This window comes from Ylistrum balloti, unplaced genomic scaffold (genome assembly GCF_031769215.1).
Source record: "Ylistrum balloti isolate Yb309-2 unplaced genomic scaffold, AGI_CSIRO_Ybal_v1 Utg370556, whole genome shotgun sequence".
Taxonomy (NCBI): Eukaryota; Metazoa; Mollusca; class Bivalvia; order Pectinida; family Pectinidae; genus Ylistrum; species Ylistrum balloti.
The window spans coordinates 866,493-1,000,224 of record NW_026782350.1 but is presented as its reverse complement, the minus strand read 5'-3'; the positions used below and the strand labels follow the sequence as shown (position 1 = coordinate 1,000,224).

At 35.2% G+C, this 133,732-nt stretch overlaps 3 protein-coding genes and 1 pseudogene across 3 annotated transcripts; 2 read left to right on the top strand and 2 right to left on the bottom strand.

Moving 5' to 3' along the window:
- The first annotated feature begins 14,466 nt into the window (after positions 1-14,466).
- LOC132556260 (uncharacterized) lies at positions 14,467-19,801 on the top strand. Its single transcript, XM_060220643.1, has 6 exons — positions 14,467-14,494; positions 15,310-15,485; positions 15,648-15,714; positions 16,176-16,240; positions 16,825-17,046; positions 19,541-19,801. Exons 1-6 carry the CDS (start codon positions 14,467-14,469, stop codon positions 19,799-19,801), a joined length of 819 nt encoding a protein of 272 aa, XP_060076626.1.
- Positions 19,802-26,761: 6,960 nt separating this feature from the next.
- On the bottom strand, positions 26,762-61,571 carry LOC132556259 (disintegrin and metalloproteinase domain-containing protein 10-like). The gene is made up of 18 exons (XM_060220642.1): positions 61,514-61,571; positions 58,477-58,621; positions 54,942-55,063; positions 53,868-54,048; positions 51,833-51,932; positions 50,138-50,392; positions 44,193-44,348; positions 41,895-42,087; positions 41,205-41,380; positions 40,544-40,736; positions 37,702-37,876; positions 37,126-37,230; positions 35,986-36,073; positions 31,316-31,421; positions 30,791-30,907; positions 30,281-30,420; positions 29,716-29,904; positions 26,762-26,839 (listed from the first exon to the last, which is right to left on the bottom strand). Exons 1-18 carry the CDS (start codon positions 61,569-61,571, stop codon positions 26,762-26,764), a joined length of 2,577 nt encoding a protein of 858 aa, XP_060076625.1.
- Positions 61,572-76,054: 14,483 nt separating this feature from the next.
- On the top strand, positions 76,055-80,639 carry LOC132556258 (G-protein coupled receptor GRL101-like; annotated as a pseudogene).
- A 29,844-nt stretch (positions 80,640-110,483) lies between these two features.
- Positions 110,484-117,286, bottom strand: LOC132556257 (uncharacterized). The gene is given in 5 exon segments (XM_060220640.1): positions 110,484-112,733; positions 112,735-113,378; positions 113,831-113,869; positions 114,529-114,579; positions 116,986-117,286. Coding segments are annotated over 5 exon segments (3,285 nt in total).
- Positions 117,287-133,732: the final 16,446 nt, after the last annotated feature.

The following is a 133,732-nucleotide window of genomic DNA, read 5'->3' as shown; positions in this document are numbered from 1 at the left end:
TATCGTAGCGTAAAACAGTCCACGTGTGCGGTAACCAACCAACACAGAAAGGCCGAAAACGGCAAAAACAGGGACTGACAACACAAACCACGAAGAAAGACCTGTCAACAATAAATGTAAGAACCAAATACAGATACTGTACAACACAAATAACACGTGAAACACTAAGAAATGCCTGAAAACCGTAGAAGAAATGTCGCTCCTCAGTCGGTGATGGCTGCCATAAGCGGAAGTGAGGTTTTGGGTCATGCGCGGTGCGTTCGTACCAAGCATTAAGGGTCCTCTCACGGGATATTTATTTTCTTTGTTATGTAAATTATGGGCTGCCGGTGGAAATACGCTATTGTCTATATGGTGGTGAGGTATTATTGAAATAAACTATACATTATACTGGTGTAAAATTTAAAAGTGGGAAATGTATTTGATCACAAGTTCTTTCATTTATAACGACGATAAATGCCACAATAACTTTTTTCAATGTTTCAACGACCGACTCCTTCAATTAGACCAAAGCAAACAAAAAAAAAATTTGACGAATACGGATTAAATATGCATACACTTATTTATCGTCGCTTTGAGACGTTCTATTGAAATGTATCTGTATATCAGCACAAGTTCATTACCAGTATATAAACTGATCCACACAATATCATCATCTGTTATTTATCAATTTGGAAAGAATACGCGATTATCTTTTTTCAGATCTTATCCTAATTATAACTTCATAATTTCAAGGGAGATAATCAGGAAAATAATTATTACGGAAATCACATGCACCTTTCTTACCTATAGAATGCCATATGAATATTGTAATGTCCTGTGCTGGAAATATGTGGGTTATTTCTGTGAGTGCGCGCTTGGTTATGCGTTTGTATGAAGTGCTGCGATACCGTTTCATGCGTCGACATGTCACATTCAACATCAATCTTGAAGCGATACTCTCTAATGATGAATTTATAATTAGCATCTCTGTAAGCATACACCAGGGTATTGGTATACTCAACTCTGTTGGATGTGGTCTGCAAAGAAAAGTTCGGTGACACGTATTTTTTTTTTTTTTTTTTACATTTATTTTTTCTATTATCATAACGACTTTTTTAAAACACCTATACCTATGTACATGTACGTTGAACAACCCTATCACTATCTTCGTTGTCTGCCTATATTTACTGAATACGTGACTTTTAACTAGTACAAATGTTTTGTTTAGATGTTTGTTACATGACCTAGTCATTAAAACTGTGGTCTTCAATTCCAAAATGTTACATTACTTACGAAATGATGGGTTTGGCAGTTGCTGTACTGTTGGTCGATTCGTAGATAATTACCGACTCGGTAACCCTGGCAACCAGGACGACCAAGGTAAATATCCGACGGATCAAAATCACTATGACGTTTGTAAAGTTCGGGTAAATATATCATTATATTCCAAGCGTCTGGATAACAGCCAACTGATATAGCGCTGACATACATATCTAAAACACAAATTGATTTTCCCCATTCGACCAAATTGGTTATTTAATGAATTTATTAGTGTCATTAACAAATATTTTTTTGTTTTTGCAAACAACTTGAAATTTCTAGAAATTCTCAAATACATTTTAAGCTTTCCAAGTCAGATGGAAACTAGATTGTATTGATTTGAAATTTTAATCCAATACTTCATTTTCGACAGGATGTAGATATAATTTCAAGTCCATCAGGGACTTGACAAGTTACCTTGCTGATCTAAATATACACGGAAACGTTCTTCATTAATAAGAAAGTGACATATTTCTATCTGTTAAACGGCTTGGTTTTATATTCAAAAATATGAATATATATCAGTATAAGAAAAGTACCGATGGCATTTAATATTAATGATAAAGAATAGCTACTGCCGAGGTAAAACTATCAAATCGTGGCACTAAGAAGGAGATTAAGATAATTTCTGCATCAATATCAAACCTATCAGAACTCCACTTCATTACTGAACAAATACAAGAAGGAATATTTTTTTCTTTTCTTTTTCATAAACTAAAATGTTTGTAATCTTGTTTCATATTATCTTTTAATCTTACCAGAAGAATAGTGTGGAGCGGCAGAACTCATAACGGTGCTCGGGATCTCTGAAAAGTGATTTGCAAAACAATGCCAAATACATGCTAAACAATAAAGATTCATTTTTTAAAAGTTAAAAAGTTAATTCCTAATTCAAGACAAACTACAAGTGTTATAGTAGAGAAATAATTAAACCGCCATTATCAGTATATATTGAAGAAGAATTGGCGATCATTTGATAAAAGAAAGATTCCTGAACAATGCTTGAGAGCAAAAATCGAAATAGAAAAAGAAGAGAACAGTGTTTACTGCAATAAAATATATAATAAATGAATAAATTAAAAGGTACGGATAATAAAAAAAAACTATTTTTTTCCAGTTGATCTATTGAATAAAATGTGGTACTGTTTCTTTAATAGCTTATCACATCATATCCACTCCATAGCAAATATCATATCATCGAAGTTAGTGAATAATTTATTATTACGGTTTCGTTGCGTTTGACATTGTTCCAGTTGAGAGCGTAATATCACTTACTTGCATTAACAATAATTTGCATGTGTCAAAGATTGTACAAAAGACTGAATAACACATTTTCATAATTTAGAGTGAGATAGAGTAGAGACAAACAATAAACTAAATGTCAATTCGTTGGTCAATTTAAGAAAGTAAGGTCACGTTTCCAAATGAGAACACGATAAACGACAACAGAAACGCAAGGAATGCTAACGAGAATAAACAACCGAATATTAAGGTTATATCGCTCGAAAAAAACGAAGATTTATCGATGAGATCAATATGTTAAAAGCTTAGAAGGGAACGCCGGTAAAAAAGTGTTAGATATAACATTGATGACGTTTACATCTTTACTAATAATGTTTTGTGGAAAGTTGATTTTAAAATATATCAATATAGATGTTAATGTTTATTTATTTTTAATGCGAGTCAACGTATTGATAGAAACCAGGAAAACAACGACAACAAACATCCCGCGAACTGGTGTTAAGGTGTCATGAACATAAGAGGATAGTTCAAATAACTTACCCGTGGTGATATCGGTACCTTTTAAGAAAAAAGTAACTACATTTAAAATTAGCTTAAACGACAATATATGATTATATTGCTATGTTGTCATTTGTCTCACAGCATAGGACGCACAAGAACCGGTAAGCTCATTGTAGTATAGTATGACCGAGTGTGATATCATTTTACATCATCTCACCAAATGTAACTACAATGCAGTTAAATATTACATTTTAACAGGTAATGTACAACAACTCCATACGAATTTTGTAAAATTTGACTTTTTCTTAGTAAATTATCTGTACTGAATACCAACAAATACAACGAACGTTTAAAACATCTTAATAGAGACAAATTGTAAGTTCAAACTAAAGTAGAAAAGGTGAAATGCTGATTGAAAACAAAATAACCGTACTGCAAAACAACTAGCAAGAATATTGAAGGTAGACTGAAGTTAAATAATAAACCTAAAAACGTTTAATGTGTGCGAGGAGAAAAGTTGGTGAAAGGAAATTGTATGTATGGGCAAAAAACGTTTCCCTGTATGCTGTCCATATTTAATTAGTTAACAGATGGAGAGAACGAAAACAAGAGAAAAACAATTTACTACATTTTGTATGATAACACCTACCGTAAAAATTACATTCTATAGACACATCCTCCGAATGGGAACAGTCATTGACTCCCCAGTAGTTTGCTCTACACTGAGGTCCGTAGTAATAGGAATCTGTACATTCTAGCTGGTCCAGCCATATGGTGCTAGCATATGAGTCAGTTGTGCCACCAATTCCAGAATAATACCTGGTTGTACTGCGATAAAATATCTCACTGATTAAAAATTCGTTGTGATTTGTTTTCATCCTCGATACTCCAGAGATTGCGATCGCCATCATTGGAACATGTCATGGCAAAAGGTTCCATATACGATACCTTGTTGAAAAGACTGGTTTTATTTTTGACGTGCATCCAATGAATCTCTCGTCGTAGCATAACGTATATCATGATACATTTTAAGTCGGTTGTCGCTTCTATTCAGTTTCAGAAGGAGCTTGTCAGCCTGTGATTGTCTGTTATATTCTCTTGGAACACATCAACACAATTTTGCCCTGACATGCTCCAGCGTTTCAGTAATTGTAAGCCTTGAAGTATCGAGGATGGTTTGTTGCTGGGTTTATAGCGATATGAAAGAGGTATTTTGAGGTCAGATTTACTTATAGTAAAGTAAGTCGACACTACACAATCATTACCTGGTTTATGGTTACCAGGAGTGTCTATCACTGTCAGTCTCAAAAATTGTACAAAAGACACACTTGAATAGTCACTATGACGGAAAATATCCAAACTGGTTTCGGTTACTAAATTGGAAAATCTTTAGTTTAACCGACAATGAAGGGAAGTCGTAACTATAAACCATAATTGAAGTCTTTACTATAACCGACAATGAAAGTAGTCTTTATTATAACCGACAATAAAAGTAGTCTTTATTATAACCGACAATGAAAGTAGTCTTTATTATAACCGACAATGAAAGTAGTCTTTATTATAACCGACAATGAAAGTAGTCTTTATTATAACCGACAATAAAAGAACATCTTTACTTTAATCGACAAAGAAAGAAATTCTCTGATATAAATTATAATTGAAGTCTTTACTACATCCAACAATGAAATAAAATCTTTAGATTAACCGACAATGAAAATATTACTGATTGCAACCTTGATATACAACCGAAAACACCAACATCAGAACATCGTCATAACTCGAACTCAAATTTGTTTGGAAACAATGCGCCCTGCTTGCGACAAAATAGGAAAATCAAAACTTTACCGTACTGAGTACATGCAAACTTCGTGAAACAGCTATGCCTTCAAAATTATAGTGATCTTTTTATTACAAATAAACTTCACCTAAAACATTAGTCTGCATGTTGCCCAAAAACGCATATACCAAATATGAAAGCCCCCACCTCTTAATGAAAGGTTAAAGTTGACAAGAGGCAAACAGACAGCATGAAAAGAACATGTCCCTGATCTTTTGATCGAGGGTAAAAATTAAACAAAGGAACGATTCACACGGAGACTCATGAAAAAGGTACAGGTGTTCTCGTAGAGAGATGAACATGCATCTCTCAAAATCCTGTGTGTTTATCTGTAAGTTGGTGACATTTTGCCTGAATAACGAGATATTGGGAATATTGACTGCTGATACTCACCTAGGCCACACTCCGTAAATAAGGTAACAAATCCCACGAGTTGTTCTGGTATTGAAATCGTCATCACAAACAGTCCCCCATCTCCCGTTGTGGTATACTTCGAGCAAGTGTCCATTTAATCGGAAATTTGTGCCTTGAGCTGGTATGGTAAACGAAAACAAATGATGCATAACAACACAACCGACTTTGAAATTGGATATGCCTTGTCTAATTTTCTTTTATCATAAAAATAAAAACAAGACTGGCATTTATATGATTAAATTCCCTTTACCTGAGCGAACGGAAGTAAAATGTCCATCATGTGATGTGTCTTACCGATTGCCATTGCTCCTCGTGCAGTCGTCAGCTGGTTGTAGAATAATGTAGTTTCTGAAAAATTAATCATGTACATAAATAATGTCACAGGAAGATAACTTCAACATTTCTTTATTTTGAGCGTTTTCAACGTCTTCTCAATACGCAGTCTCATAGCAATATATCGTGCCACATTTTTCATTGTGTATATCAAATATAACCTGTTCAGAAAATAAATGTGTTTGTCTGAAAAACAATACACGCCACTTTACGTCATGACAGGAAGCGTCACCGCAGGAAATAGCACATGGCAAGTAAGATAATTTCAAAACGATGTTAATAATAATGCTAAACATGTACGAATATAATACCTTACTGGTATGAAAAATACATTCCATGGACATATCCACATTGTGTGATCAGTTATTGACTCATTTAGTTGTTTACAACAAAACAAAGAAACGATTTCAAAGAATGAAAGTGGCATAATTTTAACAATATCAAATAATATCAAAAAGCACTTACCGTACTGGTAAGGAAAAGTACATTCTATAGACACATCCTCCGAATGGGAACAGTCATTGACTCCCCAGTAGTTTGCTCTACACTGAGGTCCGTAGTAATAGGAATCTGTACATTCTAGCTGGTCCAGCCATATGGTGCTAGCATATGAGACAGTTGTGCCTCTAGATCCGGAGTAATAACTCACGGAACTGTGGATAAAATATCGGAAATAATTAACAGTTTTATTTTCAGTGTGGTGGGCATTTTTATGAAAACAGCCAGTGACATCTTCAGGTACGCACGTGATCTAAGGTTGCAATGTTTAAATAATCCAACGTCTTCTAATGACATGTGGATTATATGTGGATTTTAAAGAACTCAAAAGATTTTTTTACGAATCTTCAACACCCTATTTTAAAGACTATTTTCCTATAAGAACATTTGAATTTCCACTCTATACACCACCATACCCCAATTCATAACTAAGAGAACGCCTTCCTTGCACTGTTATGAGAGCTTGCTGTTGAAAGACAGGTGAATTACAGTACAAATATATGGTTGTGAGCAGTGCTATAGCATATTTCGTGGGGGGAAAATGTCCAAATCAAAGAAGCCGGAAAAGAAATCATAATTTTTTTTAGAGTTTCTGATTGAGAACATCTTCGTCGAGTTTGGTGGTAAGATCTTCTAAAAGACTAATATATACTGGTAACAAACTGACCTTCAGTTGGCAGACTGATTTTGTTTTGGTTTTCATACGAGGCTGAATTTATCAAAGACCTTTTCTTAAAACAGCTGAAATATGCATTGCAAAGTCGTTTACATTCACTTTCAGATATATTGATAACACCTAATCTTTAAATAACAAGATAGCTTGATTACGCCCATCGTATATACCAACAATAACACAGTGTGTCTTTAACTTTTAACAACATTAAAGCCGTAGGTGATGTGATTTTCTTTCCGAAAGCGCATCGACCTGTCTCCTTGATGTTAATATTTGCTCATAGAAGTGGATATCTTGAGAACAATGTGATAAATCTGTACCACAGCTTGATTCCGTTCACTTGAATTTACAGCACATTTCTAGTATCCATAAAACATTCTCGTGCCTTTTTGGAACGAATTTTGGATCATTTCTATAACTGAAAACATTTTGTAGTTGCTTTGACCTTTGTTATAGACACGTGTACATGTATGAATAACAAAAAAGATTCCCCTTCCCTCTGAATAACAATAACATTAACGTCTACTTAATTAATAGTGCAACTTTTGATTTATCGTATATGGAAATTAAAGCAAATGTCAAGACAAAGAATATATCAACAATCAGAAATACAGTGTCCACGTGTATAATTGCAATGACATATTCACGAAATCCCTCTTTTTCAATCAGATATTGCGGTAACATTTCATAATTTTCTTTTCTTGTTTTCCTTTTAAATCGAGTCATGAAAATAAGTCAGAAGGTAAGAACTTTTTGAATGGTTTAATCAATGCTCCTTCCCGAGATACAAATGATTGTATCACATGTTTGCCGTTTAGAGATTACACAATGGGATTAACGGTGTTGGTGTTAATGTTGTTCCATATCCCAGACACGTGACTAAGCAAAAAGTGCATAAAAACTCAAAATTTCACTGTGGTGTCGAAGGCGATAGCGTATGCAGGGTAGGGAATAATGAAATTAAGACCTTGGAATGAAAGTGGTGTATATTTAAAGGCAATGCGTGTGAGATCGTGTTTAATGATTGTACAAACAACACACAAGTGAACAGCACCGTGTAAAAATATAGAGATAGATACAGTAGAGCCAAACAATAAAATAAGCAGCTTTGTCCATCTACGACTTTTCAGTAATGTCAGGGCCTAAATTTTGAAACCTAGAAAGCGACTGAGGATAATCCAAACTGATCGAAAGACATGTCTAGACGGGTAGGTGCAGCAGCCCCATAACTAAATAAATTTTGTAATTTCAATATATCAAACAATTTCATAATAGCGTGAAGTATATGTAAAATGTGACCTTTGACCTACTTTGATAAAACACCAGATTTAATTAGTGTGGTCATGCATTGCATATTAATATCAAAATATCTTCCGCTCATGAATGTACACCCATGTAAGTGTATGGACCTGCTGATACTCACCTAGGCCATTCTCCATAGATTAGATAACAAATTCCGCGAGTTGTTTTTTCATTGAAACCGTCATCACATACGGTTCCCCATCTCCCATCGTGGTACACCTCGAGCAGGTTTCCATACAGTCGAAAATTTATACCTTGACCTAATTTGACAAAATACGAGAAAAGAAAATAGACGCGAAACAATAGACTTAAATCGGATACCTATTTTCTTATCTTGTCTTATTGTAGAGTAAATTGATAAAAATAAATAATTTCTTGGGTGTTTGCCATCACGACTCCATTTAAAGTGAACCCTCGTGATGCGCTGAAACCCTAATTGATAGTATCAAATTATCTTTACTTTGATATATGCAACAGAAATAACCATCACGTAATATATCTTACCAACTATCATCGATCCTCCAAGGGACGAAGACCAGTAATCGAATGTGGTCATTTCTGAAGAAAGAAGTATGCACAACAATGATATCAAAGGGAGGTAATTTTTTAACATTAAACAGTGAAATAAACACATAACAATAATTTCTGGAATTTAACAAAATAATGAACATTCGGCAACGGTCAGTAAGAAAGAACACTTTCCGAAATTTTTATTATGTCGGTTTTTCAAAAGTTATGTCTTTGTTTGTGTAGTTTCTGATGCTATTTTTGCTGTATCATAATTTGCTGCGAGATCAACAAGTTTACGTTATTTGTTTCGTCATAATAATAATAATCAGTTTTTTTTTTTTTTTTTTTCATTAAACTTAAAAAATTAATAACTTAGTGTGTAGTTTTAGTGTAAACGTATATCGGCCAATGATATCTAAAAATACTTTTAAGAAATGGATGACCTACATAGGAATGTTCAATATTATTGCCATTAACAAGAAACAAGAAACACAGTTTTAATGATATCGAGGTTTCAGCGTTGTATAAATGATTACTTGCTTCAGGCCACATCGTTTCGAGACTATTTTTAATTTGTAAATAAAGGTATTACCATCCAGATCACATGTAATCAGGATGACAGAAATGCTAATATTTAATGCAAGTAGTTATAATGAACTTACCATTATTACGTTTACCCGTATATATGTAACAGAGGTCATTATATATTTCGATGCCTCTGCTTGGAATCGAACCAGGAACGCTCAACAGATCGAGCTACAGAGAAATTATCTCTAGACGAGATGGATATTGCGGCTAGTATTTATCAATGTTACAAACTCATTATTCATTTAAATGCCTCCGCAAGGAATCGAACATGGTTTGCTAGTCTGGCGCTCAACCGATCGAGCTAAACAGAAGTCTAGCGATATATTGTGGCTAATATTTACCATGGTTACATATATGTATGTAGATACAAAGGTTTTACCTGTATTAGGCGAACGTGTTCCTACTTAGTTACACTTTACTAAATTACAATTTCAGTGGCGCAGGTAGCCCAGCAGTAATGTGTAAGCCCACTCGAGGGGTCTGGGGGCCGCTTAGGCCCAGCGGGTCCAGGGCTGGGCTCTGGTGAGGGGGTTCTGAGGGGTGGACGAAGCCCCACGACGGGAAATGAATTTCATGATTTCATAGATGTTTTGAATCTGAGGCAGTTTTTTTTAAATTATTTAACAACAAACTTCAACCCCTGACTAAATAAAAGAAGATACGCCCCTGAATTTACCTGTTCTTTTACTTAGAGGATTAGAACAAGAAGTATGTAATTACAATATATAACCCCTTATTGAATTTTATCCTATGTAAGTAGGACTGGTTTATAACTAATATAAACTTTATTTATTTTACAACAAACAAGTTATGTCAACTTATACTAATCACTCTTGTTTTATTGTGGGAGGAAACCGGAGTACCCGGGGAAAAACCACGTGGTCGGGCAGGTGACCCCTTACCTTTTCACGTCCGTTCCGGGAATCGAACCCCGGTCGGCTAGGTGAAAGGCGAGTGCGTTACCACTGCGCCACCCGATCACCGTTATATGGTTATAGTTGTGCGTTGATAGTTTACAAACACAGAATCAGTACTCGGACAGTAATATTATTGTTGAAACCAGCATTTCTTATTTATTCAAGATTACTTCAATTATATATCTATGTCAATGACTAGTTAGGAGATGGATTTACATAATTTATAAGCCTGTTACCAAATCCTCTTGATACTATTTGAATTGTTTTGATGCTATTGAATGTTGAATTATGAAAATTGTTTAAACGAAATCCATGTTCTTTATAAAAAATCGTATGTCAATAATTCATTCTAATTGCTCTGTGTGATTGAAACTATGCCATGTCTGGACTGATTCTGTTATCGGTATGTTTGTAAGCTTTTCTTTTATTTTCTGTTTTTGAGTCTGCGTCAATTTTTCCTTTTTTATTATAATTTTTTTTTTTTTTTTAATTTTTTCAAGTTTTGATTTCAATGTTTATTTCATTGGAATGTTAGTATAATTTTTGTCGTATATATATATACATATATGCAATGAACACATTGCGATACTTTGCTTTTTCATACCAGAATGTTTTTTTATCCTTGGACTTCGTAAGACGCACAATCCTGTGTTATAGTGTTATATCACTTTAAATACAAAACTGATACTTTTAATCGAGAACTACGAAATTATTATGAAAAAACGATTGGGAATACCACCATGTCGACCATATCTCCTCTCCCTTCCAGTTTTGAGCGAGGCATCCTCTGCTGGGTCGGAACTCGTTTCAGCTGTTGTAACGTCTTCGCTTACTGGCGGGGTGACCGTTCCCACAGTGACAAATGTTAATGAGATCTGTAACATTATAACTAATGATATTTTTTCTTTTGTTTTTCTTCGCACCAGTAAACAATGTTATTTGTTTTTCAAGTGGAGTCCAACTTGTATAAAACAGTTTCCCCATAAAGTTTGACAAAATGCTTATTGACAAGACAAGACGACATTTTTCAAGTTAAAAAAAAAAGACATACGGGTAGACAGAAAACAGCCTGAGACAGACAGAAGACAGACAGACAGAGACAGACGTATCTATTTCTGAGTTATTTCATATATTTTCACATTATCATCATTTGAGTATTTATCACTACCAAGTAGAATTAACTGCAGATCTAATGGAACAACATCGTTTTATTTTTGGTATAAAGTTACTCTCTAACTCACATAATGATTACTGGCAAAGGAGTAATGCTAAGTGTCTTCAACAGAATGTCCAGATATGCAAACAACAAAATAAAGTGCCTAGCACAACACGAAAGCAGACATTCCGCTTTTATGCAAACGCAAACCGGATCAAACACACGCTTTGGGTGACTTTAGTAGGATTGGTACAATGATAGCGGGAAGGGGAGGGGGTTGGGGTGGTTACTAGGTAAACGAAACTTACGGTCAAAATGATGATCAAAGTCGGTGTACCCATGGCTACTCCTGTATTACATCTGTGATAAAATTGTTCACAGAATGTCAGATATCATTTTAATGCCTTTATCTACTTCTGTTGTGATAACATGTCCTATATCCGTGTTTAACATACCTCGATTTAACGATATGTTAGTGACTGTCCACTAGTACGGTTCAATGACGTGTTTTGCAATATCTACAGTTTTTATTTATAAACTTTTAAAAAAAATATTCAATTCCAAAACAAGATAACCTTGACTATTCTTTTTTTTAATACACGCGTATTTATGTAACGTGAATGCATGTTTAAATTGATAATATATATGTGTTACAGGGTCAGATCTTCATGTATATATATCACACGAACGCCTGTGTAAGTTCATGTGGACCATTCGGTCCGTTTATTCCATTAGACAGTTGCACTTACAAGATGAACTCTGCAATGACAATACACAAATAACATTAATCATATAATAAATATCACACACACAAAACATACATATATCACTTTCACAAATAGATCATTTAACTGTATACTAGCAACACTAGTACAGCATTGAGTAATATTATAAACGGAAACTAATAAATACGAATGAGTAATTAGGAAGACAAAACAATTTACAATATATACGAAAAGTCGATCCTTCTACATATGTCTAACAAGAATAATAAATGACCATGAAATATCACAGAATAGGAGCTCCTCCTGGAAATTTCGTTGATTTTTTTTCTTGAGTGTAAGAAGAACACGGGTTAGCTGGGTAGGATTTTTAAATGTTGCCAGAAAACAGTTAATAAACATAGCGTGAAGGTGTTTTAAAAGCTACACAAAGTGAAAAAAGGGGGCGTGACATTACGAAAAATTGGTCTTTAAAGCTGTCTACACTATTTTTAAAATCATTCAGCTTAATATATTTTGACTTGCTTTCATACAAACAACATTGGGAACTCTTTTTTTCAGAAATGAGGCCTTCGACCTATCGCCCCTTTTATATCTATATGACTTATTTTGCAACAAAATACTTTATCTATATAAATAGTCAATGTGCGTTCTTATTGTGAAATTTATAAGCAAACATCTCATCGAACGTATTAGATTTCGGAACCGCAAGATCACCTCACGATCCGTAGTACCCGGATGTAGGTGTTTATATCTGTAAAGTTTGTGTTCTCCTATCTCCCACATTTTTGAGGGGAAAAAAAACATGAGTGCAGTAATGTTGTGACAGTAGATGTAACACAATGACTAAACACAGTGTTTACTTGGGTTGACCGAAACGTTTATTTCATCGTATAGTGGTTTTTCACAGTTAGTACTTCGTAACACTCCAGGTGCTTAACAATACAACCAGGTAGTACGAGTTCTCCAGTCTTCCCATGCAGTTAAAACGAAAGAGTTCGAAAAGTTGAAATAAAGTCTACAGTTAACAAGTTTTAGGTTCCGTTGGCCGAATATGAGAAATGAGGAGAGAGAGTAGCACTGGTGATGTTCTCTGGCCAGTCGTTCTCCCCAAGTCTGTTAGCAACAGTGCAAGCCCCTATTTTATAGACAACGATCACGTTGCCAAGCATGTGAAATGGTCAAGTGTTCCTTATACTCCGTGCTGATCTCACAATTTGAAGTTTCATACGTATTCAATGACGTAGGTCCAGTTCTATAAACTGACCATAAATGCTTGAGTTATGTATTTAACGTGAGACCTTAAGTACTTATCTAATTCCTTGACCGATAAACGGTTTGATAGTATCATCAATTATATAAGATATTATCTCTAAGACTATGTACTTATCTAATTCCTTGACCGATAAACGGTTTGATAGCTCTGCACTAAATATCATCAATTATATAAAATATTATTAATTAACTCTGATTGGTTATTAACTGCATAATTATTAATCGGATCTTATTTTGTTACATAGATGCTGTTTGTACCTGTTTGACATGTGTTATTCTCACACCTGTTTACCTGCATTCTCCCCAGTAACCCGCATCATACTCTCAAATAACGTATATTCATATGCACTTTTACAAAATTTATATTAAAAAAAAAATAAGAACCAGCCTTATGTCATATCAAACGTTACAAAACATCTCCAAGAACAGTCAGGCCGATTTTATTGCAAGAACTTGTAGTGATCATAGGTTTTAAAATAACGTGTTTTCCTCATTCGTGAAATGACATAAATGACTTGCATAAAATCAAAACCTCAATCAATCATATCAGAGACGTGTATAACACCTCGTGTTATATACGTCTCTGATCATATATCAGATGCGATCTTCCCTCAATAACTACAACACTGATATGGTTGATGATGTCAGTGTGTTAGATATGAATCTGTCCCAACTAGGGATTGAACCATACACCTGAACTTGGATGATAACCTATGTTCGAATTACTTTGATGAAACATTTCGACCTCTGAGCTTGTACAAGCAGGTAGCAAATCTACAGTATCTAAAGCGCCAGATACAAATGTCACTGTATTTACGAGATATAATTCTAGCACCAGGATGACTTAAATACACTATAAATTTTTGTTTTGTATTATTATTATTATTATTATTATTATTATTATTATTATTGTGCTTGTGTGGGTCTTTTTGTGTGTGTGTTTTTTTTTTTTTTTTTTTTTGCGAATTATTAAAACGCCTTTTTTATTAAAGTTTTGTTAACATCAACATTTTTGAAGATATATTGTAAGTTCGTGCTTTTGTATGTTTCTGGAATCTTAAATCGGGTCTGTATTTCGGTAATTTTTACAATAAAAAAACTGAATGTTGTATATGATATTTGTCACTCTAAGTAGGACATTTGACCGGGGTATTTTTAACCGGGGCAGTTTTTCCTGTGTGACCGTGTACATAATAATGGCTAGTGACGCAACGCTAAGAGAAGGTGAGTCTTCAAAATGTGTGCCGATGTTTGTTTAAAACTTAGGTTCATTGTGACTGTCATCAATCTTATTTTCTATACATGTAACAACGAATTACATCGAAGCTGAAGCCTTTTAAATTATGTGGAAATTCTATTTGTCTGGGCGTTTTATCATGTTGGACTTTGGCATGCTGACATTTATTTTCACGCAAATTGTTTCATGCACTAGATATCATGGTGAACGGCATTTTATCTCAGTCGGGACGTGCACAATCATTTTTAGTCATTCCTGAATCATCATGATAGTATGCATGTATACGCAATTTTTTATGCTAATGCATTATTTCATTTAGTGCCAAATTATGTGATAGTGCGTGAGTTCGCTTTCATTATCGGTATGGATGAAGGGAGGTAATCCGTACAAATTCTAGATCAGAAAGTCATTGTTGTGTAATTAGTGAGGACGTTCACAATTTAAATCTCCTTTTCGCTAACTAGTTAACGAAGAAAAAATAATGCAATAAATACATTTATAAATGAATACAAAAAAAAAAAAAATAAATGAAAAAATTGATTGATAGATAGATAAACAGAGGAAGGGAGAGATATTTTTTTTAAATGATTCATAACTGGAATAATTTGACTAGGTGTCCAGAACCCTCGATATAAATCAGATTGTGAAAGAATGTGTGTTATCTGATATTAGTGGTTGAATTCAGCAGCATTTGTGAGCTGACAATGATTAAGTTTGGTACATTTTGTCCCACCATTTTGTTGTGGCAAATTTTGACAGATATTCAATGTTCTTTTGTTAAGCTCTTTCGTTTTGATTTTAGGAGTGCGACAGCACCTTGCAACCTGGATTAAGAAACTGGACTGTGGCGGGGACATAGAAAAACAACATTTCTTTAAAACCAAATTTCTTCAGTCATTAAAAACATCACCAGTTGCTATAGAAACGGACAAAGCTAACGAACAACATTATGAAGTACCAACAGAGTTTTTCAAAACGGTATATTATAAAAACAAAATAGCACAATTTTTTCATTCGTGCGATGTTCTGTTTAGCACATCGAAATAGTGATGGATTTGGATATGACCAAATTAGAACAATATCCATTATTTTCATTTAATTCAAAATACAAATTTAATATAAAGTTGTATTTTTTCACAGGTTCTAGGCTCCCGGCTTAAGTATAGTGCATGTGCTTGGGACGCTGGAACGAACAATCTGGACGATGGTATGTAGGCCTATGGTTTTAGGTTTGTGGGTGGAGGGGATATGGTGGTAATTTGACTATACATGTATATCAATTTTGTACAAACACTAAGATTATAAAGAGGTATGGCAGGTAACGATGCAGTAACACCTGTTTAAGTTAATCTCATTCACATGTTATTTTTGATGACAGGAAGATGTGATATCAGGGTCTTGAAACTAGTATGTACCTTAATGACAGAGTGGTGACTTTAATGTGCTTGCCAGATTGTACACAAGCCTAAGGTCCTTCTTAGGTCAACAGTAGTATACTTCTTTGTTCTCAGTCAGGTTGACCATTATTCTGAATTTCAACTCTAAGGCAGCCATTAGAAATCTATGAGAAAATACTTATGAAAAGTGCCAACAGTTCCCCAACCGCTAAACACCATGATACAATGATACATGCATATATCTATTGAAGACTATACTTTTTCTTTCCAGCTGAGAATAATTCACTTAAGATCTACTGCGAGAGAGCACATCTGGAGAATGGGCATAGCGTTATGGTATGGATATAGATACTATAATGTATCTTCTCTCAGCTTGTCTATATACATCTTAATTATGACTCTTTACTGAATGGTCATTTCCAATTTCCTGCTTAGTTTAATCTTGCCTGATTTCAAGATTTTACTTTCTATTTATACTCACCTTTCCCTCCCTTAATGATCAACATGTGAGTTTATCGTTTATTCAGGCCTGCTTCCTGAACATGATTGTTTATTGATTATTAAGTCCTGCTGCCTGAACACCTTTATTCATAAAACATGCAGATTAATTTTTATTTTTCACCCATTAATTTAATCTCAATGTGAAACTTAAGATAGTCATTTTTGTAGAACGTCCCTGTTTTTAATTTTTTTCTTTGTCCATTTTCATCTCTTTGTCATATATTTTACAGGGTTAGAAATATCAATACAGAAATATTTGGTATAAAATTTACCTGTTTTAGGGAAATAAAGTATTTGTATTCTGCTTGTATTCCTCAATTCTTGCCCTGCCATCAACATTTTAACACGGAAATATAGGCAAAAATTGAACATATTTCAATACATTGGTAAGGGTATTTCAAATGATTACCTGTTTTCAGGATCTTGGCTGCGGATGGGGTTCCCTTGGGCTTTACATTCTGGAAACCTATCCAAAGTGTCACGTGACTTGTGTCTCGAACTCCAACACACAACGTCTCCATATTGAAACTGAAGCTGAGAAAAGAGGTGTGTCTGATCGACTTGAGTGCATCACAGCGGATGCTCGATCATTCACAACAGGAAACCGATATGATCGTATAATGTCCATCGAAATGTTTGAAGTAAGTCTGAGTTTTTGTGTCACAGTGTTTCTCCTTTTCTGTTGATTAATACAACACTTTACTACATATTAGTGTTGGGAATCGGTTGAAATTTCCTGATCGATCATCAGCTTTGTGTAACCAATCGATGATTGATTAAAATTGATTAATTCTTAATTGTCTGTTTTGGATATTATTCAAGTCTAAATATGTATTTTGTGTAATGTTTTAACAGCAATTCAGGTAATTACTAAAACTGTTGTAAATATACCATCTTTCTGTGTGCTTGTTATTTGCTTATTGCTCAGAATACTTTTTAATAAAAACAAATGCTGTTTTATTTTTTTAATAATTTTACTAATGTTGAAAATAATTTCAATATTTGAATACTTTATTTTCATACATCATGATGATCGATTGCAGATTTTTTACTTGATTAATTGATCAAACATCTCAAACAAGTGATACTCGATGAACTCGATTAGTCAGAACAACGCTACTTCATATACATTCGAATCTAATTTCAGAAACAAACACATCAGTTTGTAAGTTTAAGAACTTGATTATAAAAACGATACAAACAGAAGATAATTTTTTTTTAGGTCACCTGGTCTCCTGGTGAGCTATTCTAATACCCTTCATCTGGTGTCCTGTGTCCATAAACAATTTAACACTTTCAACTTCTTCTCAAAAACCCCTCGTCCAATTTCAATAAAATTTTGCAGAAAGCTTCCCTGGTCTTAGATAAACCACAATTGTGAATATTACAGTCCCCTCCCTCCCAGGGGCCCGAGAGGTGGGACCTAAAGTGGTCAAATTAAATCAGATTTCAAAAGTCTATTCAACACCCAGATAGAATCAAATGTTCTTCATGAATTAAAGCATCTTAAGGTGTTTTACCAAAATTGTGAATTTCATGGCCTCAGCGTATCACATTTCCCCAAAAGGAGTGGGTAAATTTTACTATAGTTTATATAGGAAAACTAGATTCATGAGCATAATTTGTTTAATTTCAATTGGAAACATTTCAGACTTGGTTAGAGTTATGAATGAAGGGTGATAGCTTGATGGTATGCCCATTTTGATCCTGACTGACCCCCAGGGGCTGATCGGCGGGGCCCAAAATGGGTCAGATTGACTTAAATGTCACAAAATCTTCTCAAGACCAAGATATGAGTCAAATGCTGTTCATGACTGGAAGCATATCATGGTGCAATAATTACCAAAATGAGTCTCATTTCTCCAGGGGAGGAAGATTTGTTAGACTTCACTGTAATTTTCATAGAAAAATTTTTTTTTTTGAGCATGACATTGGTTATTTCCCACTGGAAATTACTTTACAAGAATTATCTTAATAGGATGACAGTTTTGATGGAATGCATGTATTGATACTGTCTATATTCAGTGTCACAATTTCTGTTTCATGGCACTTTAACCTTTATATTCAATATTGCTTATCTCAGGTGACCGTCAAGGCCACTAGGCATCTTGCTTTTGTTTTTTGGTAATTTCCTTGTCATTTAAATTTATTAATTTGTTACCATATTTAAGTAATCAGAAGACAAATATTTATAGATCCATGGCATTATTATTATCATTATGACATTCTTAAAGGCCCATCAACACATAAAAGGTCATTAGGGCCATCAACTGGTAAAAATACACAGCGATTCAAAAAAGGAAACAACATTAAAGAAACCAAGAGACTAATGTACAAATGGGTACACCACCACCACATAAGACCAAAATGGCATGTCATAGTCCACCACACAGACCAACATCCCTCAGGCAACCCAGAACCCCACAAATCCCAACAGCTCCAAAAAGGGGCACCAGACCTGCAACACCATGACAAAAACACTCCCGGGCAGAAAGAAGGCCAATACAGTCCAACAAAAAATGCTCAACAGTGAATGGCCCGTAACATCCCATGCACTGAGGACCATCCTTGCCCCTCAACATACGTGAATGTGCAAGGAGGTCCAATGGTACCAGTCAAGATATAGATATATATATATATAGAAACAAGGAAATAGTTATGAGGGTTTAAATCTATAATATTTTTGTGTTGGGTCACAAACAAGATGTTAACTTTTATAACAGTGAACAAAGGAAAGATAAGTACAGTGAAGGCAAACACCAATTTTTCCTTCTTTTTTCTTTTGTCTGTGTTTCTTGCTTTTTATCTAAATGTAGTTATTTAAATTGAAAGATATCTCAAACTGCCTTATTTGAATAATCCAAATAAATGCCAATTCAAATGATAAAGTATTCTGACTCCATGTGCAAGAAATGAGAAGAAGGGAAAGTTACTATATACAGTTACATTTGTATGTTACCAGGGGCCAAACATTCTAACAGCGTCCAAAATTACATGTGTTTAAAGTTATATCTGTATTCCAATTCAAGATAATTAACATGTTCACTTTTTAGCATATGAAGATCTATAGTAAAGGGAAGCAACTCCTACACAACTATATTTACCCCCCTCATATTTGAATAATCTTGTTTCCAGCATATGAAGAACTACGAAATCCTTATGCAACGAGTGTCGTCCTGGCTCAAACCATCTGGAATGCTGTTCCTTCAGATTCTCTGTCACATTAGACACCCTTACTCTTTTGACACTAAACCAGGGTCTGACACGGAATGGATGGCTAAAAATTTCTTCACTGGTGGAACAATGCCTTCTTCAGACCTCTTTCTCTATTTTCAGGTAAATAAGCCAATGCAGGATTTTGTTCAGGTGGTAGGGGGTACATTTTTCATTTCATAATGTTTGTAACAGAGGTCTTTTTATTTATTTCAATGCCTCCACTAGGATTGGAACTTGAGATCCCTGACTCGCTAGCCTGACACTCTACTAGAGAAATTCTCTCGGTATATTGCGGCTAGCATTTTGCTAGGGTTACATACTCCCCCTCGAGGAAATAACTTGTCCTCGAGTTTCCAGGGGTTACAGCGATGCATGTGGGGCATGGCTAAGGATTATTTCAAGTCCCTACATGGGCACCAATGTAACAGAGGTCATGCTTATTTCAATGCCTCCTCTAGGATTCGTACCCGGGACCTCTGGCTCACTAGCCTGACTTTCAACTGATCAAGCTAAATAGAAGCTCTCTCCTGCCGAGCAATATATTGTAGCTAGTAGTTACCAATTTAAAATTTTAATCATATGTTTGAATTCATGAAGATTGCATATTTTTTTTTATTTATGCAATATCTTTGTGCTCTACCGTTCCATTAGACTTAGATTGGAAGTAAAAACAGTATGTACTAGATAGACCACTCATTCCATTATTCATAAACAAGAAATGTTTTATTCAAATTTTAGGATATTTTGGATGTTGATGAAAAAACTAATACTGGAACATCCCAAAGTCTTAATTTGTTTCCATGGTGATGTGTGCTGACAAAGAGCACGATTTAGGTAATTGAAAAGCTTGTGTGGCTGCTTATATATATGATAAACCTCCCCCTAGATACTTTTCTGATGGCCATCATATGTGTATCCCCCTATATATATGATAAACCTCCCCCTAGATACTTTTCTGATGGCCATCATATGTGTATCCCCCTATATATATGATAAACCTCCCCCTAGATACTTTTCTGATGGCTATCATATATGTATCCCCCTATATATATGATAAACCTCCCCCTAGATACTTTTCTGATGGCTATCATATGTGTATCCCCCTATATATAATGATAGATCCCCGTAGATATTTTTCTGATGACCATCATATATGTATCCCCCTATATATATGATAAACCTCCCCCTAGATACTTTTCTGATGGCCATCATATATGTATCCCCCTATATATATGATAAACCTCCCCCTAGATATATATCCCCCTTATATATGTATCCCCCTATATATATATATGATAATATGTACCTCCCCCTAGATACTTTTCTGATGACCATCATATATGTATCCCCCTATATATATGTATCCCCCTATATATATATGTATCCCCCTATATATATGATAATATATGATAAACCTCCCCCTAGATACTTTTCTGATGGCCATCATATGTGTATCCCCCTATATATATGATAAACCTCCCCTAGTTACTTTTCTGATGAACATCATATATGTATCCCCCTATATATATGTATGATAACCCCCCCCCAGATACTGTTGTGATGACCTCATATATGTATCCCCCTATATATATGATAAATATATATGATAAACCTCCCCCTAGATACTTTTCTGATGGCCATATATATGTATATATATGATAAACCTCCCCCTAGATACTTTTCTTATGACCATCATATATGTATCCCCCTATATATATGATAAACCTCCCCCTAGATACTTTTCTGATGAACATCATATATGTATCCCCCTATATATATGATAAACCTCCCCCTAGATACTTTTCTGATGAACATCATATATGTATCCCCCTATATATATGATAAACCTCCCCCTAGATACTTTTCTGATGAACATCATATATGTATCCCCCTATATATATGATAAACCTCCCCCTATTTACTTTTCTGATGAACCATATATATGTATCCCCCTATATATATATATGATAAATCTCCCCATAGATACTTTTGTGATGACCATCATATATGTATCCCCCTATATATATGATAAATATGATAAACCTCCCCCTAGATACTTTTCTGATGGCCATCATAGATGTATCCCCCTATATACATGATAAACCTCCCCCTAGATACTTTTCTGATGGCTATCATATATGTATCCCCCTATATATATGATAAACCTCCCCCTCATTTCTATTCTAATGAACATCATATATGTATCCCCCTATATATATATGATAGATCCCCGTAGATATTTTTCTGATGACCATCATATGTGTATCCCCCTATATATATGATAAACCTCCCCCTCATTTCTATTCTAATGAACATCATATATGTATCCCCCTATATATATGATAAACCTCCCCCTCATTTCTGTTCTAATGACCATCATATATGTATCCCCCTATATATATGATAAACCTCCCCTAGTTACTTTTCTGATGACCATCATATATGTATCCCCCTATATATATGATAAACCTCCCCCTCTATATATATGATATATGAACATCATATATGTATCCCCCTATATATATGATAAACCTCCCCCTCAATATTTTTCAAATGGCCATCATATATGTATCCCCCTATATATATGATAAACCTCCCCCTAGATACTTTTCTGATGGCCATCATATATGTATCCCCCTATATATATGATAAACCTCCCCCTAGATACTTTTCTGATGACCATCATATATGTATCCCCCTATATATATGATAAACCTCCCCCTAGATACTTTTCTGATGGCCATCATATATGTATCCCCCTATATATATGATAAACCTCCCCTAGTTACTTTTCTGATGACCATCATAGATGTATCCCCCTATATATATGATAAACCTCCCCCTAGATACTTTTCTGATGGCCATCATATATGTATCCCCCTATATATATGATAAATCTCCCTCTAGATACTTTGATGATGGCCATCATATGTGTATCCCCCTATATATATATATATATATGATAAACCTCCCCCTAGATACTTTTCTGATGACCATCATATATGTATCCCCCTATATATATGATAAACCTCCCCCTCATTTCTATTCTAATGAACATCATATATGTATCCCCCTATATATATGATAAACCTCCCCCTAGATACTTTTCTGATGACCATCATATGTGTATCCCCCTATATATATGATAAACCTCCCCCGAGATACTTTTCTGATGACCATCATATATGTATCCCCCTATATATATGATAAACCTCCCCCTATGATATATATGTATCCCCCTATATATATATATATGATTTTCTGATGACCATCATATATGTATCCCCCTATATATATGATAAACCTCCCCCTAGATACTTTTCTGATGACCATCATATATGTATATATATATGATAAACCTCCCCCTAGATATATTTTCTGATGATATATATGATAAACCTCCCCCTATGACATCATATATGTATCCCCCTATATATATGATAAACCTCCCCCTATATCATCATATATGTATCCCCCTATATATATGATAAACCTCCCCCTAGATACTTTTCTGATGGCTATCATATATGTATCCCCCTATATATATGATAAACCTCCCCCTCAATATTTTTCAAATGGCCATCATATATGTATCCCCCTATATATATGATAAACCTCCCCGTAGATACTTTTCTGATGACCATCATATATGTATCCCCCTATATATATGATAAACCTCCCCCTAGATACTTTTCTGATGGCCATCATATATGTATCCCCCTATATATATATATATGATAAACCTCCCCCTAGATACTTTTCTGATGAACATCATATATGTATCCCCCTATATATATGATAAACCTCCCCTAGTTACTTTTCTGATGAACATCATATATGTATCCCCCTATATATATGATAAACCTCCCCCTAGATACTTTTCTGATGACCATCATATGTGTATCCCCCTATATATATGATAAACCTCCCCCTAGATACTTTTCTGATGGCTATCATATGTGTATCCCCCTATATATATGATAAACCTCCCCCTAGATACTTGATGACCATCATATATGTATATATATAATGATAAATCTCCCCCTAGATACTTTTGTGATGAACTCATATATGTATCCCTCTATATATATATCTAATAAACCTCCCCCTAGATACTTTTGTGATGACCTCATATATGTATCCCCCTATATATATGATAAACCTCCCCCTAGATACTTTTGGGATGACCTCATATATGTATCCCCCTATATATATGATAAACCTCCCCCTAGATACTTTTCTGATGACCATCATATATGTATCCCCCTATATATATGATAAACCTCCCCCTAGATACTTTTCTGATGACCATCATATGTGTATCCCCCTATATATATGATAAACCTCCCCCTCATTTCTATTCTAATGAACATCATATATGTATCCCCCTATATATATATGATAGATCCCCGTAGATATTTTTCTGATGGCCATCATATATGTATCCCCCTATATATATGATAAACCTCCCCGTAGATACTTTTCTGATGACCATCATATATGTATCCCCCTATATATATGATAAACCTCCCCCTCCCCCATATATGTATCCCCCTATATATATTTTCTGATGAACATCATATATGTATCCCCCTATATATATGATAAACCTCCCCCTAGATACTTTTCTGATGAACGTCATATATGTATCCCCCTATATCTATGATAAACCTCCCCTAGTTACTTTTCTGATGGCTATCATATATGTATCCCCCTATATATATATATCCCCCTATATTTTTCTGATGGCCATCATATATGTATCCTCCCCCTAGATACTTTTCTGATGACCATCATATATATATGTATCCCCCTATATATATATATATGTATACCTCCCCCTAGATATTTTTCTGATGAACCATCATATATGTATCCCCCTATATATATGATAAACCTCCCCCTATATATTTTTGTGTTGACACTAATACCTTTATCCCCCTATATATATATATATGATAAACCTCCCCCAGATTTTTTATGAGCTTTTTGCGGATATATAGAGGGCAGGACCCCGCATATATATGAAAACCTCCCCCTGAGTCTTTTCAAAATTATATAAAACTATATGATAAATTGGTAGCCATTTACACAGGGTAAATTTTCCTATCCGAGAAAAATAGAAAATCATGAATTTTCTTTTTATATAAAATAATATCGGTCGAGGAGTGGGTCTGTCTCTTTAAGATTGTTTTTAAAGAATTTTGGCTTGATCTAATAGATAATAATCCTGTGTCTTTAGAGCATTGGGATAATTGTAAATCTAATTCTTCCTCTGTTACTAATTTCAGTGACATTTTAGCAGCCTTTCGAGACTTTTATACCAAACTTTTTTCCGAGGAAGATATCGATTTTGAGTTGGCCGACTCATTTTGTGATAACCTTCCCAAACTTAACGAACTTGAAGTGTCGTTTACATATCATATCCATCTTATGATGTAGGGATAATGACATTTTACCGGGGCTACCGGTTGTACATCAGTCTCTGGCGTCATTGGGGTCTGTCTCATGACGTTTTCCCCTATATATATGTTAATTAACTTTTTATGTAAAGTTATAAGGTTCCTTCCGGTCGAGGCCCTTCCATTGCACTCCGGTCGGGATAAACCCTGCGATAATCCCAAATGCGGATTACTCGGGTACGCTATTGTTTACTGTGGGGGTCTGCGTTTGCGCTAACCCTCACCTATAAACAAGAAATAATAAAAATACACTACACGTGGCGTTCGTGACAAGCCTGTACTAATATCACGACTTAAGTGCACAAACACTGCATTCTGCAGCAAATTATACCACTTGCAATCAACATGACGAAGGGCAAATAACGATGTTTTTTAACTTCAAAGCACATTGCATTGCAAATTATATTTGTATATTAATTACATTGCATTTCACTTATCATTAGGATCACTTGCTAGAATTAAGAAATGTTCATACAGGTTTTGAGATGTTGGTCCATATAATAGATTGGCGTTCCATTATAATCTTTTATTTTAATATACATGTGTCGGTGTCTTTCACCGATTGATGGCCCAATGGCCTTCATGTATTAACTGGCCGTTAAAATCGCAATGCAAAATGATAATTGTCGATTATTTCGATCGTCAACTGAACACAATAACGGATCACTTCAAAATTGTTTATTCATTGACAATGGTTTTTAGAGTGAGCATGATAATTTGTTCATACATGTATTTCACTTTTTATTATCAATTACGTTAATGTCACGGATATTAACTTTGAACAGTTTGTAAAAATAAAGTACCTCCATCTTCATAACTGTAATAATATTTTGAATATTTATCTAGCTACTTTGCTCCTAATCCAATGTATTGACGGACTGTTAAGATAGTAATAATACTAACATTAAGAGGTACAAAATAGCTCTATATAGCTGGTCAAAACATCAAAAACAACGATTTTTTCCGTGGAATATGTTTCTATATTAGCCACACAAACACATATTACAGATTTCGCCTGTATAGTTATATGAACGGTCAAACAATCAAGGAATGATATATATAACTTGATATCAAATCAGTCTATACATTTGATAATATATCTAATTTACAGTAAACACCTACTTACTGATATTATATATTTGGCACATATTGAAAAATAAAGTAGGAAAAGAGATCGATTTGAAAATTATGCCAGGAAATGTCCAATCAGTTGTGTTTCTCTATTCTAAGGTTAAAGCAGAAATCTGAATTCATATGCCTAGCATATACCACCTAATAAATCACACACTTCTCAATCTATTAGACAATCTCATTCTTACACGGGAATAGATCAGGCACCGCCCTACTTTATATAGACCATTTTAATGCTGTCAACACAAAGGAAAACCAAAGCAAATAATCACAAAAGTATTTTTGAGAGACTAGCAAGACATCTAAAATGGCTATGTTTCGCTATGTCCATTCTAAAATAAAACTATTAAACTGTTAATACAAAGACAAAGTCTTTTTAAGGATAAAAAGAATATTTTCATCATATGACGGTCTACAATCGCCATTAGTTCGTGATTCAATTCAATTCAATTGACTGTATAGTATATATCAAATACATTAATGTTATATTACATATTTGTTCTTATAGAAGTCACTGAAAATTCATTGCAATGGTCACTTCTACTAATCAATATCGCTGTCTCTTCTCCAAACGGTAAAGTTCTCTTTCACGTGGACGTCTTTGTTGCTTTGGCTCATAGTCATCCTAAAACAGAACAATCATATTCATACTCAAACAGGACATCATAGTCATCTTAAAACAGAACAATCATATTCATACTCAAACAGGACATCATAGTCATCTTAAAACAGAACACTCATATTTATACTCAAACAGGACATCATAGTCATTATCAAACAGAACACTCATATTTATACTCAAACAGGACATATTCATACATCTTAAAACAGAACAATCAAACAGGACATCATATTCATAAAACAGTCATAGTATAAAACAGGGATACTAGTCATCCTAAAACAGAATTTATACAATCATAGTCATCCTAAAACATATTTATACTCAAACAGGACATCATAGTCATTATAAAACGGGATAACCAGAGTCATCCTAAAACAGAACAATCATATTCATACTCAAACAGGACATCATAGTCATTATAAAACGGGATAATCAGTCATCCTAAAACAGAACAATCATATTCATACTCAAACAGGACATCATAGTCATTATAAAACGGGATAATCAGTCATCCTAAAACAGAACAATCATATTCATACTCAAACAGGACATCATAGTCATCTTAAAACAGAACACTCATATTTATACTCAAACAGGACATCGTAGTCATCCAAAACAGTACACTCATATTTATACTCAAACAGGACATCATAGTCATTATAAAACGGGATAACCAGAGTCATCCTAAAACAGAACACTCATATTTATACTCAAACAGGACTTCATGATCCTCCTAAAACAGAACACTCATATTCATACTCAAACAGGACATCATAGTCATTATAAAACAGAACAATCATATTTATACTCAAACAGGACATCATAGTCATCTTAAAACAGAACAATCATATTTATACTCAAACAGGACATCATAGTCATTATAAAACGGGATAATCAGTCATCCTAAAACAGAACACTCATATTTATACTCAAACAGGACTTCATGATCCTCCTAAAACAGAACACTCATATTCATACTCAAACAGGACATCATAGTCATTATAAAACAGAACAATCATATTTATACTCAAACAGGACATCATAGTCATCCTAAAACAGAACACTCATATTTATACTCAAACTCAAACAGGACATCATAGTCATATTTATACTAAACAGGACATCATAGTCATCCTAAAACAGAACACTCATATTTATACTCAAACAGGACATCATAGTCATCCTAAATCCTAAAACAGAACAATCATATTTATACTCAAACAGGACATCATAGTCATCCTAAAACAGAACACTCATATTCATACTCAAACAGGACATCATAGTCATCTTAAAACAGAACAATCATATTTATACTCAAACAGGACATCATAGTCATTATAAAACAGAACAATCATATTTATACTCAAACAGGACATCATAGTCATCCTAAAACAGAACACTCATATTCATACTCAAACAGGACATCATAGTCATCTTAAAACAGAACACTCATATTTATACTCAAACAGTACTTCATGATCCTCCTAAAATAAAACACTCATATTTATACTCAAACAGGACATCATAGTCATCCTAAAACAGAACACTCATATTCATACTCAAACAGGACATCATAGTCATTATAAAACAGAACAATCATATTCATACTCAAACAGGACATCATAGTCATCCTAAAACAGAACAATCATATTTATACTCAAACAGGACATCATAGTCATCCTAAAACAGAACAATCATATTTATACTCAAACAGGACATCATAGTCATCTTAAAACAGAACACTCATATTTATACTCAAACAGGACATCATAGTCATCCTAAAACAGAACACTCACTGTCAGTTTTAGACAAAACACTGTCATTTTTAAACGGGACGTTCATAGTCATCCTAAAACAGAATACTTATTATCATCACAGAACATTCATTATCATCCTCAAAACAGAACACTCATTACCATCCTAAAATAGAACACGTTAACGGAATAGGGGCTAAAATGTTACATATTTAAAATGTTTACAAAGTAGAAAGAATTCAATAACCTCTTTCTATACAAATAAAGTATTTAATACAGTGTAATATTAGGTCATCTAATATACTACTGCTTATCGCCTTGGCGGATTTCAATTCATTTTGTTCAGAAACATCGTTGAGGTGGCAAATAATTCTTAAACTTAAAAATTTGGTTTCACCGTTAGTGATATAATGCCTTAGTAGATTTAAACCAAATTTGGCCTGAAACATTATCAGGGAGTGGCAATGATATCAAACACGCATGAAGTGATCCTCAGATTGTCCTGACAAAATCTTATTTTTACGCTATGGTCCAAAATCCAACATAACTCATCGCGAACATACAGTTTGAAATTATGCTCATGTTTCTTTCACACCAAGGAAAAAATAATTAGATATTGTATTCCTAAAGAAAAAAATTGTTATAGTCTGTTAAAAGCGTCAACATGGTAACGTAACCACAGAAGTTTTTCATACACAAAACCTACCATTTATGGGTTTCTGATATTTTAAGGGAATGTTCAAAATTTGAATTTTGTGTTTTGACCATCCATTCGTCGGTCGATTGTCAGAAAACAATTAAGGCCATGGTCCTCTTTTTTCTGTTTTTTCTTTCTTCTTTTTTAGTTATCTTTTGGATTTCTATTTTCTGTTTCCTTCTTTTATAATCAATATTCTGGGATTCATCGATGGTACTTGGTACCTAACTTGTGAACGTTAAAATCACAATCAAATTCGCTTTAGTAGTTAAAACAGATTGTGATGCGTTTGATTCAAAAGAACTTCAATTACAGAGAAACTACTGCGAAAACATGGTTTAGATAATGCACATTTACAAACTACAAAAAGGTAATAAAGATAGAAAAAGGACAAGCCATTCTCTTTATTAGGTCAAAGGCACACTTACCAGATACTGAGCACGGGGTACCCGGACCTGTTTGTGATTAAGATCCTTTGGTGGTGCTGACGGCGTTACCTTGGTAGCAGGTTTATGTTTAGGGTCGAAGCTGGGAGTGTTAACGCCACAGAGTTTGATAAACATTATCATGAAAAGAACAAGACCCATTGCTATCAGCATCACAATCCACCAGTGCTCCTAGGAGAATGTACAAAAGACACGCAAATGAATATAGCACTTTTGTTACTAATTTCAATAAGATACAGTAGAATAAAACTTGCACCTGTGACATCCTTCTAGGACTGATGATGATGCTAAGTGCATATTCAGTTAAAGCCTGATGTGCAGGTTAAGGTAAATTGCGGGGACTAATACGCCACCACAGTGTCTAATACCTCGTAAACGAAGATATTTATGGTGCCATTCACTTCAAAGGACGTAAAAGACAAAGGATTATCTGTCTCTGATCTAATTGAATGAACGAGATTTACAAATATTTACAATTCATTTAAACTAAAATCAATGAAATGGTAAGACAATTTTATCAATAAATGTAAATAGGACGAGATCTTACAACAATCCATTCGCGGATCATCGTCCATGTCTCGTTACCAAAAATGAGATTCTGCAACCTTGCCAACGGTCCATTATTGTTCACGCTTCGACATCGACTAAACACGTCACAATAGCCCTTGAAATCGTCACAAGGAGACCCTTAGAGTAAAGATATCATAAGAACATAATTCATTTGTATTAGCGATTAAAAAAGACTTAATTGCACGTTACAATCTATTTACTTCCGGTCTCTAAAATTGTCATGAAACAAAGAGCAATTCTCAAGTTATCACTAGGAAGAGTTTACCTACTTCAACTAGAACAAGTTTTGGGTGTTGAATGGCCGTCAAGAATGTAATGATAATAATATAGTCAGTGATGTATGCTATGGGGCATTGATTGGACGTCGATTTAGCCCGATATTAGTCCGTCGCCCAAAAGAAGGGCTTCCTGCTCTACTTAGGATGACGTGTTCACACTCTTATACAAGATGCATCACTTACAAATTGAGGTATAAAGCTCAACTTACCCGCCGGAAGAGGAACTTCGGAATCAGCGGTGTCTGTGACTTCACGCACTAGGGCTTTATAGTTGTCGTATTGTGCGCCATCAGGTATTGCGCGCGAGCTGATACAGCTTCCGTTAACTAATAAACACATAACAGGCTAATATATTCAAAGAAAATAACACAGCTAACATTGTAAACATGTTACAACATTATTAGACTTGACGTTTATCAACTTTGTGGCTTTGACGTAAAACCTCCGCTGAATATATCGTTACAGAACCAAAATTAAATCGCAAAAATCATCAATATATATTTTCATTTAATTATTTACTATGTGACATTTTTATATCATCCTATCTAGCCGGAATATATCATTCGACTTTTAACTACCACCCTAACAACATATCCCTCACCACACAGCCTTACCGGCGATTCCATCGTTGCTGGACGGTTTTCATGAAATCATGGGTGTGATGTAGACAAAAAATTATCACCATACCGCAATCCCCATGCACCGAAAATTAAATCGACAAAAAGTGTACTCACATTGACAAGATAGGTAACAGGAAGTACTGCTCATACACTCCTTCCATAACGATATATTGTTATTAGTTGTGTACCCAATACGTTTACATAGTGATCCAGTACATTCCTGTGTTAAAAGAAAACAAAATACGGCATCTTTTCATATTTTTAAAGAACAAATAAAGTATTAAACTTATTTCTGATGACGAAGATGAAAATAATTGCATTAGGACGTTGATGAAGAGCAAAACAAATCAATACATTTCCGAACGCCTTTTTTGGTACAAGCTTTAGAATATGTGTATGAGGAATAAATATATTTTTCATATATAATTCCTATTTCTGTCCAGACTAAAACATTCACGTTCATTTTCATGGCATCCTTAAAAAAAAACCCAATTTTCGTCCTTTATTACATGAAAAGGGTAGGATACATGATATTCAAAAAACATGTGAAAATACTAAGTTTTCCTTTACTTTACGGCGTTTTAAACTGCATAGCAACCATAAAAATATTCAGTCGTGTCTTCGTTTTTTTACCTTCTTCTAGTATTAAACCTTTGAAAAGATTTTATGTTTGGAGATGGAACTTTTCGAGGATACTTTTCATTATTAAGAATTATTATTATTTTAAATTTGCAGCAAAAGATCACGAAATAAACAAAATATTTGTCACGAATTTGAAAATTAGTGATTTATGATGATAATTCATGCAAAATTTAGCTGACATTCATCAATAACTCAGGAGAAGAACCTTAGTGTTTAGAAAACATTGAAAGTGTTAAAACGTTTAACCAAATAACTTCGTCAACTATACCATCAGCAATGACGTCCACAAGCGAAATGTCATCAACACGTCATGATAACAGCTTTATCCTGTTCTGAGAAGCACAATTTTACAACAGACTTGCTATGTTCTGATAAACGATGTTACAACAGAGTCTTACATTGCTCTGATGGACACTTTTTTTGTAATACATAATTTTATTTCCTTTTGGTCCACATATTGACATGATAATTTCAAATTAATGACATACACTTTTCAAAGTATTTTAATAATTACGATTCATTACAATGCATTTTTTATCTAGAGAATAAAGCATACTGATTAACTGAAAAGATTTTCCAAAGTACGCCATTTTTGTGTTATTTCTTGTATTTTATTAAAAAAAACTGTCTATAAGTAATTATCTCGATTTCTTTATATCGTTTTAACTGAAAGATGCCTCTTATTGAAGCACAGATGAATTACACACACACATATATATATATAGTCTTATCATTAAAAGGCAATAGTTTATTATTAAATTATTTTGATTATTATTTGAGCAACCAAAAATGGCGTCCATTGGGAAAATCGTGCATTCAATATTGCATTTTGTATTGAGTTGAGAACTCTCTCCAAATGGTGTATACACGAATACAACCCCAAAGTATATGATAAATATCTTCGTCCTCAAAATCACCAAAAACTGCATCTTTTACTCTCTTTGATACCGATTTTATCAATTATTGTGGTACAAAATTTTGAATAAAAGATTTTTGTTGGTTTGCTCGTGCTTGTAGTAAGCCTGATATTTTCTGTTTCTCTAACAGCATTACTGCCATAATTACGAATTAGTCTTTTCCATGTACCTAGGATGGCTGAAATCAAACCATAAAATTAAATTCTTTGCACATATGGAATATCAAAATGTTCCCTATACTGCTGAAAAGTTAGTATTTTACCCTCATTATCTGAAAAATTATTGATACCCTTATCTTGCCATAGCTGGTTATATACAAATTAATTTCCTATTTTAATGTCACTATTGAACCAAACTGCTACGAAAGGTAATATTCTGCAGTGTTTTCCTCTCTGTTGACATAACTCCATGCCAAAAATACATCTCTCCAGATCGAGTTGAGATTTCTTACTATTTTTATCACGTCATATCTATTATATTCAAGAATATTAAACTCGCCATATCTTTCTAGATCATCTAGCAATAGTAATTTCCAGGGAGATGTATTTCGGGGATCGAGTAATTTCTTTACCCATGTTAGTGTCAAAGAATTTATAAAACATTCACTATCTGTCATTTTGAATCCACCATTTTCATAATTATTTTTTAAAGTAGAACGCTTAATCTCATTTATCGTTCCAAATAAAGCTGAAACATATACTTTCTATTTTATGAACTATATGGTGTGGTGGATTTGGTTACACGGTAAACACTTGTACTAGAATAGGTAATGCAAGTGATTTAATCACTGTGATTTTACCAGCTATGGTGAGATTTCTTGGGGACCAATTTTTAATATACTTTCAATTTCTTTGATTTTTTTCTTCGTAATTAACAAACGTTGTGTCTGTTTTACTAAGATCATATTTAATACCAAGAAGTTTAAATTTGCCTCCGTTTTCTCATAATTAACTTTTAACCCAGTACAGTTTCCAAAGGAGCCTAAGATATCTAATGCCTCTTTCAATGATCTTTCTTCATCATCAAGATGTAATGTAGAATCTTCCGCATACTGACTCGCCAAAATCTACGTTCCGTCTATTTTAATATCATTTATATCAGGAGAATACTTCAAAGCGGCACTTAACGTTTCTGTTACAAGAATAAACAGATACGGCGAGAGAGGATCTCCCTGACGAACACCCCTCTTCATATCAAAGTTTGAACAAAACCCATTATTTATTACACAACTAGTTACGACATTGTGAAGTAGCTTAACCAATGATTTTATCAGGGAATTTCTATTCTACTGTATAAAAAGCTTTTTCAAAGTCAATTAAAAGTAAAATTCCTGAAATATTCTGTTTTTCACTTTTTTCGATCAAATCATTCACAATCCGGGTGCATTCGCCTATATATCTACATTTAAGAAAACCCTTCTGTGTATCACTGATAACTATATTCAAGACCCTTTTTAATCTATTAGCTAAAATTGAAGTTATGATTTTATAATCATCATTCAGTAATGAAAATGGTCGCCAATTTTTTCAAAAGTCTTTAGATTTGTTTGGCTTTGGTAAACTTGTTATTACGCCTTGCTTTTGAGTGATAGATAATTATTTGGTTTCAAAACTGTATTGAATTGAATTAATAAGAAAACGTTTTAAAGCTTTCCAAAAGAACTTATAAAATTCCACTTTAAAGCCGTCTAAACCTGGTGATTTACAGCTTTTCATTTTAAAAAGAGTATTCGCGCATTCTGCTTCAGTGACGTCACTATCACGAAATTGTTTTTCTTCTTCACTAAGTTTATTAATAAACGGATTATCATTACAAAAAAACCTCACTTTGGTCTTCGGTTATGTCAGGGTATCTAGCATTATATAAATTTTCGTAAAATAGTCTTTGTTCTTCCAAAAGGTTTTCAATAATTACAAGTTCAGAACCATCATCAAGAATTAATTTAGGAATAAGTTTCTCTTTTCTAAATGACAAAAATATTTAATACATTTTTCGCCCTCCATATTCCACCTAGCTTTTGCTCTGATCATCAGTCTCCGTACTTTCTCTTCTCGTAGATTAGAACGTTCGTTTTCTTTTTCCTCAAAAATTACAGCTGTTTCTTGATTTTCAAACGCCAAAGGGTCACTTTGTAACTGTAATATTTCTGATTCTAATTTGCCCATTCTTTTCTTTTTTCTCCTATTTCCAACTAGCATATGAAACAGTTTTGCCCCATATAGCTAATTTTATCATTTCCCACAAAAAAAGATCATTCACTGAAAAGCGAGTGTTGTCGAAATTATTATCAACTATTTCATCCACTGCATAATTTGTAAGAACTTGGTTAATAACCGTTTTAATAATATCGGTATACGTTTTATCAAATAGTAATGAATTGTTTAACTTCAAAGTTCCCCAACCCCGTTCATGATTATGTAGCTTTAACTTAATAATAATTGGTGCATGATCGGATTGGTATTTCAATCCTATGTTGGAGAAAGTTACCAGGGGCTGAAGGTCAGAGGAAACCAAAACATAATCAAGCCGACGACGTTTTCCACTAGGCCTAAACCAGCTAAACCGTTTAGTATCTGGTTGCTGAATTCGCCAAATATCTATTAAGTCGAGTTCGTCCATAGTATCAATTATAGCAAGCCGAACATTTTTATTGTTTTCTCTCATATATTTGCGAGTATATTTTTCGAAAGACATGAAAGCGTTAAAAACTCCGGTAATAATTACCGAGTCATTATCAAAAAGACAAACATTCCTTTTTAAACGATGAAAAAAAAAAATCCGGCGAATCACTATTTGGACCATACACACATCCTAGAGTCATTCTTTGGTTTTGAATACTTATGTCAAGAATTATGAAATTTCCAAATTCATCGGACAAAACTCTATGTATTTTTTTCCAAACTATTTTTGAACAATATAGCAACATCACAACTGTTTCCTGTATGAGAACAAAAATAGCAATCCAGACCACATTCATGTTTCCACTGCCGTTCTGAAGATGCTTTAGAATGAGTATCTATCAATACTGAAATGTCATGATTTCTTTCCCTGCAGAAATGAAATATATCCCTTCTTTTCATGTTATCTGATAAACCTCGGCAGTTCATACTAGCTATAGTAAGTTAACCCATAATCAACTTCTGTCATCTTCTCTGGGAATAAGTAATACATTGTTACAGCTAATGCTTACCCAGTTCTGGTAGACATTACAACACAAAGGCTTACCCCATTCTGACAAATAGCCAGTTTGTCATTACACAGTGTTACTATATCCGGTCTTTTCCTTGCAGGTGGACACTTCGCCGAGTCACCGCTAGTCTTAGTTAAGATGATTTATACATCAGAGTTCTAATGCAGAAAAATAAAATAATGTTAAGTTACCATGTCTGGTGTTTTGACAATTCAATAAGTTTTTATATGAGAAAAGCTCATTGATATCTATCTAGATTGTTGTGGCCGATATTATCGATGAAAAATTAAATGATCATGTGGTGTTTTTACCACATATCCTTTAAATGTTTATCTGTTTCCTCTTTTATCGACTTGGGATCAATAATACGATTCCTTTAACATGCAGATATTCTCATTTATCTTTACAATTGCAATTCATTAACATTCTTTGGTACACCTTTGTTATTTGTACATACACATTGTGCTCCATTAAGTTTTAGGTGTCTAACTTGCAGAGATCAATTTTCCGATCGTTTAAACAGTAAATCGAAGTTAATGGAACAAATTACGACATCATAAAACTGATGTGTGTCTAATTCAATATAATTCATATAAATTACGATTTTGTTGTGCATTGTTTTGGTAAACTTTCATTGAAACCGGCTCAGGAGTTTTACAGAAAAAGTCGGAAATGTTAAAAGTTTACGTCGTACGACACCGGACAAAAGACGATCACAATAGGTCACCCTGAGTTTTGGTGTTGGGTGACCTAAATACTAAGATTTACCATCATATAACATCAGACTTGAGTGTGAACAAGTTACTTTGATGGTATCAATTAAAAAACGAACAACAAATGAAATAAAATGCACCAGATAGGATCTTACTTTAAACTATCATTAACTTGCGTTGGGAAGAACAAAGTTGCTCAATAGATATAATAAATAATTTACTGTCTTACTGTCAATAAGGACAAAGGTTAACGAAGTCTCTTTTTTTAAAAAACGTTATGATAATATAACCATTTAATTTTCTTAGCATTTGTCTTTTATCTTTAAGTTTGATGTTATTTCCCTTCTGGATCGCTGTGTGTTTTTACAGGTTGATGGTCCGAATGACCTTTTATGTGTTGACAGGCCGTTAATAATGTCATGATAATAAGAATAATTATCTAAAAATGTCAATTAAGGATACGGACATTGTGATGCGTCAACACAGTCAGATGACGCCCGGCAAGTCTTGTTCTTGCCCAAGGAGATGAATTGGCAAGCAGGAGTACAACACGGGCCCTGTGATGGACTGAAAAGCAAGAATCGAAGCAACGGATATAAACGGATAATATCATCATCAACACAACAGGCCTTATCAAACAGCAAGAATTATTAGGAAGAAACATGTATTATCGACGATCGAAGAAGTCATTTACAACAAGAAACTGGCAAGGGAAATTTCACATATAAAACAGAAAAACACAAATACGCAGGTCGTCCAACACATGTTCAATGACATATACTCTATAAGCGATGTAAATATATTACTTTTTAGGCCATATTTTGGTTAAAACAAATCCAATCTGCTTACCACAACAAAACTGACATCATAGAACACATGATAATAACGAAGTTGAAATATCACGAACTCATTTAAATGCCATTATTTGTTTTTTTTTTAATCAGGCAGGCAAAACTGTCAAAAATGATCAGTTTCCATGCGAGTCTAGCCTCTAATACAATATTACCTACTTGGATTACAATTAATTTCGTTACTTACCTGCAAACCAAAATGTGATTGATGCCATTTACGGTTTTTCGGAGTGTGCAATCTGTACTTTTGCTTGGTTCGTGACGTGGATTGCAACATATCTCGTCACAATCGTCTTCATAACCACAGTCACATTCTTCTCCCTCCTCAACGATACCATTACCACAGAAGGATCCTTCCTGGTCTGGAAATCAACATGTAACGGCTGTGAAAATCCAGTCGCAATTGACTTCTCGGCTAGAGATTATTTTTCGTTTAAGCTCGAATTGAACACGAGACTAATAAGCTCGAGGTCCCGCAATCGATCCTTAAGGAAGGCATTGAAACTAAGACATTTGTTACGAAAACGGCGTCAAAAGAAAACAAAAGCAGGAAAGTAACTTCTACTTTTCTTTAAAAAGAGGCAAGACATCATTGAATAAAGACGAGGTAGAGTGGTATTGACACAATCCATACAGCAACAACAAACGTAGCCTTGAAAACGTGGATGAAATTATAATAAACCTCGAAGAATACAGGTATTTCGAAAAAAACTGTCGAATCAAGTAGCCAAAGGGATGGAGAAAATCAAAATAGATGGAGCAAACGGAAGGGAAACAAACTAAAGCAGGAAGCAGAGAACCAAAGCAGCCAAGCAAATGAGGTAATAAAATAACCCGACATTTCAATGCAGTCGACAACACGAATCGAGGTGACATAAAAGCTAAAAGGAAGCCTTATTTTTTTTAAATCGAGCAATGTGACCTTGAATACGGGTCCAGGTTATTTCATTCACGAGCTATGTGCGGTTTTATACCAACAACCGACCAACTAAACAATAAGATTGTATGTCCCTTAGTTAATCAAAAGCAGCCGTTTGAAGATGTAACCTTAAGTATGGGTCGACGTTTTTACAGCTTTGTCGGGCTTCATCGAAGGCACATTCCATCAAAATATCACGAGTGTAGGCCAGTTAAGAAAAGGTTCCGTTTGTAATGTTTTGTGCTTTATATAAATTTGCACTATGTCATGGTCCTCGTAATTTTGATGTTAATTGTAAAAACATTTGTTATTTCAGTGCACGCTAATATTTATTTGTTTTTGTATATCGATTTACCTGTGAATCATTTGAGCGTAACGTATTGTAGCCTTGCTCTGTATATAAGCGTAATACCTTTTGTCCATGCACGAGCTTTTGTAATTGAATTGAATTCATATAGCATACGCCTTTATTAACGATAAGGGAGTACGTCCTCATTGTTGAGGTTAACCTACGGGTATATAAGGCCGGAATTTCAGTGTCACAGTCTCTCTCATTCGCTGGAGCTGATAAAGGACACAAGGATAGTTGGTGAGCAACAGGGCATGAATACGGTGCACATGGTAACGCAGTGAGGAAAAACTGACATCGCCAGTAAATCCGGGTATATCGCTGAGGTATAGAGTTTGGCGAAGACGTCAGGGTTTGGCGTAAGGGGCAACGCGGGCGCCGGGAGATTGGCGACAGGTTGCCAAGGACGCCGGTTAAGAATATCACGGGACGGGCGAAAGAGGGATAGTCAACGGCGATGTGGGTGCCTCACACTGCGTTGCCAATGTACTTTTAAAGACACGCTGTTACTGACGCCGGCGTAATGCGGGCGTAACGCCGTCATTGCACCTGCCAAGTCTGTTTAGGCCAGTAACACCAAATTTGCCGGCGCATTACTTAACTTACGCATAATTTCACACCTAGAGGCGTACTCCCAATAGCAACGCAAATACTGTCTACTTAATGTCTACTGTGAGAGTATTATTTGTAGAAATGTCCTTTGTGAACTGTGTCAAATAAAACCTGTATTTGTCGACAACTGTTGTTTGTGAATAATTTGCGGCTACGCCAACTCGGCAGGGGGCGCTCTCGAAAGCAACTGATAGCCAAAAGGACCCGGACTGAAAAGGAAATCCCTTACACGTTTTTGACAAATGTTTACCCGTCACGATGAAATGGTGAAACTATTTGACGCCTAAAAAGCGACGGAGGTAAAGAAGACTTCAGAAAATGGGAATCGTGAGGATGATGACAATTGAAAAAACAATAGCTTAGAAAGTAAGATAAAAAAAAAAGAAAGAAAATTTAAAACATACACACAAAGACAGAATTAAAAGACTGGTGATTGGGCAAATCAACTGGACAAAACAGCCATTGAAACAAAGCACACAATTTCATTTTATATAATTTATTGTCCTTGAACACCACGGCTGAAAGGGGAAAACAGATTGTCCCTGAAAACCGTGTCTTACAGGAAAAAGCAAGATTTTCTTCGAACACCCCCGCTAAAAGAGTCACAATTTTTCCTCGAGTACCTCGGCTAAAAGGGGAAATTCAATTGTGATAAATAAAAGAGACATTGCGTTCTGTCCTGTCTATTGGTTTAGGAAGGACGAAACATCACTGTACTTTTTCTATAGAAGTTAAAAGTAGGAAGAACATCAGAATAATTTTATTAATCTGGATAAGATAATACGGCACGAATCGCTGGGCGCGACACTAAAATTATGTCTATGGGAAAATGCGATTATTTCCATATGCATGCCACGCAGAGATCGAAGGTATTTTCATCTATCTACTACATATTTGAACAGGACAGACTTGACGATACTAATATACTCAGTGGAAATACATTTTTCCTACCCATCAAACTTCTAATATTCACCAGCGATAGACATAGCAAATTGTTCCTGAGAGGCAAGATAGCAAGACACTGAAAAGTGTAAGCAGAAATTTTAGACGACATATGCTTCTCTTTTTGAATGTATGTATGATGAGTTCTTAACAACATCATCTAACATTGATACAATAACTTCAGAGACTTTGGTACGTAATACTCACTGTGTAGACAGTTCTTTTTAAATGTCCCCTCTAGTAGTGAATGTAGCACCCGTGTCATGTTGTCTTTGCTACACTGAGAGAATTTGTCATTATTGGGTAGATTTCCATGTGTAGCACTTGCGTACATTATAAAGTTTCCGTTAGAGGCCCCTGGATACTGCGTATTGTAGGGCGCGCATATACCAGTGTCATGCTAATAATAAAATATTTACATCAACATTTAAAGGACATATCCTTTACAATCTGAATTTATGATATGTTAATTCAAGATTCAGAACTTAATTAGGAAACTTCATATGTGATCCTGTTCATGCGAGATGAGAAGACACAAATGTTATTGAAGATATGCCAACTAAACAATGAAAGTGCATTACTATATGTAACATTTCTAAAACGCTTCTATATGGAAAATAAAACCACGAAAAGATTACTAAGATAATTGCAAAATTTTCATTCATTTTTTGAACTTGTGAAAGAAAAAATACAGGGTAGATAAATGCTTACTTTGAACGCGATATCATCAAGATCATGCCAACAAATGTATGTAAAACTAAAAACATTGATTGAAAAATTGTAGAATTATAATGAAAGGGAGATTATTCTTTGTTTATTAGTACATATAGATAGTTTAAGTGCGAAATGATTCCTCATTATAACTTACAGGAGATCCAAAATTGTGCCCCACCTCGTGGGCGAAGGTCAAATGAGACACGGTTGGGACAACACGCTTGCCGTAATTGATGATAGTGACTATCCCCGTGTTAAGGCTCTTGCTGACTGTCCGCCCGTCCTCTCCCGGAAATGGTTTATTCTTCTCGCAAATACCGCCGGCTGAATCTATCCGAAAAAAGAGGTCCTATATAAAAGGTTATCTATACCTTCAGCATGCTCCATAGACTTTATGATTGAAAAATAAACGGCTGATAACACAACATCCTTTAAGTGAGGGAAGCCAATTTTTTAAAATCGTTTTGGAAACTTTATGTTGGATTGTTTAAACCGATCAATGACTTGCGTTTTGTAAATAGAGATGTTATTGTTGAACAATAATAAAGACAAATAAAGGTAGAATTCAGTTTCATTACGGAAACAAAGAAGTTAAACAGTATTTCGAGACTTTATATTTAAAGTTTTCGTGTTTTGTTTCAAGTCGCTTACTCCATGTTCTCTTTTATTTATTGGCATATTCACAAATTCAAAATAAATTCATCAGATATCTGATTGTCATTTAAAACGTTCTGTTCATCAGTCGTTGCTTGCCATTGATTCAATACCACTGCTTTTCATTTCATAATTTCACAATTTATTGGCACATTCGTTATACTCCCCAGAAGAAGAGTACTTGTCGTACTTTCAGTAGAAGCAACCCAGGCCAGTCCCAGGGTTCCACCGGAAAAATCGCGGGCTGTGAATGTGAAGACAAGGCAGAATTGATCATGATTTTCCCTTGACGTCATATCGAGGAAATTACTGACGTCAATATCCGGGTTACAGAACCCATTAGTCATGGAATTGTTGCAGTGCTCAGACTGGTCAGTCATCACCTATTTTAAAATAAATAACAATGTAGTCTAGATCACCATGTCATGTAACTTCTTAGCCCCTGGATAGCATAATAAGTGATTCAATCTGCTTACTTATGTCAACTCTTTGAAAAAAATAAGCAGTCTTTAAACGCTTTTTGCCACGTTTTACAGTGTGTCAGACTACAAAGATATTTGTTTTTCTATGAACAAACATGACCGAAGGATCACGTTTTTCTGTTCACACAAGTGACCGCGGAATCACGTTTGTCGAGGTACACAAGTGACCGCGGAATCACCTTTGTCGTGGTACACAAGTGACCGCGGAATCATGTTTATCTAGTTACACAAGTGACCGCGTACTCACGTTTGTCGAGGTACACAAGTGACCGCGTACTCACCTTTTCTCGAGGTACACAAGTGACCGCGGAATCACGTTTGTCGAGGTACACAAGTGACCGCGGAATCACCTTTGTCGTGGTACACAAGTGACCGCGGAATCATGTTTATCTAGTTACACAAGTGACCGCGTACTCACGTTTGTCGAGGTACACAAGTGACCGCGTACTCACCTTTTCTCGAGGTACACAAGTGACCGCGGAATCACGTTTGTCGAGGTACACAAGTGACCCCGGAATCATGTTTATCTAGTTACACAAGTGACCGCGTACTCACGTTTGTCGAGGTACACAAGTGAACGCGTACTCACCTTTTCTCGAGGTACACAAGTGACCGCGGAATCACGTTTGTCGAGGTACACAAGTGACCGCGGAATCACGTTTGTCGAGGAACACAAGTGACCGAGGAACACAAGTGACCGTGGAATCACGTTTGTCGAGGTACACAAGCGACCGCGGAATCACGTTTGTCTAGGTACACAAGTGACTGCGGAATCACGTTTGTCTAGGTACACAAGTGAATGCGGAATCACGTTTGTCGAGGTACACAAGTGACCTTGGAATCACATTTGTTAGGTACACAGATTATCATTATTATAACATTCTAAACGGCCCGACAACAAAAAAGTCATAATAGTCATCAACTGATGAACGACACAACGACCCCGAAAGAAAATAACTAAAAGGTACAAGACTCATACTAAAAATCTCATAGCTATACTTTACATAAGATCAGCATGCTGAATCATATCCTATAATACAGACCACCATCTTTCAAAATTTTATTAATCTGAAGTTTCCAAAGGGGTCTTTAGACTTGAAACATTACAATAAAAAAAACTCTCGGATATAGAGAAGGTCATTGCAGTCCATTTTTTAAACTGTCAATAGTTCATCATATGCTATGCACCGAAGATTATATTTGCCTTTCAGCATATATGAATGTTTAAGGTACGTAAGGCCAATCCAAAGACGGACAAAGACATCTTCGTCTCGATGGTTGTCTCTATAGCATGGAAACAATTGGCCGATGATAGGTTTTTTCGGCATTTGCTATCTGTATATTGATTCCATTCCTTCTGCTACTGAGCTGTCTGACAAACGGGTTTAAATCAATAAAATGAACGCTGTTCTTGCAGCACGCTCTACTTTTACACAGCTGACCACTGGATCAAGTTTGTCTAAGTACGCAGATGGCCGACGGATCATGTTTTGTAGGAACACAGATGACCGCGGGAATACATGTCCTGGTACACATTGACCGACGGATCACGTTTGTCAATGTCAACAAATGATCGGCGGATCATGTTTGTCTAGGTTCATGGATCAACACTGAATAGCGTTTGTTGAGGCACACGGATGACCAGGATATCAAGTTTGTCCAGATAAATTATAGGAATATAATATCAGATTTCTAAACAGGAAAACTGTCAAAAGTACGAACTATCTCATTTTAATGATTTTAGTCAGTGAAATCAAGGAAGGTAATGCTATGACGACAACGAATAACCCTGCTGAAACAAAACACGACACGTCGAAGTTTATCAATGTATGTCTCTCCCAGTATATATTGTAATGTATTGAAATAATTGAAATTTTGTTAAGTTTTGTGATTTCCTTGTTTTCAACAATCGTGGTCTTTGGCATCAACGACAATGCTTAATTTTAAAAACGTATACAAGAAAAAATGCTATTCATTTGTGAGTCTGTACAACGCTGGATACTTACCGTTGTCCTCTGAACTCGAAACTGGACTCCGGTGTAGTAGTAGTTGGTTGGATTCCCTGGGTATAATGTAAAATTGGTATCCGTGTAGATGGAATTAATAGCAGACACGTGACTAGCGAACATCGCCAGTATTTCATTCTTGGCTGCATTATCATCCTTCAAAAACATATAAAAGAAATTTGCCAAAAGTCAATACAAAATAATCAAGCCATTTGGGTCGCACAGGCAATATGACAATCTTTGTGTACATATATATCATTTGTCGCGATTTTTTAAAAACATTTCTAATCACCAGAAAGGTGCAGTTTCGAAATTGCCTAAGTAGTAAATACAACAGCATGTATGTGTTATTGGTAGCCCCTGTAGTGATTTTAGAAAGTTAGGTCCAAACAGGTACATACGCAAGAATATGTCACGTTTTTGTGCCAAAAATGAAAAAAAAAATGTCCAAACATAGTAATTAAGAGTCTTGTGCAAAGTAATTAAAATTGATTGACAATATTGCTTTGTGCTTGTTAAGGAAAAAAGGGAAAATCTGTTTTAGATTGGATTGGATTTACACATAGTTTTATTAGTACAAAGGGACTACTGTCACCTACACTAATAACCCAATAAAGTGATATTTCAACTTTCAAAATGACCATCACGTTCATGTCAAAACTGGCTGAATCAATATTCTAACAAGAGAACTAAGTCATTTAGTTTCGTTGGTTTACATATTAAACCACCTAATCTGGATTCCGGAATTCGTCCTAAAATCTGATTTACCATGTCAGTGTTTGGCATCGTCGTACAGAAATGTAGTTCTAATTATCCAAGTCGACAATACTTAATGCTTTGAAGATGACTGTTGGTAGTGAAATCTACTTCACTTGATGTTCGTCTTAATACTTTTGACTTTTGGATGCAAAGACGTTCTATTTTCCAAATGCATGCAGTACCCTGCATAGTAATAATGCTTCTTTATGGGATAAATGACATCGGCGTTGTCATGCTGAATCCATTGTACTGTTATGCCTGGAGTGGATCTGACATAGTACAATGTCTCGTGAGTGTCGATAGAGCCAGGTATCGAAGTCGTCATCATCGCTGAGGTGCTGACTTGTGTAGAGGGCTGCCAATATCATTTGGTATGTTCCACCGGATGTTGTCGAGATGTATTCAATCACTAACTTAGGGCAGTCACAATTATCCGTAGTAGCATCCTGTTTGACAAATAGTGACTTGGCGCTTCCTGTACGATCTGGCTCATTTTTCATACGCTGAGCTAAGCTGTTGTAAACACTAGGGAGCGCATTCATTTTATGTTGGTAGTCATCGCTCCATCATTTGCGTCTCGTTCTAACATAAATGTGATTCTATTGTAACAGGTTGTTAATATTCTAACAAGTGCCTCAATGACAACAATGAAATAATAATAATAATCACCCTGTGCACCGACGATTAGCCTCGCCATGAAACATGTATGATTTCGTAAGGTATGTATGGTCCATCCAAAGACGGACAAGGACAACATCGTCGCTGTGGTTGGAGACCATTCAGTGATGATAGGTTTTACGGAGTGCAATTTCTTATTGGTATATTGATATCATTCCTCAATTGTTTGATAAATGATTTTAAATCAGTAAAATAAAGTTTAAAAACAACAGGTGGTAGCGATAAAGCTTCCTTTGCGGCACGATCTGCTTTTTCTTCGTCTGCTATTCCTATGTCCCCAGGAATCAACCAAAAAGCAATACGAAAGTTAAAGGCAAGTTCATTATAAAGTATTATGTACTACGAATGAAAATATTTCTTTTGCTAAGACAATGTAGTACAGAAAGAGAGTCTGAATATATAATAGCTCTCATTATTTTGTTTCTTTGCATATATTCAAGAGCGAGGTAGATAGTTCGCGCTTCCGCCGAGAATATTAAGGTGTTGTTCGGTAGCCAGCATCCATACACTTCATCTTGTGTAACCACGCAACTGCAATTTCGAGAAGGATGAACGAAAGGTGCAACTGCCAGTGTCTGATATAACCATTTCATGAAGTGAAAAGTTAACTTAAAAGTGAATTCAAGAGCCAGGGTGGAATTTTTTCGTTCCAAATGACTGAATTTGGTCAATATCAATAAGAGCGGAAATCCGAATACCGAATGGTGGAACGGTTTTTGGTTTGTTTTGAAACAAGGTTTAATATTTTGGATCAAATATAAGTGAAAAAGTAGGATTTGAGGGATTTGATTTTAGCTGAATGGTGTATTGCAAAGCATAATTATTTCGACGGCTATATAGTAATGTTCGTAAGCCTCTACATAGAGACCTACTGTAGGCGTATTCTTAAAAGCTCCGAGAGCGAGCCGCAGACCCTGATGATGAACAGTGTCTTATTATTTAAGAAACAACTTTTCTATTAGCTCCCCAACCACCTTTAGAATTATCAGTACCTTGAGGCATTTGGCTTTATGGTATTTTTTACTTGGCAGAAACGACAAGTTCCTGCCGAATATTACACCGAAGAATTTGTTTGGTAAACGAAAGGGGTTGGTACGACACAAAGAGATAGATTTGGATTGTCTTGTTGTTTCCGTAATTGGCACAATCAGCCCCCAAAAAACTGGTTTTGCTTGTGAAAATTTACATTTTTTCAATTTTCATATGCCTAAATTAGGAGTCGATTTAAACATTGTTGTAGTTGTCTTTAATAATATTCAAATGCTTAGATTAATAGTATGTAATGAAGTCATTGACATCGAGCACCCTCCATTGAAGAGGATAATGTTTTGACAAAAACATCGGAAATCGAACAAAATCAATAGAAGATTTGAAACAAAAATTGGTAGATTACCTCTAATACATACATCGTGCAGATCTATCATTATGCCGTATTTCCACGTGGTGCCTTTAGCCTTTTCAAATCGAAGAAAACCGCAACCAAGTGCTCCTTCTTTAGAAAAGCCTCGCGCACAAAGGTTTTAAGTCTAACCAAATGATCATTGGTACCTCGCGTGGAAGTAAAACCGCATTGTAGGGATGATGATATTATGCGGTCGGATTCCAATGTAAATATCAGCGTAAAATAGAAGATGAACAATCAGAAAGAATGTTTAGGAACTGTTTTCCGGTCAAACCAGTCCAGACTGTACAATCTGTATCATCAGAGAGGAGAAACGCAGAGTAAAAGAAGACTCCTACTTTTATAGCCTATGTGATGTCTCCAAAAGATTATTTTCTTTGACCTGGAAGGTAGATGCGAAGTCAACATTTTTCTTTCGTCAGTGCGGATTTTACCATTTGGGTTAAGATCATTTCCTACGAGATGACGCGGACCAATATAGGATTCCAAGGACACCACAGCTTCTGATGAAAGTGATCTGCAGTATGGTTGAATTTCGATTTAAACACTTTTTACATTTTGCGTGGGAAGACTGGATATAAAATCGATCTTCTATGGATGATAGTCAAATATTTCGCCATGTTGGATCATCAACATCAACGTTTTGACATTCAGGTTTGATGTTCTTTTCCGATAATTCTTAAAACACTTGGCACACATACCGATCTCTTGATCATCAATAAAGAAATTGCCGTCTGCTTTAAAAACATGGTACAATTGATTGCGCTCGGGAAGTATTATATTTCAAGCAGATCTCTTGGTTTTAATGTCTCCCCTAAAGGCAAATTTACAACCGGTACATACACAACGACCTCTCGTTGTGACAACGGTTCTGCATTAGATATTGGAAGTTTCCGTCTTAGTAGAAAATGTAGAAAGTAATGTCAAAAGAACAATTGATGATATTGGGATATACCCAAGAGACAAAGAAACGCAGGGTAAATTTTGAAGCAAGACGTCGAGTATAAGTAACAATGAAGATTTAATCATACAGAACAAACTGCAAAATCAACTATTTGTATCTGGTTAGTGATTTAGGAGTAATTGAAGGGAATTTAAACAAACACTGTAATCTCAAATCAAAATCGACTGACTCAGGGAGCTGGCTAGTCAATACCGGATATGTGCCTCATTCGCACTCTCCACAGCCCTAGGCACGGAGTTTATGAGAGAATTTATACTCCTCATTTGAATGTTGGCCTATTCGTCCAAGAGTAACAGGGGGAGGTTGGCATCGTCGAACCTGTCTATCCAGCTGATCCTACAACTGCTCAATAGGGAATAGGTCGGGGCTGTATGGCGGCCAGTCCAGTGGGTAGATATTATTGTAAATGAGAAAGTCGCGACGGATTTTCGCTGCATTGCGCCTGCTGGAATGTGAGGATGTTTCGCTACAATGTCGGGACAATTTGGGGTCGGAGGATCTCATCGATATACCTAGCGGCAGTTAAAGTACCCATTACCACAACCAGTGGTTTTTTCACTCCATGTGAGCCTCCCAACACCATAACCGGTCCATTCCCTAACCTATCCGTCTCTAATATGCAGCAGTCGGCAAAACCACGTCGAACGTCTACTCGAAACAGGATGAACCGGGACTCGCCTCCACTGCCTCAGTAGGAATATTCTGAGGGAATGTGCTGCCAAGCAAGTCATACGGCGCTCTGGCGACGAGTGACGATAAGGGGAAGACATACAAACGGATGACGTGCCCGCAGACCAACTTCCCGCAATTGTTTCCTTACAGTTTTTGCATTGATAGGAGGGTAATGAGTACCTATGGTATGAAGGGCTGATTCAGCGGAAGTGAGGTGTCGATTGTGCAAATGCGCAAGACGAATAAACCTGCCCTACCATTGTGACGTCACATTCTGACGCCTAGACCTAGTTCTGTCAGCAACCGACCCAGTTTTCCTTAGACGTCTAACAAGACGATCTACAGTGCAAATATGGACACCAAAATGTTTAACAAACTGTATTTACCTTTGACATTGCATAATAATCGCTATGGCCTGCACCCTCTTAAATTCCTTTAGCCGTGCCGTTGTTTATTGCTATCGGAAATCAATCAAAATATCGGAAAATGATGCGTCTCTATCAAGATTAACTTATGATTTAACGAGCAGTGTAACTCAATGTCAAAACACTGCTGTGCACGAGGTTTTCCCGTTTCTTCCTTTACCCGGAATATATCGTCAGACAATACAATAGTACAACATTCGATACAGAACCACGTGCACTGTAACCTAGAGAGTTGTTTTTGAATGTCACTGTGTTTCTTTATCCCTTGAGAATATAATATATTGTTGGAAGATTTGTATAGTAACTATTGGTCATATACTATTATGTATTTAAGGTCTTAAATCATTCAAGAAGATGTCGGCATTACTTGTATTCGTGTTAGAGATTGTTATTAGGAAAGGCACATGTGTTCATGAAGATATGGAGTGGAACAGGGTGGTCTACTATGTCCACTATCGTTCAAGAAGTCATTGAGGTAATACACAACAGAGCCAAATACTTTGCATAAATAGCGTTCGATCTTTAGGCAGAATGAGGGTAAGAGAGGTGTAGCTATCATATGTTAAATAATTTCAAGTTGTCTGAATATGGAAGACATTTTAGATGGCATTTGCTCACAAAAAATACTTTTTTTCTCACAAAATCAGTGATACTGGCGGTAAACTTACGGTTTAGAATTTAGTTACTGGTTCAAACTTTCCTATTTCGGTAAAATAATTATTTTTGATCTGTTTTGTGACAATCGGCGTTCTTAGTTTAGTGAATTAGTTACGTTATTAGTTAAGAAGACAAGTACGTCATCGTTTTTTTTTTTTTTTTTTATTAAATGTCAGGGAACCAACTTTGATGGCACAAAGAAAATCCATCAGTTAAAGGTCTCGAAGGGTAAAAAATCTTTAGGCCAACATCTATGGGAAATTAACATTGCTGAAAACGCCAACTTTAGAATCCTGAACATCAATTATTGCATGTATGCCTGTTATAAATTTATATACATTTCATGTATTTATTCCATTTTGATTAATGTTTAGGCCATTTAACTTACCACGCCCTGCCTTTTGATATATCTCCACAACACTGGATCGGATCTCAGGTACATGTAACAGGTGTTCCGTGCCCCGAGACGATCTACGGACTTTGCAGCATTTCGTCTAACACGGCCACCTGTCCGTCGCCCATTACTTGGTAATGTTTTGTGTGGCATTTCCTCTAAGTTACCGCTCGTGTCGGCTCTAGCACGGTCTGTGGTCGTCAGGTGATCACCATTGTCGTTATTAACAGATTTACTGTATTTACCCGCCTAAAACAGTACCATGCAGTAATATATTTACATCACTGACGATGTCAAGAAGGACGAAACTGCTGTAAAATATAGTTTAATTCATTATTTGTCTCTATTATATCTGATTCTGACTTTGTATTGAAAAGTGCTGTTTACTTGTGTGGTATTTGAACAATCTGCATAGTTCCAAAAATGTTCCTGTTGTTAGAGAGATAGTGAGAAATGTACACAAAGGTGGACAATATGTTCATTAACATACAGACAAAACAAGTAAAATGTTTAAAGGTGAGACTACTAATCGTCAATTATTTCTATAATTTAAAAAGAAATACAAATGAAGCATTTATCTCAGGTCAACAGTTTCAACCTTAAAACAATTCAATGTTTTTACTTTTCGAGGCCAGTAGTATCCATATCAAAACCTACTGACGGGAAAAAAATTCAAACATTTGCTTCATATGTTTGTCTTGTTTTCCAATCCAGTTTTAAGCTGATCTGTATGCTTGAACATTTCCATCTATTTCTTTTGATTATTTATACTAATCAATTTCTCAAAAGGATCTAATTTCCTATGATGCAGTGTATTTGTGAATCATTTCTATTCCCCGTAAAGATTAACTCTTATTTTAGTATTTTTACAGCATCGATAAAGTCAATGGTCACACTTTGTCACTTTTGAACAAAAAAAAAATGCTTTTGTACAAAATATAATGTTTTCAGTTTTAGTTCTACGGTTTGATTTCGTATCTACTACATACTTCTATACCTCAGTACATTGAAGTGGTCATCAGTCAAACCAGTGGATCAAAGATCACACTTAAGAATAAAAAGCTTATGTGTAAAATATCCTATGACTCGACAGATTTCTTTGAAAGTCAAAGATCATTGAGTGGAAAGTATCTATGTCTTTTTATACTTTATATGCTGAAATATTTACGACACGCAGTTTGCAAATGGCAAATTAAACTGAAAGTATGATAAAATACCCGAGGAATAATTTGAAACAAATTGAAAAAGAAATCTTTAAAAGAATGAAAAAAAAGAAGACCGAAGACATAGTTATAGAAGAATATCATCTACATAATCTTCTTTTAAACATACATAGTCTACATCAGCCCTACAACTTTCGTAACCAATACAGCTGTTCAATGAATCGACCGAAAAAATCAGCAATAATAATGTAGCATAAGATATCTTTAAAATCGCACATCTAAGGTCTGTTTGTAAGGGCCGTTGCTAGGCATCAACAAATGCAGTCGCTTTATATGGTAATTTCCCAAACTCGGAAATACTGGAATATTATATTTTGAAAATGGAACCTGAATAATAATATGGTACATATAATAAATGTTGACGTTACAAGCAGCCAAACCCTGTATGCGATTACGATAAGGATTTTATATATTTGATATAGGTATCTGTCAATTTTCCATAAATTGTAACAAGATACAAATCTACCTTTTGATAGTTACTTCCAGTTCGAGGAGATGATTTCTTCTCCATCCATTGTCGGAGTCTGTCAACGCCACATGTTCCTTCCCCAGCGGCTCTACGATGCCTGTCGAAGTGAAAAGAACCGAAAAACTGCCAGTACAAAAAAGCCTTGCTTGCGTAATGTATTTATGAATATGTATTATGTATCGTTGTATACATTTTATGTTTTTAGAGATAAATAGTAAGTTATTATGCACAGGATATTTATGAATATATGTTATGTATTTATGAATACGTATGATGTATCGATGGGCACAAATTAAGTGTTTGTGAATAAATGTGTATCTGTGAATATGTATTGAGTGATTTTACATATGAATTCAAAATTTATCTTCAGATATATGTGGTCATATAATGATGACATAATATGAAACTCACCACAAAACAAAAAAAACAATGTAGTGTACCCATTCCGGTTGTTGAGTAAAAGAAATTATTAGGTGTAATATTCGTCAGGAAATTGTCGTTCCTTCCACATATAAAATACCTTAAAGCCAAATGCCTTAAGGCACTGAATATTCTAAAGGAGAGGTCCCACATTGATTGGGGAGCTGATTGAAAAACATTTTGGACAGAGCTCTTGTTAGATCCAAAATAGACTACGATTCAATTGTCTTTAACTTTTGTATTGCTTTTTGCTGGGTACCTGGGCACATGTTCCACAAAGGAAGCTTTATCGCTACCAACTGTTGTTTTTCAGCTTCACTTTACTGATTTTAAACCATAAATCAAACAATTATAATAGCTCAGTGGTAGAAGGAATGGAATCAATATACCAATAATGAATTGCACTCCGTAAAACCAATCATCAAACAAATGGTCTCCATGCTATAGAGACAATCACCGAGACGAAGTTGTCCTTGCCCATCTTCGGATTGGCCTTATATGCCTTACGCATTCATATATGTTGATAGGCGAGGATAATCCTCGATAAAAATTTTTGTTGGATTGCATTGACCTTTTGTCTTCTCAAGACATCTTTATCGTAACGTAAGAAGTCTAAAGAAAGACCCGTTTGAGATTAATAACATTTTAGGTTATCTGAAAGATGTTGGTCTTTATTATAAACTATATGACTAACCATTTTAAACTTTTGCGATAATATAACCATTAGCATTTGTCTTTTACCTTTTAGTTTGTTTGATGTTTGATTTCCTTTTTTGGATCGCTGTCTTATTCACCAGCTGATGTCCCTAATGAACTTACATGTGATGACGGGCCGTTAAGATAGTAATAATAATAATTTCCATTGCAGTAAACAATGAGATATACAAACTATGGACTTTTGTAACCCTTAAGACTATATTAACAGTGTTCAACAATTCAATTTCATGAAAACAATTCTGAACTATTTTTGGGATTGCTTTAATAAAACGGTAACCATTTGAATAAAAAAAAACTTAAATGTGATTTTTTGAACAATTACTTTTTCAATATTAAAACAAACTGACTAAATATTGTCTCCTTAAGATATCGTTATATAAGTCATCATTCCAGTGGGAACTTAAACGATGATTTAATGCTATTGACTTATTTCTCTTTAGCAAATATATCAACGTTCATTATTTCGTTCAAAGCCTCCTCTAGGATTCTAACCTGTGACCCGCTTAACCGATCGAGCTAAAGATATGTTGTCTCTACCCAAGCGGTATATTGTTGCAAGTCTTTACCAGGGTTAGACAAATGCATTTATATTCTCAAAGTTATTAACGAATGAAATCTAGTGTTAATGTCAGCCGGAAAACTAAGCAGGTACAATGCATTAATATTGATGAAATAATAATACTGCAGATCAAAACAAAAATAAAACCTGGACAAAAGCTAGAACATCTCTACAAGATATGCATTCCTTCAGTTCTTTTGCGAACCAAATTCTGCCGAGGTGTGATAATAATATCGGATGTATCAGAAGGAAGTCTTTCTTAAAAATATAACATAGGATTCGGAACATGCTCGCCTCCAACTAGTACATGGTGACAGAATGATAATTGGTACTGACCGGTATGGGTCGAGATTAACATGGTCACTCCTATAGATGACAGAGTGGTATGGTGTTTGATGTCCAACCGGAAAAAATCTCCGAACATGTTCAATGTGGTAAATAGTGTTGTCATCGGTTATCACAAATCCGCGGAACACTCCCTCTAGTACACTGCCATGTACATGGGACGTTGGTTCTCCTGATAACAAAATATATAACGTTACTTATAAACATACACGAACAATATGTATTGATTTTTCAAGGACACAGACACATTTGAGATTGTACTCATGACACAACTGAATAACACCTTTCAACACAAATTTAATAGCATTAAAGTAGAGCCAAAATGAGTGAAACTGTACGATACAACTGTTTCGACCCTTGCAGTAACGTCGATGCTGATAAAGTCCTAAATTGTCAAGTTCTGGGAGACGACAGAGGAATACCCAAAATATATTTGAAACAAAGTTAAATTGTATACTTAGACCCCCACCCATCCCCTCCCCTCTAAAAAAATCCGCGTTTTGTTTCATTGCTAATGTAATCAGTATGTAGTTTTATACCTTTTACCACATCCATCTTCAGGTGACCTAGCTATAACAAATTTTGAGATATGACTGGAAAGATCAAATCTCTTAAGTCATTTCCCTTTGGATCTTCTTTTTACCATGTCCTATTTAGGGAACGATTAAAAAAACACCATTCGAAAGGCGGATATCTAGGATTTTGTCAGTAAAAAGGTTGTTATCTTTATTTCTGGAAAAGCACTAGATGGATCTTTCTTTAATCTTTGGATTTTTCTTTGTCTTTAGTTGTGCTGGTTTGATTTTAGGATCATCAAAACGAACAGTGGTCAAGCAGCCATCTTGAATTTTGGCTATGAAAGTTTATTATCATTTTCCACCGGGTGATCTTTCCGAAATACCATACGTAAGTTCCCATTTGTCGCTAATCGTGGCCTACTGATTTTTGGACTGGTCTGAAAAACCAAATGGCCCACTGACGTCAACCTTGGACAATACAGTTAATGGTGATTTCTTGTTTACATGTATCAGTGTAATATTAAGTGTAATTATCGATATAACTGACCTTTGACCTTTCCTTTATATATAAACGATATATCCGCCGGGTACGTCGATCCATTGTGATGCCGTAGTTTAAAGTCTGACGTAAATATGGAGTCATCTGGAACCAGCTCCAACTCAAAGTCTCTGGAATTGATGAGTCGGAGAGCAAGTTATTTTCATTTTATGCATATTCATCAGCTGTGTACCAGTAAAATGTAGATAAAGATACAACATAGGTTCTTTATTATCCGTATCTCAATACCGATTTTGAATTATATATAAGATATCTAAATTATTGCCTTATACAGGTGTTTGCTCCATCTTTGACTCGTCAGTGATGTTTGTATCGAAATATGAAAGCGAATAACATCTTATGATACAAATTTAGAACTAGACATATTGGAACCAGATAATGAAGTAATATGCACTTTATAGCTGTTTCGTCCTTCAAAGACTCGTCAGTGATGTTAAGGTTCGAAAGTGTTGATTACTGATACCTAGAACCTTATTTTTTTGTGTATGACGACGTGACAGGGCTGTATTTGTTGCAATATGTAATGGTAGTACTTGCCTCTTAAATCTATTGTTTTAGTTTTCCTGCTGATGAAATAACTGATTGTGAAGTGTTTTCCATCACTTATGTTTCATGTAGGCTTTATTGCCCTTATATCCAATATATCCTGCTTCAACACTGCAAAATCTTTCTCTGATATCAGAATTTTTTGACGCTAGTTACGATATGGAACGGTCATATGTACTAGCTGCCTAAGAGCGTTAAAACACCTTATTATTCCTCCTGTTACAATTTGGAGCAATGAAATGTGCAATTCGCTTTAAAATGATAGAATCTCTCTTGATCAAGTCACTATAAAGGACGCATATCTAGTATAGACTTCATGTAAAAGCAGTTTACATATATTAAGTATTACAGGTATATATCGATGATTTGATGGGTACTTGAATTAACCTAACGAAAACATTTGTTTCTGTGAAGATGTCACATAAACTTAAATATGCTGTACTATAAACTATGACTTACAATTTTAATCTTTTGAGATAATATAACCATTTAAAACTTTAAGCAATTGTCTTTTACCTTTTCGTTTGTTTGATGATTTTTAGGTCACCATGAGCCTTCCCTCATGATTTGTCTGTCGTTGTGCGTCGTTAACTTTTCACATATTCGACTTTTTATTTAAAGACCAACTGAATTGATTTTGACCAAACTTGGCACAAAGCAACTCCATGGGAAGCCGCTTCAGGTTTGCGAAGAAAACGGGCGTGGCCCCAATAGGGGCTGCAGGAAGGGGGAAAGGGGGTAAAATTAGGTAAATCTTTAAAATCTTCTTCTCATGAACCAACAGTCAGATTAATTCATATTTCATATTTAGGGTCCTTATGGCAAGGTCTACAAAGTTTGCAAATAAAAAAAAATCGGGTCAAAAACTGCCCTACTAGGGGGCGCTAAAAAGGGTCGAAAATTCAACTTTGACCGATTTTAAGCAAATTTGGTAGAAAACATCTCTTAGTGAAGGGCATATGAAATTAAGTTGAAAAAAGTGATAATGTCCCCTTTGGGCCCCATAAAGGGTGTAAAAGGAGCAATATGTAAAATCCTTCTTTAAATGACTTTTCAAGAACTAGGGGATTGATTTTGACCAAACTTGGCACAAATCATCCCCATGGGAAGCCGCTTCAAGTTTGCGAAGAAAAAGGGTGTAGCCCTAGGAGGGGGGAAAGGGGATAGAATTAGGTAAATCTTTAAAAATCTTCTTCGCATGAACCAACAGCCAAGATGGCCACATTGGCCTCTGTTTGGCTAAGACATTTTGAACTTCCTCTGAAGAACCACTGGCTGGATCATGTTCAAACTTGGTACAGATGTTTTACACACGGTCCTGCACAAGTGTTGTTACATTTTTACAACATTATAAAATTTCCAGATTATTGACATATATTCCTCTGGTGACATTGGGCCTCTTGTTTCCTTTTTAGATCGCTGTGTATTTTACCGTTTGATGGCCCTAATGACCTTTTATGTGTTGACGTGGCATTGAGAATGTCATTATCATAATCATTTTACCTTATTTTTCCCGTGTGTCCAGAATATAACATGTTCCGGAATATTATTTGTTTCTAATATTGCAATATATACTTCCGGTATCAATGGCCACTTTCAAGACATTTATGTTTTTTATGCTTCTTTCTTCTCTCAGTTTCTGTTCTGTTCCGTCCACTACTGATGATAACGGGCAAACTTTAGACTATTTGTGGTTACACTTCCCGATTACTAAACTAAGTTGGCTTTGGACATTTTTAATGTTAAATTTCATAGCTGAAGGTAGAAAACCCTCTCCTCTGAAAACCCCTCTAAAGTAAATATAACCCACAAGACCATCGGTAGAAAATCTGTTTTCTACAAAGACTGTATCGCTAAAAGGGTTAGAATGGTAAATTATATATTTAAAGATGCCAGTTAATTTCCTTTTTATTCCTACCAAAGATGAAATGAGAAATATGGTTTAGACACTAATTTTCTTTGATTTCAAGGGTTTTTTTTAAATACAATTCAGAAAAGTATTGACTTAAAGAAAAATTATGGATTTTACTTTCACCTTTCTTTACCTCTAGCATATAGCATAGAACCTTTCTTCTGAAGATCAAAAGAAAGAACTGGTAGGAAAAAGTAGGCAGAACAGTTTGATTTTGAAGATGCTACATGGACTAACATTTTCTCTTTACCTTTTAAAAACAAATAATTCTAAACTTCATTGATTTTAGTGCTGAATTCTACATAATATTTTGACTACAAATTGAATTCTAAATAAAACGGGCATGGCTTGCAGTCCACGTTGTACTTTCTGTACATCTGAGACAGAAACCATCACTCACATCTTCTTGGAATGTGAAAAGATTAAGAATATACAAAGTTTAGAATTATTTTAGACGCACTGATCATCCCATTTTCAGTCAACATGGAGTGCTTTTCATTGGTTTCTTGTCTGTTAAAAATGTGTATAGTAATATCAATAATGAAATTTACATAATTTATTAAACAGTATGTTTATGATTCTAGAAAGCTAGATGTTTGGACGATACTCTAAACATAACTGCACTTGAAAACTTTTTTTAAAAAACCATACAGCTAAGGGAAACCCTTCTCCTGAGCGCTTCATTGAAGAATGGAGGAAATGGGGAAAATACTAATAATTTTAACACAATTATCTACACTAATTTAGTTTGTTTTGATTGATTATATCTGTCTATTGTTTGGAGTGAGGTTGGAGATGGTAAACAGTTCATGGATTGTTGTTCATGATTGTGCTGATAATGTATGATGATAACTAAATAATTGATGTCGATTATGTTTGTATAACATTGGTGATGATGATGGATGACAGGTAATGAAGGATAACAAATGGATGATGATGATGATTGGGTCTGTTAGTGAATCTTAATGATGTTCTGTTATGTTTTATTCCATGTATTTATGAAAAGTACAATAAATACTAAAAAATTCTTGAGTCACTTGTAACCCAAGGATGAAAATATCTTACCTGTTGTAAGCCTTAAATTTAAACTTTAAGTGTTGTTGGGTATTTGATCTTCTGAAACGTAGATGTCGATGGTGCAGCGTATCTGTGTCGTAATGAAGTTCGTCGTACTGTGTTATATAATCGTCTAGACTCTTGCATTTCGATGCTTAAATAAAACATGTTACATGTGATAACAAATGACAAACAATGCAGTGTAATGGATAAAGATAAGATTACTAAGTGAGTACGGGTATTTACTCGCTACATAAACTACGTTAATTTAATTACATAACTAAACATTATTCAGTTTTTAGAAGTTTTAAAAGTATTTTACTGTAGATATTTGTCACCTTTTGGGTGATTTGGGGGTTGAATTTTTATTCTTTTCGTTATAGCATTTCCAATGGTGACCATCATTGGCTGTCATGTTTGTGAGGGAGGACACTTATCAATGTAACAATACTATGAATAATACTCGAAGTGGATATTCAGTGGCTGGCAATGAATTTGATAATTGGACCTATACATTAAATTGAATATGCGGGGTAAAACATTGGGCTGTAAGATCTGTCCAGTACCTCAACACTTTAGCAACCCGAAGACAATGTTTGTGAGTAAACAGCTATACTTTATGTCATTCCTATAAGAAGGAGGGGGTGGTAAGAAAATCAACGCCTCCTGTTTACATTTCTCTAAACTGCATACTCGAGATTTTGTATCGTAACGTCACAAGTCTAAATACCCCTTTTGAACTGTTGAGATTTATGAAATTTTAGGTTATCTGAAAGATGTCTATATGCCAAACTATAATTTAGCATTTTAATTTTTTGTGATGTAGCAATTTAAGATTTTAAGCATTTGTCTTTTACCTTTAAGTTCGTTTGAGGTTATTTCCCTTTGGATCGCCGTGTCTTCGGGCGGATGATGGCCCTAATTACCTTTTACGTGTTCATGGGCCGTTACGATTGTTATAATAATAATCTACAAATACATAACGCAGCGCAAAAAGGCTTACGGTTTCTTGCCCCTGGTTAAGTCATACTAGAGTGTAATAATGGTAGTTACTACTCTCTGCGTAGTACTAAGCACCATTGTGTTGTAACGGCTGTTTTGCCCGTTTTCAGAAAATGTGACCGGAAGTGTTGATTGTTTCACGTAGTATATTTCAGTGTGGTAGCACTATAAAATCGGAATCGCTTCCGCACTCTCTCGCAGTACCTGAAACGTTTACGCGAACATATCGGAGGTTCTCACAAACACACGCACTTGTCATATACACTGTGAAACCGTCTTTTAATGATCATAACACTTTCAATTTATCATCACATTTGCTATTGTGACCAAACATGGGGATTATTATGCAAAAGTTTTAGTACACATATTGTTTATATCTTAAAATTCCCTGCCGAATTGATGTAAGCCCTACACTGCAGGTCAAAGGCGATGGATATTCATATACTTTTCAAACAATAGCAAAGCTAACGATCTGCCTCGAGGGTAATAAAAGGATACATGTGAATCGAAAGATGGAATTGTATTGGACCATTTCAGAATATTCAATTATATAGTTTCAAAGATTTGTACATATATCAGTTACATAGACTTTGCGACAATGTACTGAACTATGTTTTATGTATTTTACCTGGTTCGTCGCATATTGAAGGCCGACAGTATAACGGAATATGATTTACCATTGTTGCCATATACTGAGTCTGTGTATTAAAGTTTTTCCCTTTTGTCTAATTTTTTTTTACATTTTTGTCCACCATTTCTTTGCTCTAATCACCTTCTCTGTGTTCAGTGACAGTTCGTAGTAGATATATTAATCAATATATATATATAATGTATAATTCGTTAATGTCCCTGTTTGAGCTAATTCGTGGGTACTGACTTTCGGACATATCTATGAACTCGTATCCATATTAACAGGCATAACTGAGATTTTCATTCACTGCTAATTGTTAGATAGATATTTAATCTTTATTGGCCGCGAATGTAGCAAAATTAAATGCTCTGCTAATATTACCAATTATACAGTATATGCATTATACATAGAAACCTATGTACACACATATATAATCCCTGTCTTCGGTACACCCGTTCAAATTCTCAACATTCGGGATTTATGATTTAAACAGGAAGTTCAAATACATTATTTACTTTTCACTATTGATTTACAGAAGTCTGACGTGGGATTGGCTCACTGCTTTTACGCGACAAGTATCTGTTGTCTGAAATCAATTCTACCACCATAGGAACATGAATTATCATTTGTTATAAGTGATAATCGTTCAATTCATAGCAGTAATGAATGAAGTAAAAAATGTCACAATTCTTTGTTTCATATTTGGCGAATGAAATGACATAATCATTTTATAAAATAACTTACACTTTTAACTTTAATTCAGGACTATATATTCCATATGTTAAACGTGATATTACAAAATAAATTATTCATATTCGGGACTGTATCAACATTGAAAAAATTCCCCGTCCTAAGTCAACAATATAACAAATATCTGTAATTAGATAGGAATTGATGTGCTGATGTCATAGTAAATCCACTTCTGGTCTTTATACATAGTAGTAAGTTGACAGATGATACAGATACTACAGTAAATATAACGAAAAACTATCGTGATTATCTTGGAGTAAATGTTGACAAAAATCATGTAATAGTATAGACAAAACACAACAGCGGAACATCAATTTATCACGAGAAAGCTAAGAATATAACGTGATACTTCCTTCGTTCATTTCGTGTATTTACACTGAATACAAGGTTACCAATGCACTGCACACTGGTCATTGAAAGTGACGGGGAAGTAATGGAAACGTTACATATGGTTTTTGGCATATTCTTTGTGCTATAAACACTTAAAGATCAAAGAAATAACACTTATATAGCAAAATCGTATCAAACATTTGATATAACTTTAGCACTTACGTTCAGTTTAAATGAGTATCGTATATTGATGAACACTACCCAAATGATAGCCAGCTGGTTTACAGACCCGTATGTAAACAGTAAGAAAACACAAGAGTATATGTAACTTACCTGTTAATAGCTGACTAAACCCAATTAACATAAGAACGAAGTAATCCGGAATGTCCATCATTTAACAGATATCGTATGATCACAAATCGTACTGTTATACTCCGGGATTTAATGTCATTGTTTATTTCTGGTTCCGGGTTAGACTTTTACCTGATAACGGCCGACCCTTCTGTCCCTTATCTCGTTTTCGTGTGACTGTAAGCCAGGTACGGAAGGGTAAAGATATCATAACGTTATATCAGTGACGTCACTACAGGTATGGAAACCTGTACGCTTTAATTTACAATTTTTCTGTTTCACCATTTCATGTCATTTCATCTGATTATTTATAAATAATGGCTAGTTTGTTTTCTATAATGTGGTTTGATCAAACATGCTGACTGACAATAAACGCTTCTACAGGAATATGTTGTATTTTCATAATGGAAATTTAACGTTTTACAGTGAAAGATATGTAAAATTTTCCGTCATATTTTATCCAACAAACCAAATATTTGCAGTAGATATCATTTTCTATTTATGGTATCCTTATAATATACTTCAACGCAGATAGAACTTGTGCAGATATTAATTGGCGGGAAATTTCGCGGTTTTCTGACGGAGTATGAACAAAAGAACATGAAAATATACAGAGCAAGGAAACGTTATTAATTAAACATCCCTTGTTCCTTGATTAAAAACAATAATTTTTCTCTCAAAGGACATAAGCATTCATGTATTTTATAATATAAATATATATAATTAGAATATCTAAGGTATATCGCATTGTCCCCGAAACAGAGGACGCTATGCCTTGCGACATACCTGATGTTATTGTCCTTGTGCGCCCACTGCGCTTCAATGACGAATTTAGTGGTACTAAAAAGCAGAGTGATTTTTTGGTCATTAAGGCAAACAACCAGTGAAACACACAATGATCCAAAAAGGAAAATACATCAAACAAACTAAAAGGTAAAAGACAAATGCTAAAAATATTAAATGGTTATATTATCACAAAAAGATTAAAATAGTAAGTCATAGTTTTTAATACAGACAAGCATCTTTTAGACAACCTAGATTTTTTTCAAATCTCAACAGTTTGAGAAAAGGGTCTTTAGACTTGAAATATTATGATAGAATGTTTCTCGAGTAGATAGAAGTCAATGCAGTCTAATACAAAATGAATGACTTGTTACATCCTATGTACAGAGGATTATTTTCGCCTTTCAACATATATGAATGATTTAGGTATGTATGGCCCATCCGAAGAAGGATTAATAGAATAGTTCACCCCCTTTGGGGTGAGACAGGGGGATCTCTACCCGAGGAGGGATCTTTAAGTTGTCAAACACGAGGCTTGCCGAGGGTTGAGATCCCCTGTCTCATCCCAAAGGAGGTGAATTATTATTTTTCTCTTACCCTGTTCCCTCGATGATTGTAAAATACAAAATAGAATGTTTGTAAACAAAACCTCGTAGACAACGTATGAATATAGTGACGAGGCCGTCTCAACCGCGTCACGCTTAATTGTGATATCCCGCACAAAATATAATTCCCATTAACGGTACAGTAAAACATAAGAAGGCATAATATTAATGATAAAAACAATTTTAATGTAAAGGTATGGATGAGATGACTTCAATATATACACAAAATCAACACATATTATTAAATCGTTATTTTACAATGACGTCATTTACATGTCAAGTTCCACGTCCGGGTCAAGATAGTGACGTAACATTATTGTTGAGAACGCGCAAGGAGTGCGTGTAGCTTGTCTCAACCCTAGGTTGAGATAGAAAAATCTCACATCGGTAAAAACTGAGGATATTCCTGTCCGGGGTAAGAGAAAACTTCGCCTGGGTAGTTGTCTCTTTAGGATGGAGAACAAATACCGATGATAGGTTTTACGGATGCAATTTATTGTTGGTATACATTGAAACCTCACCTATCGACCACCTTAACATTATCACCGACCCGTTGTTAAAGGCACTTTTTTCCGGCCCGATTTTTCATTTTGTATTGGTCGCTTCAGTATGACATCCACCCCGCTATTCCGTGTTACGACCACTTCTAACAGTTCCAACGACCACTATTTAACGTTAACTGACCTCACAATAACAACTAAGTTCTGACCAGTGATTAAATTTTACCAGGTGGGCAGTGAACCTCGAACATGTGAGTCTATCACGACCATTGTTTTCATCAGAGGTTACCGACCCTGTGACAATATGCCGTTACACGAAGCAAACATTACCGCATTAACTTGGCCTGTTAGTGTGAAACTGCATGCCAGACACGCTTATACAGATTAAACGAGAAACTGCTGAGACAGAGGCTCAATTACGCGCTGATTTCCGTGGACCAAAGCTAGCACCGTTTGATGAAACTACTGATATAACTGGCTGGTAATCTCATTGTATGACTGAAAAGACGCGCTTTTGATGTATTATCTCGCCTACCTATTGAGGAATCCATGAAATAAAACGTTTTGAAAACTGCTCTTCTCAAACGATTTGAGATGAAAGACGGCTTCAGAAAACGTTTTAGAACTGGAAGGCATGAGTCTGGGGAAACATGTTCGCAATTTGGTATTAGAGAGTTACTTCTTCAAGTGGCTGTAGATGCAATTTATTGTTGGTTAAACCTGTTATGGGTGACTGGTCTCCAGGCTATAGAGACGACCACCGAGACGAAGTTGTCCTTGCCTGTCTTCGGATTGGTCATACATACCTTACACATTCATATATACTCAACAAAAAAAGAAATGTTAACATGCTTCCTTGGCGAATACCTGTAAATGAGTGAAAGCAAATTGACGTTTGTGCAATATTAGAAAATGGTAATGTTTTACGTTACAAAATCCAAGGGGGTTACCAAAATCATTCAATCGTGAAAGTCTGTATTAGCGAAAGAGCTGCACGAGGTTTTCTGCGACTAACTTGTATCTTCGCTTGAATTTCATAAACATTCAAACTGACAACTTTCCTTAGATCCTTAGGACTTAGATATCACCGAATCTTGCTATCTATCAACTTTATCATTTTGCCTCGGCTGTCACAAGTACAGAGAGAAAGGGCTGTAGGCATGATCCAGGCTGGGGAGTCTCGCCGTCGAGTGGCACGGCATTTTAGTTGCAGTGTTAAGACAATTTGCCAGTTGGTAAGTCGTTTAAACCAAACTGGGTCAACATCCGATCGTCCGCGAAGCGGCCGACCCCGTAAAACGACCGCCAGGGATGACCGTCGTATACGATTGATACACTTGCGAAATCGATTCATAACCGTAGTAGAGACTACAAGGACATTGTTTGGGCGTCGTGTGTCTTCCCAAACAGTCTGCAACAGGTTGAGGGCCTACCAATTGAAAGCGCGGTGTCCCTACACTGGACCCAATTTGTTTCGACGTAACTGGACCCGTGTTCACCGTCGTTGGGCAGAGTGTGGAGGCGACAAGGGGAGCGTTTTGCGAACTGCTGCGTCGCAGAACGGGACCGCTTTGGTGGCGGAAGTGTAATGGTTTGGGGTTGTATTTGTGGGGGGACTCGTACCAGGCTTGTTGTGTTAAATGGCAATTTCACCGGCATTCGATATCAGGATGAAATTTTAAGACCAGTGGTTCTGCCATTCTTAAGACTCCATGGCGTTGGCGCCATTTTTCAACAGGATAACGCACCAGCGCACACCAGTCGCTTCAGCAGAACTTTCTTGCAGCCGAATAACGTACAGGTGTTAGATTGGCCATCTAAATCACCTGATTTGTCACCGATTGAGCAGGTCTGGGACGTTCTTGGGCGACGCGTGAGAGAACGTCAAAATTGGCCGTCAAACTTGAAGGAGCTGGCCCAAGCCTTGATCGCTGAATGGAACAACATCTCTCCTCGAATTATCTGCCTGTTTACGAGTTCCATGCGACGACGCTGCAATGCTGTTTACTTCGCAAACGGTGGTCATACCCGTTACTAATGGTGTTACCTTTGAAATTGAACCCAACGTCCTTTACAGTCGAATAAAATCAACTGAACGCAAATTTTTATAATGAACCATGACTGCAGTTTTATCAGAATTGATCAATTACTTTATTGGTAAGGATTTATGAAGGGGTTAATTAATCACAGAATAAAGTAGTGTTACCTTTCCTTTTTTGTTTAGTATATGTTGAAAGGCGAGGATAATCCTTGGTGCATAGGATGTGATGAGCCATTCACCGTTAAACAATTTTTATTGGACTGTATTGACCTTCTGTCTACTCGAGAATGTTTTTATCGTAACATTACATGCCTAAAATCCCTTTTTGAAACTGTTTAGATTTGTAAAATTCTATTTTACCTGAAAGATGTTGGTCTATATAATAGACTATGACGTACCATTTTAATCTTTTGTGTTAACATACCCATTTCAGATCTTTAATATTTGTCTTTTACCTTTTGGTTTGTTTAATGTTATTTCTTTTTGGATCGCTGTGTGTTTTACCGTTTGGTGGCCCTAATGACCTTTTATGTGTTGACGGGCCGTTAAGAATGTCATAATAATAATTACTATTATTATTATTGTTGAACTGGAAGTTAACTATTTGTAGATCAGAGTATTGTTAGAATACCTTAATAGTTGTTTGATATGTCATTTGTATTTTTATGTTGTATTTTCTTACGATTCCTGGATTAAGATAAAAACATCCATCTATGGATCGTTATCTATCCGCCTGGGCAAAGGGCAGAACACCTATCACTTTCTTTACTTATCATTCTTAACAGACACACTCTTATCAAGTACTATGTAAGTTGTTACTGTAAATACAGCACATAATTATTACTTTCAATTAACCTTGGGTGTTTTATATTCGTTATGAAGTAATAGGAGTCCTTACTGATACGTTCGATTCTCCCAGAGCGGACGTGAAAAATGTATAGGATGACCTGCTCGTCCACGTGGGTCTCCCGCAGTAGGCAGCTTATTTATTTACATGATAATAAGCTCATGGCTTTCTGGCGAATGTGCATGAATATTAATCATTGTAATATTTTAAAGCAAACGCGTGGGACGTTGATGACAGTACGCGACCATTGCATTGGGACCCTATACAGGACATTGATATATCCATCTGTTATTTTGCATACGTTTTACATAAACTGTTTTAACTCATGCAACGCCATCAGGGCTACATTGAAGACTAAGTGTACATCACTATGAACTTTTTCAAGCTTTTGGCGCCATATTTTATTGCAATCATTTGTACATTAAACGATGGCGCACACTCAATGAAACACTTAGGCGAGTGGCTGAAATTTGTTCGCGAGGTCAGTGATGGTAAAAATGAACTGTTTGATGAAAGACGTTCGACACAAGATGACGCCATCGAAAATATAAGAAGAAAACGTTCTGTCGATGCGACTGAGTCACTGTCAGATCAGCAATGTCCGAAAGGTAATATTTGCAAAGGTTCGGCGATGATGTCCTGAAGAAAGGTAAACAATTATCTCATGGCTATTTAACAATCTTCGGCATAAGTTTATAAAAGAAACCAGTGAAAAAAAACAGGTAATGGTATGAGCTATATATTGTTAATTCCAACAATCAGTTAATTTATCATACAAGATAGTATACAGTGAAATTTCGTTACGTTGGTATTAGTATGTATTATTATTATTATGTTGGTACATTATTTTGTATAGTTTCTAAAGTGTACCTATACAGTTATATAGTTGTGGGATCGCACATCGTTACAAGATGCGTGATGTGCGCACGATGCGGTAAAACTGGACGAAATAAATTATTGCATATTTATGAGCATGTTGTGCTGTCCTATCGCACAAATGTGCGATTATATCGTGGTTAATATAAATTTAGAAATGACTTGTGGGATAGAGTTTATATTTTATCTAAATACATACAAGTCAACTAAGTATATTTCCAAATTAAGGCATCAAAATATAGGTTGGTCACTTATTGATCTATCAGATAAAGACTAAATAGCGTTAAGTTCATAAATGCAACATGTGACCAGCCTTAGTATAAGCACATTCATTATATATACATTGTATACATCTTTTTGTCTCGGCATTGAATCTCATACCGTTAGAACGGAAATTGTATTTTCATTACTTCTATATCATTGTAAACAAAACAATATAGTAAATACAAAGTAAATCCTAAGTGTTGTGTTTGTTACCAATCAGTTGTAATATTCGTGTGATCGTTATTCTCCATTTAATTTTTAATCTGTAATATTGGCCAACTATATTTACAAAACCACACAATATGTACTATCTTATCTCACAGTTGTACTCCGCTTTACTTTCTATAATTAAAGACTCGAACAGTTATACTCCTAACAGGAACATAAGGAACAGAAAACGTTGACTTTATTCATGGATTGATGACGTCAACTGTATTGTAACAAGTGATGTATTAAATCATACTACGTGTATGCAGCAAAGTAGCTTTTTTAAAATGATGGAGCGTTGATATTTTTCATCAACTTAGCGTCTTTTTTTAACAGAATTTTATTGGATAATATAGCTAATACCTTGATTTTGTCACCGGACTGTGGATTATGCAAAGTCATGCGTATTCTTGCTTTACTTATCTTTATATTTAGATATGCTTGCTTTTATGCACATACAAAAATTTTTTTCGCAGTATCAAACGAAATTCAACAATTATTATTATTGTTATTATTACATTTTTAACACATAAAAGGTCATTTTAGACATGTAATGTTACCATAAAAACATTCTCGAGTAGACAGGAGATCAATGCAGTCCAATAAAAAATGTGTAGTCGATTCAAACATTTGTTTACAAAAGTAGGTCGATAAAACGACAACGTGCAGAGGCATGGACAAGTGACAATATATTCCTCAGAAGTTGTTAGTACGTATCTCCCAAGTGGAGATTGTGATTTATGTCATTGATATTTTCCTAGATAGAAACCAACATGATTTGATTCTAAGTAGCTGTATAATGTCTTAATCTCTTTTTACTTTTTCATAAGTTTCCGTGTAAATTTTTTTTCATATTCTGCCTTAATGTTCTGGAAGTTGGGTTTCGATTTCGATTGTTGACGTGTTGATATTTTCTTGATGATTTTAACCAATTCCTAAAAACAAATGTATTCAATAATCAGTGAACAGGTACCATACCTATGTGTCTGACTTTTGGTCTCATAGCAATTTACATTAGAATTGTCACATTAAGAATATGTCAACATACTCCGAGTTTGAAACAAGGAAAAATATCTTCATGCTTGTTTCGTGTTCTTGAAGGACCATTTTCTATAGTTCTGTATATCATTTTCTATCACCTCTTTTCGGTGCGTCTGAGCTTAACTGGACATAGGTGGATATCTTGCACTTACCTCCCGCTAACAGTGATGGTAAGTCTTGAGAATGGAACGAATATGAACTTTGTTATGCTTACTACGAAATCAATACAAAAAAATATGAACTTTTGATGTCCTTTGCATTGTGTTAAAAATATAAATGTATACATTTAACTGTACTTTCTCGTTAGTACAGGCAGTGCTTAGTAAAAGGGATCGAGAAGAGGGACTACTCTTCACTTTTATAATGGCGATTCAAATAAATATTGTTTCATGTTGGGACAAGGTTTTGTAACTTCAAACATGAAGACACAGAAATGGGGAAACTGAAAATAATCTCCCTTTTTCATAATGATAATACGATAAAATATTACATATGACCATTTGTGGTTACTATTGTTTATCACAAATTGTTGCCTTAAACTATTATCCTACTTGTGATTTAATGGTTCGATGTAATAAAATATTCCGCGAACATAGGAAAGGGCAATAACTCTTTTTTTATCTATTTTATTTTTATTTTTTTTTTCAATTGATGAAATATTTAAAATAATATTGCCAAAAGTATAAACAAACTACTCCTTTTAGATTATGTTCTTGTAACTCATTACACCAAGGATCACACGTTATAAATCATCTTAATTTAGCAATATACAACGCTTTATCTGAGGGGGGAGATTTGCAGTGTTGGAATATCAACTTTTTTTTTTTCCTATTGTGAGTAAAATCGTCTATGGCTTTCATTATCTTATGGTTAACACATACTATTGTCACACGTTAGCCAAAAGCCTCATTCATTGTAATGGGCATATGCAAAAATAGCCATTTGTTATTATTAAATGATATAGGACACTATTGTGAACTTTTTTGCCAGGTCGCAATCGCAATGCGCGTTCCACAATTTTTGCACTCATCATGTTTACAGTGCATCTGCTAAATCAAATACACCAACTGCTAACTACACACTGAGACATAGAAAAGACAAAAATAACTCTACACTATTCCGTTCGTTTTTTTTCTGGCATAAGATTATTTTCAATTTTTCCCCCCGTCAATATTGATGGGCGTAAACTGACACTTTACACCTATATTCTTATCCTCAAGTATTTTTACCCCTTCTCATCAAAGAAATATCACAAGAATCAATCTTAATGTTTTTGTGATTGTGAAAAATCTATTGAATATTTAAAGAATATTAAATAAAACAGACGAATATTGGAGAGCACTAGTGACGTCAAAAGTTCATCAGCCTCGTTATCGCCCATACAAAATGCATAGTAAGAAGAATAAATAATTGGTTGGCGTATCTCGTAGGTCTGTCACGTAGGTGTGATGGGGTGGAGTATCGTGAAACACAGCTATCGTCATATTAGTGGGAAAATCGTGTTCTATGTCCTTTAATCGTGTTGATATCAGAGCAATGAATGATTTTACGTAAAATGTCAACTGTAAACGTTCATATAATTTGTTAAATTAATATCACGATGATTGTGAAAAAAAGTATATAAAAATAAACTTGCTCTCTCCTTTCGAGACAAGAACATTACAAAACAACATCTTTATAATTCAATATGAAAATGACATCCGCAAGCTTTACTTCCTATTCATTCGATATCAAATAAAACGCTTGATTGGTCAATTGAATGCGATAGTAAAACTATATCACTCCATTCACGAACTTATCATGCCTATATCTAGCGTCAAAACTCATAAAATTTACGTAGAGTAAGATGAATCACGATATTTATTCGGCTTTCAGATACTACTCGCATCCCGAATCCTGAGTATGGAAATAGATCTCAGAAATTATAAACAAACATGGCTCTAAATCAGATCTTAAATCAATTGTAGATTTTTATTAGATAGATCATTCTTCGTTCGACACGTTAATCAACTCTTATCTTTTTATTCCTGTTAAATCATCGAGAACAATAATTTCATTTCAAAATTTACATTAGGAAGAAAAGGACATGACTTTACTGAGATGGTCAAGTGTCCTGGTACTTTCTGTCAGCACGTCAGCTACAGATGTGACACACGATGCCAGAGACAGGAAACAGAAGACAACAACTGTGGTAGGTGTGAGAGATGATTATTTCACTATGATGAAAACATGATTGAACACTTCAAAACATTTCGATTTATTTCAATTACATCGAAATAGAAATAATTAGACATTTAAAAATATACATCCTATCTTTTCACTATATTTTGATTTCAGAATATTTTATTGTCTTGGTGGTATTGACAATAGGAATTGTGCAACAGGCAGAGCCTATGAAAGCCCTCTCCTTACAGTGCATAAACAAGTATACAGACACATCAATCAAAATTAAAGATAACAGATAATAATAATATTAGGAATAAGAATGTAGAAGATAGATTCAAATGGATGATTATATAACAGAAATGCAAAATAGGCATCAACATCATTTGTATTATTGGGTTATTAGGTATCACAAGATATTACAAGACTGGGTCAAAATATGTCCATTTGTGGTGGGACAGGCTGCAGGTTCAAACAGTCCATTTGCACACAATCCTCAGCTGAGTCCCTAATATGGACAGGCGGACCCACACTTGAGACATCAAATACAAATGAAAGATAGAAGTATAGAATGGGATGTACATTTGCTAAAACAGGCGACCAGTGTCAGTTATGAATCTCTGAACTATATCAAGAATAAATTTATTCATGTTTGCATCAAGTATAGGAGAACCTTTAAGAAATGTATCAATTGTAGGAGGTATAGAATCACTAAGGTCAGAAAGGGAATTAAAGAGGAGTTGTCTCTGGTTAGTAAAGAAGGGACAGTGGAAAAAGAAGTGAGTACAATCTTCAACTGGGTGGCCACAGTTACAGGCAGGGTTATCTTTAAGGTGGGAATTGAATAAATCAAAATTCAGATTACTTGCAGAGTTTCTTAGTTGACATAAAATTATGGTAGCTTTTCTTTGTCCTTTTTATTTGAAAGTATCATTACAGTGGAAGGGAGGAATGGTAGCTTGCTGTGATAAAAAAAATTTTATCGCATAAATAGAAGTTAATGAGGGATACAGACAAGTTGGGCCATTCCATTCATTCATGAGTTTTGGAAAGAAGCTAGTGCTATATTGACAAGTTCTTGTATGGGGCACATCAAACAATCTATTGTGTCGAAGTGGATAAGGAGCAGTATTATTGTTTATAAAAGGTTGGATAGAATCAAATACATGAGGAGGGCATCTGTTATTTAAAATCTTTAAAAAATGGATATTTTGATGTAAGTGTCTTCTTTTAGCTAAGGGTATTAATCCAGACTCATATAGATTTGCATGACTGGTGCCCCGTCTTAGGCCAGTAGTAATGTGAATTGCCTCTAGTTGAATTGATTCTAAGATGTTGCATTCCCCTTCTGTGCAATTAGCCCAAACAATATCAGCATATTCTAAAATAGGACGAATAAATGTAATATATATCGACGTCATAGTGTCAGACGGTTGTATGTGTTATGTTAAATCTCTTCCAGAATTGTGAGTAAATCGATAAAAACTTAATTGCACGGATATTGGAAATTTGCTACCATTGTAACTTTGTAATTTTGCAGACAAAATGTTATTGAAATTGAATAATATATCTATATTTTTCAAACTACTGTATTTATTGTGAAAATTAGGTTTTTATGCTTAACAACCTTCTCTCTTTGGGAGAAGTTATATCAAAATCAGTAAGAAAAGGTTGTATGTGTTACTTAAGTCCTTTCAACTTACATTGTAATGTGTTATCCATCTTAGTGTAAGGTTGTTTGTATTAATATTGTTACATGATTTTCATATAGTTATATTATAGAAATGTATCTACATAATAATTGTTGAACCCATCACGAGCATAATTATGATACATTACATGAATTGTTATAAACTGGAATAAATGTAAAACAAAGACAAATAATAATATACTTCTAAAGATTTTATTTGCAACACTTTCCACAAAATGGTTTATCAAATATCCAAAATCCTGCTTGAGTTGTAATTGTTCTCAAAACCAATGCATTTATTTAGTAGTCTTATAGTTAACCAACATTATCATGAAATATTTGACTACTTTGCAATAAATGTACATGCCTTTCAAACGCAACAAATTTATCATTCTTGTTCTTCACAACAATTTTACCGTTGGTTTAGACAATACTCGGTAATTAAAGATATGTATACTCATTTTTGTGGAATAATTGGCAAAAAAGAAAGAACAAAATTTTAAAGAAACCAGCATTATGCCAGGTAATGTAAAAACATAATCAACACCAACCAAGAATAAGCATTAAAATTTTCTAAGGAATTTAAAATTTTCATTAAAACATTTTACTCCATTTCGTAAATATATTTGTAATGCAGAAAAACTTTCAAAAAATCCGTTCATCCTGTACGGTTCAATAAACTGATCAAATAACTACGTTACCCGAAAACTTCAACAACAAACAAAAACAAACAAATTAAGATGCCTTTTGTACTTTGCATAAGGCATTTCCAATATCATATCCATCTTAATACTAATTTCACATTTCACCTGTGTTTCTGCACTGATAGAGTCATTCGGAATCCGAATTATCACTTTCTGTCGGTTCTGGAAGTTTGTCTGATGAGGAACTGGTATGAGGAAGATCAGAATAAAAGCCTTGATGCACAGATGGGATGATACCTTTTTTGCAAAGATTCATGAGATCATTGTATTTTGCATCGGATATAGGAATGTGTGAGATGTATGATCGATTCAGTGGATAACCTTTGATTTTTTTGGAGGAATTGGATCGCCCACGGCCACGGTGTATAGTCATAGATTGGTACTCATTTTCAGCTATCTCATACTTGAAGAATATTTTGTCGGGATGCGACTTCCTGTACTGGAAGGAATGAATTCTGTTCCACTTCACTATGGAATCATCATCAGCTCTTTTCCTGTTAGTGATGGTTTTGGAAGAGAATTCCTTAAAGTCGAGTACTTCCTGATTAAGAAGTTCCAACACACGGTACTTTGGCTCCGTCTGCTTGGCGTTTCGGACACCGGTCATCCAATCGGAAGGCGCATACATCTCTGCTTGCTTGGTGGCCTTTTCAATAGTTGCGTGGACGGAATCGCGTTCCATTTGTGAATGGCCCCTTTCAAAATAGTTATGAGTGATCTGCTTGATTGGTAAATTTATCACTGAATAAAGGCACATGCTGCTAAAAGGAAGATTCCTTTGTTGGCCAGTACAACTATCTGAGTAGTATACAATCTCATCCAGGTCACCAACGGTCTTATGGTACTTCAACAAACAAGAAGAAATTTCACCACTCTCCCGTTTTGCGACAGTTTCCCACCACATGTTGCAAATTGACTCTCGCGATGCGAGGTCATATATTGAGAAGTTATATGTTGCTAATTTTCTGCTGTAGTATACATCATATACATGCGACTTTGGTGTGATCAATACTTTTTGCAAATCAAAGTTAATTGTTTTTATTTTGTTGTTTTCAAGGGCTCGTTGTTTATCAAAGCCTTTCATTTCTCTTGCCTGAATCTTTCTTCTTTCATGCTGTTCAAATTCTGATCGTCTATTTGCTTTTTCAGAAGTCTCAAGTTTTGAATAGGAATCACAAAATGCACAAACATCCTTTTTCGGTCTGTGAAAACCAAGGTTAAATTCAGTGGCAAAGATATTGTCATACAGCCAACATTTTTGAGGTTTCATTTTCTTCTGTTTACATTTGTCTGCATAAAGCTGGTACATTTTATTTATGGAGAGATTCTTGTCAAGGTAGTTCCTTTGAGTTGTTTTCCTACACTAATGTGATTCTGTAACCGGAAACCATCTAATATGATCCCGTATGAAATTTTTGACATCGTCAGGAATTTTGACTTTAGGTGGATGTTTACCCTTTCTGTCTTTGTATTCAAACTCTTCTGGTCTTTCAATTGTATATCTTACCGTTCTTTCCCCAATCCCAAGCGTCGCAAGAAATGTTTTCTTACACACTTGTTTCTTTTGTCCATCTACAGGTAAGTAATATTCTAAAGTGTTTTTTCTTCTTGATATTTTCTGTGATGTTGTTGTTCGTCTTTTTTTGGTTATAATTGTTACATTATGTTTGATGAAATCCCTTTGTCTTTCATATGTCATGGTCCAATACCCTTTGAATACAGCGTGTCGCCTGTCTTCTGAAACATTAGTTGTGCAATTAAATTTACACTTACATGCTATAATTTTGCATTGTTTTTCAGGTATACGTTTACCCTTGGTGTTTATGTATTCTTTTCCATTATTTCTTTGTCTTTTTCTAATGTTTGCTTTCCATTGTTGTGGATTTCTTTGTCTCCTTCGTGATTGGCGAGTTTCGTTTTGTTGCGCTATTGATTTGCTCGGTGTTTGAGTGTTCTCATAGCTCTCTTCGTCACTGGTAAGTGTTTCAGGATCTGTTCCCCTCTGTCGTTTATTTTGCAGTTTGGTAATGTTTTTCTCACATTCTGATTCATCCATCGAACAACATGAACCACTTGAGCTATCATGTCTCTTCCTCTTGCATGATTCAAAAGTTTCACATTCGGACTTGGTGTCATTCAATTGGTCATGATTGTCGCTCTGCTCCAGTGACGAATTATCAAGTTCCTTCGATTCCTCTAATTTACTAACACTAAGATCATCTGTATCGAAAGACTCATCAAGGTTATAATAATCGTTCAATGTCAAATTCGCTACCTTGATCCACGCGATTCTGCTCATCGTCTGATTCAAAACTTACATCAAATGCTAAGTTTGGAAGTTCAAAGATTACAGATTCAGCTAGGAATGTTTCGGCTGGAACTTCGCATTCTACTTCTACACTCTCTGTACCACATGTAGGATTACCTAACACAGTTCCAGTACAGGGGTTGATTCTTCACATGGCGAGGCAGTCACCAAGTTATATGCCTTTGTATACCCATGCTCTACTGTTGTTTGAACATTATCTTTACCTTTCTTTATTTTTTCTGCCAGAGACATCAACGGAATCATCTCATCTTCTGAGCTTGAATCACACTCTGAAGATAAAAGTTTTTCTTTCAAAAATTTTAAAGGTATATCGTCATCCATTTAGAGTTTATTGCAACTGTTTGTCGTGTAGTTATGGTGTGCTTGTATTAAGTGACGTTTTGCCCATTTGTTGATCAAATTTCGTCTATCTACTAGTGCGTCTTTTCTGATATAATCGTTGATGACATGATCTGCCCACATTAGTTTCAGATATGACGGAACAGATGGCTGCAGTATTCTTTCTCTCAACGTTGTGCACGACTCTAGCAAATTGTGGGAAACAGTCTTTAGATCCTTTTCAATAGTAGCCAACTTCAGCTTGAATCTTTTACAAGTATTACATTCCATTCCTGTAATAAGACCGATTTTTTTTTAAAACCATTCAATATAAAAGTAAAATTGATGTAACTTTTTGTACAGAATGCTTAAAGTCCCTCTATGTCTTTTTAAACTAAAAATAAAACTGTCAAAGTAAACTTCATCATCTCATTTGAGATATTCATCATTAAAATGTTAGTTTTCTTGAAATTGGCATACATATGCAAAGATTTTGTATTTGAAAAAAAAATCTCTAAAAATAGTTCTGGTCAATTTCCATTGAAACGTGCACATGTTATTTATCTAACCTAGTCGAGAAGACGGGGTATATATCTGGAGATTCCCCGGTTTCCCAATCTTAATTGCAATTAAAAAAAAATAACAGACTTTATTTTCCCATTTTCTAATGAACAGGATATTTCTTCTATCATTTAAGTTTTGTCCTTTAATCAAAGGTTTTGTTACAAAAGCATAGAGGGATTTTGACAATGGAATTTACCATTTTGTTAATTGGAAGTTTACATGATTAATACCTCTAAAACACTTTTGACAGGAACAAATCATATAAAGTTTATCTACATTATTACTTTGATCAAATAAATGTTATGTTTTAACCAATGCATACACATACGACCTTTTCTTGCATATGGAAATTGTGATTGTTCTTAACATCAGCTTTATCATAACAAATGTAATTAATTTACACTTAAGTTATGTTTAATTAGTACCTGCTCATGATATTTAATCAGTATACAAGAGATATCATGCTTTAATACAAAGTTGTTTAACATAACAACTCACCAAACTAACTGCTTTGTCTCCCCAACATTCATCTCTGAAGAACACGTGGATTGTGATGAATTCAGATAATACACTTTTTTTCATTTCAAACTTCTTTTGAAGAGAAGTTCAGTTGTCATAAAATAGAATAAAAAAACACATTAACACGTTCATAAAATTGAAATTAGTGCTTAATTTATATTTAATTATATTATTGACATCCATAAAAGGCAGTATGTGATCTACATACTACCTTTTAAACGAAAACAAGAAGGTCGTAACTGCTACATACAACCATATGTTAGATATTGAGTATTATCACAGTCAGATTTGTAAGGACGTATGAAGTACTTCTAACCCTCTGACTCTGGACATCATGCATATACTTCCTTCTGATTCTTATCCGCTCGATCACCCTCACACCAAGGTCACTTATGAATATCTTTATGAATATTCATGACAAAGATAAGACCTTTTGACACGAAATAGAGACGCAACGCATCTTTCAGGATGTAAAAAAGACAAAATGGGTCTTAACTACCAGTAACGACCTTCTGACTCTATGGCGTCGATATTAATTCAAGTGACTTTCTGTCAATTTTATACTTTAACATTCTAAGTACATTTATTCATTTATAAGCTTTCTCATAGATAGACTTTATGTGGTTTGACCAATTAGCATGACTATTAAAAGTTAGACAAAGGTGCTTATGGAAGGTAACATTTTTTATAACTGAATCATTAAAGTACAGATTCGGATGCAACATCTCAGAATCAACTCTCCTTCAAAAAAGGTAGTTGACGCATATTATTGTAAATGGGGACGTACTGCTTACTGGGTTGAATATCAGACTTATAGCATTGAATGTATGTATATAGTGTATAGGGTTGATACTTTGTTGTACATTTCAAATAAATAATCGATATCATCGTCGTTCATTGATTTTGAGTGCAAATACAGTAAATCGTCATTGTTTCAGGACTATACAATTGTGCAGGAACATATCACTGCCCTAACGGACACACCATTTTCTCTACAAGAAGTATGTGACAATAAAAGGCAATGTCCAGATTCCGATGACGAGTCTGCATGTGTTCATCCGTGTCAACCAATTTGTATGTGTATTGGTCTCATAATCAATTTCAGCGACCCTTCTTTGACGACTGTACACTTCCCTTTTAATAACACGTGGAACGTGTCAGTATCTCCGGGGTTTCTGCAACTATTGAAAATTAGTTATTTAGTCATTAAAGATCTATGTAATGTGTACAAAACATTCAGTAAATGTTTACAAAGTCCTGAAGGCGTGTTTGGCGACATGTCAAAACTTGTATATCTAGATTTATCTTATAATAAGATAAATCAGTTGTCAATAAATATGTTTTACGGTCTAACTGTTCTTACATATTTGGACGTATCTAACAATCATATATGAATTCTACCAGATTCCGTATTTAGCAGTCTCCCTGTTCTTACATATTTGAACTTATTTAACAATCATATATCAGATCTACCAGACTATGTGTTTAGCAATCTTACTGTTCTTAGAACATTGTACTTATCTAACAATCAGATATCAACTCTACCACACTCTGTGTTTATCGGTCTCCCAGTTCTTAAATATTTGGACTTATCTAACAATCAGATATCAGTTCTACCAGATTCTGTGTTTAGCGGTCTCACTGGTCTTAGAGTATTGCACTTATCTAACAATCAAATATCAGTTCTACTAAGCTGTGTTTATCGGTCTCCCTGTTCTTAAATATTTGGACTTATCTAACAATCAGATATCAGTTCTACCAGATTCGTGTTCAGCGGTCTCCATGTTCTTCGAGTATTGTACTTACCTAACAATCAAATATCAGTTCTACCAGACTCTGTGTTAAGCAGTCTCACTGTCTTAAATATTTGAACTTATCTGATAATCAAATATCAGTTTTACCTGATAACATGTTTAATGAGCTTTAATACCTTGAACATCTGGCCCTGGAAAACAATCAGATACAGTCCCTTTCTGACTACTCATTAACTGGTGTGAGAACTATCTCACTTAACAGAAATTTCTTATCTGTTCTACCTGCTTTCCTGCTTCTGTTGAACTGTTAGATATATCATACAATAATTTCACAACTTTGCCTGCGGGTACATTCACTAATTCTAGTAATTTATCTATTCTGAGTATCATTGGTAACAAACTGGAAGTTGAGCAACACATTTTTGAAGGTTTAGACAATCTGATTGTTTTGCTGACCGATACTCCTTCTATGTGTTGTGTTAAACCTAAGTCGGTTCCTGACGATAAATGCCTAAAGAGTCGGACTAAATTAAAACAATGCTGGTTTGGAAACGCAGCCTGCAAATCAGAAGGAGATGTGATATCCTCATGTAAACATTTGATAGGTTCAGATTTACTCTGGGTTATTGGCTTTTGCTCTGTAATCGGGAATTTAGTTGTCATGTTTTACCGACTTCTTATCGATAGAGATAACATTACAGCAAGTTATTTGATTTCTGTATTGAATTTGAGTATGTCTGATTTTCTTACGAGTGTCTATCTCATGATTATTGGCGCTTTTGATATCTATTATCGAGATGTATATGCGTGGAATGATCAGGATTGGAGAAGCAGTATTGTATGTACAGTAGCTGGAATTTTGTCGAATATTTCTAGTGAAATGTCGACATGTCTTATTCTAATGGTGACAATAGACAGAGTGATCGTCATAGTATTCCCAATGTCCAGTCTTTCACGGCGAAATATCTCCGGGAGTCAACCATGCATCATCTCATTTTTCCTGTGGTTGGTTGCTATTACTGTCGCTATAATCCCTGTTGTTTCTATGCAATTCTACTTCAAATCAGGAGTGTGTCTTGCCTTACCACTAACACGTGACGAATAACCTGGTTCGGGTTATTCTTTTACAGTGTTTGTTTGCCTGAACAGTTTCGTTTTTGTTATCATAGCCATAGGCCAAATCTGCATGTTTAATAGCCTTGCAACAAGTGGTGGGTGTAGGGTAGCTTCATCACAGACTCGACAACGAGACCTGACGGTAACTAGAACCCTCTTCCTGGTGGTGGCGACAGACTTCAGCTGCTGGTTTCCTATTGGTGTCATGGGTAAATAACTTATCTTATCAAATTACGAATGTATAACAAAGCTTTGAATTAAAACGTTCTGAATCGAGCTTCTTTTTAGAAGTAAACGAAAGTACTTCACGACGACCATAAGGTAGTTGTCAAAAGAATTGATATATGAATAAATACGAACATTCACATAAAAATACATCTGTATAAAGTAACCAGAAATAACACACGTAAACAAATGATCATATAAGAGTTTGCATGAAAGTCATGGAAGTCGTGAAATACGATGGTTCGTAAGTACGAGAACAAAAGATTTCATGCTTAGATAAGGAATTACCACAGAAAATTAATATTATTGAGATATTATAAAACATTTATTCGATGTATACTATCAGTTGTCCTAATGTCAGATGAATTTCTTACCTCTGTGCTCAGAATAAGTGTCAAACAATACGGTAAAATTTTCAGGTGTGATGTCAAAAAGTGGATACGAGATTAACAATGATGTCTATGCCTGGGTAATGCTATTTGTGCTGCCAGTCAATGCCGCCATCAATCCGTTCTTGTACACGGCATCAGCAATTTGGAGGAAGCGTCATAGAGTGCGTTGATAACCACTAGTGTGTGTGATAGCCGTAAAGACTTTCGTCTGGATCTAAGCGTATTATTTCGTATATCGCCTTAGCTGTCAGTTTCCAAATTTATATAAGAAGATCAAATGGAGACTTTTGTTTGTCAAACAAGATTTGCGCAGTTGCCTTTAACTGTTTTAACCAGATAATGTTTCTCTTTTTAAACATCAATTTTAATCCATTAAAAAAATATTAAAGGACCAAACTGTTGTCATGTTATCCTTAAAACATTTGGCAAAATAACTTTTTTCCGTTCAATTTTGGAAGCAGTTAAAGAGGGTAAACATTAATGCACACGTTTGATTACGTTTAGATTGTCTGTTGTTCGGACGTAAATGCAAAACAATTCAAACCTTCATTCAATGATGTTCCACCGATTCTTACTAAAAACAACATAACACTGTTTACAACCCTTCCTGTGTTGTGTAATACTATATTCGACATCACACAGATGCTGTTTTAATTCTCAAGATGATTCCTTACGGCAATTTTACCAGTTTCAAGGATCGACGGTCTAAGCGCAACACTGACACAAATTAACATTGAATAGGAGTGTCTTTGATCACATGTCTGCAAGAATCATTCTCTTTTTTATGCTTAACACTTTCTGTTAAACTTACTACGGCAAGAATTTAATCCGCAATGAGTATTTATATATAACAGTATATTCGGTCACGGTGACGCACGATAAAGTAATTGAGGGATTAATTAAAACAACATTAAAAATGAATAATTGATGTATTGAACAGTTTTCTATAAAAGTAATAAAGCGGTTTACAAAACAAAAAAATAATGTGCAATTTCAGATGATGGATTTGCGCTAAAAGATTCTTAATGTAACCCTTTCTGAAAATCGGGAGTTGACCTTTGACATAATATTTTCTTACCGCTACTTTTATCAAATGACTCCCAAATATCATCATCGTGTACCTCTTTGTTATTGAAAATAAACCATTGAGATTTCACAAAACTTGACCCATGTGACCTTGAAAGTAGATCAATGTCATTGTCATATTAGCCAATCTGATAGCGAATGACCTGGAAATCTTACATGTGAAATATCAACATTTTAAACAATGTGGATCTTGAGAAGTTCTTCAAAGTTTGATACCCTAAAAAAACACTCTCTTTTTTGTTTGTTTTTATGATTTGACGGTTTGTAAGATGAAAAATAACACTTTTATCAATGAGATGTTAACTGAGATATTTTCTATGAGAGATCTCCACACTGAGATATCTTCACTTTGATTCTCACTCAGATATGTCTACTTTGAGAGATCTTCAGAATGAGATATCTTTACGTTGAGAGATTATCATTCGGAGTGGTCTTTACTGTGAGAAATCTTCACTGTGAAAGATCTTTATTTTGAAAGATCTTCAATCGTAGAGATAATTACTTTGAGACATCTTCATACTGAGAAATGTTTACTTTGGTATATCTGAACTTCAGATATCTATAGTTTGAGAGATCTTTATTTGAAGAGATCTTTTCTTTGAGAGATCTTTAGTTTGAGAGATCTACACCCGGATATGTATTTACTTTTAGAGATCTTCAATCAGAGAGATGTTTTCTTTGGGAGATTTTCATACTGAGAAATGTTTACTTTGAGAAATCATTCTAAGAAATCTTTACCTTGATATATCTCAGCTCAAGATATCTTTACATTGAGAAATCTTCACAATGAAATATCTTTACTTTGAGAGATGCTTACTTTCAAAAATCTTCACTGTGGGAGATCTTCGCTCGGAGAGATCTTTTCTTTGTGAGATCTGCACACTGAGAAATATACACTTTGAGAGATTCTCCATCGGATATCGCTCGTGCGGATATGGGTTAGAATATGTCCGCTGTGTCCTATTGCATATGGTAAAAGTCCACTAAAAGGGGCAACCTGCCTGTGGTGGGTAGTGTCCGGTTAGTACTGGGAGAAAGTATTCTGGTGGTAGAGGGGCGGTTATTCTCAAGCAATCTCGCATGGCCTTCCCCCAATACATCACTTTGGCCTCTATCTCAGTAAGACGGGTGATCACTGTAGTGCTCAATGAAAATCACGGTGCAACATGACCCTCGTTAAGACATCGCATCTGTTCATTGTAGATTTTGCGAAATGATATGTACAAATATACGATAGAAAAACCCACACACTATATTCGTTTTTTATTATCAATTAACATTACACCAAACAGCATTTATTGTTATTCTAACCATCCAAAGGATTTATCTCCAACAACAGACACAAGAAAAGCACGTTTTCCATATGAAAAATTCCAAATGTTAAGTGTGAAACTAATTTTAGTTGACTCAAGTAAGAAATCAGGTTTGTTAATGAGACTAAAACTTATGATATTGCCAATGTCAATTTTTCTTATTTAGGACATTCAATGCATATACATTTGTAGATAAAAGTTAAGTAGATTCGTGCCAAAATTGCATTGTTTCCTTACCGCTGATCATATTCGATATTTTTGCTCATGGTAAGGTTCCAATCAGAGAAAAAAAATCGAACAGATTAATTTTCGATTAGTTAGCGTTTCTAGTCTAAACCATCTGGTTGTGGATTAGATAAGTAAATGTTACAATGTATATTTTATGAAGTAATAGGAGACATAGGAATAAGGTTACTGTTTCAAATAGACACTTTGTTATAATATATCACGTTGTTAGACAAATTTGTGTTACGTTTAGTAATTGTCATAATATCTGGTTTGTTAAAACGAATAGAAAGGGGATTCCCCACTGATTAATCATATCCATGAGTCCGAAACGTTTTATGTGTTGTGATTCGATATCGAACGATATATGAGAGTTTGTAAAATGCTGTTTGAAATCTAAGTTGAATGGTATAACAACACAGATGTATTTTATATAGAGGTAGATAAGTTCTGGTGCTGACGATGATGGCAGATACCTGCTCTGACATTAATAAGTATTATATTATTTAGACAGGTACAAGTCTGAATAGACAGGTATTATCAGGTATAGACAGGTACAAGTCTGTATAAACAGGAATTATTATATAAAGACAGGTACAAGTCTGTATATACAGATATTATCAGGTATGGACAGGTACAAGTCTGTATAGACAAGTATTATCAGGTATGGACAGGTACAAATCTGTATAGACAAGTATAATCAGGTAGGGAAAGATAAAAGTCTGTTTAGACAGGTATTATCAGGTATGGACAGGTACAAGTCTGTATAGACAGGTATTATCAGGTATGGACAGGTACAAGTCTGCATAGACAGGTATTATCAGGAATAGACAGGTACAAGTCTGTATAGACAGGTATTATCAGGTATGGACAGGTACAAGTCTGTAGAAACAGGTATTATCTTATATAGACAGGTACAAGTCTGTATAGACAGGTATTATCAGATATCGACAGGTACAAGTCTGTATATACAGGTATTATCAGGTATAGACAGGTACAAGTCTGTATAGACAGGTATTATCAGGTATAGACAGGTACCAGCCTGTATAAACAGATATTATCTGGTATAGACAGGTACAAGTCTGTATACAGAGGTATTATCAGATAAAGACAGGTACAAGTCTGTATAGACAGGAATTATCAAATGTAAAGAGAGGTACAAGTCTGTATAGACAGGTATTATCAGGTATAGACAGGTATTATCAGGTATAGACAGGTACAAGTCTGTATAGACAGGTATTATTAGGTATAGACAGGTATTATCAGGTATAGACAGGTACAAGTCTGCATAGACAGGTATTATCAGATATAGACTGGTACAAGTCTGTAATGACAGGTATTATCATATTTAGACAGATACAAGTATGTATAGGCAGGTATTGTCATATTTACAATATGTGTTTGTATGGGTGTGGTTTGTGTAGTTTGAATTGGTGTGTTTGTATGAGTGTGTTTGTGTGGGTGTGGTTTGTATGGGTGTGTTTGTTTTAGGTGTGTTTGTGTTGGTGTGGTTTGTATGGGTGTGGTTCGTATGGGTGTGTTTGGGTGAGTGTTTGTGTGGGTGTGGTTTGTGTGGGTGTGTTTGTGTGGGTTTGGCCTGACTCCTCAAATTTCATTCTAAATACTCTGCTGTCCAGCACTGGCACTGTTTCTCTTAAAGGTTCAGATTGTCCATCTGTTTCAACTTTTAAATGAAAGCAACCTTATGTCTGTGTTGTGCTTACAGCATGACTGCACAGTTTGTTTTGTTGTGTCTGTACAAACCGAGAGCACCCTAGGTTAGAGTTGGCCTTGGAAGTATCTATGTATTATATAATACACAACACAGATGAAATACCATACGTTGGTTACTCCATTGAAAAACAATATTTCTGGGTAGGATTATTACCAGACATGAGTTTATTACCAATTTATCGATTTTTGACATTTCTATGGTATAACCTTACCAAAGTTTGTTGTGTAATACATAACACTTGGCCTGCCAGAGGTATAGGTTAGGTATATTGTGATGTTTCGATGACTACACTGTCACCTTCCTCAGATGACCAGAATGAATGGTATTTGAGTGTTAACACTGTAGGAAATATTAATGAACTGACACATTTTTTCTCTCCATAAAGCTCTGGTTTTGATACAAGATCATCTTTTCTAACTATAATGAATATTACGTAACCTAAATATTTATATCCAAACTGAAATATAAAATAATCCAACTTGACAAGCGCAGAAAACTCTCCAACATACCGTGGGCGATGGTTTGTCATCTATCTCTTCATCATAGTCACTAAAAACAGAAACAAGGAATTAATAACAAATATCAAAATAGATACTTCTCAGGCACAAGCAAAGCAATCTGATTTCAGCAGAAAAAACTGACAAATCACAGACTGATGTGATGCTTGCAAAGGAGCGACTCCCAACTTCAAAGCCATTTCAATATAACGTTATGCAACCTCTAGATTCGTTTGATGTACAACAGATGATCAAACTAGTGTTTTTATCTTGTCCACCAGGTGTTGTACATGGAACCTTCGATTTTGCCATGACATGTTCCAGTGATGCAGAGTTACCCCTGGAGTATATATGAGGATATACTAAGACTCTTCTAAGGATATGGAGTAAAAACAATAATTTTTTTTGTATTTTTTACAACAAATATTAATTCTTTCGTTTAAGCTTTCCTGGGAAAATTTTTCAGAAAAACCTTTTGCAATCTGAATGAATGTGTGTAAACAGATATTCCATTCACACAAAGTTTCTACAGACACGCCACAAAGTGGGGTATTGCCATTTTTCTTCATTATCAAGTGGGTGGACTAAATGGGGTTTTTTTATCATCATTGAGAAATGAAAAGAAACATTTTATGAGTTGGAAAGGTGTATTTTATATATAAACAATGAAATATTAATTATTTTATTTTAAAGTGACGAAACATAAAGTATCAATTGTGTAATAAATCAAATATTCAAAATCAATGTGTTGAAAAAATATACATAAGGATTTCAATTCCACTGATGTGATGGGCAGTTAACTGTATTTAAATTAACGTACATGAACTTTCTTGTGACTGTAAGTCATCCCAAGGCTAATGTATGACCAGTCCAGTGAGCCTCATAATAATTTAAAAACTGTCCAAGCCAAGTAACCGAATAACATATATAAGATATTTATTTCCATCTGAATCTTAAATATCAATAAATTTTGTAATTTAATTCTAACTCTAGGAATTCTTCTGTGTTGATGTTATCAAGTAGGCTGGGATGAGAAAACACTACATCTTGCTCTCTCTGGAGAAAAATCAAATAAATCAATAAGTATATCATTTTTACAATATAGAGTTTAATTTATTTAATATTCAGCAGAATCATTTTGAAGACAAGGGATGGGAAATTATCAATTTATTAACCAATGTTTTTATATTTACTGATAGAGGAAAATGACTAGGAGTTCAGAACCTCCTAGCACAAGGAAAGTTGACTTATAGACCTTTCCACAAACATAGATAGTGTTATTCATTCTTATAACCAATTGTATATCTTAAATCATTGGTCAATATAGATGAACCACAGGTGATTTAATACGTTTAATTGAGGCAAAATATCAAGGGTCTTTATCTGAAACGGGGAGAATTTGAAAATACCAGAGGAAAAAAAAATGTCTAAATGTAGTTTAACGATTAAAATTAGTATTGATTCCATTTTTCAATTTTTCTCACCAGTACTTCCTCTGCTTCTTTAACTAGGTTGGCTGTTTTGGCCTCCAGTTCAGCATTCAGTCTCCTTAAATACAAAAACGTGGATGCAGAATAGGGATAGGATTTGACATCTTGTTACTTTGCAGTGTTGTGTTAGATCTATTGTCTAGTCTTCAGTATCTTTAAGTATATAGGTGTATAGAATATGACGTTGGTAATTGTGCTTTACATTAACTATATCTATTCATTGTGATTGCATCTCTACGTTAAAAACACCTACAATCTTTTATCAAAGTGAAATGATCCAAATTTCTGACTACAATATGAAATATTCAACAGGTTTTCAGCAAACGCTGAAAAATTAAGAAAATTGTATATTTCATTAAGGTCTTTAATTAGAACTACAGCAATAACTTTTAAAAAGTTATACTATTCTGTCTTTTTTTAATACAGAGTTATCTGTTCTTTTGAGCTGGTATCGATTGTTTACGTCATCATTTTGTACTTAATGTTACTTTCACAAACAACTGACATAACAATCAATACTGGCTCAAAAGAGTAAATAACAAACAGATGAAATTACTTTTTTAAAATTCATAACTAAAAGGTGAAACACACAATAACAATAATGTCTTCAAACTTGTATTTTTAACTGGTGCAAACATTTTAATGATAAAGACAGTTAGCCTTATTTGTTCATATTTCCAACCAAATAGAGAATTACAAGCATGTTCTTGACTAAATAACTACAATATCAGACATTACTTGTATTCCTCCTCTTTACTAAGTATGCTATGAGTTCTATGAGAATAGATATTTTTATTTAGTGCATAACGTGCACGTGTACCATTTCTATCTTGTTGATGTTATCTTGGGTGTATGGGTCTCAAACAGGACATGCATACTCTAGAGATGGACGAGCTAACGATTTGTAAGCCTGTGCCCTAACTGATGTTGAACTTATTAGATTACGACAAAGGAAGCTTAGAGTAGAGTTTGCTTTGTTGGTAATGCTGTTGATATGGGACTGAATTGTAACACCCAAGTAGTTAGCTTGGTCTATATGTTCCAGTGTGTAATTATGGAGAACTGGGCTTTTCGCCCCTCTGTTTACAGACAACACTTTGCATTTACTCGGGTGGAAAGCCATTTTCGATGTATTTTCCCAGAGTGCCAGTTTGTCCAAATCTTGCTGTAAACTTACAGCATCACTGCTTGACATGACAATTAGATATGCAATAGTGTCGTCTGTGGACAGAAGGAGGTAGCATTTAGGCCCACAGGGATATCATTGATGAAATAAAGAAATAAGCTTGATCCGAGGACCGATCCCTGGGGCACACCAGAATGGACATCAACGAAGCCAGACATCCCCCCTCAACCACTGCAGACTGTTTTCTACCAAGAAGGAAATTCTCGATTCTCGTTACCAACATTTCCCCTTATACCATAATGTTTCAATTTGTAGATGAGGGAATGACTGACCTTGTCAAAAGCCTTGGCGAAGTCCATAATAAGGATACTAGTCTGGTTGCCTTTGTCAAGGATCTTAGATATTTCATCTATGAATTCAATCAACTGACTCTTGCGTGATCGATATTTACGACAGCCATGTTGGAACGGATACAGGATGTTGTTTGTATCAGAATGATTCATGATATTAGAAATGATATGTTCCATGACATTACTATAAATTCATGTCAGAGAAATTGGTCTGTAATTTTCAGGATTAGATTTCTGTCCCTTTTTGTATATTGGAGAAATATTTGCCAGTTTCCAATCAGTAAGGACTACACCTGTAGACAAAGACTTGCTAAATATTAGAGATAGGATTGGGGCTACTTCATTGGCGAGTTCTTCTGGACTTTTGGTTTGATGTCATCTGCAGCCTTATACGGAATTAATCCTTTAGGGAGTTTTACTATACCATGTACATTAGTCTAAATATCAGAATGCATGTTACATCTGGAGATATACTGTCGATAACTGAAAGTTTCAGGTAGGGAAAAAACATATTGAAACTGTGCGTTAAGCACTTGTACTTTGCCAACAGGATGATGTATGAATTTGGCCTCTTGTTTTAATGGAGAGGTGCTACAGTGATCCGATAGTTTGACTTTTGACCAGAAGCGTTTCATACCAGAGTATTGGTTATCAGAATTTAAGATATCAGGGTTTACTATATCATCAATATGCTGCCAATAAGATGTACATAGTTTCTTTAGGACAAGGTGTTTTATGTCTTTAATTTTTATTTTAACGAGAAATCCGCAGATTTTTAGCTTTAACATAAAGCCAATCTCGTTTTCTTATGAGTTTTTTTTTATCTCAGTGGTAAACCCATGGTAGTGTGATGATTCAGTTAGAGTGATCTCCCTTCATGTAACTTTTTGTATGCGTCTACTTTTGTAACATCACCTACCTAATTAATGTAATTAACGATGTTTGACTGATATGTAAATGAAACTAGTGTTTTCTAATTATGTAATCATACCTTTATAAGTGAAAAAATATATATGTCTTGTGTATTTTGGGTTATGAGTTAGCTTTCGGTGCTTAATAAAATAATGAAGACACTCAGAATGTTACACCAAATTTTATATAAAGGCTAATTGAAACCAGTCCTGGGGACTGAAAGGTCTGACACACAGAAGACCATAAAATTAACGGCATATACGTGAATACAATAAGGTAAGCATTCGCTACATACTGCTACCAGAAGCTCCTGCATAAGGGTCGCCTAAATAAGGCTACTCGGGTAACGGTAATAGTTATCGTCCGTGTGGTTGGTGCCGGTCAGGTTCTAAAGAAGCTCCTGGATAAGGGGTCGCCTGTAAAGGCTGCTCTGGTACGCCTGACTGCTGATACAAGTACTGACGCCCTACTTAGAACTTGGTACCATCAGGATACTGGCAGGCGACGTCGAAGCTGTACGGTTGCCAGCTCAGCGATCGAGGACGTGCCTGTAGTGACAGTGTCATGGTGCTGGCATACCGTAGAGTGTTGCGGTGTGTTGTAGCCTTGTGGTGTGATCTACGTCCAGGTGACAGTGTAGGTAGGACAGGGGTACTGTCCGTCCTATTGTAGTGTAGATTTATATATTGTTCGTTTGTTTGTGTTACTTTGTTTAACTGTTCGGCCAGGTTGCCGAGGGATCCCGATCGCCTCTGGAGCAGGTAGCTCCGTATAAATTGAGAGCCCGGCGTGCACGCACGCTACCTTAAGGGAGCACGTTACAATTACATCACAGGTAGAGTGACATAAAACAGAGGTGGAGTGACATAAACACATATGTAGAGGGACAGAAAACAGAGATAAGACATAAACAGAGGCAGAGAGATATAAAAACCGAGGTAGAGGGCCATTGAATCATAGATTGAGTAACATAAAACACAGGTAGAGGGAAAAAACACATGCTGAGAGGCATAGAGACAGAGGTAGAGGGACATTACATCACAGGTAGAGTGACATAAAATAGGGGTAGAGTGACATAAAACCGAGATAGACAGACATTAAAACATAGGTAGAGGGACATTAAAACGATGGTAGAGTGACATAAAACAGGGGTATAGTGACATAAAACAGAGATAGGCAGACATTAAAACATAGGTAGAGGGACATTAAAACAAGAGAGAGGGACATAAAGCAGAGGTAGAGTGACATAAAGCAGAGTTAGATTGATATAAAGCAGAGGTAGAGTGACATTAAACAGAGGTAGAGTGACATAAAGCAGAGGTAGAGTGACATAAAGCAGAGGTAGAGTGACATAAAGCAGAGGTAGAGTGACATAAAGCAGAGGTAGAGTGACATTAAACAGAGGTAATTTGACAATAAACAAATGTAGAGGGACATTACATCACAGGTAGAGTGACATAAACACAGGTAAAGTAACATAAAGCACAGGTAGAGTAACATAAAACACAGGTAGAGTGACATTAAACAAATGTAGAGGGACAAAAACACATATGCTGAGGGGCATAAAGACAGAGGTAGAGGGACATAAAACACAGGTAGAGTGACATTAAACAAATGTAGAGGGACAAAAACACATATGCTGAGGGGCATAAAGACAGAGGTAGAGGGACATAAAACACAGGTAGAGTGACATTAAACAAATGTAGAGGGACAAAAACAAATATGCTGAGGGGCATAAAGACAGAGGTAGAGGGACATAAAACACAGGTAGAGTGACATTAAACAAATGTAGAGGGACAAAAACAAATATGCTGAGGGGCATAAAGACAGAGGTAGAGGGACATTTAAACACTGGTAGAGTGACATAAAACAGGGGTAAAGTGACATGTAAAACAGACATAGACGGACATTACAGAGGTAGGGTGTCGAATACAGGTAGTCTTACAAAAAACAGAGGATGGACATTAAAAGAGGCAGAGAGATATAAAAACAGAGGTAGAGTCCCATTAAACAGAGGTAGAGTGACATTAAACAGAGGTAGAGTGACATTAAACAGAGGTAGAGTGACATTAAACAGAGGTAGAGTCCCATTAAACAGAGGTAGAGTGACATTAAACAGAGGTAGAGTCCCATTAAACAGAGGTAGAGTGACATTAAACAGAGGTAGAGTGACATTAAGCAGAGGTAGAGTGACATTAAACAGAGGTAGAGTCCCATTAAACAGAGGTAGAGTGACATTAAACAGAGGTAGAGTGACATTAAACAGAGGTAGAGTCCCATTAAACAGAGGTAGAGTGACATTAAACAGAGGTAGAGTGACATTAAGCAGAGGTAGAGTGACATTAAACAGAGGTAGAGTGACATTAAGCAGAGGTAGAGTGACATTAAGCAGAGGTAGAGTCCCATTAAGCAGAGGTAGAGTGACATTAAGCAGAGGTAGAGTGACATTAAACAGAGGTAGAGTGACATTAAACAGAGGTAGAGGGACAAACAACTTTTTATTATAATAGATATTCAAGTATTTTGTTCATTTAAGGTGTATATGCCAAAACGGTGACGAGAGGATCTGGCACAAGATCGAATGAAAAGAAAAGATGAAAATCGTGAATAACATTACAATAAGATTTATAATGAAAAGAACACAACATAATAATGCTCAGTATAAACACATTGATGAGATATTTGCCAGAATTAAGTTGTTATTCGATAATTCAAAATGACTTTTATAATCATCGATCAATTTTAATGTTCATATGATCGCTGTTTAGTTGAAACTTCATGAATTTTCCGTTTAATTTTCAATCCGTAATATTAGGCAACCATGTTGACCAAACAGCACAAATTGTGCTATCCAATCGCACAGTCGTGCGCATGATATTATATCGTGCGTGTGTGGGCACGAAGTTTTAAGTGCGTTGTGCGATACCACAACTGTAATGATTAGATAAGCATTTACATAATAGTGTTATATTAAAGGCTGTGATGACGACACGATATTTACATCTGATATGAATACATCTTGGCTACATTTGATGTTCTGACCACACTGGGACATTGTAAATGGTTTACTTCCAAAACTGCACGCTATTAAATCTGAATCCTAGTTGTCTAGCTATCTATAAGTCGCCATTTTGTTTGACTTTCAGGATTATATTATATATACTAAACAAGATTTAATAAAACAAACATAATTTAAATGTTAAATTGATGGACGTATTTCTACATTTGCATTACATATGAGGGAATCTGTAGGACTACATCCCATTTCCGGTACGAGATGTGGCGGATCTATCTGTATTACGGTAGGAGTGTTTATATTATAGGTCCCAGAAAAGATGAGAATTGGTCAGCTAAGTATATTGGTATTAATCTTCATACTCGTGGTATTACTTACATACGATTTAGTGTAATTGACTTAAAATTTCGAGATAACAAGTCGAAATACATAGTATCGAAATAACAAGTAAAATCATTTTACGTTCCGGTTTTAACACGAAATAATATTTAAATGATCAAGTGAAACAAACGGGGTCATTTATGATAATACGTAGCAAGGAATGTGCATCACTATTCTGGGGTCTTTTTTCAAAGTTGGTTATACAACTAGGGTAATTCATTATGAGAACCGCAATATCGTTTACTTTAAGCGATTTTCACCAGTGGCCGAGTTGGATAGCAGGGTATCTGAGTTATTGCTCTGGGGTATATTTCCAACGTTGAATTTGGAATCTAGGCCATCTTTCATAGCAAAGGAATGTGTGTTTTAATATTCCGGGGTCCTTAATCCACATCGTCTATGGTAGTGAGATATTTGTCAGAACAACTGAGATAAGAATCTAGGTAAATATAGGACGTTATCGTCTCAAAGAGATATGGAGGATATAACACATGTTTATGACACTCTCCAATACATGTCACGTGTTTGTATTGAGTAAGTCTCATAATGAAAGGAATATTTATTATATGTGCTGTTAGTTATAGATTCGGCTTGTTTGTATACAAAGTTGATATTTTGTGTTTACTAAGTCTAGTGATAAGTTGTGAAACTTGTGATAATAAAGAAACTGCAAGTGAACAGGTCAGTTACACCTACAGGTCAAACCTGGCTGAATATGTGTACTCGTCTCTCCATTTCAAACAAAATGTAACCGCAGTTACAGCCTGAAATCTGCTTCCTGGCGTTGACCTCGGGCTATGACCCCAGGATCTAACACTTCAGGGAATCGGGATGACCCCGGAGTCAATTTTTATGTCGCGAGTTTGAACGTCTCTCCACCCAACCCACCACTACCCTGTCCCCATCCCATCTCGCATCCTTTATAAATAATACTTCTACACAAACCTCCGGTTGTATGAATTAGTACATAGTTTAGAATAGACAATATAATTCCTCTCTATCTATACTCAAATGTAACTAGAATTAACACACTACTCCTACTAAAGAGATAATCTAACCATCATTCCCATGCATGCGCTAATAATCTCTATCTTTCCAAAACCTTAAATCGATGTTTGATAATCTCAGACTAACATAACGCTTTTTACTTCAACGTAACTTATCCTGCCGAAACCTTTCGTAACCTTTCTGAATCCGAACTTTCACACAAATCACACATATAATTATAAAAATGTCGGTATAGTGAAATGATGTATGCAGAAGGAACGGAGTGAAATCACAGAAAGCGATAGACATTGGTAAAGTGATGAAGCAGCTTAGATAATTTGATTGGAAAGATTTTCAAGACGGGAAAACAAGAAAATCAAGGGTTTGTTTTACTTTCACTTGCACCGCACTAAAAACTATCTATAGTCCGTCGGACGGGACTTTAAACGTTGGCCCGTATGAAGATTGTCCACTCTCGGACACTAATGATCTCCCTGAGACATTTCGTAAAAAGAGCATTGGTGATAACGCCGGTCCAGGGATCTAGGGATAGTGTCCGGTTATACATTTATTTCTAATATATCAGCAGACGAAATTCAAAATTACCACTAACACAAACCAGAACTAGAAAGGACCCAAAGGATAAGCCACTATTAGGCCCTGGAACGACAAAGGGTGATTCATGGAGACAAAATAACTTGTCAACCTACTAATGTCCCTTAATTTCTATTTTACAACATTGTGGATATATTCCATATTTCCATATACAGATACATTGAACTGTTAGTGAAACAAAAATGACCTTTGATATCTAATTTGTGTACATGACATTCAGAAACGCTATATATTATTACTATCCAACGTTTTCCTTCTATGTCTTTTATTTCAGTGCAGGGCTTGGTGGTTAGATATATATTTATATCATTAATCATAAATATATATTATGTATGTGAATTATCGTAGACTGTCTTATGGTCTGGCAATGGCCTTTGAAAGGTTATCATGCTTTCATATCACTAGTCTAAATACAATGTACACGTAACTTTCTCGTTTCCTTTAGATTGTTAGGTACATGAATTTCTTAGGGACTTGATACAAAATTAAACATTATTATGACATTTCATGTTTTTTCTTTTTTTCTTTTTTTATAGGTCAGAGAGCGAATGAATTTATGTCTGACAAAGTTAAAGGGGTATACATAAAAACTTTTGGTTCTAATTTACGTATTTTATTTTTCCTGTATCCCGGGATTCATGAACTTTCCGCAATTACCAAGATTAACTAGTTACGCTATCAATTTGTTTAGTTTGATTTAAGAATAAACGCCGGGACGCGATATATTCTGTAAAGTTGGCGGCGGCAAAGAAGCAATCAAATCCTGGGCATGCGCATACTGCGCACGTGATAAAAAAGAAGAAAACATTGATGATCCCGCGGCAAAACGAAAGAGGGGAAAGCCATCTATAACCGTATCAGCGGAGAAATGTATAATACAGACCGCTATATATTTGCCTCCAATTATGTAAAGTACTTCGCAGTAGAACAAATCAATTTATATATAAACATTCTGAAAGAAACGTATGCTGATAAATTCAACGCACGATGCTTTTTCCTTGTTTACCCCTGGTGGGCCCCTCAATGATATCAACGTCTTTCGCAGGCGTTTCAAACAACGATTGAACAAAACCATAAATATATATATATATATATATACAATACAAGAGGCGCAATGCCAACCACTTGCACTTAAACCCTCTTTTGTATACACATTGAGATAATGAAAGCACATGTTTCAATGTTTACTATCCTTACTTTCACTATCGCGTTCAACCATTTTCTGCAGCAGGTGGCGCTGCAACCGTTGTGATTGCGCATGTCCCTCGTACAAAATCTCGCGATCGGTTTTGGCTGACAATTCATCAGTAGATTTGTAAATCGCGTAAATAAATGTGTTATATTTTCTTTGATTGTTTATAATATTAATGAATATTCTCTTTTCATAATTTTCTAATCGTAGTTTAATTCATTATCCGTTTGAGAGATCTTTCAATTGGAATGTATACTCCTTTAGGTTTCAAAGTTTAATTATTTGTAGCGGCAATGTTTGTTGTTCGATGGAAAAAACTGATTGCACCATTTTCCCATTAAACACCTATGTTGTAATTAAATAGAAATCGAACATTCAAATTTCTCTGGTTGCGGCGGCCATCTTGGATATGGGAAATATCGTTAGCATATCGTGACATAGTTATCAATATTTACACCAAATTTCTATCTCACCAGTCTTGTTTATGAAATACAGCCTGCTATATTTTATACAATCAGAGACTTTGGCAGCCATATTGTATGTCCGATCGAAAGAATAGTCTACAGAACAACTCCGCCATCTATGTTCATGTCAAATTTCGCTTGAATCTAACCTTCGGTCTTCGAGAAAAGTATTGGACAAAGGGAGATGGAAGAATAAAAATAATAAAGTAGCAAGTAGATAATTTCAAGGTAATGTAGCTGTATAATATCATACAAGGAACCTCCCCAAAGCTCTCGATCTTGTCAGCAATGTATACTGTTGATAGTATGCAGTATATATAACCTAAAAGTAAAATCAAGTAATGCCCAATAAAACACAATAAATATAAAGTTATTTTTTAGTTCCATTTTAAAACCATTAATTTGTAAATAACGTAAACGGTTCGCTGGTTATTAGGCATATAATAATACCTATTTTTATGTTGATGACCGTAGTCACTATAAAACATATTGACTAACTTACATGATCTGACGCCAAGAGGAGTTGTACAATGTTTTCTTGAAAAAACGTACACTGTTTAAACTCCAGTCCAAGCTGTCTGGACTTTTCTCCCTTTAATGAACATAAAGTTGGCGCTAAATCTCTATTTAATAGTATAAGATTACTGATGATGGATCCAAGGTTGACTTCTCTGACTGTACGGGGCCGTTATAAAATGTTGACTTGTCTGACTGTACCGAGGCGTTATAAAAGGTGGACTTGTCTGACTGTACGGGGCCGTTATAAAAGGTTGACTTGTCTGACTGTATCGGGGCGTTATAAAATGTTGACTTGTCTGACTGTACCGAGGCGTTATAAAAGGTTCACTTGTCTGACTGTACCGAGGCGTTATAAAAGGTTGACTTGTCTGACTGTACGGGGCCGTTATAAAAGGTTGACTTGTCTGACTGTATCGGGGCGTTATAAAAGGTTGACTTCTCTGACTGTACCGAGGCGTTATAAAAGGTTCACTTGTCTGACTGTACGGTGGCGTTATAACAGGTTGACATGTCTGACTGTACCGAGGCGTTATAAAATGTTGACTTGTCTGACTGTACCGAGGCGTTATAAAAGGTTCACTTGTCTGACTGTACGGGGGCGTTATAACAGGTTGACATGTCTGACTGTACCGGGGCGTTATAAAAGGTTCACTTGTCTGACTGTACGGGGCCGTTATAAAAGGTTCACTTGTCTGACTGTACGGGGGCGTTATAAAAGGTTGACTTGTCTGCCTGTTCGGGGGCGTTATAAAAGGTTGACCTTTCTGACTTTACGAGGGCGTTATAAAAGGATAACTTGTCTGACTGTACGGGGGTGTTATAACAGGTTTCCCTGACGAAAAGTAAGCTGTTAAACTTCCATTTATGTCGTTTATTCGGATTACCGAGATGGTATTGAAAAAAAATCAAAAGATTAACTACTGAAAATATCAGAAACTTATCGGCTAAGTAGTTAGCTGCGCACAAAATTATTTTTAGCTAAGTTGCTTATGCATTGTGAGGCAAACAGCCGATAAATGTACAGTGCCGTAGCGGTATTGTAATACACAAAAGGAATCGTGTTTCAGTCAGTGAAAACACCACTATACTATCTGTTACTTTTTCCATATGTAGCAAGATACAGGGATGTTAATAGGCTTATCCTTTCGGAAACAAACCGTCATACGAAATCTCGGCTTGCAGTTCAACGTCAATAAAAATATCGCAGATCCCATGCATTATATATTTAGTGCAACAAGATATAAATATTGACGTACTAACACTATTTTATGTTAATGACCATAGTGGCAACAATGTCCAGACCACACGGGTACAGTTTACTCTCCAAAATACACATTATCTTTTGTCCGATTCATGTGTTGTTGTCTGCTCTCTTCCATTGTCGTATTGGTCATCTGTGACGTTTTAACGTTTGAAAGAGTCAGTATTGCAAAGCTTCTTTGCGAGCCAGTTACGACTCGAAACTTCGAAGCTCAGCTGGGACAATTTTTAGATAATTGTATCGTAATATCGTATATATATATTTGTATTAAACTGACGAATACATCAATCGTGTACCAGAAGTCGTTTCCTAGAACAGTGTTATATATCTTTATCTTTCATAAATAAATATTGTATAACACTATTTTATGTTATATATACATGCTTATTACCGGTTAGGTTGTATTTAGATACAATGTAATATATTAACTAAACATTTACATGATAATTCAATATTTTATGTTAATGAACGTAACTAGTAAAAAGACCTCATCTCATTACATCTTGATAAATTAAAATGATCTGACTACATAGGGGGCATTGTAAAGGGTGTACTTGCCGAATTACAAAAAAAAAAAAAAAATCGTGTACCAGAAAGTTTACGCTATTTCAATCCAAAACCAAGCTTTCTAGAGTTATCGCCCTTTAACAAACGTCATGTCAATATTTCCTTTATATTCAATGCTATCATATTATTGATGCTGAGTTGAGTTTGACCAAATTAATTTTGACCAGAATGTACTCACTAGTAAATGATATTTACATCAGTTTTGTTACGTATGTCGCAAGACGCGACTCGATTACTGAACTAAAGTAAATATATACACATTCTAATCATATATATCTATGTCGTCAGGCACGCACGAGGAAGTTTTCCATGAAGGCTATGTTACTTCGTCATGCTGAAAACTTGAAAAGTTTGTGATTTAATTAATAATATATATTTCGTCACTTGGTATCGAGGCACGAAAAAAATGTTTGCCAAATAAAATAATCTGCATAGTGAATTCCTATTAAAGTTTATAAACAATAATAATAATTAATTTGAAAAAAATTGTGAAAATTTGAATAGGCCCCAAAAAATTCTTTAAGAATGTCGAAGATCTTAACTTTACCTAGAAATTCATCGGGCTCAACTTCTCCCAAAGTAAATTCTTTAAAACGCATTCCTACGTAATAAAATGCAGCTCGGAAGAATAGAACAGTTATTATCTACTTCAGATAAACGACTAACGTTTACTGCCATAACACATTTGCTATATATGTTATTCTAAGAATTGAAATATTAGTATTATGATGGTCCTGTTTGTATGTTGATTAATAGCACATTTAAGTCTGCATCGTTCATGAACGAAAAGAATAAGGCCCACAAGGTCGAACGTCACAGCAACGGCTGGATATTCGACTGTAAAACTCAATTATTAACGCTTCCTAGACGGTATGCTATTGTTGGTTTTGGTGACTTAAATAGTACACCCAATTTTATCAAATCAGAACTCAGCAGATTTTCTTGCAAAAAGCGAAGTGGAGTGCTGAGCTACCAGGAGCCATGGGTTAAATATCCCACGTTAACCAGTCGGAAATATTGGAGGTTAGAGACGACCAATCGGAGGCGTTAAAATGGTTACACACTGCGGATGTACAAAACGTTACAAAGTTTATCACAAGACATATCGGAGGCAAAACACACGTAGTTATTGAATATTTAGATTTCGTCAATTTTTAGTTATCAGTAACGATACTTTTTTTTCAAAATCGACTTTGACTTCAGCTTTGACGATGAAATCTCTGAACAGTGGGGTTATGTGACCATTTGTTTGATCATCGGTGGGAATCTTGTGATCACCTCAATATATAGCTGTATATCGTTTTATAAAAGAACTATCTGTGAGACATATGATAGAATTCAGTGGTCACCTCAATATATAGCTGTATATCGTTTCATAAAAGAACTATCTGTGAGACATATGATATAATTCAGTGGTCACCTCAATATATAGCTGTATATCGTTTCATAAAAGAGCTATCTGTGAGACATATGATAGAATTCAGTGGTCACCTCAATATATAGCTGTATATCGTTTCATAAAAGAACTATCTGTGAGACATATGATAGAATTCAGTGGTCACCTCAATATATAGCTGTATATCGTTTCATAAAAGAACTATCTGTGAGACATATGATAGAATTCAGTGGTCACCTCAATATATAGCTGTATATCGTTTTATAAAAGAGCTATCTGTGAGACATATGATAGAATTCAGTGGTCACCTCAATATATAGCTGTATATCGTTTTATAAAAGAACTATCTGTGAGACATATGATAGACATATCAATATATAGCTGTATATAAAAAGAACTATCTGTGAGTGGTCACCTCAATATATAGCTGTATATCGTTTTATAAAAGAACTATCTGTGAGACATATGATAGAATTCAGTGGTCACCTCAATATATAGCTGTATATCGTTTTATAAAAGAACTATCTGTGAGACATATGATATAATTCAGTGGTCACCTCAATATATAGCTGTATATCGTTTTATAAAAGAGCTATCTGTGAGACATATGATAGAATTCAGTGGTCACCTCAATATATAGCTGTATATCGTTTTATAAAAGAACTATCTGTGAGACATATGATAGAATTCAGTGGTCACCTCAATATATAGCTGTATATCGTTTTATAAAAGAACTATCTGTGAGACATATGATAGAATTCAGTGGTCACCTCAATATATAGCTGTATATCGTTTTATAAAAGAACTATCTGTGAGACATATGATAGAATTCAGTGGTCACCTCAATATATAGCTGTATATCCCTGGAACTGTTACCAGATAGTAGTATATAATCAATCTAAATAAAATGTATGTGACATATGAATAAAAACATGCTACATTCTATTTATCTGTCAACAAAATTTTAATCATAAATCAACAATTGGTAACGCTTCATCGTTGAATTAAGAGTATAGTGCATCTTTCCATCTAGATTTTTTTTTACCTTTCTTGCAATCCCTTTGGATTCACCTCAATGGAATCTTAGACTTATTAATTGAGGCCATATTATCGCTGACGAAACGTCCGTACAATAATGTTGTTTAATTTATTGTTTGGCTCTACAAGTTTATATTTAAATGTGCTATTTACATGTGTGCTTTTTGTACAATTATTGAAAAAATCCCATGAAACAAACGTAACGAAATTTAAAAAGATCACAATAAAAATAGTAAAATCTGAAAAACACGTTTTCTAAACTTAGTGAAACGTCAGTTCAGATGACTAAAACAAGCAATACTCACCATTAATGAAAGATTGTGACCTTTCTTGGATGAAAAGTTACACTGGCTTCCTCAGTTATTAATAGCTTTGATGACATCAAAATATCTCCTTTGGAGTACACTTCTTATTAGAATCATTAATGGCTGTCGACCTTGTCAGAATCGTGACAAATATACAATATACAAATATATATACGCACGATCGGTGACATTATTTGCAATATCTTGCGAACGCGTTGTTCAAAACCAATGAAAATCGTTCCAGCAACTCTCTATGGTTACAGTGCTCGTGTCCTGTATCGAATGTTGCATTATTGTATTGAGGACGATGTCTTCCGAGGAAAGCACGAAACGGGAAAATTTCGTGTACAGCAGGTAGTCTTCATAGAGACATATCATTTTCCGATATTTTGACTAATTCCTGAGGGGTCAGAGGGGTCAGGCCATTGCGGTGATAATGTAGGGTCAAAAGAAAATACAGGTTGCCAGACATTTCGGTTTCCATATTTGCACTATAGAACGTCTTGTTAGACGTCTAAAGGAAATTGGGGAGGTTGTTGACCGACCTAGTTCTAGGCGTCTGCGCCTGACGTCGCAACGTCAGGACAGGTTTATTCGTCTCGCGCATTTGGGCAATAAGCACCTTACTGTCACTGATTCTGCCCTTCATACCATATTTACTCATAACCGTCTTATCCAGTCAAAACCTGTAGGAAACAGTTGCGGGAAGTTGATCCGGGGGCACGTCACCCGTTTGAAGGTCTGCCCCTTTCCGCTCTCCGTCGCCAGCGTCTTATGGCTTGGATGCCGCACATATATCGAGGATCTGTCGCGACTTTCTCCCTAACAAAAATATCCACCCACTGAACCGGCGGCCATACAGCCCCATGGGACCAGCTGGATAGCCAGGTTCGACAACGCTAGGCTCTCTCTGTTACTCTTGTCCAACTGAGAGCAGTACTCTTAGATGAATGGGCCAACATCACAAAAGGGAGGATAAATTAACCCATGAACGCCATGCCTAGAAAAATAAGGGACATGGAGAGAGTAAATGGGGTACATATCCGGTATTAACTAGCCAGCTTCCACACCACGCCATTTCTCTTTCAATTTCCTTCAATTACTCCTAAATCACTTACAAATAGGTGATTTTGCAATTTGTTCTGTATGTATTTATCTTTATTCTTTCTAAAAGATATTGAACATCGAACTCGACGTCTTTCCTGAAATCATCTTCAAAGTTTACCCTGTGTCTCTTTATCGAGTATTCATGCTTTCTCAGAGAATGATGGATGCAATGTGTCTCCGGAATGTATAAAATTGACGTGAATGTCCGTTTCCGTGTCATACTGTTTGTTTGTAAAAAGAAAACACAGGTAAGACAACGTAGGTTTTAGATAATAAGAAAATAACTATAAATGGGACAACAAAAACCTTCCAAAGATCCCTACACACAATAATATTACGGCGCAATCAGGCAACAATGATTTCACTTCACAGAATTTACTCAAAATGAGTTATGATAATGTTGTTTAACTTAACGGACGTAATGATATATGTTAAATAAATACACGCTTGAGACAGATTTTGACAATTTATTTCACAAGATATCTTAATTGTATACGGGCAACATTCGCAAAAAATGTTTTTTGTGTTCAATTGCGCTATGGAGAGATTTGTATTTAAATTTGTTAAATTGGTTGAAAGTTTCTGCCTTGTGTTTTTTTTTTCCTAGTCCCTAGCTGTACGCAACAAGTCCACATGTTGCCACACTTTGATCAGCCAGGGAAGGACCAATTTTACCCCTGGATCTGCAAAACACATTTACCCTCTCCTACCACTCAGTGGTCACACGTGTCATCTAGAATCAGGTTAGATAAATGACTACATGTTCATTACATTTGTGATGCAATAAATAACACTGTGAAGATATAGCTACCACAAAAATTCTGATTATTATTCCTCTAAGTAGGTATTTCAAGGTGACTGATAATAAATAGACCAGTTGTTGTATAGTCGCTATGGTCATTACATATAAATTGAATATTCAATGACATTTCAGATATGTGAAGATGCCAATGCACAGATAATGGTTCTGGAGCGGTGTGTGGTCGACAGCAAATTGGTGTATTCATCGACAATCTGGTTATACAAACAACGATCTGAAGGGTAAGTTATAATAGTGACTTGTTTAGGTGAAGAGAAATTAGTATTCTTTAAATAGTGGGATTTGGCCCCCTGGGGCTAAAGGAGCAGGGCCCAATATGGAAAATCTATCTTTTTTTAATCTATCTTGTTCTTCTTGAATTGCAGGATGGTGTCTGAATTTTGTCTAAAGTATCAGGGGGTGAAAAGTTTTTTGAAAACACACTCGTCCCACAGGACAAGCCAAGTATGAGAAGCAAATCTATCCTTCCCATGTATTATGTATGATCAGTCTTGTAAAAATAACAAAACATGATATTAATTAACATTTGAATTATTGGTTTCTTTTGTTGGCTAATTAGCTAAGGTATAAACAACTTAGCTGAGCTACATATGTATAGTGTCATTTTAATTTGTAATCATTCAGTTTATTTATCATCAGATACAATCTGTCACAAACAAGTCATCCCTTTGGTAGCTTTCACTGAGATTTTTCAAAACTGAGGTAACATCAAGCATGACATATAAAAATTTCACAAACTTGTCTGTTTTCAATTCCGTCAACAGACCTCTAGATTTTGCTGCATCTTCTCTAGATCCTTGCCCAACATGTTCTAAGTGGTAGACAGCAGCAGCATAGTGTTTCTCAAGAGCAATCAAAGACCTGTGTCTACTGGTTAACCAACGGATTTGCTGTATTCCACTCAAATATGCCTGATTCTCATCAATGATTTCACAGATAGCTTTGAGTTCTCTCAGTTTTTTGGGGGGAATAATAGTAATATTTAAAGATACTTTTTAACAATATTGTCAAATAGCTGTAAATATGGAACTGTCTTTAAAGCGTCCATAACACCAAGTTCCAAGTTGTGTGCAACGCAATGGATTGCTGATGGGGGAACGTTCTCTGTTAACTTTGTAGCAACACTTGATTTTTTGCCCATCATAACGGCAGCACCATCAAAATTGCAGCCAACTAGTTTGTTTTCAATATCAGTCTGAGATAACCCGACAGCCTGCAAACCCTTCTCAATGCCTAATAATACCCCCTCAGTAGTAGCATTTTCAATTGCAACTACGTCACATAAATGTGTTTTAGGATAGCCTGACTGAGAATCCACAAACCTAACACACACTGCATCTTGCTCTACCATTCCAGCATCTGTACTACCGTCAGACAAAATACAAATAAATCTAGTTTCCTTCAACTCATCCACAACAGATTCGACTTCAGTTTCAGCAAATGATTTTATGAAGGTCGCACATGCCTTATCATTTTTATGTTTTGGACCAAGATCTATCCCATTTTTGCCAGCAAATCACAAAGAACTTGAAATGATTTAAAGGACTGACCCTGCTTTGCAACATAAAATGCAGTGTTGAACAGACAGCAAATATGTTTTTGTATGTTATCACATAGAGTAAGGGATATTTTTTTCGAAGGCCAAACATAATCTGGTCGACTACCAAGTTTCTTTTCATGACACTTTACAAGTTGTTTGAACTTGTTGTGATGAGCAAGAGTTTCTTTCCCTAAAATTTCCTGCACCCCCTGTTCCCTTGAGAGGCCATTATCCATGTCTGCTATGGTAGGAAATTCACGACAAGTGGTACAATACATTTGATCTCTTTCCTCGTCAAATTTAACCCATGAAAATTCCTTCGTCCACTCAGATTTGAAATTTCGTTTTTCTTCTTTATGGTTTCTGATTGTGTCTCGATAGAGTCCACTTCATTCTCACTGCTAGTATCAACTTTGGTAAAGAAGGCATCGATAGTTCGTTTTGCTATTTTCTCAGTAGGCCTGTCGAAGAACATAACTTACATTGCTGACATTAACTACGAGAAAAAAGATGGAGAATAAAATAAGAAAACGGTATGCATTTGCGATCCGGAATTCAATCTGCCAACTGAAAACGTGTTGTCGATCTGATATATGATGACAGTTATCATTTCAATTGGTTTTCTTTATTTAAATTGTTTCACTCACATCTGTCATAGAAATAATTCTAAATATTCATGCGAAATTCTGTTAATTCCGGAACATAGTGTTATGTCCGGAGATGTGTTACCCTATTATATAAATCTACCTCAATGAAATGCTTGTATGACCTGAATCAGGTGCGCACTCGCCATGCTATGCTCCGTTGTTTGCGTGGTACCAGATGTGTGGCGAGTTCCAATACGGAGAATAAACAATGAAATTCAGACTGGTTGTTCTTTTTACGTGACTTTAATTAATGTAGTGCCTATATTTATGGATTTTTAAAAACAAACTAATTGCACTCGTTCCAAGTGACGAGCCCAGTTGAAGAAGCGCTCGGCCTGGGCCGTTTTTCACCCATCCAGGACGGGTGAAAGAGTGCATTTTTCGCACTCTGTTATAGAGTTTTATTTATATTGTAAAGACAACCTGACAAGGCCAAAAGAACAAGAGTCAGATCATGTTCATACAAGAAGAAGATTTTTCTATATGAAAAAGGCTGATGTAAATAGAAATTCACAAGAGAGAACAGACGTAAAGCAATTGATACCAGAAAGTATCATTTTGTCCAATCAGTTCAGCCCTTTGTAGTTTCATAGCGGTTGAGGAGTTGCTTCTGTGGTGGTTGCCTAGGTGAAGGGGCTTGTGAAAATCATGAAATCACAGGACCATGGATTGTTGCAAATCTATAAAGAGGATGTGGAAGTGGAGGTCAGATTGGCAGACGTGGAGGAGAGTGGATATCAGATCAATGGACAAGGAAGTGAAGGGGAGGATCAGAATCGTGGACGTGGAGGTCAGAATAGTGGATGTAGAGGCCAGGTTCGTGTACGTGGAGGTCAGATTCGTGGATGTGGACGTCGGAGTCGTAAACAAGAAGAATGTGGAGGTAAGATTTGTGGACAAGGAGGTGAACATGGCAGTCGGAGACAAGGAGGTCAGAGATGTGGACGTGGATGTCAGAGGCGAGGTGGAAGCACAAGGCGAGAGAGTTTTTCCAGTTTGTCATAATTTGTTAATGTCTTTATATTTGTCTTAAAGTTGGATTTTGCAAAAATTGTGTACTCATCGTGATGGAAGCCTCTTTTTGTGTTTACATTAGCTCTATGCAAACTTTTTGTATTCTGAATATGTCCAAATTTAACATTATTTATTGATTTACAAGCACTTCTGAGGAGTCCATTATTAATGAGTCAGATTCCAGTGTCTGGAATTCTGGCTCTGACTTAGACCAGCCTACATCAAATGAAATGTCGCCCGTTGTACCTGTTTCATCATCACGAAATTCAGGAATGGATAGGTAAGGTTTAGAATTATGTTCAGGTGCACTCCATTCATCAACCCTCTTTAATGTAATATAAGTGTTATTATCATTGATATTGGAATTATGAATATAGTTCTGTGTTTTCTCCAGTACCACCATTAATTCAAAATAAATGATTTTTAAACTTAAAATTGTATTCATTCCTGATGAGTAAACGAGTCTTGATAATGGTTCATTTGATGCATGTAAATACATCAACAGATGTCAGTAAACTTTTCACATACCGGTATATCTGTTGTAGCTCATTTGATTTGATTAGCGGATCATTATCGAGTCCAAGTTTGACGTGTTCTCCACTTGACATATTTAACATCAGTGGCATCTTGTAAATGCTTGATGCTAGCATGTAAGTCTCTTTTTGCTATTTTACTAAGTTAAAAGTAATATTCTCAGTACATATGTATTCTCAAAAATGGTTGATATGTTGCTTGCACATCTATCTATTTCTTCTGTCTTTCTGTCATGGTCACACTCTACTACCAAAGGTGCAGCAGAGGACAAAATGATTTTTCCGAACAAAACATTAAGTTTCCCATCCCGCAAACTTGCTGTATTTCTATAAAACAATCGATATTTAGGATACCTTAATTGAGATCTTAAGATTTATTTTTAGTCAAAAATAAGTAAGAAAGAGAAATGAAACTTGATATCTTGGAACACATTTTTAAAAATTTAAACTTGTTTAATACAGCTGAGCCCAGGACAAAAAAAAATTGCTAAATGACCAAGATGATGTTGTGTGCCTTCAAGCACATTAGAAAGAAATGAAGAACACCAGAAATATAAATGAAAGCTAATATAACAAAGTTGTTGCTTGATAGAAGGATGCTTAGTGTCTTGGTTATGAACAGTAAAGTGTATATGTTTAATTTGAGAAAATGTAGACTTTAATGAAACAACAAACTAATAATTCATATTATTTTTCATAGTGCAAAGAAAAATGTATTGTGGAATTATAATGACAAAATATTGTTCATAACGGTGTCCAATTTCAATCTTTAAACACAGTAACAAAAATAATATGAAATGTACAGGATTAATGATAACTGGATTTGCTACATCATTTCCTTTCAGAAATTTATGCTTAAAGTACCTGGGTCTTTCAAATAAACTCTTTATATCGACTGGAAAGACGTATGTTATTAACAGAGAGAAACTGCTTAGTTAATTTTCAATAGGTTATTATTCAAAAACCGTGCGCTCACTAGGTCTTAAAATTTTCATTTCAAAAACTTAATGTCTGAGCAATACAAAAAACATCTTTGAATCTTTAATTAGACTACTTTTGATTTTTACCTTATTTGCAACAAAAAGGTAGGCCAAAGTCGTTTATAGGAAGAAAATTTATAGCACTCCACCACTGGCATTTACTTCTAAACATCTTTACCCTGGGTCATATGTAATTTGCCATGACCATACTCACCAATTTTTTACATATTTTACCCCGATGACCTTGAGGAAAGCTTAAGGTCAATTATCATGGGGAAATTTAGGGTACTCTGCTATAGGTGTTTACTTGTCAAATACTAGGACTCTGGGTTTTCTGCAACTTAAAAGAATGATTCTTATAAATATTTCATATTTGACCTCGGTGACCTTGAAAAGTGTGTCAAAGTCATTTGTATTATAAAACTTGATAGCGCTTCATTCTAGATACTATCTGCTGGAATACTTTACCAGGACACATTGTCGTCTTGAATTTGAGATTCATAGATGTTCTATTTGACCTCAGTGACCTGGAAAATTGGTCGAGATAACTTATGAGAAAAGTTTTTGAAGTAACTCGTGGAACCTCCTGATCAAATATCGGTATCTATTCTTCTTTAATTTAAAAAGAGTAGATTTTCACACTTTTATGTTAAAATGTTTTAACCCTGGTTATTTTGAAAGCAGGACAAGGTCATTCATATGTGGTACTTCATCTCAGGTACCTCCTAGGCAAATATCAGTATCCAGTTGTTTAGTTTTCTTGAAGAAGGTAACAGTTGAGTGACCAGTGGATCCTTCATCATAAACTGACAGCACCCCTTTCAATAGGGGTTAACAATTGCATTTTCCTACCACACTTTATTTCTCAATCCAAAATATGAAATGGTTTTCTGTATAATATTGTTATATATTAACATAAAACAATAATATTTAAGTTTGTATACACATTCCTTCAAAAACATAACGGTATTGAAGAACAATGCATTCTGCCACAGAAAACATCTTGGTATTTGTACTTTCTGTATAAAAGTCATTAATTTTCCAGTAATCGAGAAGTTACCTCCCCTGTTTCATTATGTATTCATATAAATTACATTTCACATATCATATACATCAACAAACAAACAATTCTCACCACATTGTGTTACTTGACAATAATGGAAAAGAAAACTGTGTCAAGAGAGGAATATTTGTTTGAAAAGTGTCAGTTAAGGGACTTGTGGATGTTAGAAATGATAAAGACCCTCAGCATAATCACTTTCATAGAGATTTAGCAAAATTTTTGAAAATGTATTTTTGACACCATAATCCACTATTCGTCTCCATATAACAAGTGTGTAGCAATCTGATGAATGCTCGTTTTGTATAATTACAGTATAAGGATGCATTACAGCAAGATTAGGTATAAAATAGGTAGAAGTCTATATATAGTAACAGATACCTGGGACAAAGGATATCACTTACAGGTGTATTATAACAGTTGTACTGTAGAGATGTACCAGAGGAAGTTCCATCCCTGAAAAGTACTGGAGCCTTGAGACAATGGATATCACTTACAGGTGTATTATAACAATTGCACGGTAGAAATGTACCAGGGGAAAGTTCCTTCCCTGAAAAGTACTGGAGCCCTGAGACAATAGATATCACCTACACACAATTCTAACTTGTAGAGTACTATACACAGATGATTTTAATATAATTTTCATACTAATTGGCAAGTTCTGTCTATAGAACAGAAAATTATCAAATGATACAACCAAATCATCAACATATAGATAAAATGTATTATCTAATGTCCCAGTAAAAACGCCTACACATGTAATATAATCTCAAACAGTTTACAACAATAGATTTTTTATACAAACATTAACATATGTTTACGTACTCTATAATATAAACAACCTATTTAAATCAGTTTTGCATCAATAAGACATATTTTATCAAATAAAGCGGCCTTAGATTGTTTGTTCAAAATATGAATAATTATTATTTACAAAATAATTCCTAAACACATACAGGAGTCACGAGTAAATAAGCAACCTCAAGTTCTTTTCTTTAAACTAAATAAAACAAACATGCAATATCTGCTGAACAGTTCATTGGCTATCTGATTATAACTTTTCATTTATTCACTTGAGGAAAAAGACATCATTTCTACAACAAAAAAAAGATTTTTTAATTAATTGAACAACAAGAGAATTTAATGTTTGATCTTTAAAATAATTTTGATTTGTGTACCTGAAAATATTTGTATTCAATTAATGAAGTTCTAAAAAAGTATTTCCAAGAGAAGAATTTATCAGAAATGAAGCCAAGTCCTAAAAATCTTCCTCAGGTTAATGATTAAGTGTTTATTGGTAACACATTAAAATAATCACCGACTCTGTTTGTTTTGTTATTTGGGTCTCAAAAAAAAAATCAAACTATTATATCTTTCTCTTAGAGTACTCATGGTTAAATCAATTTTCTAGATAACGCGATTTTTTTTTCACAGGCCAGGCTTGATTTATCACAGATTTATCACGTTGCTCATTGTTAAAGAGTCATCATAGCGAAATATTCCAAATAGCTCTTTATTCTAGAACACAAAATAGTTCACTTTTCTAATTAAAAACAACATATAACACCACAAATTTAGTAATTCCTGAACACCCCTGATGGTTAAACCTGACCGGAGCCACTGAAATTGACATCAATCACTTAAACCTGGTCGAAGACGCCGACTGCCTATTTTACCGCAGCGCGAAGTCGATCTTTAAACTCGTACAGGAAAATCATCATTATCGACTGATTTCCCTCATAAAAACAACTCAGCATCACCTGGACTGGGAACAGGAAGGATATCAATGGTTTGTACTTATTATCAGCTGACGTTTCATAGATAAAATACCTGCATGTTTATTTACGGAACACTTTGATAAGATGATCATACAAACGGTTGTCTTTCCAACTGTATCTCTCTTTCTTTTGCTTTACCAATTCTAAAACAGATTTCCCCTCCCCGTCAAGTATGGTTGTGATGTCATACTTACCTCCTGTTGACTCTATGTGTCGTTTGACGTAAGTCTCGCACTCCGTGAACAAGTCTACATCTGGTTTGTACGACTCAGCGATGTAATGTAGACAATGACGGCCACGTTTGTCTACCGCTGTGATCAGTGATGGATACTTCTCACATAAATAGACACAAATATCCTTGTTGCCTTCCTCACAACTCCAATGTAATACAGTCTGTCCTTCATTGTCTACAGCTGTGAGCAGTGATGGATATTTATCACATAAATAGACACAAAGCTCCTTGTTTCCCCTCCAACAACTCTCATGTAATACAGTCCGTCCTTTATTGTCTACTAAGTGAGACATGTGCTGACCCCACACACAATCCCTGTGTACAACATTTCCGTCTGTCCCACACTGTTTATACAAGGTTTGAAGTATAGTTCTCTCCACTGTCTGGAACACAGATAAGTTTCCTCTAAAGATTCCTGTCGCGACATGGAGTGGTGTTCGTCCATACTTATCAGTGTCACGTACCAAGTCTGGATACTTATCACACAACTCAGTCACCATCTCTTCATTCCCCGACTCACACGCTTTATGTAAGACATTGTAATTGTCGTACCCATCCTTCGCTGTTATAGTGACGTCATACTGCAGTAGTTTACGTAACAATTCCGCACTCCCTCCATCCGCCACACGGAACAGTGTTTCATTGTCCGGTTTGACTCCCACACTCAGAAGATATAAAACACATTCTGATGAACTATATTTACATGCATCATTTAACAAGCGATGTTTCATCTCATCATTCAGGTATTTAACAAGTTTCTTAAGTACATCCACATTTTCCGCAATATCACCTCCTGTAATCAATGACCACCAGTGTGTGTCATTGTCAGGTTTGGCTCCCATACTCAGAAGATATAAAACACATTCTGTTGAACCAGTACGACATGCTATATTTAACAAGCGATGTTTCTTCTCATCATTCAGGTATTTAACAACTTCCTTAAGTACATCCACATCTCCCTTATCCCACTCATCACCTCCTGTAATCAATGACCACCAATGTGTGTCATTGTCAGGTTTGGCTCCCACACTCAGAAGATATAAACCACATTCTGTTGAACCAGATTCACATGCATCATTTAACAAGCGATGTTTCTTCTCATCATTCAGGTATTTAACAACTTCCTTAAGTACATTCACATCTCCCTTACCACAATAACCTCCTGTAATCAATGACCACAAGTCTGTGTCATTGTCAGGTTTGACTCCCACACTCAGAAGATATAAACCACATTCTGTTGAACCAGATTCACATGCTATATTTAACAAGCGATGTTTCATCTTATCATTCAGGTATTTAACAACTTTCTTAAGTACATCCACATCTCCCTTACCACGATAACCTCCTGTTATCAATGACCACCAGTCTGTGTCATTGTCCGGTTTGACTTCCACACTCAGAAGATATAAACCACATTCTTTTACACCGTATTTACATGCCTTATTTAACACAGCACGTTTATCAATTTTTCTCTTATTCAAGAACTGAACAAATCTAACAACAAATACAGGATCTTTCCACACATCTAGAGACTTAATAACATTTCTGCGATACAGAAAATCAATTTCATCGTAATTCACCTCCCACTCCAACTCTCGGAGCAGACGTTCACACAGACATGTATAATGATCTGATGATTTGACAATCATGTCTGAGGATGTTTTTGAGGTTGTGAGATAACAGAGGGATTTCACTGGACAATTCTGCATATAACCAACTGGTGTTTTGTTCCAATACAAACGAGCTACTGTGACATGTACAGAATCATGATTAAATCTGTATACATCATAACCAGACCAATGTTTCTCCTTAACCACTAAAAATCCTAGCAATCTGTCTAAACTTTCTTTCACAAATCCTACTTTTTTCTTGTAAGTCAATGAGGTTCTGTCCTCCTCACCATCAATCAGATTAATATCAAATGATTCATCTAACAATGTTTTGTTGATTTTATCACTGTTTGGGTCTAGATCTTTAACTTTTATCTTCCCTCCATTGAGGAAAAGAAACAAAATGGCACAACATTCTGGTAATCTTGACAATGCTTCATTCAAAAATTTAAAAGGTTTCTCAAAAAAAATTCCCGCCTTTTGCCTGCAATTCCACAGAGTTATAGAAAATGTAGCAGCATTGAGGAAAGCCAATACTTGAAGCAGATTTCACAATATTTTCTATTTCTTTCTCTTCCCATTCAAAATTGTTTGGTAGATATTTTTTTAGAAGTTCTTTTCTTTCCTCTAAAATCCTGTATGTGTCAGAACTCAGGTCAATAATGTTATCTTTGGTAAAAACTGGTTCCAAAGACCGCTTTTTCAAAACATTATATATTTCATTACGAATAGTAACAAGCAAAAAATTGTGCTTGATTTGTTGATCTACAAACAATGTTTTTACATTATTAATTCTTTTGGTCCACTCATCTACATCCGTATTTCTAACATTTTTCTCTCCAAAAATATCATCAATAAAAGTAACCAGATTCGAGTCTGGAGACAATTTATCTAATTTCTTGATTTCATGAAGCTGAAGAGGTTGTCTGCATTGCTGCTCCTTGATCAGCCAGTCCATGAGTTGAATGGCAGTCGAAGTCTTGCCGTCTCCTGTGTTACCCTTGATCATTATGACTCTGTTCTTTCTGAGTTTCTCTTGTGCGTCATGAAAAGCTTTGGTCTCCATGAACTTTTTCTCCTCTTTTTCTGTTTTAATCCTGTTTATAGTTTGAACTGTAAGAAAATGAAGAAAGGATATATATAAGAAAAAAACTAAAAACTTTTATTAGTATACGGTACTTTAAATACGTTAAGATATAACTTTTAAATGCAGTTTGAATGAACATACATTCTACACAGCATTTCTTTTTCCTGTATTAGATTACCAAAGTCCAAGATATTATATTGGAATTTATTTTATATTGAATTATGCCTTTCACCATACGACCCATTTAATGTGTGTATTGTCAGGACATATAGGAAAGGCGAGCAGACTTTGATGTTAGTTATAATAGGGATAAATCTGAGTAACTGAACTGAGATATTTGCGTTTGTGAACAGAAATATAACTTAATAGTTTGGTGTCCAAATAATTCCATTGATGATGCATGTTGTTGTGATATTGGTGTTGAGGAATCTGCTGTAACTTTTCTCACATCGTGCCTAGTCAAGTTGATGCGACTCACCTATCAAAGGACTTAAAGGTCTTAAGTCAGCATGGATTTCTGTAAAATAAAGATTCATAAATTTAGAAGTAGTCAGAATTTAAAACACCTGAATTATTAATAAGTATGATTTTTTTTTATGATATTTAGTCTTTAAAAGTTGCATTTTTCTTTCCTTCCTTCTTATTTGTTCTTATCTTTCCTTTATTAAATCTGAGGATATGGTAGTGATAATAATTTTATGGATCTGTTAAAGGCAAGATGGTGACCAAATGACAGCTTACAAATAAAATTTGAAACTGATCCATCCAGTTCTTAAGTGCTTCTCAAGAAATAGTAATAACAAATATTATAAGTATCAACATGCAAGATAACCATCATTTAGCCATTTTTATCGTTCCGAAATTCCACAATGCAATAGAAGGGACCAAGAGCACCTAGATATGAAATTTGAGAAACAGACAGACACAATATGAACTCCTTAATACAGGTACTACTTTAGACCAGCAAATTATATAGTAGAAAAGGCTTTTGAGGAGTGTACTATCATCAGATGGTCAGTTAACAATTAATATGACTATTGACTTAGATTCCTAGAACCTACTCTGACTATTAAAATCTTTGATAACACTGCACTTCATTATGGTTGTTTATCATATTCAGAAAAGAACCGTTCAATATTATTATAACAGCTGTGTGCATGTTGCTATTAAACTTGCCAATGGTGTGACTTTTGCTGACTGTTGAAGCTGTGGCTGCAGACATATCATCTGAAAGAACATACAAGCATTTAATTAGTCAAACCAATTCTAATATCATTCATTTTGTAAAAATAATCCTAAAAGTCTACACAGATATATCAACTTTTAAGTAGTCATCCATGTTCATGTATGTAGTTCCCTGACCAAGTACCTGTCTAGCTGCACAACTCCACATGACATAAAGTAGCTTCTTGTGTACTCACATGTACTACTCACACAACTAACTTGTACTCATGTGTACATTTCACATGTACTACACATACTCACATAACTAACTTGTACCTATGTGTACATTTCACATGAACTACATACTCACACAACTAACCTGTACTCATGTGTATATTTCACATGTTAAGCACATTATTTCTGATTTGTGGGTACATTTCATATTTGCTATCCTCACAACCAGTCTTTATCAGTGTGCACAATTCATATATACTACTCAAACAACTTAGCTGTACTTGTGTTTATATTACACTTATACTACATACTAATACAACAAGGACATCTATCATCCAATATCCTTAATACACAGGTCAGTCAATATCCTTAATACACAGGTCAGGCAATATCCTTAATACACAGGTCAGTCAATATCCTTAATACACAGGTCAGTCAATATCCTTAATACACAGGTCAGTCAATATCCTTAATACACAGGTCAGTCAATATCCTTAATACACAGGTCAGTCAATATCCTTAATACACAGGTCAGTCAATATCCTTAATATACAGGTCAGTCAATATCCTTAATACACAGGTCAGTCAATATCCTTAATACACAGGTCAGTCAATATCCTTAATACAAAGGTCAGTCAGTGTCCTTAATACAATATCCTTAATACAAAGGTCAGTCAATATCCTTAATACAAAGGTCAGTCAATATCCTTAATACACAGGTCAGTCAATATCCTTAATACACAGGTCAGTCAATATCCTTAATACACAGGTCAGTCAATATCCTTAATATACAGGTCAGTCAATATCCTTAATACACAGGTCAGTCAATATCCTTAATACACAGGTCAGTCAATATCCTTAATACACAGGTCAGTCAATATCCTTAATACACAGGTCAGTCAATATCCTTAATACACAGGTCAGTCAATATCCTTAATATACAGGTCAGTCAATATCCTTAATACACAGGTCAGACAATATCCTTAATACACAGGTCAGTCAATATCCTTAATACACAGGTCAGTCAATATCCTTAATACACAGGTCAGTCAATATCCTTAATACACAGGTCAGTCAATATCCTTAATACACAGGTCAGTCAATATCCTTAATACACAGGTCAGTCAATATCCTTAATACACAGGTCAGTCAATATCCTTAATACACAGGTCAGTCAATATCCTTAATACACAGGTCAGGCAATTACAGTGGTCAGTCATTCCTTAATACACAGGTCAGACAATATCCTTAATACACAGGTCAGTCAATATCCTTAATACACAGGTCAGTCAATATCCTTAATACACAGGTCAGTCAATATCCTTAATACACAGGTCAGTCAATATCCTTAATACACACGTCAGTCAATATCCTTAATACACAGGTCATTCAATATCATAATACACAGGTCAGTCAATATCCTTAATACACACGTCAGTCAATATCCTTAATACACAGGTCAGTCAATATCCTTAATACACAGGTCAGTCAATATCCTTAATACACAGGTCAGTCAATATCCTTAATACACAGGTCAGTCAATATCCTTAATACACAGGTCAGTCAATATCCTTAATACACAGGTCAGTCAATATCCTTAATACACAGGTCAGTCAATATCCTTAATACAGAGGTCAGGAATTATCCTTAATACACAGGTCAGTCAATATCCTTAATACACAGGTCAGTCAATATCCTTAATACACAGGTCAGTCAATATCCTTAATACACAGGTCAGTTATTAATTAATATGAAATAACTAGTGGTTTAAATATTTTTCTCTACCCTAAAGACAACACGCTTTGATATGGCTGACTGATCAGATTAAACAAAATTCTATTTTTCCTTAATTTCTCCCAAAAATTGACAAAAAAAAATCTTCATCCAAGGCTGATTCAGACCAAACCGAGACAGAATCATAACATACCTACAGCAGATATAATATTTCAAATAATTGCTATTTCCCCAATATTAAGGTCTGTTCCCCAAGCCCTAAGAACCGGGAATCATGGTTAGTTTGTGTAAAACTGAATCCTCCTCCCCAAGGAGGTTTGTAACTAAATACAAAATATGGAATGAACAGTATTGAAAATGATTCTACACAGTAATAAGCTTAACCAGAAACCAGGACAATAATTGTGATACATCATATCAACACTGCTTCTATACATCAGACCCAATATAACATCACACTGCCAGCAACTAATTCTGTTCATTATTATTGTCAATTCTCACCTCTATTCAGAATACCCTGGATATGTTTTTCCTGTTCTGCCACATAATCAGCCATTCTTGGCTTTATCAATCTTAATTTTAATGTTAAATGATCATAATCGCCTATGGAAATCTTCACAGCATCACGAAGGTGTACAAATAGGTCATTTATATCTTTGATGTTTGTAATCTGCCGTTGAGATAGTGGACAATCTTTGAATAGATTCTTCAATTGGTTTATCTCTAAGTCGCTTAACTCTTGCTGGAGTTTAAATGCCAATTCGTTGTGGGCGGCTACAGCTTCTTCAGTTACAAATGCCATTTCTTATATCTCTCACACCTGAAAAGATTAAAGAATGAATTAATTTTATTGGACACAGCATTTTAATTAATCTTTTAATTATAATTTTGGCCTGAAAATCACAAGCCCTGGGCGTCGAGCTAGCTGAATGGAACACGCCTCGCAACTCTCTCTCTCTCTCTCTCTCTCTCTCTCTCTCTCTCTCTCTCTCTGTGTGTGTGTGTGTGTGTGTGTGTGTGTGTGTGTGTGTGTGTGTGTGTGTGTGTGTGTGTGTGTGTGTGTGTGAGGGGGGGGGGGGTAGGTAAGGTATGTATGTATGTATGTGCAGTGTGAGTGAAGATGTGTGAAAAATGTATTGTGTTTAGGAGTGTTTGTGTATTTAGAATGGTTTCAAGATAGGACATGTTAAATGTTCTATATGTTGTATTTACACTGCTACTCCATATAAATGTGTTTGAGCGAATGGATAGGAATTTATTTGATACGTGAGCACATAATAATGATGATGCTGATGATGATACAGAAATACATTGTCCATGTGCTCAATAATAGGTCTGAGGACCGTGCCCTGTGGGACCCCGGATGTAAATGGGACACGATCAATCACTGCCGAATGGTTATTTAGGAAAGCGGGAAATCCAGTTAACGGGTGTTAGACTAGTTAGACTAGAAATAGAATAATAAGCTCACAGAAATCAACTCGTTATCAAGTTGCGCTTACCTGATGATGTGTAATTATGAAATATTTTGTTTTAATTTGTTTTACAATGACAACAGCAACCAGGACACCCTCCATCAATAACATAGAAATCATGACGATTAAACGATTGAACCAACCAACACGAAAGAGAAACGCCATTCACAACATGTCTAAAACTTATAGGCGGGACATATCGCCTACACTACCTAGCATGGTCTCGTGGAAAATAATGGAAAGGGTATACCTATTCAGAGTGAGATATTTGCTAAATAACAAAATGCACACAGGCCTTAACGGTCATCTGACTATAAAGAACTATGTATGAAAGAGGCCAAATAAGATTAAAATAGATTACCCAACAACAGCTAACATATTATTTATACAAGAACTACACAAACGTCATTACTCCGGACAAATTGCTGCTAGAGAAAGCATGCTACAGGCCCAATATCAAGCCCATTGGCCTTGCTAATATATTTGACCCCTGTAACCTTGAAAGTGGGTCAAAGTCATTCATATCAGCATATGTGGTAACCCTTCAACCCATCGTGCTAAACCCCCAATATCACCACCCTGGGTTTTTAGGCTAAACGTACTCAGTACGCACAGCCTATTGCGACGACTTCTCAGACAAAATTTACCTATCCTGGCCTTCTCATTGGCTGAAATATCGAAAAGATTTAGAGCCCTCTAGCGGCAATTTTCTGCGTAAATAATGCCGCGATTTTTCAAATCGCTATTTTAAAAGCATCCAAAATTAGTTAATTTTTTTAATAACAATACGATTATTATATATTTAAAAAAATAAATTTTTAACAATATATTTTATGGAATTCTCGACATGATGTAAGCATACAGAACACTGTACGTGCGAGTTGGCGCCATGATAAGAAGCTAGTCTGGGGGCTTACAAAACTTACAAACAGAACATCAATTTTGGTTTAATCCTTGACGTTGTGGCAAGATCGTCTTAATATATAACATTACTTTACCTCATTAGACGTCACAAAATTGGACTGTTCGTCCTACGCGCACACCCGCCGATATGACACTTTTTCAGGATTTTCACACCCACCGCCATGACACTTTTTCAAGTTTTTGTAGATAAAAAGTTTGCGCTTCGTAGGCAAGGTACATTTGGTTCTCATGATTTATGAATGATATATCTAAATACTGTACTGATCATGATGTTGACTGTTATAACTTATATTTTTTGTCTTTTAGTTTTGTTTGATGAAGGTTGATTGTGCTGTTTTCTCAAGGTTTGTTAATATGTATCAAAGTTCCTTGAAATGAAAATATTCCTTCAAACAAAGCGCGTATAAAAAAAAACAAAATATTATCTAATGCATTGGAGATCAGAAATAGTAGTAGCTATAGTGAAAATATTGTATATATATATATACACAAGTCTGGTTTAATCTCAAAGAACTATGTCTTTGCCATGATACTTCAAGGAAGATAGGCATGTAAATATATTTAATGTAATTACTTACACTTTTATCTATCTGAAATGCTGTGTACACCTTATCTACTTTCCTCAACTACAAATATTATTATAATAAGTAAGGACTATTACTTTGCAATACATTCGAAATAAAGAAGTAGGTATAAAGTCCTTTCGATTTGTCTAAATCCTCATATTGATAGGACAGTAATTGCAACATCTTGGGTATTTCAAAGGTTTTATTTAGTAAACTACATCATAGAGCTATTTATCATTTGGCTTTTGGTGATAAATATATGGCTGTGTGTATTTTGTTATTTTTTTACCTATTTTGTTTTGTTCACATTATTGTCGTCAAATTTGAAATGAGATTCAAAGAAGATATAAAATCGCTTAAAATTAAGAAAAATGGCCTCTGGTTCTCTTATTTTAGTAATTTTTCCATTCCAAAGTGTAGGAGTAAGGGGAAAGTAATATAGCTTTGCGGTTATTTGTGAACATTTTTTTCAATACGTTTAGCCTCTCAGTACTTTCAGTACTTTGATTTGGTTATTAATAAGAATTCATCCGGACCCTTAGACTCAGATAACCTAAACAACAGGGTCGGTACACTGACACCTAACCGGAAATGTCATGATATTCAGCATGGATTCAAATATAATGCATTCTGTCACCGTATTGAATCACTATCTTATGTTTAGCAGGAAAATTTTTCCATCATCCGGTACTGGTACGTTCATTTGTCATGGAATAACTCCGAGCCACCGGGTAACTGGGAGCGCCAAGAGAGATAACTCTTGAACAATTACTAACTTTGTCACTCTTTCTGAATCTTATTTAGTTATCAGCGTTTGTCCCAGTAGTTTTAAGGTTAATACAGTTAAGCATGCTTTATTCAAGATAAAGTTAAATACGTCAGTATCTTTAAACATTTCTCCGAGAGTTGAAATTACATAGAAAACTACAAAATCGATTGGTTTACGGGACTGGTAGATGGTGGTAATTTAAGACATTAACAATACCATTTTGTATATTATCTGGAACACGCGACATATTTTCTATATTTACTTTATCATAATTCATAAAGATGGTAAGTAACATTCATAACTTCATTATATACCTCAATGTCACTTACTTGAAACAACAGTTGATTGCACTCACCAATTACAATAGGATGAAGTAATGAAATTACACTACAACCACTGGGATTCGAACTAGCGACCTTCCGGTCTAGCTGGACACTCTACCGCTCGACTAAAGGGAAATCCCCACTGTTTACAGTAGTTTTGAAACTTCATTATTTTCATTAAGTTTATTCACTTTAAGAATACTAACCAACACTTTATCATACACATGACTGGGTCGACCTCATTTCAAAGAAAATGTTTCATTTAATTTTCTTTCTCTGTATCGAAGTCCGTGCTTGTAGTTATTGAGGAAAAAATACCCACTTAACTACGTATATAAGTAATTATAAATAAAGATATCATAAATAAAACATGCTTAATACAAACTATGGCTCCGAGGGGAAGTCATTCCTGAAATATCCTAAATAAGAAAGCATTTTCTTAAATGGTATAAGATACTGATTGGTTTCGCGACCATGTGACATACCCTACATATTAAGAAAAGCGAGATGAAACTAAAACATACATTTAAGTCCACCAAACGAAGTGGGAGACTTGTTTTTATCGCGTTTAAATTTCCTACTATTATTTCATTACCAAAATCTCGTAACTCTGGCAGTTTGTGACGGATTTATACCAATATCAAAATGCTTCTTGACATAAAACAATACACCAAATTTGATTCAAATCCTACGGCAAAAATTAAAACTCATTTGATTGAAATGGAAAAAAATGCATTGTGTGTGTTAGGGATCTTAAAGTCCCGTTAACAATGGCCGATTTTTTTGTGCCAATATCGAACTCATCAGAGATCTTATTCATATAAAGAACATTCAAAATATACTAAATTTAGTGCAAATCTGACGGGGGAAAGCTATACGATGGAAACCGTGAAAAACAGACGGAGGGTCCAAGATCTTGTTTCTTTCCCCAAACTTGTCTCCAACTCATTCATTTTAGCAGCAGATACGTCCCGCAAATATTTGGATCCAAGATACGATCAAATGTTAACTACATACTAATTCTCCAAAACCTCGTCTGTCAATACATACAGATTATTGCTATTAATACCTTTTGTTTTTTTGGTGCATACTCTGACCCATTTATTTTCTGTAAGCATAAATATATTAACCTACCTTCGTTATCTACTGCTAGCGATGATACTGTACCCCAGGTCTGATTTTGTTTTACATTTTGTGTTTCTTCACATTTCCTATAAACCTAGTCATTTCTTCCTCTTTGATCATTTCGTCTAGCTCATGAATACTATTTTTCAGTTGTTCGCGAACTGCCAACAATTGTCTGCTTTTATCTTCAGAAGCGTCCAATGATGTCATAAGTGATCCCGATGACGTAATATCGACCCAGGCCGATAATTAGTTATCAGCCTCGACTGGTGTTATATTGACTCGGACTGACTAAAACTGTTTAGTCGCCAGGGCGCTGATATGAGCATGTGAACAACATCTTTATCACGTGGACAAAATTATTAAGGACGAAAGAGGGACGAAAGTGTGATAAAGAGTAAAACAGTAAACCCTACATATACATTGTAGGTTTGTCATGAGGCGTTCTCAATATTTAAAAAAAAAACAACATAACACCAGGATATCAAGTTAATTACGGATGGAGTTCATTTTTTCTGAAATGTTATTTTACAATAATACAACCATCCCAAAAAAGTCATAATATATAGCAGAGAATAAAGCTATATTTGTAGCATTACTAGTCATCCGATGTAAATATATACAGGGAATATATAGCAGAGAATACAGCTATATTTTGTAGCATTACTAGTATTACTAGTGATGTAAATATATACAGATATATAGTACAGCTATATATATAAATATATACAGGGAATATATAGCATATATACAGGTAGCTATATTTGTAAAATATACAGGGAATATATAGCTATATTTGTAGCATTACTAGTCATCCGATGTAAATACATACAGGGAATATATAGCAATGAATACAGCTATATTTGTAGTATTACTAGTCATCCGATGTAAATATATACAGAGAATATATAGCAGTGAATATATATTTGTAGTATTACTAGTCATCCGATGTAAATATATACAGGGAATATATAGCAGAGAATACAGCTATATTTGTAGTATTACTAGTCATCCGATGTAAATATATACAGGGAATATATAGCAGAGAATACAGCTATATTTGTAGTATTACTAGTCATCCGATGTAAATATATACAGGGAATATATAGCAGAGAATACAGCTATATTTGTAGTATTACTAGTCATCCGATGTAAATATATACAGGGAATATATAGCAGAGAATACAGCTATATTTGTAGTATTACTAGTCATCCGATGTAAATATATACAGGGAATATATAGCAGAGAATACAGCTATATTGTAGTATTACTAGTCATATATAGCGATGTATAATATATACAGGTAAATATATACAGAAATATATAGCAGAGAATACAGCTATATTTGTAGTATTACTAGTCATCCGATGTAAATATATACAGGGAATATATAGCAGAGAATACAGCTATATTTGTAGTATTACTAGTCATCCGATGTAAATATATACAGGGGAATATATAGCAGAGAATACAGCTATATTTGTAGTATATATCATCCGATGTAAATATATACAGGGAATATATAGCAGAGAATACAGCTATATTTGTAGTATTACTAGTCATCCGATGTAAATATATACAGGGAATATATAGCAGAGAATACAGCTATATTTGTAGTATTACTAGTCATCCGATGTAAATATATACAGGGAATATATAGCAGAGAATACAGCTATATTTGTAGTATTACTAGTCATCCGATGTAAATATATACAGGGAATATATAGCAGAGAATACAGCTATATTTGTAGTATTACTTCATCCGATGTAAATATTTACAGGGAATATATAGGAGAGAATACAGCTATATTTGTAGTATTACTAGTCATCCGATGTAAATATATACAGGGAATATATAGCAGAGAATACAGCTATATTTGTAGTATTACTAGTCATCCGATGTAAATATATATACAAGGGAATATAGAGAATAGATAAACAGGACGAATGCTTGGAGAAGAGCGGAAGAGAAATAAACTAGATTAAGAGAATAAGTATTTAGTAAAATGTTCATACACGAAAATACAGGATTAAAACCAGGACAGTTATCTATGTAACATATTAATGAGTCCCTCCTGCATTAACCCCTAAAATGTTCCAACCAGCTCGGCGACAGTAAATAGTACACTTGTTCTCTAACTTTCAAAAATCTTCTAAAAAAAATATATGTTCTATCGATGAAAAGTTACATCATCTACTCAATCGGTACCATGACATACACTAAAATAAATGTCGGTGATATGTATGTGTACCAGGGATAGAAAGTCTAGATCCTTAATCTGATGGTAGTGATTACTTCAGGGTATATAATCAAAACGTAACAATGTCTATCACGATACTCCAACCAGTCTAACAGAGAGCTGGGATTATAACTTTCCGTCCGTCCTCATAACGCTACGTCCTTCGTAATATAACCACCCCACCCCCTCGAAAATGGAGTCAGTAAAACAAATTGATTCTAAAACTCTCGAAATGTTAGCTTCTTAGCTGTCTCTGACAACTTCTTACTAATTAGGTGTGTTTATATGGAATTATAGATAAATGAACGGAAAAAATCCGTAAATACATACATTTAAGTTTACAGGTAACTCTTTGTTCCTGTCCTTCTTCTGTTACAGCTCTTTCTCCGAATAAACAGATAAAGTCCTGGTTGTGGTTGCTGACCTACATAAACGGACCTTTGAACAGACAATATTAGGCTTGTTGTTTGCTGTTGCTAACAGAGACGACAAGGCGGGTAGATTGCACAGGTGATCTGTCAAGGTTGTTTTTAAAGTTCTGCGGTTTAACCGTCACGGAGAGTCAGGTCATTGTGTGTTATGCTAGTAATTTCTACCTCTATGTCACTAGATATGGAGGTAAATCCTGCCTTACAGTAACAAGAAAATTCGCCGTCTGGGCCAATACTAAACAGTAACGATGTGGGAGGGGGTACATAATTTCGCATATCTATGGCGAAGTATTAAACAAAGTGTAGCGGAACTGACTTTTGACTGAATTTTGGAGGAAATAAAGAGAATAGTTGTAATGGATTTTCCCCGTCAACACTGACCGGGACTCAGTCTGCGGTAGCTCTAACATGATGTATTGCGTAAATTATCCAATGGACTAAAGCAGATCGGATCACGTGATCACAATTTCTATATTTGAACATTGAGATTAAACTCATCTTTTTAATAAACTTGTTTTTAATAGTGTTATAGATGATGTCTCTATTGTATTGAATACACGAACCGATGTTGTAGTGCCTGTACTCGCTCTACATTTTGACGAAATATAAATTAACTTTCTTTGTTGATTTTCATTCCTTACACAGCGAAAATGTATAAGGTTACTATACTGCTATTGGACATTTTGATATCGTTTAACAAGGGTTCCTATCAACACTGAAGTTGGGTTCGATAGGAGACATGTTCGATTAAAAGATCTTTCCGCATACCCATGGAAACAAAGTGAACCCTTTTCTTGACTGACTTTTCATTAACCTGTACTTTGAGGTTGAATGCATTTATGATAACCCCATTCTCTCACAAACTAGTGATATCCTTACGATTGGTAATATTTATATCGAATTTGGAGAATGTATATACATGTATGATATCTCCAAGGCTACATTGGCATCTTCACCAGACAAATTTCTCAATTTATAAAATATAAATGTTTTATTACTCGAGTTGCAAGAATATGCACGACACGATTTACTATATCGAAGCCATTTATACACTTCAATATATCGAATCACCTGCTCGGTGTGTTTTCTGTTCAATCTTAAGTCAAGCGAACAGCGGAACTATACAATGATGCAGACATAAAATGATGTCATTAGACAGTCGATTTGTACCAAAATAACTTTAAATGCATTCAGAATGAATTACAAATGTAGAACGAAAAATTGATTACTGTCTGGAATAAAAGCATTAAATACTTAAAATTTGACTTTTTATTCCATATGAAACATTGAAAAAAAATTAAATATGTTCTTTTTAAATTGAAACTATTTATCTTGTATCAAACTCGCAGATGATCGATTGCAAACGTTACAAAGAGATGTCATACTAGACCCGAGTAAGGCGGTAAGTTTGTAACGTCGTTCTTTAGAAAATGTTCACAAAAATGTGTAATCTGCTAGTAATGAACCCATATATTTCCTGTTGACAAAGTCCAAGACATTATGTCCTTGTACATCTAAACTTTGATAATAACGGTCAATTATCGAACCAATCGATTTGCATACTCCCTCTAGTAACATAGTAAGGGTTGCAGAAAACAAACTCATGATGTCGGCATTACGACAATGATGGTCACCTTTTTATCCATTTATACGTTTGCCTTGTCTATTCTCTGCCATCAGAACAGTGTGCAGGCTTTATGATGTCTACTGTATATGTAAGTAGAAATAAACATTTTGTCCCCAGGTATGATATTTTTGAAATTTTGTATTTTTCATATCTATTTATATAGCAAACAGGAGATATAAATTATCCTACAGAAGTACAAAAAAGTCTGAAAGATGCACAAAAGCAGGCATCGTTGCACTCACCTTATCAGTAGAGCAGGTGCGTTGACATGATAGAAATAAGGCCTGATGAGCAGATTGTATAAGAATTATTTCTCTTCCTGAACAATGAAATTAGAAATTATGGTTTAAAACGGATTTCTCTTCATTTGAACTGCAAATACAAGATACGCTATCATATCTAAACGTGTTTGGATGTTAAAGCATCACAGATACCCGCGTGTATCATTGATATAATTATACATGAATGAATTAAACTGTGAGTGTAAACTCGAGTATACCGCCTTTGCGAACCCCAGCCTCGCGAAAGTAGGGTGAAATTACTGAACACAGGTGGGCTCCTATGCCATCTTCAATCCTGCATCGGCTTTCTCTTTGTTCTCTCGACCTTTTGAACTTTTAGTACTCTCTCACCACAACTTCTACTATCAACCATTTGTTTTATGTTGGTAAAGCTTATTGCTTCACTTAAACGTATTTCATAAAAATCAAAATAGTTATTTTCCTTAAAGACAGCGATATTTATTTTTACTGTATTTTATTTGTTCCCTGTTTTTAGGAATCAATAATGGTGTGTTGCCTGTTTTGGGTGGTGCTTGTTTAAAATGTGTGTGTGTGTGTGTGTGTGTGTGTGCGTGCGTGCGTGCGTGTGTGTGTGTGTGTGTGTGTGTGTGTGTTTTGTTGCTGATTTGAAGTCCGTGTTGAATGTTTTGTTGTAGCTGCTATTTGTGTTTGACTGGTTTGTATTGTGGGTTTTGATTAATTTGATTTTGTAATGTATGAGGAATCTAGTGCCGTCTGATATATATGCAGGGGTGTTGTGGCGGCGAATTAAAGTATGACCGATGTTGTGTGGTTTCCCTGTCTGTTAATGATGCGAGTGGCTTTAAGGATGGTTTTGCTTATGAGTATGTTTTGGTGGTTTCGCATGTGTGTGAATGTATAATTTGTTTGGGTTGTATGGTTTATCTGACTGGTGAGCGTTGAAGGGAAGCCCGCCGATGTTTTTGGCTTTTAGTGCCCCTCTACTTGTGTAATTGTTTTACACAGGATTAGTATGAATCCTGTTGTAAGAAAATGGATTGGTGTGACTCCTGCGTGTTGCTGGAGTTCTCCTACAACTTTCTTTTGGTTAATATGTAAATACGGGGTGATGTTCCCGTCCCGGGTTTTGGTGAGAGTACGACTACTTGCATGTTTGCTTGTATTAAAGTGCGGGTCCTATGTGTAATTTTTTTAATTGAAAGTTTTGTAGGCTCGAAAGGTAGTTGAAATTGAGTAGGCTTGGGTCAGTAAAGAAAAGCAAAGGAATGTTGGGAGTCCTCGGCGACGTTCAAGTATTTTTGTACTTACGATTCCTTATATGGATGTTTATGTAAACAATTTTGTTGGGTATCCGGGGCAATGTCCGAGTGTTTTCGTGATGTTTCAATCCTATATAGGGACGATTTTTTTTCCAAGGAGATAAGTTCTGAAAAAGGAGTTTACTGTTATCGGGTTATAATGCGATAGCTACTTTTAGGGCATGGACTAAAGCCTACGATACTTATGTTATATTAATAATATATGTAATGTAATATGTAATATTAATCTAACTTTACTTATGTGTAATAGCGGGAGGATTGTGAGGAAATGTAAGTATAGGCTTAAGTGTACATAACTTCAAATAAAGGCACTGTTGAACAGCTAAATCTTTCTAGATTTCCTATGTATTCTAGGCACTAATCTGTTTGGTTTTTCGTTTACTTTCTGGTTCTTTGGTTGTTTCGCAGTTAGGTATTTCTAGTCTTTTCTCGATTCTCTGGGCGGGTGAGCTGGTTTCTCTGAGAAGTGTGGTGTTGTTCGGTTGGAAGTCGAAGTAGAGTTTTTTGTTTTTGTTTTGTTTTTTTTAGCTTAACGTCCTTGTTTCGGTTATAACCGAGCCTAGGACACAAGTGGTTTTTCGTCTCACTGTAGACCCTTTTATACTCAAGAGATCCTCTATCCCTCAGCTCTACTCCTTAACAGCTCCCTAACTGTGTTTCTCACACTACAAACATTTCTCCCTTACAAAAACACAATTTCACCTACAAACACCAAAATTACACTCTTCACTCAACCAAACATTCTCTACTTAAGCATACCAAATTCATATGCACAATCTTAATTAATCATATCAAATTTAATCATTTAATCAACAAGTTTAAACACAAAATATACTATTTCACACTTGAACTTCTAATAAATCTTTTCTAGCAATTTAGACCGAAATGGAAGTTTGATAATTAAAATCTTTAGAATGTCCTCTTTCTACGCATATTTAATACTTTATCATCAATGAAACATTACAATTATCATTATTAATTATATACAAAAACAAAACACATAGTTACATATGATCACTGAAACTTATCTATTTATATCTACATGAATTTACCCATCTATTTATATCTACATGAATTTACCCATCTATTTATATCTACAGGAATTTACCCATCTATTTATATCTACATGAATTTACCCATGCACTGTATCAGGGCTCTGCAGCAGCCCTGTACTGTCAGTGTCGCTAAGTTACCTGATCAGTCAAGCCTGACTAATCTCCTGGTCAGTACTCGACACGTAGTGAGGGACAATGTATAATTACACAATAAAATAAAACCTAATCTAACTTTATCAATTTTGAATATAAAAAGCGGGAAGTAATAATTATTTATAAGACAAACTACATACATCTTTACAGACTTACAACCTAGCTACTATATAGCCATTGCATTTGTCTGGCACGTCGCCGCACATTAAGCTGTGGTCCAACATATGGCCACAGCGGTCTTAGACCGAAGGCACGCAGTCGAGTACGCACTGCCTTTGGATCAATTGGAACATTATGACGCCCAATTGCGTTCCTTGCTGTTTCTATGGTCGTCAGAAAGCGGTTGCGTATGTGCGAAATTCGCATTGCCCTATCCCGCCGACGTGTCGTCAAACGAGGGCGACCGCGTCGGGGACGGTCTGCAACCCTTCCGGTGGCATGTAGTCTTTGGATGAGATGGCAAATGTTCGATGGATGGACTCCAAATTGATTAGCGACCTGATTTTGCTAGGTACCTTGCATAAGAAACGTTTTGAAGTAAAAAAATACCAAAGATGGAACAAGGTACACCAAACCAATGCAGTAACTCACTTGCACTTTGAACAGTTGAATTAAAAATACTAATAGAAAGAAAAAATACCTGAAACTATTAATTCAATATCTTCTAACTGTTCTAAAACACATTCCTGATGGCTAAACCAATAATCTTCTATTTATGGTACAAGATAGGTTTTCTGTATCCTGTTGAAACTGGATTTGTAAGGGAAACATAACGTTATGAAGTTGGCAAATAACTGCATTTTTATGAAGTTATTTCCTAATAACAGAATGGCGGAGGTGATCAGCAAGTTTCCACTATGGAATCTTCTGTTCATCACAGGTTGTGAACACCATTTGTACTTAACATGGGCATTTCCACATACCTGAACTTGAATGTTGTTTTCATCATAAGGAATGTACATGAATTACATTGTAATACCAAGTCAATAATGGCATCTTTCAGGCCCCGATATCTCAAAACTTCTTGCATACAATCTCATTCTTAAATTTGAAAACAGCCAATTAGAAGTGACGTTATGATGAAGTCGTTTTTCATTGGTAGTTATCAAATTTAATTTCAAATTTTCGAGATCCGAGGGCCTGAATAATATGTGATAAATAAAGTCTATAACTTTGTATTGCTAAATGTAAAATTCAACTCTCTTATTTGAAATTAATAATACGTGTGACGATGTCACAAGTTTCTAACTGAAAATACATACAGTGTATATTGTAATACAATATCAGTTGATAGTCATAATTTCCTGATTTTTTATGCATTTCATCAAAATAAATTAATAATAGCTAATAAGAAATCTATATGTCATGTATAGTTATCAGTTAAATACACACCCAGGTCAAATACACTGCAGATCCGGCTTTATCCAATTTTATTTGTATCCCCGATTTACATCCTCTCACCACACAGTTTCCATCTATACCGAGAGGAAAAAGATACACAATTAGCAGAAAGTTAATATTGTAAATCAAATCCTTGACGTACATCCTTGAAACTTGACAAATGTGTGCATTTGAGTTAGGTCCCTATGGTAACTTATTAAAATCACTAAACTGCATAACTAAACTGCGCATGCTGCTTGTACAAAAGAATAAGAGACAAAAGCATATCTCGAATCCATTGTAAAGGATTGGTTCCCAATCTGTGTGTGCAAATCTTCATACATATCCGTCCAAATTGGAGCAGCTATGAGTAAGTATCGATGGTTTATAGTCAGCTTTATGATAATAAAATATTTTTGAGTCATTTTAGGTGACATGTTTTGTGCATTTGAATAACCTTGACATTCTTTCAAGGTCATGGGTCAAAAATGCAAACAAAATCTTTAGATAACTTCTTTCCAATAACCAGAAGGCCTAGGATACATATTTTGATATAGTGCGTGTAGCATGATGGGATTAAGCTCAACCAGGTTTACTCAAATGCATGACTTGCCTACTTTCGAGGTCAGACTGGCCAAATGTTTTTGGCATATGGTTATTAAGACCTGTGGGCATCATTTATATTTCTAAGATTATTTGTTTGAGAGGTAGTTTCATGTATACATGGATTCAGAATTTTTTTTATTTTTTTATTTTTTTTTTTTTTTTTTTTTGTTTCTTTTCAGAGAGGTAATTTCCAAATATTCAGCACTCCCATGATATTTGGCTTGTGGCAAAGTTTGTTGGAAAAAAGATCACAGCAGTAAGTATTTCTTGCCCTGAAGTTGTATATGCATCATTCAGAATATGGAGAAGTAACTTTTGCAATTACATGTTCTAGGAAGGAATTTTTCTATTTCTTTGAAATTGCTTTTCAGGTCTGATGGTCAAAGGTCAAGGTCACTTACTATAAGTAGGTTTTTATCCAGGGCAGGTGACACATCTGTTTCTATGGAATTCTTGTTTTTGCATTCATTTAATGGTCATTTGAGTTAAACATACTTGAGTAAAGTTTATTTTAGTCCAGATATATTTATGGCCAGCTATAGATTTGCGGGGAGCATACATGTATACTAAAAAAAAGAAAGGTAACACTACTTTATTCTGTGATTAATTAATTAACCCCTTCATAAATCATTACCAATCATGTACGAATAAAGTAATTGATCAATTCTGATTAAACTGCAGTCATGGTTCATTATAAAATTTTGCGTTCAGTTGATTTTATTCGACTGTAAAGGACGTTGGGGTCAATTTCAAAGGTAACACCATTAGTAACGGGTATGGCCACCGTTTGCGAAGTAAACAACATTGCAGCGTCGTCGCATGGAACTCGTAAACCGACGGATAATTCGAGGCGTGATGTTGTTCTATTCAGCCATCAAGGCTTGGGCCAGCTCCTGCAAGTTTGACGGCTGATTTTGACGTTCTCTCACGCGTCGCCCAAGAACGTCCCAGACATGCTCAATCGGTGACAAATCAGGTGATTTAGATGGCCAATCTAACATTTGTACGTTATTCTGCTGCAAGAAAGTTCTGCTGACGCGACTGGTGTGCGCTGGTGCGTTATCCTGTAGAAAAATGGCGCCAACGCCATGGCGTCTTAAGAATGGCAGAACCACTGGTCTTAAAATTTCGTCCCGATATCGAATGCCGGTTAAATTGCCATTTAACACAACAAGCCTGGTACGAGCCCTCCCACAAATACCACCCCAAACCATTACACTTCCGCCGCCAAAGCGGTCCCGTTCTGCAACGCAGCAGTTCGCAAAACGCTCCCCTCGTCGCCTCCACACTCTGCGCCTTCCGTCACCGTGTTGCAGACAAAACCTGGACTCATCTGAAAACAGAATATTGTTCCATTGCCGTAAGGCCCAACGACGGTGAACACTGGTCCAGTTACGCCGACATGTTGCAGATGAACATGAGTGGGTCTTGTCATATGTCGACATGGCGTTTGTAATTTGTACCCAGGGACAATTGGCGGAAACCCGGGACAAACCGTGCCTAGTGAAAGGATCAAAGGCACACGAAATGCTAAGAAAGATTGTGTTGGATAAGCGACTTCTGAAGAATGTGCCATACTACCTAAACTGTAGGTACTACTGCAGTATAGCATGTTGAAACGTTACAAGTAAAAACTAATTGTATAGTATAATTGATATACTGTAAACCATCAGTAGATACATGTTTTCCTATATTGTTTCAAGGTAGATCTTCATACAATAGCATATTGGTGCAGGTTGAGATGGTGCTACCATAAATATGGGCCACTCTTGTTAACTATTATGTTTGTTTATGAAAAGTAGGTTAATGTTACCTTGGACAGCAACAAAAAAGGTAGTGGTGTTGTGGTAAGTTGTGGGGCTGGGGTGGCTTTGACTAATTCTTCATATTGCCTTTTCTTAGGAATCAACGCCAAACTGGAAATTGATGATGGGAAATAAGTTTATTAAGTTTTTCGGACCAGTAAGATTCTCTTTTCTATTTCCAGGAGCACTGCAGAGGTGCAAAACTTTCACAATCATATCCTGATGTATGCTGCCAAGAGATTTGCATATATTCCTTCTGTATACAGAGCATGGGATCTCTTGGCAGCAATTGACTACAATGCCCACATCGTTCGGCCTGTCTTTCATAACAAAGATGGCTCAGTAAGGTATACTACATTTATATGAATAGGAATAAGATTTGTGGTAGAAAAAAAGCAAATTAAATTTAAAATGGCTATTGTAAAATTGGTAACCAAGTTACTCTAAATCTAGTTGTCGATTGCTGTAGAATCTATGTTAGCAATATATAAATTATGGTTGCTAAAAGACCATTTGTTGACTCACGCAGTGGATGTGGGAATCAATTGTCTGTAAACTGGAAAACCTATAAATAATTACCAGAATTAATTTTGTGCCAATGATGATGATGATGATTATGCATGATTTTAGTTGATATCAATGATGAATATGAATACGAGTACAACAATGCCGGAAGCTGATGACGTGAAATTACACCATCAAATACACCATCTCTGGCAACGTCATCTCAAAAGATCATCAGGAACCTCAACTTCACTGACAATCCTTGAATTGTCAAGAGTAGGTAGTCATCCTCAAAATACTCGGTAGGATTAAAACGTAATAATCTACATTTAGATTTTCTTATTAGGACTTTGAGGCTGTAGACCTTTTAGAGGTTTATTAACTATAGAATATAAAAAATGTTTTTCTAAGAATTTTCACTATTCATATGGAATATATCTGTTAATAAATAATAGAATGGGGAAAACCCAGGTTCCATTCTATTTTCAGTAACAAATATACCCGAGAAAATCATGGCATCGCTTTATTATAACTTGCATTGAATTAACAGGATTTTAACCAAGATAGCATTAAAAGAAATTATGTTGGAACAGGGAAATGTAAAACCCTGGGGTCATCAAATTCTTAATTTCGGTAATGTACCCTTCCAAGAATAGGATCTGGTTCTACACTATGTGGATCT

Coding starts and splice junctions, on each gene's coding strand:
- LOC132556259 (XM_060220642.1), bottom strand. CDS start 61,571: ATGGACATTCCGGATTACTTCGTTCTTATGTTAATTGGGTTTAGTCAG. Junction 58,622..61,513: donor GTTTAGTCAGCTATTAACAG/GTAAGTTACATA, acceptor GTTTTATTTAAG/CATCGAAATGCAAGAGTCTA. Junction 31,422..35,985: donor TGGCTATTTGTCAGAATGGG/GTAAGCCTTTGT, acceptor CTTTTAACACAG/GAATGTACTGGATCACTATG.
- LOC132556260 (XM_060220643.1), top strand. CDS start 14,467: ATGGCTAGTGACGCAACGCTAAGAGAAG. Junction 15,486..15,647: donor CAACAGAGTTTTTCAAAACG/GTATATTATAAA, acceptor ATTTTTTCACAG/GTTCTAGGCTCCCGGCTTAA. Junction 16,241..16,824: donor AGAATGGGCATAGCGTTATG/GTATGGATATAG, acceptor ACCTGTTTTCAG/GATCTTGGCTGCGGATGGGG.